General features: G+C 38.3%; 2 protein-coding genes across 9 annotated transcripts; one reads left to right on the forward strand and one right to left on the reverse strand.

Annotated features, from left to right (window-relative positions):
- The first annotated feature begins 16,632 nt into the window (after positions 1-16,632).
- Positions 16,633-120,843, forward strand: LOC127794339 (protein MICRORCHIDIA 6-like). Of its 8 annotated transcripts, XM_052325353.1 has the most exons (22): positions 16,633-16,865; positions 16,996-17,215; positions 37,113-37,419; positions 37,852-37,926; positions 38,050-38,084; positions 44,026-44,104; positions 44,235-44,324; positions 44,404-44,479; positions 46,969-47,047; positions 47,253-47,387; positions 62,439-62,537; positions 62,625-62,726; positions 68,453-68,599; positions 69,276-69,368; positions 79,511-79,562; positions 79,731-79,842; positions 86,309-86,559; positions 86,651-86,751; positions 114,799-114,854; positions 115,179-115,221; positions 120,321-120,422; positions 120,547-120,841. In XM_052325353.1, the coding sequence occupies exons 3-22, from the start codon at positions 37,128-37,130 to the stop codon at positions 120,553-120,555; spliced, it is 2,028 nt and encodes a 675-aa protein (XP_052181313.1). In that variant the 5' UTR covers positions 16,633-16,865; positions 16,996-17,215; positions 37,113-37,127; the 3' UTR covers positions 120,556-120,841. The 8 variants fall into 8 exon arrangements, 7 of the variants coding, with proteins under 7 accessions (XP_052181313.1, XP_052181316.1, XP_052181317.1 ...); XM_052325351.1 differs by lacking the exons at positions 16,633-16,865; positions 16,996-17,215 and adding an exon at positions 17,695-17,856 and having other exon boundaries at positions 120,547-120,842; XM_052325352.1 differs by lacking the exons at positions 16,633-16,865; positions 16,996-17,215 and adding an exon at positions 17,695-17,856 and having other exon boundaries at positions 86,654-86,751; positions 120,547-120,842.
- Positions 95,028-98,024, reverse strand: LOC127794340 (uncharacterized). Its single transcript, XM_052325358.1, has 2 exons — positions 96,596-98,024; positions 95,028-96,512 (listed from the first exon to the last, which is right to left on the reverse strand). Exons 1-2 carry the CDS (start codon positions 97,311-97,313, stop codon positions 95,689-95,691), a joined length of 1,542 nt encoding a protein of 513 aa, XP_052181318.1. The 5' UTR covers positions 97,314-98,024; the 3' UTR covers positions 95,028-95,688.
- Positions 120,844-144,179: the final 23,336 nt, after the last annotated feature.

A 144,179-nucleotide genomic window follows, 5' to 3' on the forward strand; every position in this document is an offset into this window, starting at 1 on the left:
TTCAAGAAAAATATTTAACTAATGGAGAAGTACAGACCTTTAAAGCAAGGCTAGTTGCAAAATGTTATTGTCAAAAGCAATGAGTTAACTATGAGAAAATATTTTCTCTAGTTGTAATGTTGAAGTCCATTAGGATTATGATAGCCACTGCCACACATTATGATTACAAGATCTAGTAAATGAATGTTGAGACTGCATTCCTAAATGGGTATCTTAAAGAAGACATCTATATGGAATAAGTTTAAGTCCATTAGGATTATGATAGCCACTGCCACACATTATGATTATAAGATCTAGCAAATGAATGCTGAGACTGCATTCCTAAATAGGTATCTTAAAGAAGACATCTATATGGCACAACAACAAGGCTTTGAATCCACAAATAGTAATAAAGTATGCAAGTTTAAGAGATCCATCTATGGTTTTAAGAAAACTTCTAAAAGTTGGAACATTCAGCCTGATCATATGAAGGTTTTACACCTCCTATGTTAAACTTAAAGTTAGTTGGTCTGCCAAGCCACTGTATCACATAGTCATCATTAATTTCGGCGTATCATTTTATACCAAACTCGAATGGACATGAAACCAAATTTGCTAAAAAATAGACTTCATTTCACATTATGTGAAATTTTCTCATCACTTTTATTAGTTTTTAATAATTCATAGAAGCATATTGATGTAAAATAAACTTTCATCTTGAACTATATATGTAGAGTTCACATGAACATTCATAAGTAATTTCAGAAAAATCTTTCTTAAAGACTTGTGCCAAAAGTTCCATGAGACATCCTAGTTTTTGAGAAACATATATTTTAAGATGTAATAAATTGATAACTACCTTGGCTAAGCCCAAAATAGAAGCTTCAAAACACAATCATATGCTGAATATGGCAACTAAAATAGCTAAGATGTCTCCAATACATAAACATAAATGGTAGTCTTGTAATTGAAAGGAAATGCTAACACTTGGTGGTTCATACAAGGGTTTTAACTGATTTTCAAAACTTTTTCGAAAACACATGATAAATTCAGTGGAATAAAACAAGATCACCTTGCAAGACTTGGTATATAACAACCATATGCAATCGGAAAAAAAAAAAAAAAAAACATCCATAGGGTATTTAGAAGTATACTTCATATGCAATCAAAAACTTTTTTTGTAGCCGATGAAGATGCTAGAAATCACCCGGGGCAGCTTCGAACAATCTCATTATTCCAACCAGAATTTTGGATGACCAATTCGACCCTTGAAAACATGAAGGCCCTAGTCAGTCCACACTCTGAATAAAGGATGAAACCTGCAAGATAATCTATGTGCTAGCCAAGCCTCTTGCAGGTGATGTAGTTATAATGGGTTTAGAAACAAGTGGATTCCAAATACAAATAGTCTCACTATTGGATTGGATTGCTAAAATAGCAACAAGGAATCAGGGAGCAATGGGAACAAGAAAGAGATGAGGGGTTATTATATAATGATCGAAGGTCCAACACAAAGGCTCTGTCGCCATACTACGAGGGCCCACCTCCGGAAGTCCCACTAGCAAAGGAATTCCAAGGGAAAGTCCACACAAGATGAAAACATAGTGTATCTCAATCAGGATTATTCATTTCAGTAACAACATTGACAATGTTTCCGCCATTTTCTTCTCATACAGAACAAAATAAGCATTATCCTTTACATTCCATGAGACTGTCCCAAAAGGGATATAACAAACCCAAATAATAAAAATACAGCTACCAGCATGGCATAAGTTAACAATACCCCTAAGACCTTTTTTTCGGGTGAGCTCTATACGCAACTAATCCTGCTCAAACTTGCCCCACTAGGACTCCTCTCATCCTTCACTTACCTGTACCTAGAATTATGCAAATAGAAAGGATGAGCCGTGAGGCCTAGCAAGTATAATACAACGAAATTGAGCATGAAATGTATCACAATGGAGGCTTAGTAAGCAGTAACAAGCAACACATGGTAGGACCGTATAATAGAGTAATACCAACAACACAATACATGGAGCACCACAATCAGTGACATAATGGTAATCAATGCAGACTACCCAGTTAACAGGCTCCTATCACAATCTAGGTACAATCTAGTAACCCTGCTACCATAAAGTCTCTCGAACCCATGTAATGCTCTAAGCTCCACACTCACCATCATGCAATAACATAATAATCACGACATAAGGCACCCCATTCTGACCCATCAATCCATTCCATTATGTAGCGGTAATACACATCTATTACCCCAAGTATGCAGTGGCCTCATTGTAATAGTTGATGTTCTACCCTTGTGTTTAGTTTTGATGATGAAAAACAATACCTTGTTTTATACCTAAGTCATGGGTCAAGTCTATGGTTTTCAACAAAAATCAATTTCAAGTGTTTTGTTAAAATGAAAACCAAAAAGATTTATGATTTCCTATATTAGTTGCAGATTTGCAAAGTCAAGTATTTAGTCTTAAAAGAATCTCCTAAAATATTTTTCAAATTAGCTTTGAAGTCGTTGGTCAACATAGAGCTAAAATTGTTCTAAGGCAAAAGACCAACTTGAACATAAATGTGTTTAATGAAAATCCAATCTTAAGTATGAAAAATCATTTATATTAATCTCATACTTCAAAATAAGTTTTCATATTTTGAAACATGCATGAAAGGTTTTGGCTTGAAACTTAATCATATGAAAAATCCTTTAGTTCATGTATCATGTCTTGAAACTCATTTTGATATCGTTTCAATATTTTTCTAAGTCTAGAAAACTAGCACCTTATAAGGAGACATATATGAAAATATTTTCTTTTTAAAAAACTAACTCCCGGTAATTCAATAATTAACATTCATTAGTGATAAAATAATTTTTAACTAATTTTTCAAGAAATAGAAAGTGTATATCTTGGAGGTGGTAAAATCGCAAAATCCTAAGTTCCTACTAAAATCCAAATTCTACTTTTTTATTCTTATGGATTTTGATTTTTTAGATATTTTTATTGAATCCAAATGGGGGATACTTTCTTATTTACATTTATGTATTAAATTAAATGGAAGGTAAAATATAAATTAAACAAAATGAGGACATTTACTTAAACTAAAGAAATGTAAATATGTGGTGATGTTTTGTATTAATCAAGTGTGCCTCTCATGTTATCTGTTAAGTTTCCAGATTTTCCAAGAAGATAGTCGACTATGTTGTTTAGTGCTGTCGACTATGCATAAGGATAGTCGACTATGCTTGTTCAGTCTGTCGACTATATCCTGCATCTGTCGACTATTGTGAAAGGAAAGTCGACTATGCTATTTCATCTGTCGACTATGTTTGTTCATGAATTTCAAAATTCTCTTTGTAATTTTTGATCTGTCGACTATGTTTGTTCATAAATTTCAAAATTCTCTTTGTAATTTTTGATCTATTGACTATGTAAAAGGATCTGTCGACTATAAGATTTTTGTGTTATAAGATAGTCGACTATGCTTTTCTGTCTGTCGACTATGGCTAGTTTTATTTGATAAAATAGTCGACTAACCTATTTGATCTGTCGACTATGTGTTTCACAGAAACTTACGACGGCTAGTTTTTCAATCTCCAACGGCTAGTTTCTCATTCTCCAATGGTCACAAACAGCTTCATTTCTCTTCAATCTTGTGGGAAGCTTATATATACATATCAAGGAGATCAAGAGAAAGTAAATGGATGGGAATGAATTAATTTGAGCTTACTGTTACTCGTTTGTATTTACAGTGATTGTGCTTCAATTTTTTTTTCTCTTCAAGGCTTTGATTTTAACTTGTATTAAGTCATTCAAGCCTTGTTTTTATTGTGAGAGAACTTGTAACTAAGAGTGCCAACTCTTAGCATCTTGTTTACATTTGTATCACTCTTATTTTCCTAGCTTTGTGCTAGAAGACTTGCTCGTTAAAGCAAGTGGCTGTAATTCCTAGCTAGGTGTTAGAGGGCTTGCTTGTATAAGCAAGAGTTTGTAATTCCTAGTTTTGGACTAGAGGACCTACTTGGTTTAAGTAGGGGGTTTTAGTGGATGGTTTGAAAAATCCGTAGTGAGAAGCTAAGGTAGTGGATTAGGCTTGGTTAAGCCGAACCACTATAAATCCTTGTGTTTTCTTATGCTTGTGTTCTTTGATACATTTATCTTTCCAAGCATTTCATTATCCTCACGTGCATTGAATTTTTTATTTTCAATCAAAAGGATTTCAAAGTTCTATCAATTAAGTTTTTTTTTTTAAATAACCAATTCACCCCCCCTCTTGGTGTGTGCCGTAGAACCTACCCGTTCTAACAATAGTGCCCTCAGTCTGCTTTCCACTCTGTGGCACTAGCACACGCCTATGATATCACACGCCAAGTATGTAGCAGCCTCATCATAGCAGTACCCTTAGCCCACTCTACAAACCCCTGCTACCCAACACCCATCTATGATACCACACACCAAGTATGTAGTGGCATCATCATAGTGGGATCATCAACCAACTCATCTCTATAGCACCGACACATATCTATGATACCACACACCAAATATGCAATGGCCTCATCATAGTAACACTCTCGGCCTGCTCTCAACTCATTTCCAACAAGCTGGCACCCGCTAATGACAGATCATTGACCGATCATTAATTCTCTGGTCATTACATATAAGTTCTAGAATGAAGAAGAAAAATACTCAAAGTCGAGAGAGAATTATAGCATCAAAAATGCAGTAAGCCACCTGAGCCATTTCTTCTTTTGCACTTATATACTCAAACCTTAAACCCTCACACACCTTCCAAATTGGACAAACGACTAGGATAAAGAGAAGGAATAAAGGAGGGGGAGGGAGAGGCGTGCAAATCGCATGTCGTTATTCCCTATTATCCTTCCTCTAGCTCATAGCTGAAATCGTTACAGAAAATGATAAGAGAACATTCCTGAATGCCTTTCGTTATAAGAAATGGTCGACCAATTACGAGGAAATGGTCAACCAATTTGCACCAATTAACAAGGATCGATCGATTAGTTTTGAACCTGTTGATTGGTTCGCCCAAGGTCTAGTCGATAGCCTCCAAGGACATTCGACCGACTTTGTCTTCTCATTATAACTTTTTATAAATTGCATCTAGGCCCACCATTAACTTTTAATGGCCCTTTCATTATCTCATAATGAAACTGAGTCCCCTGTTAACTCTTACTGACATGCCTGTTAACTCTTAACAATTACTCGTATTAGTTAAAACCATTCAATTAACTCTCAATGGTATCATCATTAACTCTTTATGATGATCAATAGTTAATTACAACATTACATCACTAATCAACCACTACACTTGGATATATGTGTGACCTTCTAAGTTGACCACTAAGTAGCAATCGAAACACGTCAAACATTTTGACGCCTATTAAGCTCTTTGATCTACAAGAAATGATATCTCCATCTCTTCTCCCTGAGAGGTCCTAAGTGACAACTAGTATTATGTCAAGACGATCCTACCAGTAAAGAAGTCCTACTTTAGGTAATCTTATTAGGGCTTTGGATTCATGTGTACTATAATCCCTCCATTAACTAACATCTCAATCAAGTGAGATCCATGGACTGATCAAACTCATTGACTCGATAGCTATGCCAAGATCTAGCATGGTCTGATTGAGATGACACTTCAAAAATCCTTCCGACATTGGAAACTCATTTCCAATCATGTGCTCCCTGCCCACGGGTTTATAAAATCACAAACCATTACTAATTGCATAGAATGTTCACCTCACGTCAGATGTTAATGGATCCCATTAGTAATCACCTACCTCCATACATTGTTATATATAAACCACATAGTGCATATTCCCACCATGAGAAACGGGTTGTTATTAGCAATGGAAAATCTCTACACTAACATACAAGAAAACTGCATTGCCTTCGGTGTAAGGACCAATAACACAATCGAAGCCACTAACAAATCATTAATTCTCTCAGCTATGTGATCTGCCACTTGTGTCACATTCAACATATGTTCAACCAACATCCACCCACATGTCTACTATATCCATCACATGGATTATGGCATGTGACTCACCATCATTTGTCATTAGTATCTCATATTAATCAAAGGTAGTAGCCTATGTGTCAGTTCGTAATCGATTACTCATATTCCCCTTCTGAGAAATCTAAGGACTATGAATCACTTTTAAAAATCCTAAATACAAGGGTCTTTGTTACAGATTCTTAATACTTAAGAATAATACCCATCATTTCAAGGTGGCGATTAAGATAACCATGTGATAGTGCTCTGGTCAGTGGATACGCTACATTCTCCAACGACACAATTTTTTGCAGCTGTACATCTCCACGTGATCCGAGATAGAATGTTTCATTCTTTAGCAGTTCTATGTCTCCACATGCCATAATATCTCGGATCAAATAGAAGCGTTGTTCTATGTGTTTTGATTTCTGGTAAGACCTAGGTTCCATAGCCTGTTCAGTAACCCCATTGTTATCACAATATAAAGATATCAGCAACTTAATGGACGAAAGCACTTCCAATTCAGTAAGAAACTTCCTCATCCAAATTACCTTGTTTGCAGCATTGCATGCAGTAATATATTTGGCTTTTGTAATGGAGTCTATAGTTATTGTCTTATCTCTATGGACGTGAATTCCGAAGATATATGTCACATTTCTTAGATCTTTCATGGAGAATTTATTGGACAACCATAGCTTTGTTGACATCATCATACCAGCATCGAATTTCTAATAAAATCAAACTCTTTGATTTCATTATCAAAACAGATGTTCTAAGATCTAAAGGCTTACTTAAGACTATAAATGGATCTATTAAGCTTGCACACTTGATTGGCATTGGAAGGCTCAAAACCTTGAGGTTGTTCCATGAATATATCTTCCTTAAGATAACCATTCAGGAATGTCATTTTGACATCCATTTTTCATATCTTATAAGTGTAGTGTGCAACAATGGCCAGCATCATTCTAATGGACTTAAGCATAACAATTAACAAAAATGTATCTTCATAGTCTATACTTGTTTTTTATGATACCCTTTCGGCACTAACCGTGCCTTGAAGGTTTGCACTTTCCCATTAGGACCAATCTTTCTCTTATAGATCCATTTACACCCTATAGGAACAATTCCATTTCTAATTACATAGCCTCTTACCATTTCTTATAATCGATGTCTGTCATCGCTTCTTTGTACTTAATAGGATCAACAGATTAATCACTATCTCCATACAGGAACACTTCTTGTATCCCCTCCAGTACAAAACCATACTGCTTTAAAGGATGAGATACTCTACTAGATCTATGAGCCTCTTGTGGAATGACATTACTGGGACCTACTGGCTCTGGATTGACTTATTCACTAGGCTCGACTTGTGGCTCAGAAGACACCTCTTCTAATTCTACTTTCTTACCGACACTGCCCTCCTGAAGAAACTCTTTCTCCAAGTATATGGCATCCCTGCTAATCAACATTCTTTGATCACTAGAAATAGTACCCTTTCCAATGCTCTAGATACCCCACAAATCTTTCTTTGCTAGAACGAGATTCTAGCTTATCTATCTTGAGTTTCTAAACATAGGTAGGACAACCCCAAATCCTATCATGCTTAAGACTTGGTTGCCTCCTAACCCATATCTCATATGGTGTACTCTTGATAGACTTACTTAGAGCCCTATTATGGAGATATATGGCAGTGGATAAAGCATAGCCCTACAGTGATAATGGTAGATCAACAAAGGCAATCATTGATCATATCATGTCCAACAAGGTACGATTTTTTCTCTCATAAACACCATTCAACTGTAGAGTTGTTAAAGGAGTTAACTGGGATATTATGTCGTTGGCCTTGAGATAGTCATTAAATTCCATACTCAAGTATTCCCCACCTCAATCTAATCAAAGAATTTTCATACTCTTTCTAGTTTGGTTTTCTACTTCAGCCTTAAACTCTTTAAACTTTTTAAAGACTTCAAACTTGTACTTCATCAAGTACACATAACTATGCTGTGACAAATCATCAGTAAAGGTTATAAAATAGTTATAACCACCTCATGCCATGAAAGAGAACAGCTGTAACACCCGGTGTTACCGGTGCTAAGAGAATGAGAAAGAAAGTGAGAAAATTCCAAAAAATACCCTTGAGGAGGTGGTGAATCCTTGAGATGGAGGGTGCCCTATGAGAGGGGTATTTTGGTAATTTGGATAGTAAAGTCCAATAAATGGTATTTTGATAAATTAGAAATAATTCCTATGAGGAGTTAGGGATGTAAGTGAATTAAATCCCAATTTGGTATTTATATGGAGATATATGGGATTAATAAATTCTCAAAGGATATTTTGGGAGTTTTGGAATTTATCTCCATAAAGGAATTTAATTATGAAAAATAGGGAAAATGGATATTGAATTATTTGAGAAAATAATTAATTTTTCGCTAAAATGGTGAATTAATGTGGTAATGCCACATGGAGGACCAAGATAAAGAATTTGAAGCCAAGTTTGTGTCTTAGAGTGACACTTGGCATAATCTTGAAAATTTGAGAGAAATATATATATTAAAAATGTGGGAGCATATATATATGTGGATTTATGAGTTGGAGAAGGATTTAATTAAATGCAAAAAGAAATGATTTTGGTCTTTCAAGCATTTAATGAGAGGCGTGATTACATGGATTAAAGTAAATCCAAAAGAAAATGATAAATGATCACCATTAATGCCTTGGAAAATATGAGATTTAAATAAATGCAAAAAGAAAATGAGAAAATGGTCACCCATTAATGCTTTGAAAAATTGTGGGATTTATTTAAATGAAAAATAATGTAATTATGTCTTTCGAGCCTTGTCTTGAAATTAGTCCAAATTAAATAAATAGAAAAGAAATCTATTTATGGGACTTGATCCAAGGGTAGTGGATGATTCTTGAAAATTCAAAGGATTGGATTTTAAAAGAAGGGAGCACATGGATTGTGCTTCTTGTGTTTTCTCCAAGAGAGAAGTCTTGTTTATTAAAATTGATGCTTAAGATTTAGTTTTCCCTTAAGCACATGGATTGTGCCTTTAGTGAATGGCTAGGATGCATTCTTGAAATATGGAAAACTAGTATAAAATGGCAAGTAAGGAAGTCTTATCTTCATTTGGCCATTTGGAGAAAGAAATGAAGAAGGAAGGAAAGAAAGAGAGAGAAATGAGTCTTCCATGGAGGGAAAAGTGAAGAAGAAGAAGAAGAAATCAAGGCAAGTTATACTTTCTTCTCTTTATTTTTTTCGTATGCTTGTATGCAAAAATTAAGTGGCTTGTTAAAATGCCATTTTAGATGGGAGAAAATGATGTTGGAAGCTCTCTTGAAATGAAGATTAGAAGGTTCAAGAATAAGGTAAGGGATGGCCCCATGTGGTGGAGGCCTTGCATTGCATTGTAAGTAGGTTGCATAAATTTTTATGTATCTCTTTGCATGCTTTAATTGTACATGAGACCTATGGCCATGGGAGTGGGAAAGAAGTGGTAGGTTGATGCCTCAAACCATGTTGGGTTGTGAGGATGGAATAACCTAACCATGCTTGCATGCATTTGCCATTACATAGATTTGTTATGCTTGTATTTACTTTGCATATGCACCCTTACTAAGCTTTTGAGCTCATGAGGTTTTTATGTCAAAGGAGAAAAGGAAGAGTTACAAACTTGTGGTTGAAGCTCATGATGTATTATACTTTTTGTTGTAAATTTATGACTTATGGAAGCCTAGGTTGTGGTGTTGATTTAAGAAATGTAAACTTATTTTATTGATAATGTATTTTTAAAGCCAAAGTTATGAGTGTATATTCTTTTGAAGTGTTGATTTTAAATTGAAATGAGATTGAGATTTATGGTGTAATATCCCGAGAGCCCAGAGAAGTTAGCATATATCGAGAATAGTGTAAGAAATGAAACAATATCAGCTGGATACCTTTTGGGCTGAATGTTGGCAAAGAACTCCCAAGTTAAGCGTGCTTGATCTGGGGTAATCCAGGGATGGGTGACCCCCCTGGGAAGTTCGCGTAGGCCCATCAGGATAAGTTGTTTCGGTCCTTCCTATCGCTCGAGCGGGATGTTACAGGTGGTATCAGAGCCGACCCCCGATCCTCTGAGCGCGGTGTTGGGGCAAACCTCAGCGAGGACGCTGAGTCCCTGAGAGGGGTGCATGTAGGCACCTTAGGCGAATCCCACATCGGCCATGCAAGGGAGGGAGGTCTGGGACCGGTTGTAAGGTCGCATGACGAGGACGTCATGTGCTCAAGGGGGGGAGAATGTAATATCCCGAGAACCCAGAGAAGTTAGCATATATCGAGAATAGTGTAAGAAATGAAACAATACCAGCTTGATACCTTTTGGGCTGAATGTTGCCAAAGAACTCTCAAGTTAAGCGTGCTTGACCTAAGGTAATCCAGGGATGGGTGACCCCCCTGGGAAGTTCACGTAGGCCCATCAGGATAAGTTGTTCCAGTCCTTCCTATCACTCGAGCAGGATGTTACATATGGCATGTTGAAGCCTAGGTTAAATCTCACTTTTGGTATGAGTTGTTCTGGAAGCATCAAGGGTGTTGCTTAAGCCTTAATTAGGAAGAAAAATAGGCTTTGGAATGTGAGAAGTGGATATTTTAAATGCATTTAGAGGTGTGTAATTTTTTGGAAAAATATGGGTTTAAAGGCCCAAGAAAAAAAATAAAAGAAAAATAAAAGAAGTGAAGTGGCAGCAGCAAGCAAGCTGCAGCCCGCGCGCGGGCAGGGCCGTAGGGTTGCGGCGCGCTCGCGGGCGATCGCGGACGTGCGAGTGCGCGGGCGGCCACGTGCATGCACGCGACATGCACGGCCAGCGCACGGCAGGGCCTCGCCAGCCAATTTTTTAAAAAAAATTGGATTTTTTGGGGATTTTGGGCCATTTCTTAATTGATTTTGAGCCCCGGAGGAATTTTCAAAATAAAGAGATTTTTCGAGCATTTTTGGAGAATAATGCCGAAATTTTTAAAAATTGAAAATGATGAGTTTCTCTTCCAAAAATGGTGATCAATCAATGGATTGGTTGAAATGGTGATTTTATGAAGCCGGTAAAATTCTTGGATGGAAAAAAAAGAATTAAGATAAATAAGAAAATGGCAATTGGGCAGCTTAAAGTGGTTTTCATTCAAACCAAATGCGGTGTGGTTGAAGCCCAATTCTGCTAGTAAATTCTGGGGTTGAGGGAAGGGAAGGACGAGCCTAGTTCCCACCTAGGGCGTTTCATCTTGAAACATAATCCACCCTTCACCAAAGGTCGGGTAGGTGGACAATTCGGGTAATTGTTCACGAGTAACACTCTTAAGTGGGAGTGGGGCGTTACAGTTTGGTATCAGAGCGATGGTTGGAGCATCAAGTGGAGGATGCTTAGAAAAAACGTGGTCGAAGGTTGAAGTAAAGTCCTTGGTAGTGGGACCACATATAACCAAGGACCCTAGGAGTTGGGTCGGGGCATTGAGGCTTGTGGCAATGGGGATGGTGTGCTCGGATATCCCTATTATGGGGATAGGAAAATATCATGGGTCGAGAAGATATACTGTAAGAGATATACGGGTAGAGCAAAGAAGAGTCAAAAGCCCAAGTGTGGGTGTTGGTATCAGGAACTTGAATGTGGAAATTTGGAGGTTCATGAGGCATTCTAAGGAAATCTATCTTTCCGGAACACCTTAGAAAGCACCTCGACAAGCGGTCTCGGTCGGAGACCCTGCGGGAGCTCTCAGGAAGAAGCCTTCCCGAGAGACGGCTTACCGAGATGACTCATGCCTTTCTAAGAGAAACCGGGGGAGAGAGATTCACGTTGACGGGAGGCTGGCCGCAAGACTTGCTGCCTAGAGAAAATGGTGCCTCGCCGAGAGACTTCCATCAACCACTGAGAGCCTGGATGCCCTTTTTGAGAGGGCTGCCATGTCTTCCAAATGGTGGATGGATTTTTCGAGAGAAATCGTCGAGAGGATAAATCTTCTCAGCAAGAAGAATCCCACTCTAAGAGGACAAATTCCCCTCGGAGATGAGGCTGTAGAGAGCCTCTAGAAGCTGCCCAGAAATCCCACACACCCTCGCCCCCCTTTTTTGTTCCAGCCTCTCTCCCTTAGGAAGAATAAGAAGACCTCTTTTATAGCCACTTTCCCTTGGGCCAAATTACCCTCAAAGGCATGCCTTTTTACCTCATTGCCATTATCAATGTTCTTTAGCCTCTTCATTTATGGCTCTTTCTTGGGAAACATGTCCTGGCTCATGTAAGATGATTCAGCATCTTATTTGGACTTTATTCTTGGAATATTCGAACGTTCTAAGTGAAAGCAACGGTGCCAAAGGGAAAAGAATTGTCAAGGAGTGACGGCTATTTGTAGGTGGTTCGTAAGATGTCATTTTGGATTATGATGTATTTTATTTTGATGATGTCATGTTAAACGATGGTACGACTTTCATGTTATGAATAAAATAGTTTCGGTTAAGTACCATTTGAGGTTTCGATCTAGATTCCGCATTTATGATGATGTTACATGTCTTAACTTACTAATTTTAAGTTTGATTTGCTGAGAAGGTACAACGAGATTGTCGGGGAATGATTTATGTTATGTGTGTTGGATATATTATGTTGATAAAAAATATATCTCCGAAATTTCCTAAGTTATAACACGCCCTGAAAAAGTGGGGTGTTACAATTCACCTCACGTCGAAGGTTAATAGATTCTATTAGTAATCACTTGCTTCCATACCATACAAAGACCACAGTGCATATTCCCACTGGGATAAATGGGTGGTTATTAGCAATGTCAAATCTCTAACACTAACATACAAAATAACTATATTGCCTCTGGTCTAAGGACTAGTAACACAATCAAAGTCAGTGACAGATCATTAATCCTCTCAATTATGTGATTTATCACTTGCATCACATTTAGCAGATGTTTAACCAACATCCACTTACATGTCTACTATATCCATTTTATGGATTATTGCATGTGACTCACCATCCTTTATTATTAGTAGCTCATACTAATCAAATGTAGTAGCTCATGTGCCAGTCCGTAATCGATTACTCATATTCCCCTTCTGAGAAATCTAAGAACTGTGAATAACTTTAAGAAATCCTGAATACAATGGTCTTTGTCACATATTCTTAGCACTTAAGAATAAGACCTTTAGTAGTAAATATAAAGACTCATTCATTTATATATATTTTAGAGAGGTATGAATGAAGATATGTCTATTAAAATATGAAAATATATTTTATTATACTTGCAAGATATGAATCATTAGTCCCAAATTACATTTTCTAGATGTCATCTAAATCTAGTATTAGGACACTAACTCTAATAACAATGAACTTCTAAACTCACAATTTCTTATCAAACATTTGAAAATAATGAAGACACAACCATGAACTTCACAAGCTTAGTAAGTTTCCAAGCATACAAGCCACTAATGTAAGACCTTAAACCCATATCTTCGTATTCTCAAGTCTTTTAACTTAGGATGTCTTGCCTTTGAATACACGGCCCCCACACTCGAGTATTAATGTCTTGAAGGTCCCTTACATTGATTTATGTTAACAACCATCCCTACCCTTTAGTATTAACATCTCGAGATCCCAAGTGCATAACCCATATGATCCCATGACACTTCTCCTCTCCCAAAATAAGTGCAAACAAAATGTGTAACCAGACATGCCACTAATATGTTATGTGACAAAACTATGCACAAGAAGTGAAAGAAAACTTACAAAAGGTGTTGGTTTTGTCAAGATGATCTTCTCAACCATAGATTCTTCAACCTATATCATGTATTAGAAGCACTAAGAAATTTTTAGAAGATCAAATCCCTTACCCTCAAGAGTATTCATGATAACAAGTATTTTCTATAAGAATAGAGTTAAGCTTATTACCTTATGAGAGAAGGTCCAACTCTAATGCCTAAGCTCCAATATCTCTCAAACTTTCTTTTCTAAGCTCAAACTCCCTCTCCACTTGCACTTGAACTTCAACAAGAATAGATAAAGGAGACAAAACAAGCTCCTACTTTTAAGCACTTCAACCTTGGCCCTCAATTTTTCTATTGGAAGACCCATTTAGTAAATTAATAATGGTTTAAAATCTTGTAAAATGGGTTTATTCCATTTTAATATAGCATATGTTTATTTTATTTTAGCATTTTTAAGGGTAAGGTTACAATGGAAGAAAGATTTAGACTATACCCCCATATATCTCCCAGGTGGAGACCTTGGGAGAAAAGGACCAAATGTCGTTTAATCTCAGCCAACCAGCTATGGTATATACATATGTATTCCGTTCATATGCATGGTCTATATTCCTTTTATATATATATATATAGTTTATATATATCTACACTTTTACACCTTGGTCAAATACACCTACGACTCCATCCTAATTTAATCTAATTATTACCCACTAAACTAATTAAATCTCCAAGACCCATCAAGCCACTACTTATTTTGTAAATCATTTATTGTATCACTTTTGTAATACTCAAGATTTGTAGATTCAAATATTTAAGGAAAAAGAAAATTTTAGGATAGTCTGGGGATCAAGTTGCAAGGGGTCTAAGTGCAATTATTGAAAAGTTCGGGATGAGAGTGCAATATTAGAAAGTAAAAATGGTAAATGTGGGATTTAAAGATTTCGAATGTGAGCCCACATTCCAATATGGTTATGGATTTCAAATTTTTATAAAATATAACTTGGATTCCAAATCCTATTCAAATATGGTTTTGGACATGTGGCAAGATAAGGATTGGGACAAGTGACACCATCTCATTTGATGCACATGAATATAATAATTGTGCACAAAGATCAAGACGACATATGGCGCGATATGATTAACCCAAAGGAAAGGTCATGATGAGGCATAATATTTGGAAGCTTTTAATTGATTACACATGGAAAGTCATGATGAGGCTGCCTTTTGGTGTTATAAAACTATTGGCTGTTAGAAAAGTAATGATGAAATCTTAGTACTAATAACTCCCAAGGTGGAAGAAAACTATTGGCTTATTTGAAAGTCATGATTAAACATCATTAATGACCTTGAGGTGATGAAGCGTGATTGGCCACAACTTGGAAGGTGATTATGAGACACGAAGTTCGAGGCATAGGTGGCAAGAAACTATTGGCCACACACAAATCTCAAGGCACAAGTGGCATGTCATAATGAGATTAGAGTCTCGAGGTGACACATGGTGGAAGATAATTCGCCGGAGATATCTATAAATAAGGCTTTTGGGAATGGTTTTAGGGCATTCATTTGAGAAGGAAATGTGAAGATTTCTAGGAGAGATATTCTAAGAAAAAAGAGGGGGAAATTCTAGAGGAAACGAAAGAAAAAAAGGGTGAAAAACAAAAGAGAACGAGAGGTTTTCTAGAAAATAGACAGCCGTCGAAAAACACCTACAACCGCTAGAAAAATTGAAAGCAAAACCAAGGCCGATATCTTGTGAATAATAACTCTGAAAGGTAAACAGGCAAGATGAGTGATTCTTGCACCCAATAAACTCCATATTGGTCATATGTTTGTTCATTTGTGTGATGCTTGTGGCTTGCACTTCATGTTTCTCTTTGTTGAAGCATATTTCTTCGTTCCTGGATACATCACCGATGTTGTGGATGGTTGATGAAGCGGGGGTGGTGATTTGGGGAAGGAATCCAGTGCCCTCGGTGGGGCTAAGGATGTCTGACCCCAATCATGTGCCTCAGTGGGTTAAGGTGTTTGAGGAGACTTCATTCTAACGTTGCATTTTACATCTGCACGCATAATTACCTTTGAATCATCTCACTTAGATATCAATATCTAACTTGGGTGTTTTATACCCCTAGAAAATTTCACGTTACATGTATGTTAGTTGTGCCAGGTATCGAAGAGACAAGCAAAAGAACTGGGAAAGAGGTGGCCAAGACTTAATTCGAGTCCTTTAATTTCTATTATGTCTATTTTAAGTGTTGTAAACATACGCCTCAAGTGATGTACTATTAAATCCTACATTTTAATGTACTATTGAATACTTCTAAATCACACATTTTAAATCCCTACATAAACAAAGTGATATTCTTTTACAACACCCATCAAAATCTTTTATGTTGTTTAAAAAAAAAAGTACTTTACACTTTCGTTAAATACACTCAATCTTTCCAGAAATCAACATATAAGGTAAGAAAAAACTTAATACTCTTGTAAACGCGTGAGTTGTTTTAGAATATAATATTTTAATAAATAATTTTATTTAAATACTATTATTTTAATTTTTAAAATAATAATATTTATTTTAAAAAAATTAAAAATATTAAATAATTTAATTCTATAAAAATGAGTTATGAATTGTCTTTCTTTTAATTTACATCAAAATTTGTTTGTTAAAAGCAAAGAATTTCAAAAATATCAAATTTAATATTAAAGTTTAAAATTCATATGTTAAATTAAAATGTAATTTAAAAAATTTTAATACTTACAGCTGTGCCACTTTTCAAATTTGAACTTTACAGCTGTCCAATTGATTTGTTTGACAAATAAGTGATTGTAAGTTTCTTGTTTTACCCTTATTAAGTTTGCCTTTTTCTTTATTTTTCACAATTCAATTATTAAAACCTAAGTTGAAGCAAAACAGGAACTATCTTCTTGTTTAAAAGGACTTACTTTTTTGGAATTCCATCTTCTCTTCTAGCAAAAAGATCAACTGATCATCTTTCCTTTATCAATCTTCAAAAATACCAACTGAATCTTTTGGGTTGATAGTTTGTTGATACACAAGATCCTAATATTCAGTATTTGGCAAGCTCACATTGCAACAAAAAGCGTTTTTTGGGCTTGCAGTCTTGAGGTGTTGAAGAGGTAAGAGTTGGTATCTGCAATTTATTTCTTTGTTAAGAGGGGTGTCTGGTACAGTTATGGCGCTGGATAACGGATTTTGCCTCGTCTTTTCTTATACATCCATGTTTATAAACATTGCGCCGCTTCGCAGAGGCTGCGACAAGGGCGATAGGAATCCGAATGCGATTCAGATTCTTTCCTGGGTTTATACGTACGGCAACTGGGGCTTCAAGTTCCAGTTGAGTCGCTGTGGGTCATGCTTAACTTCAGACGAAATCGGGGGAGCAAAGAATGCAATGAAGGCTTACCGGAATTTGGAGTTAGTCGGCGACTGGTTCTTCCTTTTCCTCCTGTAGCAGTCCCACTTTTCTGTAACTTTCCCTCTCTATCTTCATGTGTTCTCCTTAGTTTTTCTGTCTTTATCTTCTTTTCTTCGTGTGAGTATGATTAGGGCTAGGTAGTAGTATATATATATTTATAGGTTGTGAATCCTCTTTCGATTTGGATTGGACGTGCGAGAGGATTTCTCTATTGAGTCATCATCTGGTTTATATATGCTTAGCTTGCAATTGGAATAGCCGAAGAACTCTCCTTTTTCTATCACTATTTATTTTTCACTTTTTTCTTGCTAGTCTACCTTTATATCAGGTTTGTTGTTGTTGTTGTTTTCCATTCTCCTAATTTCTATATATCTATTATATATATTTGTTTTATATTTCCTTTATTATTTTTTCCCCTAAATTTTTGGTATTTACTTTGCATGTATTGTTTATGAGGAATAAGATGAATTGTGCATGTGATGATATATTGTGCATTGGTTTTGAGGCATGCAAATTGACATTTTATGCCATGTGTTACGAGAGAAATGGAAGTTTGTGAGCCTCCTATGGGTGAAATGCTACAACCTCGATCCATGTGAGCTAAGCAACTATAATCTCTTCTAAAATGAAGTGGGAGAACCTCTCCCATGGATGAAGTGGAAGTTCTAGCATTGTACCTACATGTGACTCAGGTGATGTAATGGAAATGGTTTTGTGCATTTTTGAGCACGGTCTTGTGTGTACATGCGTAGCTCTTTGTGATTTAGCACTTTCTACAAAGTATATTATTGTTGGAAACCAAGCCCATGAAGGTGTTTAAAATCTCACTTTTGATGGTGTACAACCATTTTTGGAGCATGTGGCCATTTTGCAATTTGTGCTATCATTTTGGTATACCATCATTGTATTGTTTCATGTCAACTTAATTAACATGTTGATTTTGGAAGAAAGGTCTATGATGAAGAGGCTATGTTTTGTTATGTAATATGACATTGTTCTGTTGAATGTATGTCTTATTCTATGAGAATTATGACATAGGTTGTACATGATTGGGTGAGTTAGCCTGTTATTAATGATTGAGAAACTGTTTAGGATAATGTAGGTAAGCAAAGGTTATGAATGAACAAGAAAAAGCAATAATAGGTAATTGGGGTGGTAAGGAATTGGATATCTCTTGTGTATAAACAATGACTAAGTTAGAAACACAAGGGCAAAGGGAAGAGTTGGTTATAGAGTTGATTGTGCAACTAGAGAGCTTGGGAGCTAAATTATCAATGTGAATGGTTGATTGTTGAAATTGACATTTTTGGACATTTGATTGTGAAGTAAACAACCAATTGTGGAAATTGACAGGGGAATTTTGAGGTCTCTAGATCATGGATCGATGATAAGGACATTTTACATTAGGATCAACTATCCAATACAGAGTGCGAAGGACCTCGATTGTGAAGGGTGACAGTTGGTTGTTTAAGACAGTGTCTCTGTAAGGTTGATTAGTGAGTCATTGCTATAGTGGAATAATAGGTTTCAATCCCACATTGGAAGAAAAACTAACCTCACTCCCTTTGGAGTATTATAAGTACCCTTTTGTGGTTTAGTTTCATAGATATCTTTGAGTGTTTGTTAAATATTATGAATACAAGATTTTCCTTGTAATCTTGTCTCTAGTTGAGGATTCCTGGAGTGTGAGTGTTTTTGTATCCTTGAGATGACCTCTCATGGTGGTAATTTGGCCAAAATTGTCATAGTGGTGTTCTTAACCTAACCAAGATTGACACCTTTTTCATAATGGGGTTATCAACCTCACCAAGATTGATGCCTCTTTAAGACATCTTGTTGATTCTTGAAGGATTATCAAAATAAAGAGTGGCTTATTATCTGTATGCTGGTCAGAACTTTTGTTTTTTAGAAGTTTCTAAATTTAGAATAGGATGCTTTTTTAATTCAAATTTAGGAAACTTTCCTAAGATTGTATATATGTAATCTTTCCTTTTTATGTATTTGTAACATCCCACATCGAGCGATAGGAAGGACCGAAATAACTTACCCTGATGGACCTACGCGAACTTCCCAGGGGGGTCACCCATCCTTGAGCTTCCCCACTTCAAACACGCTTAACTCGGGAGTTCTTTGTCTATATTCAGCCCAAAAGGTATCCAGCTGGTGTTGTTTCATTTCTTACACTATCCTCAATATATACTAACTTCTCTGGGCTCTCGGGGTATTACAATATTGTAGTATTTCCTATGTTGTATTTCTCTCTATAAGAGGAGATGTATGTGTACATATGAATCTATGAAGAGTTTATTTAGTTCTTTACATGGTATCAAAGCCAAACGATATTTTCATGGTGCCTCTAAACCCTAGTGTGCCTTTATTGCACCTTTTTGTTCTTCCTTTTCTCCTATTCGTTTAGCCTTCATTGCTCCCTTCTTGTTCAACCAATTGTTTCGGTGAACGTGTCTGAGATTTCTGAGGTTATTCCATCCATGATAACTGGAGAAACAACTCTAGTTGATCAGCCAACCGAAGCCGGAGAGTTGCCTGGAATGTATCGAATACTATTGTTTAGATGGTAGGAACTACTTACAATGGGCTCAGCTAGTGAGGACTTTTCTCAAAGGTCGGGGGAAGATTGGCCACCTAACTGCACCAGCTCCAAAGGTATCTGATCCCACTTTCATAGCAGGGGATATTGAGGATTCTCTTATCATGTCGTGGTTATGGAGCGTTATGTAGGCTGAGGTAAGCAAAAATTATATGTTCTTGTCTTCAGCAAAAGAGATTTGGGATATAGTTGAATGAACTTATTCTAAGATTCAAGATGCCTCAGTGATCTTTGAAATTAAAATCAAGATTAGTAGCACTAGACAAGGATCTTTAATTGTAACAGAATACTATAACAAGATGAATGGATTGTGGCTTTAACTTGATCATTACCAAGACATCAAAATGGTGTGTACTGAGGATGCTGCCATCCTTAATTTTATTCTTGAGAAAGATAGAATTGTAGAGTTTTTAGTAGGCCTTAATGCAGAATATGATTTGGTTAGTGTCCAAATACTTGGAAGAGAGAAACTGCCTTCTCTTAATGAAGTGTTTGCAATAGTTTGAAGTGAAGAGAACTGGCGGGTAGCTATGCTTAGTGAACCTAGTTCAGATGGTTGGTGTCCAATAAAGGAGAGGGAGCAAGATTTAGAATAGGGAAATCAAAAGTGCAATCAAAAATCAAAATCGTAAAGGGCTATGGTGCACTTATTATAGGAAACCCCGGCACACTTGGGACTCATGCTTTAAACTCTATGGGAAGGAGGCGGGTCTAAGGAAGATCGGAGGTTTCAAGAGTTTAGCCTTAAAGAACCAGGCCTATCTCTCGAACAAGGAGCAGGAAGAATGAGGCTCAACTAATAAGACGTAATCCTTTATTGGATCTAATCTTAATCAGTTGAATGCAGATGAGATCAACAGGCTTAAGAATTTCCCAAGGATAATTCAAGATGGAACCTCCTCCCTTGCTCAACAAGGTACTTGTCTACATTCTGTTTCTTTTTCTATCTCAAAAACTGATAGGAATAACATATGGATCCTAGATTTAAGAGTCACTGATCATATGACCCCTGATCTGCATGTTTCTGAAACCTATAAACCCCTGGAAACTTCTGAACAAATAACTATAGCCAATGGAACTTCGATTCCTGTCCCAAGACAGGGCAGGGTCAATCTTAGCCCCGTTCTTCTTATCAAACAGGTGCTTGATGTACCTAATTTATCTACCAACTTGTTTATGTCCATCAACTCATCAAAGACTTGAACTGTCGTGTTATTTTTTCTCCTCATATGTGTGAATTTTAGGCAATGGACACAAGGAAGATGATTGGTGTTGTCGAGGAACAGAACGGGCTATATTTCTTGAAAAAGGAGAGTGATTGTCCTAAAAGGGGTTAGCTAAGGCTATATTTCTTGAAGGAGGAGAGTGATTGTCCTTTTCAGTGTGATGTGTGTAATTTCCAAGCATCATCGAGTGTCTTATCCAATTAGTAATAAATTATCTTCTAGACCTTTTTCATTAATTCATTTTGATGTTTGGGGGCTATCTAGGATACCTAACTATTCTGGAGCTAGATTGTTTATTTCTTTTATAGATGATTGTACTCGAATGACTTGGATTTTTTTGTTGAAAGACAAAGCTGCTATTAGTACTGTTTTACCCTACTTCTGTAAAATGATTTCCACTTAATTTGGCTCTCCTATCCCGAATTTTTGTACTGATGATCCAAGAGACTATTTCAATCATTATTTGCATTAGTTTTTCCAACAAGACGGAATTGTCTATGAGTATTCTTGCATAGATACTCCACAATAAAATGAAGTAGCTGAACGGAAGGTGAGACATCTCCTTAATGTTGCTCCCCTTCTCTACCATCATCATGTTCCCAAACATTTCTGGGGGGAGGCCTAATAGTAGCTTACTTGATTAACTGAGTACCCTCTAAAATTTTAAATCGTTAAGTCTTTTCCAATGTTTATCCTCTTACTTTCTAGAACTGAGTTTGCATACTCCTTTTTCTCTTAAGGTGTTTGGCTGTGTGTCCTTTGTTCATATTCCTAAACATCATTGAGATAAACTTGACCCTAGAGCTCTTAGGTGTGTCTTCCTTGATTACTTCCCTTCTTAAAAAGGCTACAAATGTTATCATCCTTCCATTGGAAAGTTCTGTGTGTCAAAAAATGTAACATTTGTTGAATCTAAGCCCTTTTTTGGCTCCTCTAGTGTTGGTCGCTAGGGGGAAAATGTGGAGCATGGTGACCAAAGTGTTAGTGTGAGTGATGTTCTTCCTAACCTAGAATCTGTCCCAACAAGCTCTGGTGAGCTATCAGAGATTGATCCGCCTATCCCATCTACTCCCTCACCACACTCACCTGCTCACTCATCAAGTCGCAATGAGACTGCCATCCCCAGTTAGGTTTAAGGGCTCTCCTTATGTATTCAAGAGAAGACCTTAGTCCATTTTGGATTCTCAGCCTGCATCAACATCAGACCTCAGTCTAGGTATCGAATTCACTCAACCCTCAATTCCAGTTCTATCTAACCCTATTCTTAATGATTTGGATATCCCTATTGCTGTCAGAAAAGGGGTTAGAAGCTGTACTCAACATCCTTTGATACATGGTTGCAGGTAACTCTTTAGTTAGAATATTTGCCAGCTGATCATAAGATGATATGTATGGTGTACAAATCAAGCCACTTGTTATGTCCCTAGGAGGATTAGAAGGGTAATATTGTGATAGGAATATAATAAAGGGGTAATATTGTAATAGGCTTATATTAGTTTGATAGGAGATATTTGGTTGTTTGTTAGGAGCACATTGGTGCTGTTAGAAATTAGTTAAGGAGCTACCTATGCCTATAAAAAGGCCCATTGTAATAGGAGATGATTATGTTTGAATGATAAATGAATATTCTGATTTCTCTCTAAATTTCTCTCCATCCTCCCTTTCATTTCTCTTTACTTTCTCCCTAATTCTGTTCAATTTCCCCCTTCATTTCTTCTCTGTTCTTCCCCCAATTCCTTCCAATTCCTTTTAAGACTCTAGCTAAATCCTAGGGTTATGACAAATGGTATCAGAGCAGTCACTCTTTGGCCGTGGTTCATGCAATTTTGATAAATTGATTCTGACGACTCTCATTGAAATTGATTGAGCAGTGATTTGTGGATTCCGGTGAACTTTCTTAACTGCAACAAAATTCGTGGACTTCAGTGGCTGCAGTCGCGGTTCGAGAAGGCGACAGAAGTAAATCCAGCAAATCCAATTCCTGTGGTCCAAGCGAGGATACGTTTGGTGATAGGTGAAGCAGATCTAGTAGCAAAATTCGGAACAGGCGAGCATCTCCTAGATGGTATTTCGAAAGAGAGCCGGAGGTTGACGTTAGCCGCGACTTTCTGTAAGTATTGCTCGAAGTGGAAGGGCAAAGTAGATTCGACGGTTTGGAAGCCAATTTAGAGACTACGACAACCAGCAATTCCCAATTCTGAAGAATTCTGGAGGTTGCATGACAATCGCTCAAGGAAGGCGAGTAGCCCAAGTGATTCCAATGCTAAAATTCTGGCGATTTGGCAGAATTCCGACAAGTTGGTGAAGAGGATCTAGAGCGATCGCTGAACCAGCAAGTGCGATCGTCTGCAATCAGTTCAGCGGATCAGAGGTTTAAGCGATAATCAAAGTGGCGCAGACGAGAAGACGAGGCAGAGGTGACTCTTAGAGCTGAACCTTAGCCTTCGGTTTCTTCTTTGGGTGCAATTCTGACTGTTCCGGTGAATTTGGCGTTCTAGACAGAGAAGCAACTAGAAAATTTCCAGTTGAATCTCGGAATTGATTCCGACCCAAGAGAAGGTGAGTGTCGGCTCGGATCTGAAGGAGAAGTAGGAGTGGATCTCGGCCGGTTCCAACTGATTTACAACGAAATTCCTTAGTCGTGATAGAAATTGGTCCACAGTAGGTGACGACGCTGGTCGGTAATTGGTTCTTGCAGCCGATCGAGTCGCAGAAAGCGATTGGGTAAGCTGAGCTACAGGCTACCCTCGACTTGTGATCTAGAAGTATTATTCAAATTGTGGAGGAAAAGTAAAGATTGATTGCGATTGTGGTAGACGTTTATAGAAGCAATTTTAGTGTCAAAGCTCTAGCGACTTGGAAGCTGTGAGTAAGGCGACCTCAACAATTATCGGAACAGTGTGAGCGATGATTTGGGAGATTCCGCTTAGAAGTCCGGCAACGCATATCAGCAAATTAGTGAAGAAAATCCCATGGGTGGTAATTCCAATCAAATTCTAGGCTGCTAGTAAGGTAAACAAAGGGTAATTTCAATTTTGAAATTTGCTTAACTTTGTTTGAAGAAGGGAGGCGAAGTAGAGCGGGTGTTCTTCGGTTATTGAATTGCATTTGAGGCAAGTAAAGGAGCTGTTACAACGGGCGAAACAAAAAAAATGTACAGAACTCTTGCTCCTTGGTCTTTACAGTGTTTTGTTGGTGAGAAGTCAACCATGGGGAGCAGTTTATGCATGAGACAAATGGAGTCTCAAGGGCAGCAAAAGAAGGCTGCATTTGCATCTGGGAACAATAGGAAACATAAGGAATTCGGCCAAATGTTACATGAGCAACTGCAGGAGTTTGCGATGATACTAACTAAGAAGTATCATTATAGATTTCCCGGGGAATTCTTTGATGATTATTGCGGAAGTTCTAACCAAGAGGAGTCCCTTAAAATGGGGCAGCCTAAGAAGAGGCTTGGAGATCGGGGCTGGTCTAATGTGGTGGAGGAGTTCAATAAAATTAGGCAGGTAGGGTCAATGATGGAGTACCAATTGAGGTTTGAAGAGCTGATGGCCTTGATGCTCAATCATAACCCTTATTTGACAGAGTCCTATTTCGTTTCAAGCTTCTTAATTGGCTTGAATGAAGAGTTGAGGCCAATGGTGACGGTGTTTTAGCCCAAGACTCCGAAGTGTGCTGCTGATAGTGCCAGGCTCCAAGAATTAACATTTAAGGCACTGAAGAAGAAACAAAAAGATAGAGATGCTGATGGAACAACATGGGATCAGGCAAACGGTATCAAAGGACCTGAACAATCTTATATTGACTCTATGAAAATTGACCTCAAGGCTGATGAACTTGGACTGGCAATAAGGAAGAAGCTAGAGGTTGAGAAGAGGCATTCTTTCGATGGGATTTTGGTTCTGAAGCAGGCTGAACTATCCTTAACTTGGGATGAAATAGGCAATGAGAAAGTGAAGATAGCACTAGCTGGAGGAAAGCTAAGGGATATAGCGGAAGAAGCCAAAGGTTTTGCTAAGGGGAACACAGCTTCTGCTGCTGTGCTGATTTTTTCTTTCACTAGCAAATCCAAGTTGTTGTCTACTGCATGGAGGGATGAATCGTTGGTTGAAATTGAAGTTGCAGCAACTCCTAATGCTAATGCTCACAAACAGTCTTGGTATGAGTACCCAAGGCAAATCTGCAATCCTTCATTGCTGCATTTCGAGGATGCTGTTGATATCTTTCAATGTGCAGATGTGGTGCACCATGGAGATGTAGGAACAATTGCTGCTGGTATTGAACTTGAACTCTATCAGATTGCTCCTATTGGAGTTCTGGGCCAAATTATGATGGGGCTTGATCTTGGATACTAGAGAACGAGGAAGAGGAAAAGGCCTAGAAGGACAGGGAAAGAAAGAAAGAAAAATCAGATAGAGATGGCAGGCATTAGATAAAGAAGCAACGACTAGTTGGTAATAAGTTTCTTGGGGACAAGAAACATTTCAAGAGGAGAAAATTGTCATGTCCCTAGGAGGATTAGAAGGGTAATATTGTGATAGGGATATAATAAAGGGGTAATATTGTAAGCTTATATTAGTTTGTTAGGAGATATTTGGTTGTTTGTTAGGAGCACAAGGGTGCTGTTAGAAATTAGTTAAGGAGCTACCTATGCCTATAAAAAGGCCCATTGTAAGAGGAGATGATTATGTTTTGAATGATAAATGAATATTCTGATTTCTCTCTAAATTTCTCTTCATCCTCCCTCTCATTTCTCTTTACTTTCTCCCTAATTCTGTTCAATCTCCCCCTTCATTTCTTCTCTGTTCTTCCCCAAATTCCTTCCAATTCCTTTTAAGACCCTAGCTAAATCCTAGGGTCATGACACCACTATCCAACTTTTCTTTGATAAAATGCCTATCTACTTCAACATGCTTAGTTCTATTATGTTGCACTGGATTGTGAGCAATGCTTATTGCTAACTTATTGTCACAATAGTCTCATAGGTGTTGTCAAAGTGATCTTCAAGTCCTGTAGTAATATTTTCAACCAAAGCAACTCACACAGTCCTAGAGCCATGGATCTGAATTTAGCCTCCGCACTTGATCGAGCCACTGCACCTTATTTCTTGCTCCTCCAAGTCACAAGGTGACCCCTTAGGAAGGTACAATAATCGGATGTAGATCTCCTGTCCACCACTGATCTTGCATAATCTGCATATGTGTAGGTTTCAAAAGTCATGCATTCTCCCCTTTTGAACATAATGCCTTTTCTTGGTGTCCCTTTCAAATAATGCAGTATTCTATAAATTGCCCTTAGGTGAGTTTCTTTAGGATTATGCATGAATTGGCTAACCACCCTTACTGCATATGCAATATTTGACTGAGTATGAGCTAGGTAAATTAGCTTACCCACTAGCCTTTGATATGACCCCTTATCAACTTTATCCTCTGGAACTTCCCCCAATTTGTGATTGGGTTCAATTGGAGTTTTAGCTGCCTTACAACCTAGTAGCCCTGTTTTTGTTAGTAGGTTCACAATGTATTTCTATTGAGAGATAAAGATGCTTTCCTTTGAGTGTGCAACTTCCATGCCCAAGAAGTATTTCAATCTCCTCAATTCTTTAATTTCAAACTCATTAATCAAGCATTTCCTGAGTTTATTCCTGCCTTCCTCATCATTTATGATCACAGCAATATCATCTACATACACAGGTAACATTGTCACTTCCCCTGTGGCCGAGTGGTGGATGAAGAGGGTATGGTCCTCTTGACTTTGTTTATACCCTAGGGTAAGCATCACCTTTGTAAATCGGCCAAACCAAGCTCTTAGAGATTGTTTAAGGCCATATAAAGCCTTCTTTAATTTGCACACTACATTCTCTCGAGTGGTTGGACTATATCCAGGTGGTAAATCCATGTACACCTCTTCTTCTAGATCTCTATGCAAAAATGCATTTTTGACATTATATTGATGCAATTGCCACCTAAGATTAGCAGCTAGAGATAGGAGTACCCCGGCTGTGTTTAGCTTTGCAATAGGAGCACATGTGTTTAGGTAATTTATGCCATATATTTGAGTGTATCCCTTGGCCACTATTCTTGCCTTCTACCTGTTTAATATCTCATTAGACTTATATTTGACTGTGTAAAATCATTTACATCCCACTAGGTGTTTTCCTTTAGGCAATTGGACTAGCTCCCGAGTTTGGTTTTTTTCAAGCGCTACCATCTCGACTTCCTTGGCATTCCTCCAATTCTCATCCCCTATAGCTTCGGTAAAGTGTTTGGGAATAGGAATGGTATGCGGGCTGGTCAAGAAGGTTTTATGTGGGGTAGATAACTTGAAATAGGATAGAAACAGATGCAAAGGATGCTTGGTTCAGGTTTTAGTGCCTTTTCTAAGGGCAATCAAGGTTGCTTTAAGAAATTTCAGTCTCACACAGGTTCAATAAGTTCAGTTATAGGTATAGAAGGATCAATATGAGGATGGCAGTGCTAGTATCAGCAACAGGTTCAGGAGTTGAATTAGATGTTTGGACTTGCATAGGACTCGAAACCAACCTCTTCCTTCTTGAATAGACCTATAGGGGAGGAGTACTTGGCAAGGGCTTCTCCTGAGTCATATTTGATGAATCCTTAGTATCAACTGGGGGAAAATAAGGTGGAGAGAAATCCAGATTAGGTAGATATGGAAATTGATCTCTATATGTGATTATTTGGCTGTTATGAGAATGGTTAAAATAGGGCATGTTTTCATCAAAAGTCACATCAGCTGACACATAGAATTTTTTGGAAGGGTGGTGGTAACACCTATAGCCTTTTTGAGTAGAGGAGTATCCAATGAATATGCATTTTAAAGCTCGAGGGTCTAACTTGCCTCTATTAGGATATGAACATGAACAAACGATACACACCCAAAAACTTTAGATTTCCAGCAACTAGAAACATGAATGCTAGGAAAGTGTTTGGTTAGGAGTTGAATAGGGCTATGAGATTCAAGGGTTTGGGAAGACAATCTATTAATAAGGGACGTGGCTGTTAGAATTGCTTCTCCCCTATAATGTTTAAGAACATTATGGTGGAAAATGAGTGCTCTAGTAACCCCAAGTAGATGCCCATTCTTCCTCTCGTCCAACCCATTTTGTTGAGGAGTATAGGGACAAGAGGACTCATGGATAATCCATTTTTGTTGGAAAAAATTTGATAGGGATTGGTTGAAGAAATCTTTGGCATTATCAGACCTTAGTCTCTAGATTTTCACCCTAAATTGGGTCCTGATCTTGTTATAGAAATTAGTGTCACGTACCTAGGCTATGACCTCTTTTACTTTGTTGCTAATTATTGCTATCCATAGCTATAATTGTAATTTTGGAGGGATTTAGCTTGCTGGTATAAGGTTCCAGCAATGCAAGTTGTATGTAGACTGTTAGGCAACTTATACTGCTTCTAGAAGGGACTTGGCAACCGTTTTAGCGCCAATCCCAAGTTAAGGCTATATAAGAGATGGGCCCAACTCATTGTGAAGGCTGTGATTTGATAAATGGAATCAGAATTTTCCCTCCTAATTCTGTCTCTCTTTCTAATTTCTCTCCCTTAACTCTCTAATTCTACACCTCTCACATTCCCATGAATTTTCTCTCGGATCAAAGAGAGTTCCTTCTGTCAGATCAATGATCTAACATCTTGGTATTAGAGCACTGTCTTAGTTGGTGTTCGCAACAGATAAGATGATGGCTGACGACACGAGAATGAGGCAAATGGAGTTGCAGCTTCAGCAGGTGACCGCTTCAATGGCGGAGGTCCAAGCTTGGGTGGAGACGATTGTCACAACTCAAGGGTAGTTAGAAGGGTATTATTGTAATAAGGTTGTAGTAGTTAGTAGGAGGTATTTTGTAAGTTATTAGGAGCACATGGGTGCTATTTTCCAGATTTTATTTACTATTGAATAATTTATAAATAGGCTCTAGTATGTAGAGAAAGGTATGCTGAAAATAGCATAGTGAATTCATATTTTCCCTGCTTACTTTCTCCCTCTCATTCTTCCTAATTCTTTCTCATTTCTTTTGTTTTGTGGTGTATATCTCCCTCCAATTCTTCTCCGTTTCCCTCTCGAATCCTTCCCAATTCCTTCCTAGACCCTAGCTAAACCCTAGGGTTGTGACATTTGGTATCAGAGCCAATCCTTCCTTGGCTGTGATTTCAATCAAACTTTGGTGAAGACGAGGCTAAGGTGATTTCAGAAATCTGTAATTGATGCACGTTCAAGCAACAATTGAGTCCGGAGAACTTGCATGCGATTGAGTTCAGAATTGAGATTTAGATCTGTCCGATTTGAGAGGTGAAGCAGAATTTAGATTGATCCTAGAAGGCGAATCTTATTGGCTGCGTCAGAATCGTTAAACAGAGGAGGGCGACTCGACTTGGTGTTGAGATCCGGCAGATTCCGAGTGATTTGAGATTAGGCAAGTGACTCGGAATTGAGGTGTATTGAATCACAAAAGAAGTGATGAAGTGTGGCGAAGAAAAATTGTATCCGATCGAGCAGCTTTTAGAATCGGGGATTCGTAGCAAGGTCTGACGGAGGTTGATGCTCGGAATCGAAAGACCATCTTTAGCTGCGGAATCAAAATCAGGAAGGCGTTGTAAGCTGAAAGAGTTCCGATCGGACATTGATTTAAATTTTCAAGTGAATCAGAGGGCGTAACGGAAGTAGCACCGAAAACGAGAAGCTGGTTGGTGATTGGGTGTGGAATCGAACAAGTTACGGAAGGAGATTCAAGAAGCGGCAAACTTTGGGAAATTCTGGAGCCAATTAGATGGTGATTGGGCATGGGTTGGGGCGATTATTGAATCTGATTAACCGAAGGAAGCTAGCAATAGATTCGGAAGCCTCTTATTGATCCAACAAAAACTTTGTGATATAAGTAAAAGCCTCTTTGTCAAGTTCGAATTTTCCGTTCGTTAATTTCATGTGCTTCGAGTAGTTTCCTTCAGATTCTCGGATGGTATGAACTGGAAATTGCGTGGATTTTGATCGTGTTTCTGAAGTCTGGAGTCATCGCTTAGTGAGCTGCTCCAATTTATTGCCTGAGATTGGTCAGATTAACTGAATTGAGAGACAAAGACACCGATTCCAACTGGAGGGGAAGTCACTATTGGCTGTTGCGATCAACTTTTGGCTGCTGCTCACTTGATCGGAAGGTGATTTCGATTCTGTTAGGTTAAGTAATAGACTAGTACGCGTGATGTGCTGTTGTTTGTGATCAGAAGGCAGCAAGGCCAAGCAACGCAGGATCCAGAAAGAGAAACCCAGCTTTAGGTGCATGTTGTGGCTGCCTCATTGATTTTTCCTAACACCAAACAGTTAGGCAAATTCTATTGGGCAACCTAGTAATTGGCCATGGTGGAGGGGATGAGAATGAAACGATTGGAAACCAAGATAGATAATCTGGTCATTGGTGTCAAGCAGCTCCAAGTGGAGGCAAGTTGCTACCAATCGGAGTATGCAGACAATCTGGATTTAGCCTTTAGCGGGCTCCGAGAGGAAATTGCTGGGTTCCGCCAGCAGATCAACCAGCAATTGAACACATTGAGCATGTTAGCTAGGCAATCTAATGTCCTCCTTTTGAGGAAATTCACTCCCAGGGCTTCATTGGCACCCATGCTAACTATGCCAATGAATAGACAGAGGCCACAGAATCCGAGGGAAGCGGAGGACAAAGCTGAGGCAGAGGAGGATAATTGGGACCAAGGGGTTGGCAGTAATCACTCCACCATTCCAGAGTCACAAATGGACATTCTCCCGTTTGAAAGAGAAAGACCTCAGTGGTGGATCCGACGGTGCGAATGGATGTTCTACCAACACCGAGTAGTGGAAGGGGAGAAAGTGAAAACGGCTGCAGCTTATTTGGATGGTGTTGCATACGTTTGGTTCCAGAATTGGAGCTGGGGAATGTTGGAATTGAGCTGGCCGCAGTTTGTAATTGACTTGTGTAACCGGTTTGGAGAAAGGACCAAAACCTATATTATTAAGGGAGCTTCTAAGGCTGTTAATCTGGAGATGCAAGAAGCTGATGAGGAAGTAAAGGAAGTGGAAGAAGGGATTGAAGAATTGGGGGATGGCAGTTCAACAGTTGGCGCCATCTCAAGCACCCCCACTGGTGCTGGGAATCCAGATGCTAAAATCCTTAATATGACACCGTTGGAGGAGGTAACTATGGGGGATGAAGCTGAGATGTTTGCTAGCAATCTGGGAGCCAAAGATTTTGGAATGGAAACGACCACAACAGCCTTAGATTGTGGAGATCTTAAATCTATTTCTCTTGGAAGAATAGGAATGGAAGGAGTTGTTGAATTACTTACTATGGATTAGGTAACTCCAACTGAGAAATCAGTCGATTGGGAGGAAACTTGTGCCTTAATCGAAGTGGATAACCAATGGAGGGCAGTTCAAGATTGGTTAGAGGTTAAGGGAAGATGCTTGCATGATATTGATTACACTAAAACCTTCTAGCAATATGTTTCTGATTTGGAGCTATGGAGGAAGCAAAAGGATAAAGCGAAACAAGATGAAAGGAAGAAAGGGAAGGGATTCCTTGTTGAAGGGTTCAAGACTCTTTTTGTTTTGCTTATTCATGTTTCTATTGGTGTGGCAACAAGACATAATGTTGTTGCTGCTGAGGAGAAAGAAAAGAGAAAGCAAAAGAAAAGGGAAAAACAGATAAGAAGAAGGAAAAGCGAAGAAGAAACCCATGGGTGAAGATGGGCATTGGATAAAGAAACGATAGCTTGGTTGTAATAAGTTTTTTGGGGACAAGAAACCTTTCAAGGGGAGGGGAATGTCACAACTCAAGGGTAGTTAGAAGGGTATTATTGTAATAAGGTTGTAGTATTTAGTAGGAGGTATTTTGTGAGTTGTTAGGAGCACATGGATGCTATTTTCCAGATTTCATTTACTATTGAATAGCCTATAAATAGGCTTAGTATGTAGAGAAAGGTATGCTGAAAATAACATAGTGAATTCATATTTTCTTTCCGTACTTTCTCCCTCTCATTTCTTTTGTTTTGTATTGTATATCTCCCTCCAATTCTTCTCCGTTTCCCTCTCGAATCCTTCCCAATTCCTTCCTAGACCCTAGCTAAACCCTGGGGTCGTGACAACAATGGAGGATAAGATTGGCTCGATGGTGGATCGAAAATTGGAGGGGATTGTAGAGAAGTTCAGGGGAGACACGCGAGATCAAATCTGGGAGGAAATGCGGGGGATGCACAAGCAAGGCAATGTGCTGCGCGATCAACTGCAACAATTCATGATCATGTTCTCTGACCAACATCAAGTAAGGATTTCACTTGACTTTCCTCCTAAGGAATGTACTGAACCAATTCTACCGAGAATTGGCCCTAGTAATCAAAATGTTTGGCCGTCGGAGGTTGAAGTGGATCTATCCACAGAGGAAGAAAATATGTGGAAAAGTAGACATGAAGGCACTACTTAGTCAAACCACATCGAATTTCCGATGCCGAGGTTGGAATTGCCAGTGTTCGAGGGACAAAAATCTCAATGGTGGATCAGGAGATGTGAGAGATGTTTGTGATCCACCAAGTGGTGGAGAACTAGAGGGTGGCCTTGGCCTACCTCAATGACTTTGGGGACATTTGGTTCCAGGGGTGGTCCAAGGTGAGGGAGTCCTATAGTTGGGAAGAATTCTTTAAAGGACTTTGTGAGAGGTTCGGGGAAAGAGGCATGATGGACGTAGTGGAGGAGTTTAATCGCCTAAGGTAGGAAGGAACAGTGATGGAATAATGAAATTCGAAGAGCTGAAGTCCCTAATGTTGAGTAGAAACCCCTACTTGACAAAGGAGTATTTCGTATCTAGTTTTGTGGGAGGATTGAATGATGAATTGAGATCAACTGTGAAGGTACTAAAGCCTAAAACAGTACAAGAGGCAGTAGAGGGAGCCTTCTTACAGGAGTTGACGTTTGAGGTCCCGATGAGGAAACAAAGGGGGCAGAACAGAGGAGGGATGCCAAGTGTAATGCAATACGGGGGTAAGTTAACAGGGTGGGAACCCTTGAAGGGAGGAATAGGGGTCCGGTATCAGGCATTACCACCCCCAGGGCCTAATTTACAATCTAGGGACAAACTTATCGAACACCGGAGGCAGGCTGGGCTATGCTTCAAGTGTGGAGATAAGTACTTCATAGGGCATCAATGTAGGAAGCAACTGCTGTTACTAGAAGAAGAAGAAGAGGAAGAGGAGGAAGGCCTCATGATGATAGAAGAGGCAGGAGAAGAGGATAATGGGGCAATTTCTTTACATGCTATAAAAGGGATTGTTAGTAGCAAAATAATCAAAGTTGAGGGTAGGGTATAAGAAGGCACCCTTATGGTATTGATTGACAGTGGGAGTACCCACAGTTTTATTGATGAGGGTACTGTAAAAAAAATGAAGTGTCCTATGGCTAGTACCCAACCACTCTTTGTGACTGTGGCCAACGACAATAGGGTGTTGAGCACGTTAGCTTGCTTGGGATTTTGCTGGTAGATGCAGGGTGAAGCATTTGAGGCTGATATGAGATTGTTGAAGCTAGGAGGTTGTCATATAGTTTTGGGTGTGGATTGGATGAAAGGGGTGAGTCCAATTAGTTTCGATTTCAATAAGATGGAAGTTTCCCTAGAAAAGGAAGGGAGGAAGAGTGGTCCTCCAAGGCAATGTGGAGATCGGGTCTTGGAGAATGATAAAGGGGAAGAAGCTGCATCAGCTTTTCTGGAAGAAAATGTCCCAAGTGGCACATCTGTTGAACCTTTCAACATAAGATCTTATCGATACCCTCCCAAACTAAAAACAGAAATTGAAAAGCTGGTTAGGGACATGCTTTCCCTATCAATTATTAGACCAAGTCATAGCCCTTTTTCCTCTCCTATCCTCTTGGTCTGGAAGAAAGATGGGACATGGCGTTTTTGTGTCGATTGTAGATAACTAAACGCCATTACCATCAAAGATAAATTCCCAATACCCATCATTGAGGATCTACTTGATGGGCTCAAACACGCCTCAATTTTTTCCAAGCTCAACCCACGCTCAGGTTACCACTAAATAAGCATGAACCCATTTGATATCCCAAAGACTGCTTTCAAAACACATCATGGGCACTATGAATTTACTGTGATACCATTTGGTCTTACTAATGCCCTTGTTACTTTCCAAGCCTTAATGAACCGAATTTTTGAACCCTATCTTAGAAAGTTTATCTTAGTATTCTTTGATGACATCTTGATATGCTGCTCTTCTTTTGACCAACACCTAGAGCACCTTAGGACTACTTTTCAGGTTTTGCGATTCAATCGGTTGTACTTCAAAAGGTCTAAGTGTGCTTTTGCACAAGCACAAATTGAGTATTTAGGGCATGTTATATCTAAAGCAGGTGTTGGGATTAACCATAAAAAGATTGAGGCCATTACTACCTAGCCTAAGCCCACTAATATCCGAGCCTTAAGGGGGTTTTTGGGGCTTACCGGGTACTACTGGAAATTCGTGGAGGACTATGGGTCGATTAGTAAGCCATTTATTGATCAGCTGAGGAAGGATGGCTTTAATTGGGACTGGAGGGTTGAGGAAGCGTTTGAACAACTTAAGAAGGCCATGAGTAAGGTCCCAATACTTAGGCTATCAGATTTTAACAAGCCTTACACCCTAGAGATTGATGCCAATGGGGTTGGCATAGGGGCAGTCCTTTCTCAAGAGGGTAGGCCCTTGGCTTTTCTTAGCTAAGCCTTGAGCCCTAGGCACCAAGGGCTCAGTATATATGACAAGGAGCTCCTAGCGGATTTAATGGCAGTGGAGACATTATTTAGAGGGAGGGAGGTTCATTATTAAAACTAACTAGGAGATCCTCAAGTTTATCTCACAACAGAAACTCCACTCTCATCTCTAAAAGGAAGGGTATGGCAAGATTGATGGGGCTGGATTATGTGATACAATATAGAAGGGGGAGAGAGAATGTGGTTGCAGATGCGTTATCTCGTTGCCATTAAGGGGGAATGTTGGCTGCTACCACATCAGTAGTACCTAATTGGGTCTAGGAGGTCACTGAAAGTTACCGGCAAGGGACATGGGCCAGGGAGTTGTTAGAACAACTGAGTGTGAATGGAGATTGTAGGCCCGGTTATGCTCTATCTAATGGACGAATCAGATATAAGGGAAGATTGGTGGTTGGAGAAAGTATGACGTTAAGGAACCAGATCCTCCAGTCACTTCACAGCTCCCCACTGGGAGGTCATTCTGGGATCCAAAACACTTATAGGAGGGTGAGATAGACCTTCTATTGGCCATAGCTTAAGAAATTTGTAATAGACTTTGTGATGAATTGTGATGTGTGCAAGAGGTGCAAACATGAGACCGTAGCTCAACCAGGCCTACTACATCCATTGTCCATACTAGAAGGCGCTTGGACCAATGTGACTATGGATTTTGTTGAAGGACTACCAAGGTTGGGGGAAGGATTGCATTCTCGTGGTAGTGGACCGGTTTACTAAATTCAGCCATTTCATAGGCCTTTCTCGTCCCTTCACTGCTCAGGAGGTTGCGAGGGTCTTCTTGGATAATGTAGTGAAGATGCATGGAGTGCTCCAATCCATAGTATCAGACAGGGACAAAGTCCTTACCAATTCATTTTGGAGAGAGCTGCTTAAGTCTCTTTGCACTAAACTACATATGTCCACTGCCTATCACCCACAAATTGATGGATAGTCGGAGAGGGTGAATTAGTGCTTGGAATTTTATCTGAGGTGCCTATGTTTTATGGAGCCAAGAGGGTGGCACAAGTGGCTATCAGTAGCTCAATGGTGGTATAACTCATGCCACCATAGCTCCATAAACATGAGTCCCTTTGAGGCTTTATATGGATACAAACCAGCATTGCTACCAGTGGTAAGGGAGCCACCAACAGTGGTAGAAGTGGGAGCATATATGCAGCAAAGGTGAGAGGTCGTGAGATTATGAAGGTTGAGCTAAGAGGTCAATCCCACATCGAAAGAGCAACTGACCAGACTCCTTTTTCGAGTGTTATACCCTTTTGGAGTTTAGTTTTAGAGATATCTTTGAGTGTTAGTTAAATATTACAAATGCAAGATTTTTCTTGTAATCTCTTCTCCAGTTGAGGTTTCCTAGAGGGTGAGTGTTTCTGTATACTTGAGTTGGCCTTTCAAGGTGATAATTAGGTCAAATTTGTTGTAGTGGTTATTAACCTTGCCAAGATTGATGTCCTTGTTGTAGTGTGGTTATCAACCTCACTAAGAGTAACACCTCTTTTAGATGTCACTATGTCAATCATAGTTGATTGTAGAAGATTAGAGAGCTGAGTATGAGAAAAAAATGAAAGGGAAAGAAGGAATAAGGTGTAATAAGGCCTAACTCAACCCAACCAGAACCAACCCAACCTAACCTAATGAGATAAAAGTGATCACCCCAAGCACATTGAGGAAAATCAAGAGTCCATCCTTGCCTTGAGTATGTGCTGATGGTTGGACAATAGGAACCATGGGTTCAACTATGTTTCTCATTGTCTTGTAAGTATGACATCTAGCCTTGAAATAAGAAAGAGGGTGGCGGGGTCATGAAGATTAAATGGTATTAGAGTAATATTAAAAGTGGACTTTTGAACCCTTATAACTAATATATGGAAGATAAACAATAATCTAGGAGTGGTCTTTACATGTGGTACCAGAGCAAGTTCATTCTGCCATATTTATAGGTTTGGTGCTTACAACTCCTGTTATCGTGCTGGTGAACAATGATAGTTCTTGTTTACAGCTTCACAGCCAATCCTGTTATTAGCCATGGTTTGTGAGTCTGTGAGGTCAAGCATGGTTGCCACTTCTTGACTTCTGACTGAAAAGCATTTTGATAGACAATGCTGCACCAGGGGGGGGGGACCAAATTTGCATATGCACTTGTACCATCTTTGTGAGAACTTTTCATTATTTTTATTGTTCATGATTGGGATATTGATATCTGGGTTGTCTTCTGATTCCTTATTTTTTGTATTTTAGTTCTGTTTTAATGCTGAAGATGTCCTCTACAAACATTATGGTTTATGTACTGACAATGAACTAAAATGAGTGGTTGTGAAGGTTGTTATACTGGAGATGGATTTGACTAAGGGTTCAGGGAAGAGTTCAATGCAACAATTCCGGAAAGCTGACCCCTGGCATCAGAAATCGGGTACCCAATCTAGAAGACGAGAACTGGCAGAAAGTCAAAGTCCAAATGTTTTAAGTACTGGACAGAGTGGAAACTGCATCTTAGATCAGCAGCCACCTCCAACTGAAGATAAAAGCACTGCTCCTGTATTGCCTGCTAGTTCAGCACCAATATGTCGGCAATTTTGGAAAGCTGGAAACTATGATGAGGGGCTCACTTCTAAATCTGTAATCCAAAGTATTGTGCTATAAAATATTTTATCTTTATCTTTAATGAGTTACACTATGTTTTAGTAACTTGACATCTGAATTACATGATCATTATAGTCATAGCATAATAGTTAATGTAACCTGAAATGCTTGACCTATTTGTTTAAGATATGTAACCCATAGTCAATTTAGTTCTGTTGATTTCCTGAGTATAAGGTTCTCAAATGTTTACTGTGTTTAACAAAGACAACCATATCAACCTTGTCATTGTTTCTGCACAGACCATTTTTACCCTAATATAAAAAACAACATATCCAACCTTTATCCCACTATGTGGGGTCGGCTACATGAATTCTAGACTTCCATGTATTTCTGTCTTTTGTCATATCTTCATTTAAATCCATACACTTCATTTTTACCCTAATATATATAAATATATTCTTCTTGTTCTTTTCTACAGATGGAAGTAGTTATTTACATATTCACCCCAAGTTCCTACATTCCAATGCCACTTCACATAAATGGGCCTTTGGTGGTAATTTCAAGCTTACATATTTAATTTTAACCATATGTTTTCCCTCTGATTGCTGGAATGCTTTGAATTTATAACCATTAAGACCTCTAATGCTATGTTTAATTTTGTCTCTGATGTATGCAGCCATAGCAGAGTTGCTTGACAATGCTGTTGATGAGGTAGACTTTAGTCCTAAAATTTTAGAAGTATTAGTTCTCTTTGTGTTTTCGTTAAAGCTGTGATGCCCTAGTATGACAATGACCTGCATAAGATTCGTATTTTCAGCAAGTTCCACATGTGAGATATTGATTTTCTTTTGCCTTCTAAATCTACTGGTTTTAGAGGCTTTTCTAGGTAATGTTAAAGCTTCATAGAGAAACAAAATCCATTTATTTCATTTTGAGCATATTCTTTTTCATTTTCATTTCATTGAGAAGCTTACAAATGTTAGGAGCCATCTTTAGAAAATTTTTGTTGAGATAGAAGCCCTGTTGTACTTGATAAAAGAACTCAAGAAAGAAAGGGGGTGAGGGGGTGAGGAAGGGGATCTTCTATTGCCCTCATTATCTCACTTTCTTACTCAAAATTGTTTTTGTTTTATGAGTAAAATCATTTCCTTTACTTTTTCTTTTCAATACCATGAACATTGGCTTGGAAATTTCCTTGCCTTTATTTTTTTTTTTCCCTGTCTTTTTGGTGAACTGTGCATATTGATATGAAAGACCTATTAGTCTCCTTGTGTAGTGCATCATACTAGCCTTCAAATTTATTCTTTGCTTTTTTGGATAATAATTTGAATGGTTCTTAAAGTGGGGAGCCTAGTCCATTGGAGTGCCCTTTAACATGGTCATGCTTTTGCTTTTTCTATAGTTTCTTTTTAGAATGAAGTTTTTTAAGTAAATTAATATTAGAAAAACATTCATCCCGTTGATATTCAAACCGTGCATTGTGTAATGGAGGTGACTAAGCAAACTAGATGAAGAAGTGATCTTCTGGAGTGAGGTAAAGAGCATAGTCATAGTTGTGTTGACACCTCTAGATTTATAATAATATAATATCGAACGAAAAATGTCAACCCATAGTAATCAATTTTCTTGAAAGTTAAATTTTTAATATAAAGATTTTTTTACCTCCCATCTCTAAAAGCTTAAGGCCATGTTCTCTTTGCTGTTTTCAGGCCATTTTAAGTTTTCTAAAATAGTGAAAATATATTTATTTTCATGTTTTCAAAAATGCATTTTCGAAAACAAAGAAAAATTTTATAAAGAAAATTCAAAATAACAAAAAGTCGTTTTGGTTGTTTTCATCACAAACACGCTCAAAATTTTCAAAACACGGGAAGCACTATTGAGAAAAAGAACGCATTTTCAACAATCTCCAAACAGACGTTCAAAACACAAAATTGAAAATGAATTTAAAACTCAAAATGGAAAATTGAAATACGAAGAGAATAGTCCCTAAGCTTGTAAATGAGTTGATCAACAATTTACAATGTTATCAAAATGCAAAGTAGGCAAAAGGTATTGTATTCAAAGCTCAAATTTGACAATATTTAAATAGATGCATATATTTAGCCCAATTATGAAGGAAAACATGGCAACATGTGATAGGACTCATTGAGAGTATAAATATTGATGTAAAAGATATTCTTTTTGTCAAAAGTAACCAAACGTCTGATGTTATTCCTTAGGGTAGAATTACATGATTATATATAGTTGGTTAATGAAGAAAACTAATCTCTAAGTTAGGCAATTGCCTAATTACAACTTATTGAACTTATTGAAATTAGGAAACACAAACAACCTAGAATACATCTAGAAAGATGTGGTCAAGAAAGGATCTCCTAGGAAAAGCAATGGAGATATGAACAAATAGATCTTGGGTATATATGAATATGAGTTTTGGTATCTTCTAAAATCTTCTTACACTCTCCTTAAGATTGTGAGTGAATTTCCTGTGCTCTAATCTTGCTCAATAATCTTTGACACGCTAGGCTAGGAAGTCCTTTTGTAAGAATATCTGCAAGTTGATCACCGGTAGAAACAAATGGGGTGCAAATCAAGCGACTATCTAGCTTCTTCTTTATGAAATGTCTATGCACTTCAATATGCTTCGTCTGGTCATGCTATATCGAATTATGAGCAATATTAATGACTGACTTGTTATCATAGTAGAGTCTCATAGGTGTTTTCCACTTGATTTGTAGGTTTTCCAAGAGTATCTTGAGCCAAAGTAATTCACATATTCCCAGGGCCATTGATCTGAATTTTGCTTCAACACTTAACCTTGCTATAACACTCTGTTTCTTACTTCTTCAAATCACAAAATTACCTCCTAGAAATATGCAATACCTTGATATTGACCTTTTATCAACAACTGACCCTGCATAATTAGTATCAATATAGGTCTCAAGAGATAGCTCTCCCCCCTTTCTAAACAGTATGCCTTTGCCGAGTGTCCCCTTTAAATAATGTAGAATCCTATACCTTACTTTTAGGTGAGTTTTCTTCAGATTATGCATGAATTGGATGGCCACACTCACTGCATAATCAATGTTTGGCCTTGTATGTTGTCACATTCCAAGGGTAGTATATGTAATTTTGGTATTATAGTTTTGGTTTTTTAATTTCTATTAGGGGTATTTTTTTTTGTAGCTAGAGGCAGTTAGAGCTATTTGTCTTGTCGCTAGAGGTAGTTAGGATTTAGGGTACACTGCACATGGGTGCTTAGCGTGGCTAGAGGCTATATATTAAGCTAAGGGATATACACATACATATATTAAGCTATGGGAACAATAAAGGAAACATCAATTTAAGAACTCTAAAAGAAGGATGACCAAGATGAAAGTGATGAAACCACATCTTATCTTTATTTGACTTGGAGGACTCAACTAGGAATGACAAGAGGGAAAACTCTCCCTTTATTAACTTGTCCACTAAGGTCTTCAAGATAGTAAAGTCCATCTCTCTCCCTAGCACGCCCAATCATTCTTATCGTGCCCTATTCCTGAAATTCACAGAAGGATGAATGAAAAATGACATTACAATTAGAATATGTGGTAAGTTTTTGGATGGATACAAGGTTGGTGAAGACCCACAGGAACAGAAGAACTGAATAGACCACCATTGGATAGATAATACAGGCCATTGGTAAATCTTGAAATTGATAGTGGGAAGGAAAAAAAGTTATAGTGCAATGTAAATCCGTTGCCAATTTATGAACAGAGATTAAATTGCAGTGTAATTTGGGCACATAAATAATAGACTTAAGTGGCAACCCAAATACCATGAGATCACCCCAGCCCGTGGCCTTACACAAGGACCCATCTGCCATGGTAATACCATGGTCCCCTATATAAGGGAGAAAATGAAGGAGTCCAGCTGAAGAGCCACACATATGGTCAGTCGCTCCGAAATCCACAATCCAAACGTCTTGGGGACCTTTGTAGGATAAAAGGGAAGCAAAAAAGCTGATTTTACCTTTGTGAGTCATAAGTGTAGTGGAAGTAAAATCAGGTTCCTTAGTAGGATGGAGGAGTTTTTTTAGCACTGCCATTTATTCGGCTGTGAATGGTAAGACACCAGAGGAGGGAGAGGCAGGTGGGGCATTAGCAACATAAGCTGTTTTTGGGCGTCTTTGACTTCTAGGTTTCCAGTCGGCAGTCTTCCCATGAAGGTCCTAGCAAGTCTCCTTGGTGTGATATGGTTTGTTGCAATGCTCACACCATAAACGATCTTTTTGAGGCCCGAGAGACTGCTGCCTAGAAGGTCCTTTGGATTTTTCAGGACGATAAGCTGCTAATGCAGAGCCTTAGGTAGTAGAATCCATGTCAGGATCTTTCAAATGAGGCATCATAACACGTTTGCAACTTTCTTCGCGACAGACAATTGTAAAGACCTCATTGACAGTTGGCTGAGGTTTGGTCCCCAAAATACAACCCCCTCCGTACCTCATCTAAATTAGCATCGAGTCCTTGTAAAAAATCAAAGACACGGTCTTTCTCCTGCATAGCTAGAAACAGTTGATCATCCTTGGTACAATGCCAAGTAATGGTGTGACACAGATCAAGCTCCTGCCACAACTCAGAAATGGTATTAAAATAATCTGTGACCTACATACTTCCCTATTTTGTGGAGTGTAAGGCAGTCCGAACTTCAAACAATTGAGAGACATTCTCCAAGTCGGAGTGCATTTGGTGGACAACAGTCCACACTTCTTAGGCAGTGTTGTCGAATAGATAGCGCCTTCAAATTTTGGGTTCCATGGATTGGATGAGCCAGGCCATCACTAGAGAATTTTCTGCTACCCATGTGCTGTATTTGGGAGATTGAGGGCTTGGGGTTGGCAGGAACACTAGTAAGATAGCCCATTTTCCCTTTACCAGTCATCACGAGCTTCATAGACTGGTACCATTCCTGAAAATTGGTGCCATTGAGACGATGAACAGTCAAGGGGATGGGGTGTTAGTCAAGGTGGGACGTTTGCATAGTGGCAGTGCTGGGATTGAGGGAAGGAGGCTTCGGGATAGTGTTTTGTTTGGTGTGGTAGTCGAGGGTCGAAAACATGGAGGGTTTCGTCGATGGAGTGTAGGTCGGTGAGGCCATGGTGGTCGTTGGATCAGTTGGCAACACCGTCGTTGCTAGGGCAAGGGTTCGGTGTTTGGGTCAGTAGGTACTATAGGCCAAAGGATACTTCACCTCTTTGATAAAACTTAGTATATGTTTCTCTAATCTTCACTAGGAATGGTTACAATATATATAAGAGAAAGAAATCAATCAAATCCTTATAACTAAGGAAAAAAGAAGGAATCCTAATTACATCAATTACTAATTTACATCAATCAATCAATCCCAACAATTAAGGTTGATTATAATCAATCCTATAGATTGTGGGATAAGATTGAATATAATCAATCCCATAGATTGTGAGATAATTGGGATTCATAATCAATCCCATAGATTGTGGGATCTGATTTTCCAACACACTTGAACTCACTTAATGCACTAAAAACTCGAAGTTTAGTTTGAGCCAAACTCACCTAGTTGGGTTGAGTTAAAGCAAAATTGAGATTATCAAATAACTTCTATACTAGGTTTGGTATCGAACTCAACTCATTGTGGCTTGAAAGTCAATGCGAAATGGGGTCCTAGTGGGATTAAGACTTGGGATTGTTGTAGTTGCATAAATTGATTCAAATTATTTGAATTGATCTTTTGTTAGAATAACTTGATGTTCAAATCTCACTACAACATTGTCACTCTTCTATTTTTACTATACTCACATTCCATAAATTTGGTTGTCATCCTAGTCAACTTGAATCTTTTTGACTCTTAGGTGTCCTTTCATAACACAAGCTTAGTATTCTTTATGTTATGTTTTGTCTCATCTAGCACGACCATGATATCTAAGAATAACATATCTCAAAGAACCTCTTCTTGAGTATGCCTAGTGAGTACATCCATAACTAAAGCAAAGATGATATTACACCTCCTCTAGTGGTTATCACTAATAGTGAACTCTAATGTGAAGCTTGAGGCACACAAAGCCTAATATCCATCACTCACCACCATCATTGAAAATACCAAGGTATAATGTTTCATTAGTACTTGTCCAACAAAATAACATGGATGAATATGCCATCAATCATGTCAATCAATTTACACGAGTTGCCTTCATATGTGCCATTTAATATCTACCACATGAATTGCCATTGGTGTCTGTTGTAGGTGTTATTTTGATATTGGCATTTAATGTTTATTAGGAGAAAGGGCACTTTAGCCTCTGAACCTTTTGATTTTGGTCAGTTTAGCCTTTTTTCTTTTTTGGCCTCAAATTCACCCCTAAACATTTCTAATAGTTTAATTCAGGGGTAAATTTGAGCCAAGAAAACTAGTATCTAAGGGGAACAGTGAACCAAAAACTAACATTAACATGAACCATTTCAGAAAGGTCAAGGGTGAATTTAAGCCAAAATAATGTTCAAGGAGTAAACTAACTAAAATTGAAAAGTTGAGGTGCCAATTTACCTTTTTCCCTATTTATTAAGGCAAACTTCCATGAATAATTTCTTTTCTTTTCTTTTTTATTCTTCTATTCTAACCATGGTTGCGTTTCTTATAGGTACAAAATGGGGCCACCTTGGTCATTGTAGACAGGATCTCAAATCCAAAGGACGGAAATCCAGCATTGTTAATTCAAGGTTCCTTGTTTCTGTGTCACTAATTTGTGAAAAATGGTTGTCATGATTTTGGTGTCTTCTAATTGACTATATTTGGCTTAGTAATGTTCTTATCTTAATGTTGGATCTGAAACTTGTTACTCACAATCAGATGATGGTGGTGGAATGGACCCAAAAACAATGCGACATTGTTTGAGTTTTGGATTTTCAGCCAAGAAATCGAAGTCGGCAATTGGACAGTGTATGGACCCTGTGGGATCATTTTACAAGTTCACTTGCTCTCTCGTTTAATATTTATTGGTTGATTTGTTGCCGTTCAGATGGAAATGGCTTCAAGACCAGCTCAATGAGACTTGGGGCGGATGTTATTGTCTTCAGCCGCTGTTTGAAAGAAAGGTTTGAGTTGACGCTCAAAACTATTCATTTTTCTACCTATGTTTGCCTACCTGTTTTCCGGGTGGTTCACTTTTCACTTTGTTTTAATAGTCTTTTGCTTGTCTTTCTGTAGTCCTTGGTAAATCAGTTTAGCATCTCTAAGGCCTGGCGTTTTGTTTAATTCTTTGTTCACTTGTAATGGTTGTAAGGTGTCTACCTGCACATACAGACTGTTTTTTTGATATGAATTGTTACTTAAATGTGCTCAACTATCAGCAAACAATCGCGAAATAGAAATAAAAGTTTTATCTATACCATGAGCTCTCTCTCTCTCTCTCTCTCTCTTCTATGTCGAAGAAATTCTGAATGGAGGAGCTTGACAACCTCGAACTTTAATATCAGTCTGCTAAAATTATTGAAACTAGATTGACAAGGATTTATATTTATTTTGTTTTGAGATTTATCTTGTTCTAACTTATATGATGATTACATGTGATTGGAATTACATTTAGTTAGATAGAGTTTCATTTGATTTAGAATTACATTTGATTAGATAGAGTTTCATTTGATTTAGAAATTGGAATCCTATTTTGATTAGATTATTTTCATTTAGATAAGTCATCTTTTAATTGCCTATAACTAGGCGACATATTGATTCGATTTTACTGATTGAATAATATTGATGTCCTCTCCTTGAGCTTTCTCTCATCTTTCTTGGCTTCTTCTCTTTATTGGCTTCTTTTTTCTCAGGATTCTTCTTCTTCCTCTTCCTAATCTTCTCTTCCCTCGCTTTTCAAAAACTTTTATTTGCTGTACTGCATCACATACTCTAAGAAGTGTTTTTCCATACTGGCTCGCTTTCTTTACACTCTCTCTGGTCATCCTTGAGGAGAATATCTGGGAGGCCTTGTCTACATATTTTACACACAAATTTCCATATATTTGAGGATGTGTTACATGTATTTAGTGGTTGTCAAAAAGGAAAAAATAGGAAAAGGAAAATAAATGAAAAACAGAAGGATAATTTGCTAAACTCTCAAGAGTTACCCTAGATAGATGGTTTTGGTTAAGGACTCTGTTGCTGTCCTAGATTTCTGACTATTTTCATGTAGCTCTTTCCTGGTTGACTCTTCTTCTTCTATGATTACTCATTGTTTCTGTACATAGACCTGCGTGTAATTTTATTTCTTGCTTTTCTCTGCGCTGGGTGATTAATTGGGAAGTTCCTTCATGCTAAAAGTCCATTGTCCTCTTATATTGCACATCTATGGCACTGCAAGGAAATGTGCAGTGAGGAACAAAATTGCCTCTGATTGACATGTTTGAAATGGGGATCCTTACAAAATTCCTCTCAGCTTCTGAAATTTTGGGGGGATGAGAACCATAACAAGCATTAAGGTCAACAGCTAGAGTTATTTACTGCATTGTGTGCTGCTTTGTGCTTGAGCTTGCCGATATTAGAATGTTTGTCTTGTAGTGGAAGAACTAGTGTCAAATTTGTTAAATGGCCCTCTCATGATATGCGGACAGCTGGATAACTGAATTATCACCACGACCATCATTAAATATTCCTTTATCTTTATCAGCTGAGCTACTTTATTATGGATAAAATTCTTATTTAGAAGCTTTCTTTTTTGGGGGCACTTTTTTAAGTTGACTTAAATTGGAGTGTCCAATTCCCATTCTCTAGCCATTTGGTGTGCAGTAGTTGATGTTTTTAACAATATCCATAATCATGTCCATGTTTCATTCCAAATCAAACTGGGTCTTCAATGATTAATCTCTAGGCAAGTCCTGCCATCATTCTACATTTGATGTGTCAACACTCATGATTAAGCCAAGAACTGTATAGACCGGTGATATCAAGTAGTTCATCAAAACCTCCCTAATTAAGGTCCGTTCAATTTGGACTAAGATGTTTAGGGTTGTAGAGAGAAAGAAAGAGGAAGAATAAAGTACTCATGAGCACATGGAAATGGTCGGGAACTACAAAGAGTATAAAAGTTTGAGGTGTTACATGAAGTCTTCCTTTAAGGATATCCTTGTTACTCTCAGCAGAATCCGTATAACTGAAAAGGCAATTCTATTCATGGCATAGTCTTGTCACATATCCAATTGTTTCAGATAGGTAATGAACGGTACACTTGTTGCATGTCTTTTAATTCCTGAAATACCCCATGTTCATATGCAAGATTCTGCCATGACTTGTCTTGTCCAAAAAAAGGAAGAGAAAAAAATTCTTGCGATTATACTCTATTATGTCTCACACTCCTCTTTTCCACCCCCCAATAAAAAAACAAAAAAGAACAAGTTTTGTGAAAATTATTTGCTGTTTTATCTGAATCATAAAGTAGAAAATTTATGTATCAGTTTTTTCTAAAGAAGTATGGCAATTCAAAAATGCTCTTATTTAATTGTTGAAGCATTAATTTATATATTTAATTGCCTAATTTCCATTGCCTTATTGTTGTTATAATATTTCTCTCTCTGCTAACTATTATCATGATCAGGACGTTAATGCAAAGTATTGGTCTTCTCTCATATACATTTTTGACTCAAACCGGCCATGACAGAATAGTAGTTCCCATGGTGAGTTCACCTTGCTGTTTAGTTGGTCCATGGGCATGTGTTGCTCTTTGGGATCTTACTGAGTTAGTTACAAATCTGTTTTCTTTTTCAAATACTTTGATAATTTGTCAGCTACAAATATCATGTTTTTAAGTGGCAGGATATTCTTCCTAAATTGATTATCATACAGTATATTAACTTCTCAAATTTCATTCTGTATGTGTAGCTGGATTATGTGCGTAATGCAACTACTGGCACTTGGGAAACCTTACATCAGTTTGGTGAAGGACATTTCATGTCTAATCTCTCGATGCTGTTGCAGTGGTCTCCATATTCAACAGAAGCAGAGCTTCTGAAACAAGTAAACTTCTTTGTCACACCCTATTTATTCTTTTAGTTTGTGTTACTGTCCTTTCACTTATTACACTGTCAAATTCTTTTCTGCTATTGATAATGTTTTATTTGGCCAAATTTAAATGATATTTTGCCTAGTTAACTATCTAGCTCGTGTTGCTAAGTAATGCTAATCATTCAACAATGGAACTATGTTGACTGCTTGGTCTATAGAGTTGATCAATGTGGAACAATCCATTCCTTTTCTTTTTTCTTGATACTGCTAAGGTGACAACAAAAACTTGCCTTTCATTTTACTAGAGAAGCTACTAGATGCTGCCTTGCTTGGGTGAACTTTAGCTTCTTGAACACCGATCAAGGGAACTTATATATGATAATACTTTTTGTGAGAAAATAATTATAAGAGAAAAAACCTAAAAGACTAGCCTCTCTTACTTTGTTATTTATAATAGGTATAATGGGCCTTAAACACCTTTGGGCTTGACCTATGGGCTTAATCTAATTACAATTAAAACATACACTACAATAATTACAATATATATAATAATACTAATAATTCTAACACTCCCCCTCAAGTTGTAGCATAGATATCATATGCACCAAACTTGTTACAAATATATTTCAGTCAAGGACCCTTTAGAGACTTGATGAAGACATCTACAAGTTGATCATTGGAGTTAACAAACTCTGTAACAATAACACCTTCAATAAGCTTTTCTCTAATAAAGTGACAATCGATTTCAATATGCTTAGTCCGCTCATGGAACACTGGATTGGAAGTAATGTGTAAGGCAACTTGATTATCACAAACAAGCTTCATAGGGGACACTTCACAAAACTTGAGTTCCTACAGGAATTGTTTAAGCCCGATGAGCTCACAAGTTGTATTAGCCATAGCCCGATACTTTGCCTCTACTAGATCTAACTACTACATTCTGTTTCTTATTGTTCCAAGAAACCAGATTTCTTCCCACAAGAACACAATACCCAGAGGTCGACCGACGATTAGAAGGAGATTTTGCCTAATTTGTATTTGCAAAACAACAAATATCTGTGTGTCCCTTATCTTCATAGAGTAGCCCTTTACCTGACGTACTTTTGATATATCTCAGAATCCGGATAACAGCATTCCAGTGAGAATCACATGAAGAACTGAGGAACTGACTAACTACACTTACAGCAAAAACAATGTCGAGACGAGTGACTGTGAGATAGTTTAACTTGCCTACCAGTCTCCTATACCTTCTAGGATCTGAATAAAACTCCCTTTGTCCCGGCAAGAGTCAGACATTCAGATCCATTGGGGTGTCAACTAGTTTATAATTCACCATTCCAATTTCTTCTAAGATGTTAAGTGCATACTTCCTCTGAGAAATTGAGATACCATCTCCTGATTGAGCAACTTCAATACCCAAGAAATGCCGAAGTTGGCCTAGGTCTTTGGTCTGAAAGTGCTGATGTAGATGTGCCTTTAGTTTCTGTATTCCAACATGATCACTCCCTGTGATAACAATGTCATCTACATAAACAACAAGGTAGATACATAAGGAAGAAGAATGGCGATAGAAAACCGAATGATTAGCTTCACTTCGAGTGAGATCAAAGGCTTGAACCATAGTGCTGAACCTACCAAACCATGCCCGTGAAGATTGTTTCAGACCATAGAGAGACTTCTTGAGTTTGTAGACTACATTGGACTCCCCTTGAGTAACAAAATCAGGTGGTTGCTCCATATATATCTCTTCTTGCAAATCACCATGAAAGACATTTTTAATATCAAGTTGATAGAGTAACCAATGACGCGTGGGAGCCAGAGAGAGAAAGAGGCAAACAGAGGCCATTTTCGCAAAAGGAGAGAAAGTATCACTATAATCCAGCCCATACATTTATATAAAGCCTTTGGCACCCAAACAGACCTTAAAACGTTCCACCTTGCCATCAAGACCCACTTTGGGTGTGAATACCCACCGGCAACCAACGAGGGTCTTTCCAGGTGGTAAAGGCACCAAATCCCAAGTACCATTCGAATGTAAGGCGTCAATCTCATCTAACATAGCTTGACGCCAACCAGGATGAGATAGAGCTTCTCTTGTGGTTTTAGGAATAGAAACATAGGAGAGACTCAAAACAAAGACACTATAAGAAGGAGACAAACGATCATAGTATAAAAAGTTATAAATAGGATGAGAATTACGAGTAGATTGTGTACCTTTGCGAAGAGAAATAGGGAGATTGTTGGGCTTAGGATCCGGGGCAGGAGGGACCACAGATGGAGAGAGTGAGTCAAGAGAGTCCTGGGTTGGAGGAATGTTGGTGCCTGTAGTGGGATGAGGACAATGGTGATATGTAAGAAGTGAAGGAGTTGTGGAAGGTGGACCGGAAAATGGTAGGGTAGGCACCACAGAGGAGATAGATGGACCCGATGAGGATAGCAGAAGAAGAGAAAAAGGAACAAGCAAAACCTGGTGAAGACTATGAATCAGGTTGAACAGTCAAAAGACTGCTGTTCAAAGAATGTGACATCAATAGACAAAAGATAGTGGTTCGGCTCAGGAGAGTAACACTTATAGCCTTTCTGCAACCGGGAATAATCGAGGAAGATACAGTTGAGAGATTTTGCAGCAAGGTTATCTTGTTTAGGTGAAAAAGAATGCACAAAGTAGATACATCCAAAAACATGAAAAGGAAAAGAATAAAGCGGCTATGTAGGGAACAAAAGGAAATAAGGAATTTGGTCCTGTAACGCTAAAGATGACATGCTATTGATTAGATAACATGCAGTTAGAACAGTATCGCCCCAAAATTTGGTGGGAAGATTGGCATGTAAAAGGAGCGTCTGTGCAGTCTCAATAAGATGGCGATTCTTACGCTCAATAACACCATTTTGTTGAGGTGTGTAAGGACAAGTGAATTGATGCAAGATGCCATTAGCAGTCATAAAGGAAATAAATTGAGAAGAAAAATACTCAGGGGCATTATCACTATGTAAGGCACGTATAGAAACTTCAAACTATGTTTTTATTTCAGCAGTAAATGTCTGAAAGATAGAAAACAATTCGGACCGACTCTTTATAAGAAACAACCAAGTGCAACGAGAAAAGTCATCAATGAAAGTAACGAAATATAAAAAACCAAGAGTATAATTGACGTCACTGGACCCCCATACATCAGAGTGCACAAGGGAAAAGGAAGCCTCAACCCTATTATTGAACCGACGAGAAAAAGAATTACAAGCGTGTTTATCATGTTGACACGACTCACAATTAAACACGGACAATGACGACAAACTAGGAACTAATTTCTTCAGTTTGGAGAGGTTGGGATGACCGGGACGATAGTGGAGAAGATTTGGGGAAGCAGCACTGGTGCAAGCTACTGACGAACTAGACACAACAAGATGATAGTGACCCTGTGACTCACTCCCGATGCCAATCGTTCGCCCCGTACCTTGGTCCTGAACACAAACAGAGGTAGGAGTAAAGATAACAGAACAGTTAAGGGTTTTGGTGAGGTGGCTAGTTGAAATCAAATTAAAAAGACTATCAGGAACATATAAAATGTAATTTAATGAGAAAGACGAGGTGGGTGTGATTTGCTCGATCCCTTTAACTGCAGTTTTGGTACCATCAGCCAGGGTGACAGTAGGCAAGGTATCAGAATAGGTAAGTGAGGAGAAAAGAAGTTCATTAGCACAGATATGGTCAATGGTGCCAGAATCTATAATCTAAGGATCGACAAATGAGCCTTGAGCAATACAAGCAACGGGATTACCAGCATGAGACTGCTGGGTGGCTTGGAACTTCAGGAAGGAATCATACTTAGCTGCATACATAGGTACCAATTGCGAACCTGGTGGAGATAGAGTAGGACTAGGATCGCTCTAAAATACATGAGTCGCACTAGTAGATGATGCAGATAGAGCAGCTGGTTGGCCATGTTTCTTCCAGCATTTGTCCTGAAGATGACCTAGTTTCTTATAAAAGGTACATTGTGGACATGGGTGACTATTATTGCATCCTTTAGTTCCTCCTACGGTGGAAGCTTGAGACACAATAGCTAAAGATTCGACTGGAGGAACAACATGAGAAGAAGAGGACATACCATGCGCACCTGTCACATTCAACAACTTCTTAAAAGAGTCCTTCATGGTAGGACTAGTGGAGTTGGTCAAGATTTAATGCTTGATGGTGTCAAACTCTGGTTTCAGGCTAAAGAGTGCAATAACCATAAAAAATTTCTCTCGTTGAGCAATCTGTTTGGTGTGGGTCATAGTAAGAGGAAGAAAAGCATCAAATTCTTGCATGAGAGCCCGAACTTGCCCTAGATAAGATTCCATAGATGACTCTTGCTTGAGATTCTTGATATTAGAGACCATAGTGTGCAAACTTTGGATGTCGTTTGTATAGCACTCTTAAGCTTCCTTCCAGACATCAACACAAGTTTCAAATGGTGAAAGAGCTGCATGATGGACATATCAATAGACTACCATAGGAGGCTACATAACTGGGCATCAACTTGTTCCCATCTAGCCCTGATTAGCTTTTGGCACACTTTCAGCCTTTGTGGTAAGATGATCCGCTTGGCCTTGCCCTTTGAACCACATTTTGATAGAGGCTGCCCATGAGAGATAATTGGCAGATCCTATCAATTTGACAGTGATAATAATGGTCGTCTCAAGATTTGAGACAGTAAAGGATTGAGAGGCAATAGGGGCAACAGATGCCAGAGCGAGAGTAGCACCGGCAAAAACCACGCCACTGAGATCAGACATGGCGAGAACTTTGACATCGAAAGTAGCTTTAGGGGTCATCGGAGATCAGATCTGGAGATGCTGGAGAAAAATGACTGGCGAACGCGTTGTCATGCGCTAGCGCATGGTCGTGGCGCGTGGGGGGGGGGGGGGGGGGGGCATGCGGGGCCTAGTGGTAGCGATTCTTCGGCGGTTAGCCGATTTGATGGTGGCGATCCTTAGGGTGGTGGCGGTGTTAGCACGTGGTGGTGGGACAATGGGGTTTTGGTATGGGTAGTGACGGCTAGGGTTTGAAGGTCGCTAGAAAAAGATACACAGCAACGACTAGGGTCTTTTTCTCACTGGTGGCTTTGATACCATGTGAGAAAATAATTATGAGAGAAAAAACCTAAGAGACGAGCCTCTCTTAGCTGCTTGTTTATAATGGACCTTAAACACCTACGGGGTTGACCTATGGGCTTAATCTAATTACAAATAAAACACAAGCATACAATAATTATAATATATATAATAATACTAATAATTCAACACTTTTGTATCATCAATTATGGATTGAATTTAGATGTTTTAAAGTGTCAAGATATTTTTCGTTTGGCTCTTGAAATATGTAGAACTGGTGATTTCCTTGTTGCTATTGCCGCGTCAACGCCTGCTCTGCTATTTCAATAGTCGTACTTTTACTTTTATTTTTTGCAGCATGAGTTTACGTGAGATATATTGACAAGATCTTGATATTATGAGTTCAAAGTGTTTTAGGTGGGTGTCTTATCCTCTTGGGACTGTTAATGTGCCCCTCTTCCCCTAGAAGCCAAAGATCCATGCATTTTTTTTAAACTAAAAAACCTCCAATGTCTATAAAGGAAATAAAACTAGAAATATAACCATTATTATCCTTGATGTTTACATAGCTGAAAAAAACTAAAATTATAATATCCCTAAAGTGAGTCCACTAATGTCCCCAATCTAAGTCCTAGTTAGTTCTGTTGCTGCTGATCACGAAAAGCTATAACATCCCTAATGTGGAGTGTGAGCTTATAGTGCAAGAGGGTTACTCTGCATAAGTAGATCATATCCAAAATAATGCATTTCATATAAATATAACCTTACAGAAAAAACAAAAAAACAAAACTGATTTCATTCACAAATATTCCCAATGTATTGATATGTATCATTAATATAGCTCTTGTCATGTCCCATGGTGTAGCAATAGTGGTATAACATATTTTCACTTCAATGTACATAAAACAAATGATCTAGGTAACCATAAGAATCTATATATCTCAATAGGTATTTCTCTGTAGCTCATGGATCCAAGAATGTACAAGGTGGTACTGTTAGAAATTGCCGACCATGTAGGCTTCGATTTCGTCCGATTCCGATCCGTAGAGACTCAAGCGCGATCTCCTCCAAATAAGTCCACACGATCAATCATTCCACAAACACTTTGGTCGTGCTAGCAACCCTAGACGCCTTTTGAGAGAATCCGAATTTTCTTCCCTTTTTTAGCTTCTTAAGTGGCATATAAATAGAGTTCAAGAACCCTAATCACGCCATGGAAAAACCCTAAACACTTTAGGCCCGACCCTTAATCACATTGGGTTGACTCTCTCTTTTTAATTGTGGAATGGGCTCAATCTAAGTGTGTGACCCCTTAGGTCCACCATTAGACTAGATGTAGGGCCAATTCTATTTGGGCTCCATCAGGGCCCAACTTATTGGTTTAATTAAACTCATCTCATGAGCTTATTAATTAAACTCTTTAATTAATAATTTTAGAGTTAATCACATTGATTCTAATACCCTACATATCATGGTTAACGTCTAGCAACATGCCATGAATACCTGGCCAATGATGAAAAACACGAACCTTTTCAATTGTAATTACTATGCAGTAAAATCCTTTCATCGATCTATGTCTTGATTGAATTTAGGGTATGGTTTTATGACGAAACCCTAATCATTCAATAACTATGTATCCATTCCAGATTTATGACTTTGATGAGTGAAATCAAAACACCTTTTGATTTCCACCTCACCTTGGCCAAGGATTTCCTCAGTCATGAAATCATCAGAATACATAGGACATCTTCTCATCTTGACGATAAGCGATGAATCCTATTTCGACATTCACAAGCCTTCATATGTAACAAGGCCACGCCCAATGACAGTTTGTTAACGACTCCATTAGAATCTAAAAAGCACCAAGGCGTAACCAGTTAAATATAAAACTACCATGATATCTCAAGTCTAAGGATCAATCTGCACAATTGTAACATAGAAATTTCAATTCGACATTAAACAATAACCATTAGGAATTTTGTAGCGGGTCAGTTCAGTGTACTTATTCTTATAATAAGCACCCACATATATACACTGATGTCCTCACACTAATGTCCATGAAACAAGACATTCTCCTGATTGAGCATGCATCATATGTGCTAGTCTATCCGAGTTATTAGTGTCCATTCCTAATAAGTCTATGATTAGGAACATTTAAGATCAAGGCTTATAAGGAATATGTTTCATGATCATCATCTCTATGAACGACCATATTCCATGAGCCTATTTGATCTATAGACTTTGCCAAGTATGGATTGCAATAAAAATGATGACAACCATCAATGACAAATAAAAAATAATGCCTTGCAATAACAATTAATTGAAGATAAAGAATCCCAATGTAAAGTATGATCAATTACATAAAAATATAATTGGCTTGTGGGCATAACTCTTAACAATCTCCCACTTGCCCTAAAGCTAATTTTCCATGTATCTTAAGCCCATCTTCTCAAGATGACGTTCAAACACTTGTTGTGACAATGGCACTTGAGATCTCAAAAATGTTGTGACTATACCTACCATGGAAGAGGTGTTTGCTTGGATTTTTCGTAATACACAAACATTTTCTGAGGCTTCAGTTGGAGATCGATCTATACTTCCCTCTCAGACTCTTGGATCTTCCTCTGAGATTGGACCTGGAGGTGGTTGTGGTAGGGGTGTTGGGGGTGGTCGCAGTGGTAAGTGCCCTTATTGTACTTACTGTCATCAACTTGGTCATTATAAGGATACATGTTATGCACTCCATGGTCGCTCTCCCAAGGTCAATGTTGCAATTCTTGAGCGTGCAGACACAGTCTGTGGTACCTGATACCTCTTATACTGAGCAACTAGCTTCTACATATACGATCTTTGCTGAGGAGTTGGTTGAATATCGTTAGTTTCAGGCAGCTTGGCAAGCCTCATCCCCTATAGCTTCTATTTCCTAGGGATCTCTTTCTTCTGCTCAACCACCCACTAATACTCATATATGTCTTATTCAAGCTCAACTTAGTCTTTGGATCAACCTATTTTGTCCATCTTCTTTCCCTTGGTTATGAAAAAATTGTCTCCTCACTCGATCAAGTGTGTGTTTCTAGGCTACCCTCGTCATCAAAAGGGATACAAGTGCTATTCCTTTCAACTTGGTAGATACTTTCTCTTTTCTGATGTCACATTCTTTGAGTCTACATCTTTTTTCTCTTCTTTGTCTGATGGGTCTTCTTCCTCCCTTCATGAGGTTCTTCTTGTCCCTTTTTTTCCTCCTCTGGTCCTCGTACCTATTCCTATTCCTCTCCAAACTTATCAGCATCTTTCTAAGCCTTTATCAGTGCCTTTAGCTCCTGCTCCTATTATCGATGATGGTATTCCTTCATATTCATGTTTTCCTCCAGTTGGTGCAATTATTCTGTCTCCCTTTGACTCTGCCCAAGCTCCTTTTCGTTGTGGTACACGTTCCACTTGCAACCTCATCCCATTTATACTATTGTGAGATATCACCATTTGTCACCTGTTTATTCTACTTTTGTATATGTTCTATTTTCTGTTTCTATTCCAAGACAGATGCTGAAGCTCTTTCTCACCCTGGCAGAGACATGCAGTGGGTGAGGAGATGTTTGCCTTGTTGGCTAATGAGATGTGGGATCTAGTTTCTCTTCCTCTGTTGAAGTCTATTGTTGGTTGTCGATGGGTGTTTATGGTTAAGGTTGGTCTGGATTGTTTTGTTGATCGTCTGAAGGCTCGGTTGGTTGTTAAGGGTTTTACCCAAATTTTTGGTTTGGATTATGGTGATACATTCTCTCCCGTGGCTAAGATTGCTTTTGTTCGTGTTTTTCTTGCTATAGCCGCTATTCAACAGTGGCCTCTTCATCAGCTAGTTATTAAATATTCTTTTCTTTATGGCGACCTTCCAGAGGAAGTGTATATGGAGCAACCTCTTGGTTTTGTTGTTCAGGAGGAGCCTCGACTGGTATGTTGCTTGAAGAAATCCTTATGTAGCCTGAAGTAATCTCCTCGATGTTGGTTTGGTTGCTTCAATTCTGTCATCCAATCTTTTGGTGTGAGTAGAATTGAAATTGATCATTATGTTTTCTATCGCCATTCTCCTAATGGAGTCATATTATTGGTGGTGTACGTAGATGACATTATTATTATAGGAGATGATGACATTGGTATTGGGCAATTGAAGACTCATTTGCATTCTCATTTTCAGATCAAGGATTTGGGCAAGTTGAAGCATTTTCTTGGCATTGAGGTAGCTCAATCTGCCTATGGTGTGTGCATCTCTCAAAGGAAATATGCCTTAGATATTTTGGAAGAGATTTGTATGCTTGATTCCTGGCCTATAAATACCCCTATGGATCCTAATGTTAAGTTTGTACCTGGACAGGGGGAGCCATTGGAGGATCCTTGGCGATATAGGAGATTGGTTGGGAAGCTTAATTACCTCACCATTGCACAACCAGACATCTCTTTTGCTATTGGTGTGGTAAGTCAATTCTTGGACTCCCCTTCTGATAGTTGTTGGTGGAAGATAAAGCTAGAAGGCTAGCTTGTGCTAAGGAATGAACCGAGAGATACCAGATAATCTCATTCATCTCTTTTTTATCTCTTGTTGATAAGTATCTGTTTCAGTTTATTATCTGTTTAATTTGCTTGTGTTGTAATCTAGAGCTATAAATTAGGAGTCATCTAAGAATTGTAAATTAAGAGATATTTTAGGAGTTAGAGTTGAAGTAGAATTAGTAATAAGCTAGGGAACTAGTGTACTTATATTCAAGGAATAAACTGAGAAGAAGTGAGGTAGAATTCATTCAATCTATCTAATTTCATCAATAGTCATGGGCACGCTTTAGCGTGTATCTTGAGATACATTAAAAGTGTTCCTGGTAAAGGCTCCTTGTGAGTTGGTCTAAACAACTTCTTACGGAGCTGAAATTTGGAGATTCAAGCTCTATGTAACTCATTCGTGATAATTAGGCGACTCTTCATATTACTTCTAATCCAATTTTTTACGAGCGGACCAAACACATAGAGATAGACTATCATTTTGTGAGATAGAAGTTGATTTTTGAAAAGATTAGTACCTCATTTGTTGGCTCTAATGACCAGTTGGCTAATCTCTTTTTTTTTTTTTGTTGATCAAATCGGTAAATATGTATAAATGATCAAATGTACAAGTAATCACTGGGCATACCCAGGAAACATGGCTAACAACCAAAACCTAAAGGCCGACAACAAGGCCTTCAAATTGGTCCAAAACATAAGGATACAGAGTAAACATTACTTTGTATACAAATGTTTTGATCCTATGAATTAGCCCCTCCACAGAAGGCTGAACAAAACAAAATAAAAAATTAAACGATTCATAGCTACCCAAATTTGGTAGACCGAGTAGGCCAAGGCTATTTTCTTAGCCTTGCATATCCAAGAGGATCCTCTAGCTTCTTTGTACAGCCAATTGAGGGCACTGGGGACCGAAGTCATGCCTCTAGAGATGCCTATCCATGTTCTTATATGTTCCCAGATTGCCGAGCTGAATGGGCATCGGAAAAATAGATGGCCAGCAGTCTCCTCTGCCCCATTATGCAAGGGGCAGGCGCGGTCAATATCCAGAAATAAGAGCTTATCACGAGTTCGGATGTTAGATCTAACACATAACCATAATATGAAGGCATGCTTAGGAACAAGGTAGTGATGCCAAACAGTCTCCGCCCACACCTTAACTTGTCCCTTCGGCCGAAAGAACTCATAGGCAGCTTGCACATCAAACCGAGGACCATTGGCCCAGCTCTCAAGCAGGCTCATCGTAGCCTCTGTTGAACCTCGCACCTTACACATAGAATCCCTTATAAGCGTCATCCTCTTCATCAGAGGGGAGTTATCATTCCGGGCCTACCTCTGCCAAATGGAGACCGAGTGCAAGAATTTATGATGGATCCATTGAACCCACGTCGTGTCCTTCTTGTGATGAATGTCCCATAGGATCTTAACAAGCAGACCAGAGTTCCAACTTTTAAGATCCTTAAGGCCCAAGCCGCCTTCACATTTAGGAAAACAAACATCTTTCCAGCCGACAAGGGAGGCCTTGGAGTTCCAGAGGAAGCGCCTGCATAGGCTAAAAATCTAGTCAATGACAGCAGCTGGGACCGGGAGAATGGAGCACCAAAAACAAACCACCCTTGGATCACAACACAGATAAGCTCCAGCCGCCCTGCATATGAAAGGGAAGTTGCCTGCCAAGCTTTAATATTATTCGAGATCTTTGATATAAGCGGCTCATAATGTTTGACCCTAAGCTTAACCGCTGCTAACGGGATACCAAGATAGCGAAAAGGCATAACCCCTTTGGGAAAACTAGCAACGTCCAGAATACATTAGAGATCTTGTCCCTCAATACCAGTTGTGAAGATGCTAGACTTGAGAGCATTAGCCTGTAGCGAAAAGGCATAACCCATTTGGCCTACTCGGCCCCCTTAGGTGCCAGCCCGGCTAATCGGTGCCGAGCGGCGCCTAATCGGCCACGGCGGCCGCTTAGCTCCGTGAACCGCCTCGGTCGCTTGCTTTCTCTATTGCGGCACCTAAGAACATTTAGGGTTTCTTCCCCCTTACCTATTCTTTCTCTCGTCTCGTCGTCGTCGCTTGCTCTCTTTGTTGCTGTCGTCGCCGACCATCTCTCATCACTTTCTCTTTGTGCCTCAGCCTCTCTCGTTGCACGTCGCGACCGTCGCCGCTTGCTCCCTCTAGTTGCAGTTGCAGTCGCCATCGCCGCTTGCAGAAGATTTGTTCTCTCTCTCTTTCTCTTGAGTCTCAACTTTGCTCTCTCTCTGTTGCGACGTTGCCATCGCCTCTTGTGGCCTAATCCCCTATGCACAATATTATATATATATATAATATAATAATTTTATTAATATATAAGTATATCATATATATATATGTGTGTGTTTATAACTTTATACATGTATAAATAGGGATAGATTTATATATATAATCTCTATATATATAATTTATTTATATATATATATATGAATATATATGTATGTATGTGTATTTAGAATAATATAAATTTTATTTAAATAATTTTTTATATATCGCCTAGGCCTCCCCTAGGCGCTAGGCCCCGGTCTGGCGCTCGACTAGCACCTAGCGCCTTTTAGAACACTGTTTATATATACCTCATTGTGAATAAAAAATTAAAAAAACTTTTTCCTCTCAAAATACAACAGAGTATTAGAGTTAAATGAAAATTGAAAACATGTCAACAACCATTAATAATTTATCAAAATGAAAAGACATCATTTCTCAAGTATTTTTCTTCTTGGCGCCAGGGAAAAAAATTGAATCTGAAGGCAAAACAGTGATACTGACTGTTGTATATTTAAGTGAAAGGAATTAATGCCTTAGAAAAACTTCCATGTTGGTCTTCTAAGCCAAATGAGGAAATTTTTGTTTCATTCACAATCCACAGAACTTATCAAGTAAAATTATTTATGTATGTGTGAGAAAGGAGTAGATCAATGTGCTTAAAATATATGGCAAGAATCATAATTTTTGTAAAATGAATTTTTGATTTTGATAGTTTTAATTAGGATAATTGAATTCAATTTTGGAAGACTTTGGCAGACCAAATTAGTTACTAGTTCTGAAAAATTATCTTGAACTACACTGGACGACTTTCGTCAACTAGACCTTATCTTTGGTTGACTAAACTGAATGCCAAATCCTTGAAAACCACATTTCCTATCTTTGTTTTACGTCTCTATATCATTTGGTTGACTAAACATTCAGAAACAAATTAATGCCAGTTATTGGAGGCTTTTAGTCGACCATACATGCAGAATGGGTTGACTAACGAAAAGGGGCAAGGCTTAAAGTTATTGTCTAAATTTGGTCAATTACATAACAAACTTTGATTAACCACACATGGTTTATTTTGCACAGTTACAAAACTTACTGATTGGCTTTGGTCAACCAAACAATATATCTTTTTGATAAATTTTAACACTTTTGAGATAATTTTTTTGAAAGAACGATGATTTATTTCGTCATATTGATTTGTAAAAACAACCACAATCATTTGTTTCCCTTGAAAGATGATTTGATCTTTTAATATATTTTTCAAAAAAGTTTTTGTTATCATCAAAACCATTTGATTGTACCCTCGAGGTTAACAACTCTTTATGCACTTCCAACATACATATAATGCACATGCTATGCATGGAGACAATGTCATTATGCTCAATGTGTTGCCATTACTGTTTTCACGCAAAAAGCTATAATGTGAATACCATAGTAAGACACTTCACTACAATCTAATCTGTTTCTCCTCCATAGCAAAACCTCCCTCTTCCATGGTTTATCTCCCTTCTTTTTCCTTTTTTATATGGAATTTTCTCTCTACCTTGGAGAGCCTCTCTCTTTACTTCAACGTGCCGTGGAACAATTGAGGAGGCTTATTTATGGGCATTGCCAAGTAAGCATGCTTGTAGGTGCCAAATTGTGGAGTGCCAGCTGAAAATTGTGGCCACCTAGTTGTAGCTATGTGTTATTCCCCGTCTTTGAAAACGGTGGAGTTGCTTTAGTACACCTCAACCTTCTTCTAGAAGGTTCTCTTAGCTTCTTCCATTCTCTAGAATGTTAGAGCATTTACTAGTGTCCTTAATCCCATTTAATTATTCTTAATCCTTCTTGGAAACTTCAAACTACAACCTTAGCAAACCTTAACCAAATTTGTAAAGTTTATATTTCTAGAATTCTCTTGTTTTGCCCTTTACATATAAAAAATGCAAGTGTTTAACACTTAACTTAATCCTCCAAAATCAAAATCAAGTTCAAAGTTTCTGCTTATGCTAAACAATTCACCCCTACTTCAACACTTGACTGTTGGTCTTGGTACAACACTTTCATCACATAGTCTATCTTCTTAATTGAGTTATGGTTGGTTGTCAACTAGTCTTTCCCATAAGTTGACTTTGGATGTTAAATGGATTTGCTCACATCCCTAGGACTTTGGGTTGCTTGGTGCCTCACCTTCACCTTCACCTTCACTTCCTTCCTTGAATCCTCAATAAGACACGGGGTGTTAAATGGATTTGCTCACATTTGGATGACTTTGGGTTGCTTGGTGCCTCACCTTCACCTTCATTTCCTTAAATCCTTAATAAGACATTGGATATGAAATGGATTTGCTCACATCCCTAGGACTTTGAATGGGGATGGCAACATCATAGGAAGCCCTTGCTCCATCCTTCAATAAACTTAAAGCTCTCTATCTCTTTGTCATCACTGACACTCTCTCTAATGATTTCCTAGTTCTTTTATTTTATGGCTCTAGCTATACGCGTTATACAACTACTCAACTACTGTAGTTTACCAAAATGCTCTTGTTTAGCCCATCACCAACTTTCCACGTTATCCTCCACTTGGCAAACACCTATGCCAACCTGGATTCGTGGATTTATTTATTAAATCCAAGTGATGAGCCTCATATGTCCATGTAGTTATTAAAGAACACATGAAATTTAACTATATATCACGGATTTATTTCTCAACTCCAAGTGATACTCTACACATGTTATAAAAATCGTTATCCTCTTTGTTCATTTCTTAGTTAATAGTTGTATGTGTGACCTTCACCCTTCTATGCATTCATTTCATCTTGACAATTGAAAAAAGGGGAAAAAATCAATTTCCTTGGTAGTTGAACTAGATTTTCTTATGATGTTCTGGGTCAAATGAAAGGAAAAAGGATGTATATGTTTTAAACCTTTGAAATTCTTTTTTCTTTGGTTGAACAAAATGGATCTCCTTTAAACAAGCTATTGACATGTCTTTAGATTATGATGGCATTAAGATATACTTTTGTGCCCAATTTTGGGTATTAATGTGAATGCATTTAATCCAATGTAGTTATTTAGTTTTCACCTCTTTCCTAGCATAAGTAGCTATCATTAGTTTGAACCTTATTTTTTGGATTTCTAATGTTATGAGCAGCTTGATGCCATTGGTAATCATGGAACAAGAATCATCATCTATAATTTATGGTTAAAGGATGATGGTTCATTGGAGCTAGATTTCAACTCAGATCTTGAGGTGAGAATTATTTCATGGCCTCTTTGTTTCTCTTGAGATATATTTGGAGATCATTTTTATAAATTGGTAATAATGGCTTGATTGTAGGATATTTGTTTAAGTGGGGATGCCAAACTTGAGGACAAAGGTGTAAATCGAATGGCAATAAATGAGAGTCACATGGCAAATCGATACCAGTATTCCCTTCGTGTAAGTATATGTTAGTGTTAAATTACATTGTTTTTTGTTTTTTTGAAATATGTGAGTGCAGATATGATATTAATGAAATCAAAAGAGAAATACAACAATCCTTAGAAAAACACCAGCCCCCCCCACCCTCCCCAACCCAACGACCTAGTAAAACACCAGCCCCCCCACCCTCCCCAACCCAATGACCTAGTAAAAGAGAAATCCATACAAACTAACTACACCCCCCCCCCCCCCCCCCCGGCCTGCCCGCACGCCATTAGGGAGGCCTAGACAACCCAACTTGACTCCATAATCAACTAGCCAAGAAGAGAAAGAAGAACTTATTGGCCAAGAGTTGAAGCAGACATGATGACCTAGTCCATCGAGTAAGGGAAAGATGGCTCCATTGCCCTAACCTGGCTAGCACTAAGTAAAAGATATCAACCGCATCAGCCCTCCGATCCTTGAAGACTAACCTATTTCCCTCTAGCCACACCGTCCATAGCCGCTTATAAAAGAGACTTCCATATCTTCCTTAGCACTTTACCCTAGGCAAAGTAATCCCACTGATCAAATAGACCCCTAACCGAGCTTGGATAGATCCACTCATAACCCCACCACCTAAAAATCTGCCGCCACGAGCACAAGATATTCTCACAGTGAACGAAGAGGTGGTAGCTAAATAGATTGCTAAATTTCTTGTAGGGGTAGCTAAACGGATTGCTAATTTTCTTAGGCAGTTTAACCAATTCCCATCTAGTAAGAGCCATTTTCGCCACCCTCTCATTTTCTATAGGGGTAGCTAAACAGATTGCTAAATTTCAGAGATTGTTTAGCTCTTACTAGCTTTCATTGTTGTGACAGAGAAAATAGGGAGGTAAATGACCTTGATCCCAATTGCAAGGTTGCCCCCACTATTAGAACTAACAAGCTGCCCATGATATATCAATAGACATCGCCTCTAGGTGGAACAAATTATGATACATCACTCCTTAGGGTGGATAGGTATATTGTGGAAATACAGGAAGTGTGGGTGACTTCCTTGCCATTCAAAATACACAAGTGTATTGCCTCTGAGAGACATCAAACTAAAACTTGAATATAATTGGGTATCAATGATACGTGGGCTCTCGATAATTGAATATAACTGGGTATTTGAAATACGTAAATCATAAAAATTGACAGGACAAAATAGATAGTATCTAAATCCATTAGTATGCACATCCTAGGAGTGTGACTAGACCAACAATGCAAAAGGGTAGGAGGAACTTAATGATCCTACATGAATGGCACTATTACTATAGAACTAGTTATGCCAAAAAATGTTAGGGGGAAAGAGTGAGTCAGAATGTCATTTTTAAGAATGTAAACGGGGCCCAATTAACATGCTTGTTTTAATAAATTTTCAAATGAACCTCATGCTTATACCTCACTTTTATGCTTGTTTTAATGTTAAATGGGGTTTATTGGGACCCATTGGGGACTTGTTTAAATGCCTAGCCATGTGTGATCCAACAAGTAAATAAAAACATGCTATGCCCACTAGGAAAGGGATGTAGAAGACGTGTAGTTCGAAATCCTAACCCACCTAAAAACCACCTTTGAAATCCTGAAAACGAACCAATTGTATGTGAAACTTACCTAGTGTTCCTTTGCAAAGAGTGAGTTGGACTATCAAGGGTATATTAGTTTAGGACAAGGAGTCAGAACAAACCCGAAGAAAATTACAGCCATGTTGGAATGGCCCAGGCCTTCATTTGTCAGGCAATTAATGATGTGGTCACTAACTGGTCCTAAAATCGGTTCGAGAGATAAGATGGAAGGTAGTTCAAGAGCCGGTCCAAAAGTGGCTAGCCCGGCCCAACCCAACCAGTCAAGAATTGGCCCAAACAATGGTCGAAACTTTATCACTGGCCAAAACTTCATATCTTTATATTCTTTTAGAACTTTTACTTCTATCTTACTTCTATGTTTTAGGATTTTAATCCTACTTCATATTTGTTAGGGTTTTATTTCTATTAGGATTCTAGTTAGATTTTATTTACAATATTAGATGGAATAGCCAAACACTATATATATGCTTATTAGTTAGGGTTTGTAAACAATTTTTTTTAATTGAACTTTTTGCAAGCCTATTCAGTTTTATCAGCAAGCTAGATTTAGCTTTGCACCTACTTGAGGGTCACGTTTCGGTGTTGAAACTTGCTTGTTTTAAGGTTTCTTTTGTGTGTTTTCTCTACACACGCGCTACACGCTGCGTCAGGTGGTATCAGAGCGGTTACTCACAAATCAAATAGCTAATCTTCAAGGTAATAATAGCAACCAGTCTCGTGGCAGTTATAAGGGGTTGTCGATGGTTTGGAGAGCAATCGAAGAACAGTGGGAAGTAACTTGTACTATGCAGGAGCGATTGAACCAAATTAGCAACCAATTGAGAGCTTCACTACGGGTTGATGATGACCGAAACCAGAATAATGGCGTGAATCAAGCCGACAACTTTAATCTAGGAAGAGCACCCATTAATCCTGTCTCCAATAATCCTAGAAGACCAATGATGGGTGATAGCGATGTTAAAGATGATCTTGGTCATGTAATAGCTAACCCTGGTGTTAGGGGGGTTAGGAGGAATGCGTAGTAACACAACCATTGGAGAAACGATGAGTATAAACTAAAGGTTAATATTCTTACCGTTAGTGGAGATCTTGATATTGAGGGGTTCTTGGATTGGATTACTAAAGTTGATCGATTTTTCGAATATATGGAGATCCTAGAAAAAAGACTAGTCAAGCTAGTGGCCTATCGATTAAAGGGCGGATCTGTTTGGTGGGAGCGATTGAGAGAGATGAGATTGAGGGAAGGCCAACATCTAGTTCAGATGTGGAGAGGAATGAAGCAGCTGTTAAGAGGTAGGTTTTTGGCCCTTGACTATGAATAATACATGTTTGAAACTTATCAAAGATATGCACAGGGAATGAGGAATGTAAATGAGTATACTTCGGAGTTTATGAGATTGGCGGAAAGAAACTAATTGTCAGAAAGTGACAATCAACAAGCAACTCGTTATTTAAATGGGTTGAAGCCTGCTATACGTGACAAAATTGGGGTTCTGATGGTTATGAGTGTGCAAGAAGCAAGGAACTTGGTTTTAAAGGTTGAGTTAATGTTGAGTGAGAAAACCAGCAATGACAACTATCGCTAGTACAGTGGGAATGACAATAAACCAACAACTTTTGATAAAGGTAGGACAGTTCAAGGAGCGCAACCTTTCAAGCCATGTAATGCAGTTAACCATAATAAGGCTACAACAGGAGGAAACACTCAAGGTAATACTTCTAACCTTCCAAAATCCACTAACCCTTATGCAAAGCCTGCTATTTTTAAGTGTTTCAAATGCAATGAGATTGGGTATAGGTCTAGTGATTGTCCAAGGAGAAAGACGATTAATATTGTCAAAAGGGAGGAGGAAGATGTTGTTGAAGATGAAGTATATTGTGGGCCTGATAGGGAGGATGGCGAAGAAGAGTATGACCGTGAAGCGTATACATGTGTAGTAAGGAAGCTAATGCTATCTCAAAAGAATGAAGATACTACTCAGCGACATAAGCTTTTTCACACGAGGTGTATTGTGAAAGGAAAGATCTTTGAGTTGATTATTGATACTGAAAGCCAGGAGAACATTATAGGAAGAGATGTGGTGGAAAAGTTGCAGTTGACCCTTGAAAAGCATCCCAACCCTTGCACAATCGGATGGATCAAAGAAGTTGGTGGCATACGCGTGGATGAACGCTATAGTGTGCCTTTCTCTATTGGTAAGTACTCTGACGAAATTTATTGTGATATTGTTGATATGGATGCTTGGCATATTTTATTCGAGATACCTTGGCAATTTGATGTGGATGCTAAACACTCTGGCAGGAAGATCACATATTAGCTTGAGAAAGAGGGCGTGCGTTATACTTTGTTACCTATAGTAGACAAAAACCAAACCAAAGCTTCTAAAGTGGAAGGGAGGAATTTTCTTACCGTTACACATAAACACTTAGTTTGTGAGGGAGTGTAAGGATACCCGAGAGGTTCACCTATTGGTTTTAAAGGGGAAGAGTGTGAGTGAGCCTCTGAAATTGAATCAAATTCTAGTGGAGGTGCAGGGATTGTTGGAGGAATTTCATGATGTGGTTCCTAAGGAGTTGCCTAATGAGCTACCTCCTATGAGGGATATTCAAATGATTGGATAATTCATCTAGTGGGTTAGGATAATAAAAGGAATTGATCAACTAATTAGGAATTAGATGGAATCCCTTAATTCGAGAATAGAATTAGGGTTCCTTAGAAATTAAGTAGGAGACTTGCGACAACAAGACCCTTCATTGGCATATTGAAGAGGAAGGGGCTAGATGGTGGGGGCTAAAGGAAATAATTACCAATTTAATAACCAAGAATGCCTTTACTAGAGGGAAGTGAAGACCCAATGTAATTGGTATTCATTAGAAAGCCTGTAGTTATTTCCAATGCAACCGAACATAAATGGGGATAAGATTAAATAGAAAATAAGGAGCATAAAATGATTTGGCTCTTACAGAGTCAAAATTCGTGTAGCCAAAAGAGAGAGGTAGTTGATGGAATTAATCTAAATTTGCCCAATCAAAATGACTTAGTAAATGAGTCATTCAACAAAATAGAGAGATGAGCATAAGAATCTCATCAATTTGCTCCAATTGAAATAATGAAAAACACGACAAGAAGAACAAACATTGGTCCAAATTATCAACCTATCAAAAACCCTTAGAAACTTAGAGGTTCTTGGAACCCACAACCCCATACCAAGTTGGAAATTCCCGAAATGAAGTTCGCTAACAATAGATTTGGAAAATTACACCACAACAACACCCCAAAACTAACCAAGCAAATGGAATTGGAAGTGTCCGATAAAGGCAAGAATTCGGGATGGTGTTTTATATTTGGCAAGAGACTGTGAGGGGAGGTCATTAATGGTGGTACAGGATAATGATGCCAGTGACTCGTGGCGGCTTGCGATAGAGAGGGGAGGTCATGGTGACTCAGAGAATAAGCTATCCTAGCCATGGCAGAGTATCATAAACACAAGATGAGGGGTTGAGAGAATGTTGCAAAGGATTGTTGTTGGAGTGGTGACGACAAAATAAAGAGATTGAGATATGGTCAATGTAGGTGATAGAGTGAGTTGGCAGTGCAATGAGGGAAAGAGCACAGGAAAGGGGATGCTAAAGAATGTTATAGAGACAGAGTGTTGGAGGCGTGGCCTTGGCATGGTGCAATGATAGGGTGGTGGCGTTAGTGTCACAGTAGAGAGAGAAATAGAGGGGGGTGGTTGATATGCCCAATGGCGAGATGATGGGTTGTTCAAAATCCTAATAGCCCCTTGTGTTCCTTTCATACCTAGGGTTTTTAACCTTAATGGGCTGGCCAACTTCCCTTTTGTTTGCTAGTGGGACTATTGTGTTGGATGTCCAGCGCTAACCTTCTTTTTTTATTTTTTTAAATGACGTTAATTAACAATAAGAATTGCTAGGAATTAAATAAATAAAATTTTTTATTCATTTAATTTCTCCCTTAATTTTAATCATATTTTGTAGTTAGAATTTACAGAAAATAAATAAATTAAAATTCCTTTTTATTTATTTCAGCCATTTTATTTTTTTATTTAATTTTGGAAAAAATAAATTCCCCCAGATTTTTGGAACTTTATATTCATTCTTTCTCATTCATAGGTATATTTGTCCATCTTGTACTTGCAAAGACCTGAAAGTTTCAGCATAGTTTTGCGCGGGCGAGTTGTTGAGTATCATAATATAGCTGCCGATCTCAAATTTCCAGAGTTCATCTTGTACAAACCTCAAAGTGGTGGATATGTGGAGGTTGTATTCTTGTTATTGTGGACTTCTATTTTGCTGTGTTTTATCTTTATTTTTTCTGAGTCTGATTTCATATCTTGGTCCTAAATGTCAAATCCTTGACCCCTCTAGAGCTTTTTGTACCTTTTCAAAACAATCAGATACTTTTTTTAAAATGTCTCTCATTTTCCATTTCAGTTGCAGTAATCCTTTCAACGTGTCCCAACATATATACTGAAATTTAAAATTTTAGATTTAGTTTTTTTATATTTCCTTTCAAGCACGTGGATGACATGAAATGAGTCATAATTAATGGATTGATAAGCATCTGACAACTATAGAAGAATTTATTTGTTCAGTAAATTTTAATCAATAAGATAACCATGCCCCTGCCCCCACCCTCACCATCTCTGCTAAAAATGTTCATGTCTGAGAAGGTTGATAACTTTAAGGTTTCATCAAGAAGGAAGGAAATGTTTGCTGCCAATTGTCTCTTTCTATTTCTTCCTCTCTATCATTCAGTATTTGGAATTATTATTGCCTTTTCCATGTGAGGAGTGAGGGGACCTATGCATTAGCTCTGCCAATCCAACTTCATTTCATTCTTTCATGTGTTTTTCCTTGCTCTCAAAGAGACATGCATGCATTGCATTTTTGGCAGGTTTCATTGACTTTGCTAAGTATTGGTTTTATTGTGCAGGGCAAAGTTGTCACAGCAATAGGGTTTTTGAAGGAAGCCCCACATGTTAATATCCATGGATTTAATGTCTACCACAAGAATCGTTTAATACTGGTGATTAGTTTCACTTGGACTGTTTTGAGTTAGTTGCATTGCATTATTTGCTTTTATTTGCATCTCTATACGGTTATTTTGTTCTGTTGCTTCCAATGATTAAAGTACAAATGCTCATTGATAACTGTTAACCTACTTCTTCAGGAGTTGGAATCCCCGACTCATGTAAGTTCTTACAATTTTCTTTGGAAGGTGAGATCACAAGTTCTAGACTTTTAAGGGGCTGTCCCAGTTGTGGAAAATAGGTTTTCTGATTTTTTTCCACAGAAAAAGAAAAACTGGAAAAAGTATTGAAATGAAACATAAAATTCTGTTTTTCCAATTTTTAAATTTATACCGACTGTTAGAGAATATCTTTAAGAAGTTTTTGACTTTTTTCTTCACAAAGGGTATTTTTAAGGTTTCCAACCCTACCACAATTAATATTAATTGTACTAGAATTCATGTACCTAACTCAACATAGTGCGATAAAGACTCAATATATTGTTGTTATAACAATATATTACTATAAAATGTAAACTGTGAGAATTGAGAGAGAGAGAGAGATGGTTTGAACAATATCTCTATATCATTTCAAACTAAGAGATGGAATACATATATATACAACTATCATGACATAAGCTATGACATCATGTTAACTATTTCTACATACAACTCAACACTCCCCTTCAAGTTAGAGCATAGATGTCATATGCACCAAGCTTGTTACAAATATATTCTACCCAAGGACCCTTTAGAGAGTTGGTGAAGATATCTATAAGTTGATCATTGGAGTTACCAAACTCTGTAACAATAACACCTTCAATTAACTTTTATCTAATAGAGTGACAGTCGATTTCAATATGCTTGGTCCATTCATGGAACACTGGATTGGAAGTAATGTGCAAGGCAGCCTGATTATCACAAATAAGTTTTATAGGAGACACTTCACAAAATTTATGTTCCTGCAAGAGTTACTTAAACCAGACGAGCTCACAAGTTGCATTAGCCATAGCTCGATATTTTGCTTCTGCACTTGATCTAGTTACTACATTTTGTTTCTTACTTTTCGAATAAATTAGATTTTATCTCATAAGAACACAATACCCAGAGGTTGACCTACAATCAAAAGGAGATCTTACCCAATTTACATTTGCATAACAACAAATATCTGTGTGTCCCTTATCCTCATAGAGTTTCCCTTTACCTTGTTCCCATTTGATGTATCTTAGAATCTGAATAACAGCATCCCAGTGAGAGTTACATGGAGAATTGAGAAATTGACTAATTACACTTACAACAAAAGCACTGTCAGGGCAAGTGATGGTGAGATACTTTAGCTTGCCTACCAATCTTTGATACCTTTCAGGTTCTGAAAAGGGCTCCCCCTGTCCTGACAAGAGTTTGATATTCAGGTCTTCTAAGATGTCAAGGGCATACTTCCTCTAAGAAATTGAGATACCATCTCTTGATTGTGCAACCTCAATACCCAAGAAATACCGAAGTCTGCCTAGGTTTTGGTTTAAAAGTGCTGATGTAGATGTTCCTTCCGCTGTTGTATGCCAACTTGATCACTTCTTGTGATAACAATGTCATCCACATAAACAAGATAGATCCATAAAGAAGAGGAGTGTCGATAGAAAACTGAATGATCAGCTTCACTTCGGGTGAGTCCAAAGGCTTGAACCACGGTGTTCAGCCTTCTGAACCACGCTTGTGGAGATTGTTTTAGACTATAGAGAGGCTTCTTGAGTTTGCAGACTACATTGAAGTCCCCCTGAGCAAGAAAACCAGGAGGTTGCTCAATATAAACCTCCTCCTGTAGATCACCATGGAGGAAGACGTTTTTAATATCCAATTGATAGAGCAACCAATGATGCATAGCGGCCATAGAGAGAAATAGGCGAATAGAGGCCATTTTCGCCACAGGAGAGAAAGTATCACTGTAATCCAGCCTATAGATTTGCTTAAAGCCTTTGGCAACCAAGCAGGCCTTAAGATGTTCCACCTTGCCATCAAAACCCACTTTGGGAGTGAATACCCACCGACAACCAACAAGAGTCTTTCTTGGTGGTAAATGCACGGAATCCCAAGTACCATTTGAGTATAAGGCTTCAATCTCATCGAACATAGCTTGGCGCCAACTTGGATGTGAAAGGGCTTCACTTGTGGTTTTAGGAATAGAAACAGAGGAAATACTCGAAACAAATGCACTAAAAGCAGGTGACAGACGCTCATAGCACAAAAAATTATAAAGTGGGTGTGGATTACAAGTGGACTGTGTACCTTTGCGAGGAGCAATAGGAAGGCTAGCTGGCGCAGGATTCGTGGCAGGAGGAACCACTGATGGAGAGTGTGAGTCAGGAGAGTCTTGTTCTGGAGGAATGATGGCGCAGACTGTAGGTTAAGGACGGCGATGATATGTAAAAAGTGGAGGATCTGTAGAGTGTAGACCTGAAGATAGTAGTGGGGGTCCACAAAGGAGGAGACAAACAGACCCGAAGAGGGCAACAAAAGAGAAGAGAAAGGAATTGACAATACCTGGTCAAGACTCTATGAATTGGGTTGAGCAACCGAGAAGAAAGACTGTTGTTCAAAAAATGTGACATCAGTAGATATAAGATAGCGGTTCAACTTAGGAGAGTAACACTTATAGTCTTTTTGCAACCAAGAGTAGCCTGGAAAGATATACTTGAGAGATTTGACAGCAAGTTTATCCTGTCCAAGTGAAAAAGAATGCACAAAACAGATACATCCAAATACATGAAGGGGAACATAATAAAGTGGTTGTGTAGGGAACAAAAGAAATGAGTATTTGGTCTTATAACACAGAAGATGACATGTGATTGATTAGAAAACAAGTAGTAAGAACTGTATCGCCCCAAAATTTGGTGGGAAGATTGGCATGTAAAAGTAGTATTTGGGCAGTTTTAATGAGATGACGATTTTGGGCAGTTTTAATGAGATGACGATTTTTACGCTCAGCAACACCATTTTGTTGGGGTCTGTAAGGACAAGAAGATTGATGTAAGATTCCATTAGCAGTCGTGAAAGTAGTAAAGTGAGAGGAAAAATACTTAGGGGCATTATCACTACAGAAAGCACATATAGAAACGTCAAACTGTGTTTTTATTTCAACAATAAATGTTTGAAAGACAGAAAACGATTCAGACCGACTTTTCATGAGAAACAACTAAGTGCAATGAGAAAAGTCATCAATAAAAGTAACAAATGTGAAAAATCTAGAGTAGAGTTGACTCGATTGGCCCCCATGCATCAAAGTGCACAAGGGAAAACGGAGCTGTAACCCTATTGTGGACACGACTAGGAAAAGAACTACGAACGTGTTTACCACGTTGACATGACTCACAATTAAAAGTGGATAATGACGACAAATTAGGAACTAACTTCTTTAGTTTGGAGATGTTGGGACGACCGAGATGAGAGTGGAGGAGATCTAGGGAAGTCGCACTAGTGCAGGCTATTGGCGAACTAGGCACAAGAAGTTGATAGTGGCCTCATGACTCACACTCGACGCCAATCGTTCGCCCCGTACCCCTATCCTGCACACAAACAGAAGTAGAGGTAAAGGTCACTGAACAATATAGTTCTCTAGTAAGCTGACTAACATAAAGTAAATTAAAAGGACTACATGGGACATAAAGGACAGAATTTAAAGGGAAAGAGGAGGTAGAAGAGGTTTTCCCTATCCCTTTAACAGGCGTTTTGGTGCCATCTACAAGAGTGATGGTTGGTAAATGTTCAGAAAGTGTAAGGGTAGAGAAAAAGATCCTTATTACCACACATGTGATCAGTGGCGCCAGAGTCCAAAATCCAAGGGCCAATAGAAGGGCTTTGAGTAACACAAGCCATGGGATGACCAGTAGATGGCTGAGATGCTTGGAACTTCAAGAAAGCCTCATAGTTAGTAGCTAGTAGGGTTACCATTGCAGGGCCCAATGCTAGGCTAGGGGTACTTTGGGCAATATGAGTCGCTCGAGATGTCTGAGATGCAGGAGGGGCAGCTGGTCCACCATGCTTCTTTCAACATTTATCTTTCTCATGCCCCTTTTTTTTACAAAAGTTGCAGTGAGGGTGAGAGCGACTACCGGACCGACCTTAATTACTGCCTAAAGTCTGAGACACAAGAGAAAAGACCTCAGGAGGGGTACCTGTAGAAGTACCAATAGAGGAAGAACTACCAGCCATATTAAGTAATCTTTTGTATGCATCTTTCATAGTAGGGTTAGTGGACCCAGTTAAGATCTGATGGTGGATAGGCTCAAACTCAGACTTGAGACCAGATAGCGAAGGACCATGAACAATTTTTCCTATTGAGAATCATAAGTGGCTTTGGAATCAGAGTATGGAAGAAGAACTTCAAACTCCTACATGAGAGAATGCATTTAGCTCAGATAGGATTCCATAGAGTGACCTTGCTGGATGTTCTTGATACTGTGGACAACTGTGTATAGACGCTAAATGTTGTTGGTGTAACATTCAATAGCTTCTGTCCAAACCTCATAACAGGTTTTAAATGGCCGAAAGAGCTGCAAAACAGAGTGATCAATGGAATTCTACAAAATATTACACAACTAATCATCAAGTTGTTCCCATCTAGCTTTGTTAATTGGATCGACATCCTCTGCCTTCATGGTGAGATGATCTGCTTATCCTTGCCCCTTGAACCACAGCTTGATAGAGGTTGCCCATGAGAGATAGTTGGTAGACCCTATCAACTTGTTAGGGGTAATAACAGGGGTCCCTATGTTGGAAAGGGCAAAGGATTGAGATGCAACAGATGTTGAAACGGACTCACCATATGTAGGAGTGATTTGACTGTGGTCAAACATGTCGAGAACTGCAAATTAGATCTGAAACGGGATGGAAGGAGCAGCGACATAGGCATGCGGTGGGTGACGGTCGGCGATGGTTGTTGGTGGCCAACAGTGACAAAACCACCCGGATCTGAATGGACTTAGGGAGACAAGTCTAATGGTGGTAACGAGATCACGATCGGAGCATCAGAGAGAGAGAACGAGGCAAAAATGTCTCAACTAGCATATTTGTCTGGTGGCGCTCGGCGGTGGCGAGGCTCCAGGGCTAGGTCGATCTGGAGGAGGCACAACTAGATCTAAGGTCGTGAAAGACCAACGGTCATGACTTTAGAACCGATCGACGACAGAAGGCGATGGTGAGGCTGATTCTGAATAGAGTAGAGGAGGTTGATGCGGCGGTCGGCGACGTAGGCATGGCGGTCGGCGACGGCAGCGATAGCGATAGCTGGATCTATGCTAGTGTGTGCTAGGTCTGGGTGATGTAGCAACGGTGGCAGGAGCATCAGCAGCGACTAAGGAGGAGACCTAGCAACAGTGATCGCGATTTGTTGGAGGCGGCAATTGATCTGCTGGAAGAGAAGGCCGCGGCTGTTGATGGTGGCGGCGACTTCGATTTCAGATCTGAAGGTCGTAATTGCTGATGGTGAGTAGTGGCAGCGGCTGTGGTTGTAGCTGGGGAGGAAGCAGCTGTTGTCGGAGGTGGAGAAGACAACTAGGGTTTGTATGTTTCTGATACCATGTGTGAATTTAGAGAGAGAGATGGTTTGAAAAATATCTCTATATAATTTCAAACTAAGAGATGAAACACATATATATACGACTATCATGACATAAACCATGACATCATGCTACCTCATGACGTAAGCCATGATATCATGCTAACTATCTCTATATTCAACTCAACATAAACAAATATGAATTTTAAAATTAACTAATTATAAATAATATCATAAAGATATTTCTTGAAGTTATCATAAATAATATCTTAAAAATATGAATTTTAAGATATTTCTTCATCTTTTAAATAATATGAAGGTGGAGAACAAGTGTTTTGATGAGATATCTTAGTAACTTGAGTCTGAAGAAAATAGGAATGTATGTTCTATGGATGCATTTGTCCAACTAGATAAAGAATGTTATCAAACAATTGAAGAATAAGCAATTGCACTAGATAATATTTCTATTGAAGCATGGAGATGCATGGGAGAAGAGAGCATTTTTTATTAACAAGATTATTTAATGTAATCCTTAAATAGCAAAAAGGTGTTGGACAAGTGAAGAAAAGCACTTTAGTGCCTATTTATAATGTTAATTCACAGGATGCATGGCTATGATCTCAAGAGATTCATTAGTCAATTCATCCTTGATTTAGACAGTGATCTAATTTTCAGTTTTTGGAAATTATTGACATTGATTATCTGTCCAGATTTAGATACTTTCCTATCCATGGTATGGGAAATCTTTTCGTGCTTTGTACAGCTTAACTTTCCTTGTTTTTAGCAAGTGTAATCTTTCCTATGTTGTAATCTCTTACCCAATTATTAGGGCTGTATCATTCATACGAAATGCAAGATATATTTCATTCTATTTTTCAACATAGTATCAGAGCCATAACCCGGTCCCTTTTTCTCAATCTGTCTACTATGTGCCTTCATTACCACAGTATTGTCTCTTATGTTGTGTTTCTTTGTTGGCCTTTGTAGCCTTATATCATGTTAGGAATCTCTGAAAGCTCCTATCTCTGTGGGAGATGCTATACCTATCGAACAATCAATTGGTAGTGCTCCTGCCAATGAGCTGTCATGGCCCTGGGTTTCAGTAGAGAATTAGGGCCAATTTTAGGAAGAATTAGGGCAGAATTTGGGAGAGAGATGGAAAAACAGAGGGAGGTGGAAGAAACTGGGTGGAGAGGGTGAATAGGGTGAGAATCAGGGAGAATCAGAAGGGAGAAAGAGAGGAAGAGAAGTTGGGAAAGGAAGAATTAATGCCTATACAACAGCCTTAGTAGCTTTATATAGCTTCCTTAACAGCTTAAAAAAAAAAAATTCAAGAAGCAAAATAACTACCACTAACAATCTTAACAGAATTAACTACTCCTGAGGATAATTTGCTACACTCAACCCTACCGTAAGCTATTATACATCCTAGGGTCCTCACAGTTCCCCCTGCTTTGAAATATTTCTTGTCCTCAAGAATTGCAAGACCTCACAAGACAACTCTCACGAAGGAGTAGTAGTGCTGTAACGGCGTTGGAACACTACAAGTTGCCAATCTTAGCTCTTTTCCTTCTCTTCCACAGTTTGGTTGGAGCAATCTTGAAAAACTTAAGTAAGCCTAACAAATTGTCATAGTTGTAATGTACTCATCAACTAGGACAAAACCAGAAGCAATCACTCTCTGGTTGTCATAGTTTGAAGCTGAAACCTGCCAACCATTGTTCACACAAATTTCCCTTATCACCGCTCCTTCAATCTTGGTTGTTTGGAGTCTAGAGGAGTGACTAACTGAGACTGCAAGTTCCTTTGATATTTCATCATTATCTAGTACAAGTAAGGATGGCAGACACTCTTCCATAGCTACAGTTAATGTATTCCCAACAGACCAACTGCCATTCTCTACTGTAAAAATATCTACAATAACTTTTAGATGCAGCATTTGAGTAATGTAGACTTGTTTCGGATACCCAAACAAAAACTGTCTGAGAGCAACAGGACTTGGGGTTGTTGCACCACCAATTCCAGTCATCACTCCATCCTTCATTACAGTAGATAGAAATCCTAATTGGCCAGCTAGAGTAAAAACAAACAAAGCAGTAGGAGCTTTGTTTTCCGCAACAGAACTTTTGGCTTCTTTAACTATTTCCCTTAGCTGAAATCTAGTTAGGTATTTATTTGTTGAAGCCATGTTCTATGGCATCTCTAGAAGAGTATTTTGCTTTATTGGCACAAAATACCATAACCCTCCTTGAGAAATTGAATTGTCTAACTTATGCAAAACCTTGTTCCCTACCATAAAGCTTGCTTTAAACCTTTTCCATAGTTGTCCTCTAATTACCTGTTGTCTCTATACTTCCTTGTCAAATCCACACACCTTCACAACATTAGAAGATATCTTAGCTGAGGATGAACACCTGCAGCTTTTTTATTTTAGTGATCACACCAAGGATGCCCCTTTTTTTGTTTGGTTGGTTGTTGAGTGCCCTAGGTGGTTCGGGCTGAATTTTCCAGACTTGGAGTGGCCTTTTTCAGCATTATCTTCATTTTTCTTTCCTCTCAACGTACTTCAGAAAAGGCCTCCCGAATGCTTGGTAGGGGTTTTGTACCTAGAATTCTTCCTCTCACTCCATCTAGGTTTTTGTTCAAACCTATCAGGAACTTGAATAATCTCTTTTTTTCAATAATCTTTTTGCATTTGGCTGAATCTTCTGGACACTTCCACTGGGTTATATCAAACTTATCCAGTTGAAGCCAGTACTTGTTGAGTGAATTAAAGTACTAGGTAACATGGGATTCTTCCTGCCACAGATCATCTAGCATGCTTTCAATCTCAAATAGCTCCAAATTATTTTCAACATGCGAGTAAGCCTCTGATAGGAACCACCTATCAACCTCCTTAGCAACTGCCCAGATATCTTGAGTAGTGTCGTATAGTAAAAAATTCTCACCAATTTCATTAATCATGTAGTTAACAAGCCAGGACATTACTATGTTATTTTTAGATTTCCATATCCAGAACTTTGGGTCTTCCTCCCTTGGTTTGCTTGTGGCTCCAGGTAGGTAGTCATCATTCCCCTTTTCGCAAATGAACATCATCACGGATTGGGACCATTGGAGGTAGTTTTGCCCGTTCAACTTGTGATCAGTGTTAGTAAACATATTTTTGTTTATGGCTCCCTTGCTGTTGGCTGGACAAGGGATGATCTCCAAAGACTAATTGCTTTTCCCGGCCATGTTGTGATTCCCAGATCTGAAGGTTGTAGGAGTGAAGGATTGAAAGGCAGATAGCGTGGCAGTCACCGCCTAGGTGTGGCAATTGTTGCCTAGGGTTTAACAAAAGAGAAGTTTTTTTTTTTTGCTCTGATGCTATACAGAAAATATTAGGGAGAAGAACTAATTAAACTATATTGAATCCAAGTAGAGGTATTTATACAAGTACAAAATATCTATGCTTCTCCTAGAAATTAGTAATAAATTCAAATTTAGATAACCATAACTGATATTTGAACTGTTGTAACTAATATTTGAAATGCTGAATTATTTTCCTTTTTCAAGCTTTATCATTTCCTTTAATTTTGGAGTTTATCTTATCTTCTAGGTTGCCTCATTTAAATCTTGAATTCTTTCAACCACCATATCTTTTCTTTTTCAAACTTAAACATCCAATCTTCCATCTTTATGATTTCCGATAATCTTCTTAAAATCTCGACACTCCCCAACACAACGAGGCTACAAGTGTTATTGTCCTAACACTAGGAAATTTGTTGTATCTTGTGATGTCTCTTTTCTCGAGGATCACTACTTTTATTCCCCCATATCTCTGTAGGCGGGGACTTCTAGTGCAGAGCAAGGTTGGGATTCTTTGTTTTGTCTTGAGGTAGTTACTAAGATTAATCCCACTTCTAGTTATGTAATAGATCAAGGGGGAGAACAACCGGTCCAAGCTCCTCAAAAACCACCTCTGGTTTATTCTCAAAGATCTTATGACCCAAAGCAAGGCCAGTCATCACCTTAGTAGGAAGGCCCAATACCCAAAGAGGATGGAAGACTTGAACCTGCAGTAGCTGAGATGATGACAGTACCTGATGAGGAAGAACAAAGGACAGAAATTTAAATATAGTACAACAATAGATATAATAAGATTCAAACTTGAATGATAGTTCTCTCCGATCTTTATGGAACTACTTTATCTCTAACTTCTTATCCTTTCTTTATCTCCTCAGCTGTATTTAATTTAAAATTATTCTCCTTTTCATCTTATCTCCTTTATCACATTCCAATCTTTTCTTATCACTACATGGCCGAAATTATTCCATATATTGTCCAACAAAAATTATTGAAGTTGACTTGTCCCAGACATAATTTTAGATGTCTTATGAAAATTGAAGGAGTTAATTGAATGCGTAGCAATCTGGTCTAATCCTATCAAATAATTTAGGTTCTAAAACTCTTACTACCCTTGTGTGGATGTTAGAAGCTCAAACCTGTGTAGTTCATTTCCAATTTTCTATTTGTTTATTTTAAATCTAAAAAGTAGGTTAGCATGGTACATTGTTGACTTTTAAGCTGATAGTTTGTTGCATCTTTGAACTCATTTCTTCCTTTTCAGCCATTTTGGAAGGTTGTGAGCTACAGTGACAGCAGAGGCAGAGGCGTTGTTGGTGAGAAGCCTGCAAGTCATTTACCAATAATTGGTTTTGTTTTGAAGTAGTTGTTTCTTATTTTTGTTTCGTTTCTTTATCTTTACTTATAGGGTATACGTATTATATATATATACATACCCAGAATTCTATTAGGTAGGTAATTGTTGACTCTTGTTTTATTGTTAGGTGTTCTGGAAGCAAACTTTATTGAGCCTACCCACAATAAGCAAGATTTTGAGAAAACTTCTGTTTTTCAAAAGCTTGAGAACCGCTTGAAAGAAATGACATGGGACTACTGGTAAGTTTGTCATTTGTGGGCTTACCACCGAGAGGATCTTTATGTTCATCTAACTGTTAGGGGATAAATTGATTTGGAGCTGTTGTACTTCTATTTTCCCTTGTTTATCCACATTACATATTAGCTTGTCAATTGTTTTACGTAATTCAATTGGAGTTTTATTGCCTTTTACTATAAACTTTTTGGAGCTTTCTTCTTTCTTCCTTTTCCTTTGCTAAAAAATTTTTGCATCTAAGATGTGTCAGGTTTTGCAAAGTGAACCTAAGGACCAGAGTCAAGTAAGCCTCTATAAGTATCATATTATGACATAACAAATATCTATTCCATGATAATAAACTGAATCAATATCTATACAATGTTGCCTGAAATAACCAGAACAAACTACTAAAAATGTCACAAGAAGAAAATATTTGATGCCCACAAGAACAGATGTGGGGCCTACCAAAGACAAAATGACTAAACTTAACTAAACCTTTTAAACTATCTGATGTGTAGGTTCTGTGGCCAAACCATGATCTTATATATATGTGTGTGTGTGTGTGTAAATCATGAATGAGCCGAGCCCAGTGAATAGACAACACATACTACTACAGAATTGGGACAGACAATATGAATGAGTTTTTTTTTATACAAGAAACCTTATTTTCCATTTTATAGCAATAAAGTTATATTTCAAGAATTTTTTTTTTGTTTTTCAATAAATCTCTTTTCTTTTCTGTATCTGATTGGAAAACCCATACTTTCAATTTTTTGGAGTACACTAAGTAGAATGAATTCATATAATAGTTCTTTCATTGGCCACACTTTTTTCCAAAGTAAATATTGATATAGGTGTGTTAGCCTGCACACAAGTTTAGTAATGTTTTTGCTAATTGACATCAAATCAAGGTGCACCAGGGCTAATATCTACTACTTCCGTTAGTTACAATATTCTATCAAAGGTCCTCCCAAAACCCAAAACCCTAATACACATTATCAATGAACATGACAGAAGGAATAAGAAAAGACTTGTCCCAACATTCTAAGCTTTACAATTTGTAGAACTGAAAGTATTTTCATATCATTCACTATACAAAGGGGTATATATATACAAGGAGAACCTAATCAAATCTTATTGGATTGGACTCCTAAGAATCATCGATCAATCTCCTAAGATTGATCAATCAACTAACACAGAAAGTAATAAAATTAAATAATTGAAAACAAATCAAATCTTCCAAGCTGTACATATTTTAAACAAGTTGTACATATTTTAAATTATAAGGGATTAAATGCTGAGAAATAAGATATATCCCCACTCCCCTTCAAGCTGGGGTGAATATATTATTCATCCCAAGCTTGGAACTTAGATCTTCGAAGCATTTTCTTGGCAGGGCTTTTGTTAGAATATCTGCAACTTGAGAACTCGTCGGTGTGTAGATTAGCTTGATAACATTTCTTTTGATTTTCTTCTTAATGAATTGACGACGATCGATCTCCACATGCTTAGTCCTGTCATGATGTATTGGGTTCTTGGCAATACTAATGATAGATCGTTTGTCACATAAGATTTTTATAGGTCCTTAGGTTCTCACTCCAAGTTCTTAAGTTCTTTAAGTAACCTTCTTATCCACAAACCTTCACAAATCTCATGAGCCATGGCACGAATTCTGCTTGCTACTTCTAGAGACTACTGATTGTTTCTTGCCGCTCCAAGTGACTAGGTTTCCCCACACATAAGTACAATATCCAAATGTAGACCTTCGATTTATGATTGAACTGGCTGAGTCTATGTCACTATAGATTTCCACTTTTCACAATTGGAACCTTTTCTAAAGAAGTGACATTTCCCAAGTGTTAGCTTTAAGTATCTTAAGATTCTAAGAACTACCTCCATGTGAGTTTCTCTTGGATCACTCATGAATTGACTAACAATACTGACTGAAAACCCGATATTAGGTCTAGTTTGAGACAGATGTATGAGTTTACCTACTAGCCTTTGGTATTAACCCTTGTCGACTGGAGCACTTTTCTCTTCCCTCTCGAGTTTGGTGGTGGCTTCAATTGGGGTGTCAGCCGGTTTACAACCTAGCATCCTGCATTCCTTTAATAGATCCAAAACATACTTTCTTTGAGAGACAGTGATTCCATAGCTAGATCTAGCCACCTCTATCCCTAGAAAATATCAAAGATTCCCCAAGTCTTTCATCTCAAACTCTTTGGGAAGGATTTTCTTTAGACCACTCATCTCTTCTGTGAAGTCTCTTGTAACAATAATATCATCAACATATACAATTAGGATTGACATTTTACCTTCGGACCTTTTCACAAATAGAGTATGATCGGCTTGACATTGGGAGTATCCATGAAGCTTTACAACTCTTGTGAATCTTTCAAACCATGCTCTTGATGACTACTTAAGACCATATAGTGACCTTTTTAGCTTACACATTTGGTTCTTCTTAGCCTGTGTTTCTAACCCCGAGGGAATCTTCATATATACTTTTTCTTCTAAATCTCCGTTCAAAAAGGCATTCTACACATCAAGTTGAAATAGCAGCCGGTCTAAGTTTGCTGCTAGGGATAGAAGAACTTGTATGGTATTGAGTTTGGCTACTGGTGCAAGTGTCTCTTGGTAATCAACCCCAAAAGACTGAGTAAATCCCTTTGCAACAAGATTAGCTTTATACCTATCAATACTTACATCTTCCTTGTACTTCACTATAAATTTCCATTTGCATCCAATTGGATTTTTACTTGTAGGTAGGGTGGTAATTTCCAAAGTTTGATTCTTTTCTAATGTCTGTATTTCATCCATCATAGCAACTTTCCATAAGGGATCAATGAAAGCCTCTTGAATATGAGCCAAAATCCAAACTATATCCAAACTAGTAACAAATGCTTGAAACTTTGGTGAGAGACTTTTGTAAGACATGTAATTGTAAAGAGGATGTTTTGTACATGATTTGACCTCCTCCCTTAGAGCAATTGGCCAATCTGGATCATTCTTAGGTGTCTCACTAGCAATATTTTCAGAATTAGTGTTACCTTCATTCATTGAATCTAGATTGGATTGGTGGTTAGATTCAATTTGTGCTCGGTGGTCTCCCTGATCTTTTTGAGCAGTTCCTCTCCTAGAGTAGACACAAAACTCTGTAGCTAGTAAGCCTCCATCGGTTGGATTAGGTGAGTCAATGGGATTAGGAGAAACATGAGACTCCAAGTTAGTGTCAATTGGTTGGATTGGAGATGGGATACAGTCATAGTGGGATTAGGAGACAATAATGATGATGGACAATCCTCGACATCCCAAGACTGGCATTCCCTCATGGTGAATTCACTCTCCCCCTGAATGGTAGGATTGGGATAAAAGGGCTAAGATTCAAAGAACGTAACATCCAGAGAATGATAGTATTTCCTGGTGGAAGGAGAAAAACACTTATACCCTTTTTGATGAGGAGAATATCCTAAACCTTCACATTGCAACAAATTAATGCACTTCACATTGCAACAAATTGGAACTTTTATTCTTGAATAGTGAAAGGACCAATTTTTCAAGATAAGCAAAATTCGGATGCCCTAAACTAAAATGCCAAAACATGTCCAGATTATTGAAATTGGGAATAGAAATAGTGAAAGAAGAACTCCAAGAAGCTAGATTACCAACTTGCAGATCCGGTTTACTTGGTGGAGTGCTTGTGAATAGGTATAACCCTGAACACATGCTCCAATCATCATCCCCAAATTCAACTCCTGAAATTCACACAATTTTTTGTAAAATTTAGAGACACAGTTATACTCCTAAGTATTTTCAGGAAGGGCTAGAACAAGGGCATGTGTCATGCAAGTCTTCAGGTCCTGAAAGGCCTTTTCTGATTCTATACCCCACTTCCAAGCCCCATCTTCAATAAACTCGTAAGAGGTGCCTGTGTAAGAGCATAGCCCTTGATGAATTTTCTATAAGACTGTAAGGCCCAAAAACCCTCTCACCAGCTTAGCCAATGCTCCCCATTGATCTTCATACTCGTTAGGGCCAAATTGCACTAACACTGATTACTCATTCTTCCTAAGTGCTCAATTGGCTGGCTCAACTGCATCCACTGCTACCAACTTGCGACGACCATCGATGTGAAAAGAGATAAAATCAAGCTTCTAGTCCTCTGGAAAATCATAAAACTCAAAAGAATTTTTTTTTTTTTTTTTTCTTCTAAAGATCCAACCTGAGGGCTCTTGCCCATCAAACTGGGGTACGTCCACCCTGATCAATCATGGAATGCCCGGTCGAGAAGTTATGTTATGATCAATGTTTTGTAGCCACCTGAATTGCTGTCACTGTATTTGATTTAGGGGAGATACATGAATTGGGTTGACATTCACCCCTTCTGAGGATGCGTTTCCAGCCTCTACTGTTGCCCGATCCTGGTTCAATAAATTTGGGTGCGTTGTAGATGGATTAATTGGTGGCTCGGTGAATTGCAAAAACAGGGGAGCAAAGCTCCCTTGCACCTGCATCAAACGGTTATTGGTCTGCTCCTCTCAAGCTTGAACCTCAGCTAGGATCCCATCCCTTATTTCTGCACAGTGAACCCTCGCCTTCTCCAAGATTGACTCCATCTGTTTGTTCGACTCAGCACCAAATGATAGAATCACTAAAGGGAAGTGATCACCCCTTGAATTTTAGCAAGAACTTGGAAGAACATAGTTGCATAGAATTTAGAGAGAATATATAGAGGAAGAGGAAGTTGAATATTGATATTCCATGCTCTGTTTACAATTTGCTCGGACATTTATTTACAACTTTTAACAGAATTTGGTTATTTTGGAGAATTCCCCAACTAACTGTGCATGCTTTAACAAACTCAAGCAATTACAAAAATGACATTCCTCTCCTCTACTAATTTCATCAGTGTGATTCTGCTTGCTTAATGCATCAGCCTTGCTGGAACCTTCCCCATCCTCTTTCTCCTTCAATTCTCAACTGGTTCCACTGACTTAACTGAGGTACTATCATCCTAGACTGGCTTTTGTACTTGCATTTATCATGAAAATGTTTGAATCCTTGCATATTTGACACTACATCCAAGCCCCTTCTAGTGGTCTGGCTCATTTTTCACTACATTCAAGCAGTGTCCCTAAGAGGGTCACTCCCTAACAATTTTCTTATTTTTCTGGAATTCACGATGTTTGATCTGACAAGTTTTCAATTTTTTGTCAGCTACCTAACACAAACCCTCGTCCATTTCTAAGCTTAGGGCCTCCTGTAAATAGGTGGAACACCTTCGCTTGCTTCCTCAAACAACAGCCAGAGTTCCATATAGAAATAATGTAGTCTAGTATATTGTTTCTTAAAAAATTAAATTAAACACATTTATAAAAAATGATGAAAGACTTTTTCCTACCTAACTCAATTATTTTTAGGTAAACTAATTGTGTGTGATGTCTTTTTTCCCATGAAAAAATAACTCTTAGGACCCTAAATACTGAAAATATTTGGACTCCCAGTACTGTTGAAGGGGGCGGAGCCTTGTAGCAATGGTAAGGTTGCTTCTTTGTGACTAGGCCATAATTTTGAGTTATGGAAACAACCTATTTGCAAAGTATGGGTAAGACTCTGTATCTTTATCTTATCATGTATTAGAATGTGTTTACAATTAATAATTTGTTGGCCGTAGTGCTTTCTGCTAACATAGATTATTTCTTCTTTATTATTCCTTTTATTGGTAAATTACAACAATTGTTGGTAGCTTTATTTTAGTACAGGCAATATTGCTCACGTATTAGAAATATTATTCTACATGCCCTTGCTTTATTAGAGTAGCCACAAAGCTAAATTTTTCCCTTACTATTTTACCATATATTTTCCTGTCTATGCCACTAATATAAAATATATATTTAGTAGTGGGAAAAAAATATTTATAGAACCCTGAGCCTGTAACCACCCATGGTTTTAGACAATTCCTGTCATTAGACAGCTTTTGGTATGAAACCACTAGGTCATGTTTTCATGAAATTAAAAATTGGAATAGATTTCAATCGCTTTGGTGAGAACTGGTTGGAAGCTGTTGTCTGATGCAATTACTTTCAAGCATGCTCACTTCAACCAATTGACTTGATGAGCAACAAAGTGAACTAATCAAATCATGAGTTCCAAATCATACTTTCAAACCCTACTCAAGAGATTTGATTAACTGATTGATGGACTTGGACAGAATTTCTTTACTTGGGTTCAATTTAACTAGCAGGGGTGGCCTGAATTTTTCACATCCGTAGTATTTAAACCCTAGTGGTGGTCAATATAATTTCTCTTCTATTTATGGAGGCAAGGAAACTCGTCTATAACTACTATGTTTTTACTTTTGGATGCTGCAGAGGAAAAGAAGAACCACTTTATTTTTAGGGGATGTAATAACACATGCAAACAATTTAATAGTTTGTGGGATATGAGGAGTTCTTATAAATAGTTTATGCTTATTGGTGGACTTGGCAGGGACACACATTGTAGACTCCTAGGGTACCGGGTTACGAAAAAGTCTCGAGCAACAACCACCTCAGTGGAGTCAGCCAGTGGTCAACCATCCAATATTAAACAGCAGCCTGTGATGAATAATAAAGTTATTCTTACTACGTTAAGGGAAGCAGAAGGTGTAGCTCTTCGGTACCCATTGCCGGCTTCCTCCAATTGCATAGAAGGAAGCCCTAGAGAATCATTATCCAACTCTCAAGGGAATCATGGACAAGGTGAAATGTTGAACTGAAAAATGATCATTAATCTGTTATTCAAGGACCTTCCTAACATGTTTAGTGTACTAAGTTCTTTCTACCTGCACAGTAGAGCAATTAAAAAGGAAAGTTGCCCATCATATAACAGAGCCTGAAAATATGAAAAGGAGGGCAGGTGGTGTTGATGTACCTACCAATCAGGAAATACAGGTTTGAATTAGGAATCCATATGTTCAATTTTCTTCTTGTTCATAATTTGTTTGCTATTTGAACTATAGTTCGTGACAACTGACACTATATCATTTCTGTTATGGCGACCAGTCGCATTTTCCATGAAACATTTCTGCGATTGCTTGTTTCAGACCTATTGCCATAAATATGCACATCTACCCCCTCCCTACCCAAAATAAAAATAAATACATATTATGATCTTCTCATGTTTCTAATGGGTGACCATTTATTTTCCTGTAATTTTCATTTTATTTGATTAAAAATGACATAGGGCAGTACTGGTGGATTATTGTGTTCGTACAGTTACACACATGAACTGAAGATGCTAAGCTTTCATGTAATACAGCTTAATGGGATATGAAGGGAATTATGGCTTTTTATTAGATTTAATTTAGAAGGTTTGCTATATCAAGATCATTATGGCTTTTCAATGCCCTTGATTGAGCATTGTTACACTTTTAGAAGAAATACCACTCTTTCAAGCAGACAACTATCGAGAATTGTAGTTAAATTCACTGTAAAATGTTTCTGGCCTCTCTTGTTGTACAGATTTTGATTTATTGAAATTATTGCTTAGTTGCTAAGGGCCCATTTGTTTGCCCTTCTAGAGAAAGGAATGATTCTTCTGTACAATGAACTGAGTATATGCTTTACAATATATACTAACAAGATATACAAAAAAAGGAAAGAAAGACAATATCCTAAAGGGAAAGAAAGACAAAAAACAAAAAAAGAAAAAACATGAAATCTCCTATTTCCTAAGACAGGAAAGGAAATCTCCAACACATTTGGAAAGGAGATATTTAGGAATAAATTCTAAGAAATCTCTAGCAATCTTCAACACTCCCCCACAACCTGGTGAGTGGATATGTTCCACTCCTAGCTTGCTTGTTATTTCCTAAAATTGTGCATAGGAGGTCCCTTAGTGTGAACATCTGCTAATTGTTCACACGATGGCATGTATCGAGTGCTAATTAGTCCACTATCAAGCTTGTCGATCTCTAAGTGCTTAGTTCAATCATGTTAGATTAGATTGTGTGCAATGTTGATAACTGACTTATTATCACAATACAACTTCATAGGCTCGATTCTTTTATTCCTCAAGTCACCTAGTATTATTTTTAGCCACAACAACTCACAAATCTCATGAGCCATAGCCCTGAATTTGGCTTCAGCACTCGACCTAAAACCACAAACTGCTACTTGATCCTCCATGTCACTAGATTCCTAAGAACATGCAATAATCTGTAGTAGACCTTCTATCAACATGTGATCTTGCATAGTCTACATCTGTATAAATTTTTGGAGTTAGCCCACCCTCTTTTTTGAATAACAATCCTCTTCTATTGTAGATTTGAGACACTAAAGTACTTTCTGAACCACTTGCAGATTCTCTTCTCTAGGATCATGCATGAACTGACACTACACTGACAGCATAGACTATATCCAGCCTTGTGTGTGATAGATAAATTAGTTTCCTAACAAGTCTTTAGTAGCTCCCTTTATCCACGACATTGCCGGTTTGTTCTTTGCCTATTCTGTGGGTTTATATGATGTTGTTAAACTTAAAAGGTGAGATACACTATGATGTTTTGCAAGCTCACATACATCACAATGTAAACTATCAATCAAAATGTTTTGAAAAAGTAAAGGAAAACATAGTTCTAAGAAGCTGAAATGAAGGATGACCAAGTGTCAAATGATGAAGCCAAATTTTGGACCTTTATGGAGAGCTAGAGGTACTATCAATTTGGGTGGGAAAGGGATTCTACAAGGGAATGACCTGCTTTGTGTCTTTTGTGGCCCTATCCTCGAATCTGTGGACCACCTCTTTGTCCACTATGAGATTGTCTTGTGCTTGTGGCAACAGATTTTTAGATGGTGGGGCTATGAGTGTGTCACGACCCTAAAGGGAGGGCAAGGGCATGAATGCAATTAGTAGTTAGAGGGGCAAGGTTGTAATTAGCCTAGTATTGTAATAAACCATAGTTGTACTAATCAGTTACAGCTATACCCACTTGTACATGGCGGTTACAACCATGAGGCTGCCTATAAAAGGAAAAGAAGCACCAAGGATGGGATTTATGCAATTGAATAGAATATAAATCTTTCCCTCCAAAATTCTTTCTCTTTTCTTCTCAATTCTCCCTCTTTTTCAATTCTCTCTCTCTCCCTCCAATTTGAATTCTACACCTACTCAATTCCAAATTTACATAAGTCTCAGATTCAAGACTTATCATTTGGTATCATCTACTCAATGATTGAAGGAGATAGTACTCGAGCAGAATTAATGACAGAAGGCACACGTATGAAGCAACTCGAGATGCGCATGGAAGCGCTGGAGTTTGGAATGAACCAAACTCACGAGGTGATCACTCAAGGTTGGGAAGATCAAGCTGCTGCTAGAGAAGCAATGCAGAGGGAATTGGAGAAGCATTAGGAAACCATCAATCAGTATGGGTAGAGGATTCATAGCATATTCAATATACTTTCTAGCCTTCCACAATTCAAGTTGCTGCCTGAATTTCCACTGTGATCGACAATTGATCCCAGCTAGTTCGACCACGGAATACTCGCACGACCTGACAGATTGATTGAGCCAAGTGAGCTGTCAGTCGAAGCCGAACATCGGGGCACCGATAAGAGGTCTGAATTCTCACACTAGTATTCCCACTCCTATGCCTCATTTGGAGATTCTCTTGTTTGACGGATCTAAGCCGAGGTGGTGGATCCATCTATGTGAGAGATTCTTTCAGTTGTATAATGTGCCCGAGATACAGAGGATCACCATGGCAGCGACATATCTCAATGATATTGCCAACTCATGGTATCAAGGGTGGATCAAGGCAAGGGAGGTGGAGGCTAGATGGAATGAGTTCGCAGAAGAACTATATGTAAGGTTCGGGGAGAAGAACATGTCAGATGTGATTGAGGAGTTCAAGATGTTGAAACAAACGGACACAGTGACTGACTACCTAGATAAGTTCAAGGAATTGAGAACTCTTATGTGGAATGCATAGCCGTGCTTAATGGAGTAGTATTTTGTATCCAATTTTGTTAGTGGCCTCAGAGGAGAATTGCGATCTAAGGTTAAGATGATGTTGCCTACCATTGTGAGGCAGGTCATGAAGAAGGTCAGACTCCAAGAATTGACGTTAGAGGCCATTTTTGGGAGGGGTAAACTGTGGCTTAGAAGCAATGTGAACCCTCCTCCACCGATGGGGGTGAATACGAAGGGGATGAGTGCATGAGTAGCATTAAGACCCCCTAAGACAAATTACAATGGCGCGAAGGGGACTACAATCGAATAGAGAAGGCAACTCGGACTCTGTTACAAATGTGGTGATAAGTATGGGCTACGCCATCAGTGCAAACTACAACTATTGAAAATGGAAGGCAAGAAAAGAAGGATGATGAGGAAGAAGGGGAGATCAGGGAGGAAGACCTGGAGTTGGTAAAAGAGACAAAGGTAGAAGATGAAGGATGGGAGATATCCTTCCATGCATTAAAAGGAGAACCAATAGGAAAGATAATAAAATTCAAGGGAGAAGCCAGAAGGAGGAAATTGATGGTCCTCATAGATAGTGGCAGCACACATAGCTCCCTTATTGAAGCCACTGCCACTGATCTACACTGTGAGTTGATGGCCACCACACCATTGTTTGTCACGGTGGCTAATGGTAACCGGATGTTTAACCACTACAAATGCGCGGGGTTCCAGTGGTTCATGCAAGGGCAGGAGTTCTCGATGGACCTAAGGGTGCTGGAACTAGGGGGTTGTGATATAGTTTTGGGGGTGGATTGGATGAGGACCGTCAGTCCCCTTACATTTGATTTCAATAAGTTGGAAGTGACAATGGAGGTGGATGGCAAGAAGCTAACATTGGTGGGAAGCCTAGAGTCAAGGGAATGCAGAATAATCACGGGGAAGAAATTACAGAAATTGCTCACAAAAGGAAAGTTCCACACTTCACAGCTATTCTCCACTCACGCTGTGGAAATGGAGGAAACAGGCTGCAGGGGAGTAAGGGGCAATGAGAAGCAGAAAGTGGAATCAAAGTCATCTCAAGATGAGGTAACCTCCTTGGGCATATTCAATGAACTTTTGATTGAGTTTAAGGATTTGCTTGCTAAACCTACTTCTCTTCCCCTTACCCGAGCCTTGGACCATGCCATTCCCTTGACGCCTAATTCAAAACCTATTATCATCAAGCCCTATCATTACCCATCCATACAGAAATTTGAAATAGAAAGACAAGTTAAATAAATGCTTTCCTCCTTAACTATACAATCCTGCCATAGCCCCTTTGCATCACCTGTTCTACTAGTCAAAAAGAAAGATGGTACTTGGCGGTTCTCTGTAAATTATCGCCAACTCAATTCCCTAACCATTAAGAACAAATTTCCTATTCCTATTGTAGAAGATTTGATGGATGAATTACATGGGGCAACCATTTTTGCTAAGCTAGATTTGCAATATGGGTACCATCAAATCAGAATGCACCCTTCAAACATCCCAAAAATCGCCTTTCAAACTAAGGCCTTTATGAATTCCTTATCATGTCATTTGGGCTCACTAATGCCCCAGCTACTTTTAAAGCCTTGATAAACCAACTATTTCCCCTTATCTAAGAAAAATCATATTAGTATTATTTGATGACATACTAATATATAACCCTAATTTGGAACTTCATCTTTCCCACCTAAAGACAACATTCCAAATCCTTAAACACAATCAATTGTATGTCAAGAAATCAAAATGCTTGTTTGCATAGGAGGTTGAATATTTGGGGCATGTAATATTGGGAAAAGGAGTTAGTACTGATCCAAAGTGTGAGAAAACAATTATGAGAGAAAAACTTAAGAGATTAGTCTCTTAATGTGTTATTTATAATAGGCACAATGGGTCTAATAACATACGGGCTTAGTCTATGGGCTTAGCCTAATTACACATAGTTATAATAAATAAATAAATAAATAAAACTCATACAACAATATGCAATATATCTAATTATACTAATAATTCTAGTACTCCCCCGCAAGCTGGAGCATAGATATCATATGTACCAAGCTTGTTACAGATATATTCTATCTGGTGACCATTTAGAGACTTGGTGAAGACATCGGCAAGTTGATCACTGGAGTTAACAAATCCTATAACAATAACACCTTCAACCTACTTTTCTCTAATAAAGTGACAGTCAATTTCAATATGCTTAGTCCGCTCATGGAACACTAGATTGGAAGCAATGTGCAAGGCAACCTGATTATCACAAACAAGCTTAATAAGGGACACTTCACAAAACTTGAGTTTCTCCAAGAGTTGCTTAAGTCAGATGAGCTCACAAGTTGCATTAGCCATAGCCCAATACTTTGCCTCTGCATTGGATCTAGCTACTACATTTTGTTTCTTACTTTTCCAAGAAATCATATTTCCTCCCACAAGAACACAATATCCAAAGGTCGACCAACGATCAGAAGGAGAGTCGGCCCAATCTACATCTGCATAACAACAAATATCTGTGTGCCCCTTATCCTCATAGAGTAGCCCTTTACCCGGTGCTCGTTTGATATATCTCAGAATCCGGATAACATCCCAGTGAGAATCACATGGAGAATTGAGAAATTGACTCACCACACTCACAACAAAAGCAATGTCGGGACGAGTGACTGTGAAATAGTTCAGTTTGCCTATCAATCCTCTATACCTTCTAGGATTTGAGTAAGACTCCTCATGTCCCAGCAAGAGTTTGACATTTGGGTCTATTGGGGTGTCAATCGGTTTGCAGTTCACCAGACCAGTTTCTTCTAAGATGTCAAGTTCATACTTCCTCTGAGAGATTAAGATCCCATCTTTTGATTGAGCAACTTCAATACCCAAGAAATATCGGAGTTTGCCTAGGTCTTTTGTTTGAAAGTGCTGATGGAGATGTTCCTTCAGATTTTGTATACTAACTTGATCGTTCCCTGTTATAACAATGTCATCTACATAAACAACGAGGTAAATACATAAAGAAGAAGAATATCGATAGAAAACTGAATGATCAGCTTCACTTCGAGTGAGATCAAAGGCTTGAACCACAGTGCTGAAACTGCCGAACCACGCTCGTGAAGATTGTTTCAGGCCATAGAGAGATTTCTTGAGTTTGCAGACTACATTGGACTCCCCCTGAGCAACAAAACCAGGTGGTTGCTCCATATAAACCTCCTCTTGCAAATCACCGTGAAGAAAGGCATTCTTAATGTCTAATTGATAGAGCGGCCAATGACGCGTGGCAGCCATAGAGAGAAATAGGCGAACATAGGCCATTTTAGCAACTGGAGAGAAGGTATCACTATAATCCAGCCCATAGATCTGTGTAAAGCCTTTGGCAACCAAGCGGGCTTTAAGACGTTCCACCTGTCCGTCAGAGCCCACTTTAGGGGTGAAGGCCCACCGACAACTAACGGAAGTCTTTCCTGGTGGCAAAGGCACCAAATCCCAAGTGCCAGTAGAATGCAAATCACCCATCTCATCTAACATAGCTTGGCGCCAACCAGGATGAGACATGGCTTCACTTATGGTTTTAGGAATAGAAATAGAAGAAAGGCTCAAAACAAAAGCACTATAAGCAGGTGACAAACGGTTATAACACAAAAAATTATAAAGATGGTGTGGATTACGAGTAGACCGTGTACCTTTGCGGAGAGCAATAGGAAGGATGTCGAGCTGAGGATCCATGGCAGGAGTGACCACTGACGGAGAGAGTGAGTCAGGAGAGTCATAGTCAAGAGGAATGCCGGTGCTAGGAGCCGGATGAGGACGACGGTGATAAGTAAGTAGTGGAGGAGTCGGGGAGTGTGGACTGGAAGATGGAAGTGAAGGGTCCACCGAGGAGGAGATAGACGAATCTGATAAGGCAACGGGAGAGAATGAATAGGCAATTCCTGGTCAAGACACTGTGAATCAGGCTGAACAACCGAAAAGAAAGATTGCTGTTCAAAGAATGTGACATCAGCAGACATAAGATAGCGGTTCAACTCAGGAGAGTAACACTTATAGCCTTTTTGCAACCGGTAGTAATCGAGGAAAATACACTTGAGAGATTTGACAGCAAGTTTATCCCGTCCTGATGAAAAGGAATGTACAAAGCAGATACATCCAAATACACGAAGGGGAACAGAATAAAGGGGCTGGGAGGGGAACAAAAGAGCATGAGGAATGTTGTCCTTTAACACTGAAGATGGCATGCGATTAATCAGATAACACGTAGTAAGAACAACATCTCCCCAGAATTTGGCGGGAAGATTTGCATGTAAAAGCAGTGTTCGTGCAGTTTCAATGAGATGACGATTTTTACGCTCGGCAACACCATTTTGTTGAGGTGTATAAGGACAAGAAGATTGATGCAAAATGCCACAAGTAATAAAAGTAGTAAATTGAGAATAAAAGTACTCAGGGGCATTATCACTACGTAAAGCACGTATAGAAACTCCAAACTGTGTTTTTATTTCAGCAGTGAATGTCTGAAAGACAGAAAACAACTCAGATCGACTCTTCATGAAAAACAACCAAGTGTAGCGAGAAAAGTTATCAATGAAAGTAACTAAATATGAGAAACTAAGAGTAGAATTGACCAGTGTTATTAAAGGCCCAAGGCGCACTAAGGCGCAAAGGGTCTTGGAGCCTGAGGCGCAAGGCGAGGCGCGCGCCTGGCAGGTGCAAGGCGCATGCTAACTAAGAAGAAAGAAAAATATACTTCTTAATTGAATAATAAGTCATAAAATAGATCCTAATCACATATCAACATTTATGTTATCAAAAAATTCAAGAATTCAACATATATTAAATAAATCACAACATAAACATAATTCATGACATACCTGTAAATTTCAGCAAATTAAATCTCACCATATTTCAACAAATCAGAAAAAGGAATCAACATTTAAACACCACAAATAAAAAACAAAATTAGTATTTGACATATATAATTAAAAGCCAACAAAATAGTATTAAAAATGTCATTAAACTTAAGCAAAACCCACCAAAAAATGTTAGTTTTAAGACTTTAAGTCAACAATCAACTTAAAAGGAAAAGTTAAATAATCAACCTTAAACCATTAATAGGTCCTAAATGGCTAAATTTTAATTAGGATTAACTAGATATACATAATAACTAGAAATCATCCTCATCATCAAGATCAAATGTATCCATATTTTCATCATCAGAACTATCATCTCCAATATCTTCTTCTACATCATCTCCCTCTCCATCTTCTTCTTCCTCGTCAAGATCCATTGGAGCATTTGAAGTTGATGCCCTTGTCCCCCTCCCCCTTGTCAAATTTGAAGTTGAAGTCGCTTTTGATCTAGTTGAGTGATTAGCTTCTTCAACACCAGATGCCATAGCAACATCAGCCCATGTCAAATCATGATCTTCATGTACCAGCTCATCATCTGACTCTCCAAATTTATCAATTGCCCCAAGCAACCACTCATTACTTTCATCAACTTCATCTAAAGAAATTGGATCAATTGATTTACGCAAACTAAAACGACGTCTCAAAGCTCTATTATACTTGACAAATACCAAATCATTGAGACGTTGCTCCAATCGATTTCTCTTTTTGTTATGAAGCTGTCACAATTAAATTAGAATCAGTAAGTTAAAGAAAGAAGAAATTATACACCTTTAGTGGTGAATATTAAGAATAAGAAAAAACACCCTTACATGCTCAAAGACACTCCAATTCCTTTCACAACCTGAAGAGCTACAAGTGAGGCTACATATCTTGATGGCAAACTTTTGCAAATTAGGGGTTGCAATACCAAATTGAGACCACCATTCAACTAGGAAAAAATATACCATAATGACATAATCAGTAATTGAAAATTGCTAGTTGTAGACTAATGATTAAACTTACTTAGATTATTAATTAAAAAACCATATTACCTGATGCCAATTGATTCCTTCCTCTTATGCATATTTGTTTTCCAAATATCCCTTCAGCATTTTTATACAAGCTTAGCTCTTTAGAAATTTTGTCTTGCACCTCTGCAGTGGGAACCAACCTCTCTATGGTTTGATACAACCCATCAATAATCTCTTGATCTTCTCCAATGCTTGCATTTGAATAAAAAAATTCTGGATTCAAGTAATATCCAGTTGCATGTTGAGGACGATGCAATTGAATATTCCACCTCCCATCAATGATTTCAAATATTTGCTTGTATTTCCTTTCATCATCAAAAGATTTGGCAATGGCTTCTTTTGCCCTATCCATAGCCTCATAAATATAAGGCATAGCAGGCTTATCCTCACTGTCTACCACTCTAAGCACCTTGACAAGTGGCCCTGACACCTTGAGAGCATAAAGAACATTTTTCCAAAATGAATCTTGTAACACTGTTTGAGATGCAAGCTTACCCCGTGCTTCTCTTGCAAATTTAGAGTTAGTCCACTCTTCTAAAGTGAACATCTTCCTCAAGTTGGCTTTTTGTTTATAAAGTCTTGAAAGGGTGAGGAAAGCCGTGGCAAATCTTGTTTTCCCAGGTCTTAACATCTCTCTCTTTTTTGTGAATATTCTCATCATATTCAACACTTGTGTAGAGCTATACAAAAATCCATTTACTGCACATGCTTTTTGAAAAGTCTTCTTCAATATAGGAAGTTTAAAAATATCTTCTAACATTAGGTCTAAGCAATGGGCAGCACATGGTGTCCAATATAAGTGCTTTCGCTTAGCCATTAAGAACTCTCCTATAAGACAAGTTAAAAATCTGTCATTAAACTAACAACATCAACATCATTCAAAGGCAAAAGTTAAAAAATAGCAAACTTACCAGCTAAAACATTAGCCGAGGCATTATCAGTCACAACTTGAACCACATTTGTTTCACCTACTTCCTCTACAAACTGGTCAAGTAATTTAAATATTTTAATAGCATCCTTGGCATATGAGGAAGTATCAATGGATCTAATGAACATACTTCCCTTTGGACAATTTACCAAAAAGTTAAGCAAAGATCTCTCTCTCTTATCCTTCCAACCATCACACATAAGGGAACATCCATATTTAGGCCAATCCTCCTTATGACTCTTCATAATTTCATTTGTGCATACCAACTCCTTCTTAAGATAAGGAACTCTCACCTCATGATAACTAGGAGGTTTCATGCTTGGACCAGCTCGACCAATAGCCTCAATCATTGGCTTAAAACTTGGATACTTGACTGCATTGAAAGACAAGCCAGCTTCATACATCCATCTAGAAAACCAAACGCAAGCATTCTCCCTCAGTTCTTTATTGACATGGGTCTCCATTGTTGTTTGCTTCCCAGTGCTCACTTTAAGTTTAGGAGGCAAAAGCAAATCCAAAGGCCCTTTCATCCTTTGCTTTTTTTGTTGCATTGTTAAACCTTGACTTGAACTTGAAGACATAGGCCTTTTAACACCTCTTTCAAAAACCACTTCATCATCATCATCATCTCCAAGGGTATCAATGTCGTCAAAATCTAGTATAACATCACTATTGTTCTTCTTTTCTAGCTTTTTTGACATATACTCTCTAATTTCTTCTTTAACATGTGAAGGACATTTTGGACAAACTTTGGCATTCCTATACCCTCCAACAAGGTGTTGTTTAGCTCGGTAAACCCCTCATTTCGTTATTTTTCCACAAAAATTACATTTTAAACAGTTTATGTCCTTTGGATCTGGCAGTGTGTTATATTTCCATGCTGGATCTTTTCTACCACTGCTAGAGGAGTCACTAGGAGCATTTGAATCAGATGCCATCAGGATTAGGATATCTGCCATAATCATCATAAGCAAGGAGTCATAAATTTGAAAAAACATTGTAAAAAAATTCTGAAAAGAAGCATGGATCAATAAGTGGCTGAATTTCAACCAAGGAAGGGAGGAATTGAAAAAGAATTTTAATTAGCGGTGGGATTTTCTGGAATGGAGAACTGATGTTGTAACGACCCGTTAGAGGGCCCAATATTTTTTCAGGAGTTATTTAATTAATTATTGAAGTATTGATTAAGATATTTTGTCAATTAATTATTTAATGTGGCAATTTAGAGATTTTGAAGGAAAAGAATAACATTTATTTCTTTTTAATGTTGGAGTTAAAGGAATTTGCCAAGGTGGCAATTTAGATTCTTAATTGAGAGAATAGTATTTAAATAGCATTTAAATGACATTTATTTTGTAGAAATTAAATGCAAGGGCATGAAGGTAATTTTGGAGTTTGAGAGTTTTAATAATAATTTTTGTATTATTATTAATTAAGTGGGACTATGTATTTAAAGAAGAATGAGAATCCATGTATGAGATGGAATTGGATTAAGAGTCTCCTAGTCCCAATAGGAGAAGGTTTTGAGAGTCTCAAAGTTCAATTGGGAGAGGGATTCCAAGTTATAAAAGGAAAGGGATCTAGGACTTTATGTCTATATATAGAGCCCATAGCTTAGCTTTTCTTCACATTATGTGAAGAACAGAAAGGCTAAGAGATAGCAGAGGCTTGCTAGAGTCTTCAGGATCGCTCTAGGGTTTGATCAGAGAGTTCTATCAGGCAAGTATTCTTCCTGTAATCCCTTCCATTACAGGTTTATATCAGTTTTTCAAATTATTCCAGTTCTTCATTGAGTTCTTAGATTTTATATCAGTAAGCAGAGACGTATATATATATATATATGCGTATAACAGTGAAGTTATGAGCAAGTTTCATTAATCCTCATCCATTTTGGATTGCAAGTTCCAGTAATCCTTATCCATTTTGGATTGCAAGTTCTATAAATCCTTATCCTTTTTGGATTGCAAGTTCTATAAATCCTCATCCTTTTTGGATTGCAAGTTCTATAAATCCTCATCCATTTTGGATTGCAAGTTCTATTAATCCTCATCCATTTTGGATTGCAAGTTCTATTAATCCTCATCCATTTTGGATTGCAAGTTCCAGTAATCCTTATCCATTTTGGATTGCAAGTTCTATTAATCCTTATCCATTTTCGATTGCAAGTTCTATTACTCTAAGTTCTAATATCCGGATACCTTGTATCGTATCCAGATGTATCTAAAGTTCTTCGAGCATGATATCCGGATGGTTTGTTTATACATCCGAAAAGGTCAAGATAATATCCAGATGTCTCGCCTGATATCCGGATGCCTCCCTCAAAAGTTAAATTTTTCATTCGAATAGTCCCCAGTTATATCTGAATGCATCAGTGAGATATTCGGATGACCAAAATCATATCCGGATGTCCTAGTTCATGTTCGAATACATCCCAGCATATCCGAATAAGCTTCTTCTTTGAATGCCAGCGTATCCGGATGAGCCTTCTTCATATCCGGATGTCTTTCATCATATCCGAATATCCTTCCTGATATCTAGATGACTTTTCCAGAAATCCAATTTAGCTTCCAGTGAGTCCTAATTCAAGTTTAATTCAATCAATGTATTCAATACCTTCCAACATTGAATTCATAAGCCAGAACGTGACAAGTTAATCATACCCATACCATAAATCATAATTAATCTTTGTATTCCAATATATAGATGAAGATCATATCATGTTCAATATTATTTTATTTTGACATGATCAGCATTATTTTGTGAGATTATGTGCATACATTTTGGTATGAGCATTGAGCATGACTTTATATGGAGCACTACATATCGTGTGCCAGCATTTATGTGAGCATTGCATTGCATTATGCGCGCTAGGCGGCTTGTCCGCGGGGATCCCATCAGTTTCAGTTTCAGCTCAGTTTATGAGTTGCTCGCCTGGTGGCAACCAGGGGGCTAGGGGCTTTGCCCACAGTATGTTCTTACAGTTTCTATGTATGCAGGTTTCAGATCAGACAGGTATGTATTATCAGATTATGTGGGCCTATGAGCCAAAGTTGCATACCTGCATTTAGTTTACAGTTTATGTGCATTACATTTTTATGAATGCAATCAGACAGTGATTATTAAGTACAAGATTAGTGAGTTATTTACCAGTATCGATATTCTTCGATTCAGCTTCAGTATTCCTTCCAGCTTATTACTTGCTGAGCTTTTGTAGCTCACCTTGTACTCTTCACCCCTCCAGGTTCTAGCAGGGGAGTATCAGATGTGGGGCTTAGCAGCAGTGTTCAGTAGTGTGTGTACGTGGAGCCGCTCAAGATAAAAGATGTCTGGGAGTTTGTTGAGTTTTATAGTGTTTTCTCAGTTTAGATCTATTTTATATTTTAGTTGAGGGATTGTCCCTTAGTCAGAGTTTATGCTTTTCAGTTTGTAATGACTCAGAGTTTTTATTCCAGTTGATTGAGATGTTCAGTCATGGTATCAGATTTCAGTTTATCAGCTAGTTTTATTTTTATTTTCCTGAGTAGCACCTCTTCTCGGGCAGTTCTAGGAGATGAGGTGTTATAGATGTAGCCATGCAAGACAACAAGAAGTATTGCAAAAGATTGGAGGAGAAGAGAAAAATTTTCAGGGAGGGGAAAGAAGAAATCCAGGGAAGTAGTAGAGATCAAACTTCTATTCTATTTCTAATCAAGCATAGGATCCGATTAAGGATTAAAACTTCTATTCTATTTCTAAATGCTGCAGTTGCGGCAGTTTTATAAGAGTATACCTGAAAATTTGTAAAGACTAAGGCTAAATTATGCCAAAAAATGTTAAAAGAAAAACGAATTAAGAAACAGCAGTAGGCATCAACAAATAAAAATTAAACAAAAAAATAACTGAAGAAGAAGAAGAAGAAGAAGTAGCAGCAGCAGCGTAAAAAAGAAGAAGAAGAAGCAGAAGAAGAAGAAGAAGAAGTAGCAGCAGCAGCGTAAAAAAGAAGAAGAAGAAGCAGAAGAAGAAGAAGCAGGCTAGCAATAGCAGCAGCGTAAGAAGAAGAAGAAGCAGGCTAGCAATAGCAGCAACGTAAGAAGAAGAAGAAGAAGAAGGATAGCAGGAGAAGAAGGAGCAGGAGGAATGATAGCAGCAACGTAAGAAGCAGCCGTGTAAGAAGAAGAAGAAGAAGAAGAAGAAGAAGAAGGATAGCAGCAAAGCAACGTAAGATTAAGAAGCAGCCGCGTAATAAGAAGAAGAAGCAACAAGGATTGCCGAAGAAGAAGCAGGCTAGCAACTACCAGCAGCGAAGAAGAAGAAGAAGAAGAAGAAGGAGAAGGGATTGTCAATATGTTACCTTGGCCTGGAGAAGCAGAAGCAGCTCAATCGGAAATGGAGAAGAACTTGAGGAGTTGCAGTTGCTGTGTTGCGGAGAGAGAATAATGCTGCGTAAGAGAGTGTTTGGAGCCTTGGAGGTGTAGTCTCTTGGCCTTCTAGAAATCAGATGAGCTGGAACATTATATTTTTGAGTTTTGTTGACTTTTTAATATTATATTTTATTATTTTCTCTCTTTAAGTTTTAACAGAAATGTTTAGAAAATAAAACAAGATTTTTCAGCTAGGCATGTGCGCCTGAGGGAGGCACGCCTGAAGGGCCTAGGCGCGCCTGGCTGGATCTCGCCTCGCCTGGACATGGCAAGGCGAGATGGCTGTGCCTTGAGGGGCCTTGCGCCTAGGCGCGCCTGTAACAACACTGGAATTGACACAACTGGGCCCCCATACATCAAAGTGCACAAGAGAAAACGGAGCCTCAGCCCTATTATTGACATGACTGGAAAAAGAACTACGTGCGTGTTTACCACGCTGACATGAGTCACAATCAAAAATAAACAACAATGACAAACTAGAAACTAATTTCTTCAATTTGGAGAGGCTGGGATGACCAAGACGAGAGTGGAGAAGATCTGGGAAAGTAGCACTCGTCTAAGCCATCGGCACAGCAAGATGATAGTGACCCTGTGACTAACGCCCGACGCCAATCGTCCGCCCCATACCCTAATCCTGTACACAAACAAAGATAGGAGTGAAAGTGATTAAGCAGTTGAGGGTTTTAGTAAGCTGGCTAACTGAAATCAAATTGAAAGGACTGCCAGAGACATATAAAATCAAATTTAAAGATAAAGATGAAGTGGGTGTGGTTTGGCCTATCCTTTTAACTACAGTTTTGGTGCCATCGGCCAGGGTAACTATAGGTAAGGTATTGAAAGTAAAGCAAGGTCGTTACGGGGCAAGCAGCGTAGTTCAAAAATTTTAAACCTTACCTCGATCCCGGCGATTGGATCAACGTCAAAATCAAATCATTCACATACAAATAAATAAATCTAACATTTAGATTATCAAGTCGTTCGCGGATTCAAGCCGTCCAAGCGTCCAACCTCTAGCTCGTGATACGCGACACGCGTCCGTTGGCAAGGAGAGCGGAATAGGAGTGCTAGCTCCTTCTCCTTTTCGCGGCTTGTGTATAAATGGAAAAAGAACGCCCTCGTTTCGTATTGATGCCAAAAGAAACGGGGAAAAGTGAACGGCAATACATTTTTCAACTCTTGAAAAACGACACCAAAAACTCTCTCAATTTTGGACAACCCATAAAGAGATATTTATATAAAAATATCCTAGGGTTTCTTAAACCCTAATGAATTGGATTAGTCCATTAATTCTAATTCAATTAGAAACTTAAATGGGCTTATTCTAGTCTAACTAGAAATATAATTAAATGGCCCAAATCCTTTTATAGGTTTAAATAAAATATTTTTGCCCAAATCTAATTCAAGCCCAAATATAATATTTAATATGTAGCCCAAATTAATTTGGTCTAAATATAATATTTAATATTTAATATTTAATATTTGGCCCAAATTCAATTTAGTCCAAATATAATATTTAATTTAATATTTAGCCCAAATCCAATTTAGTCAAAATATTAACTTAAGCCCAAATATATCTTATTTCCTATTTTCCACTCCAACAAATAGAAAATTATTAAATTAGAAATTTCTTCCTAATTTAATCAATTGTCATTTTAGGAAACTCTTTCCATTATGACGACTCCTCGTCATATCGACGTCATTACGTCTATTTGTTCTTTTTCCGTGAGAACCTACAACGACACAACTTCTTGCCGAAGTGTCCCACTTAACCATACGTCCATTCTCCTGGTTTAAGCCAGGGACCGTGCCTATTGCGTATGACTCATTAGGCTTCCGAATATGTTGGCAATGTGTCGATACGAACACATAAGACAAGATTGGCCTCTAGCAACGCATCATGCCTACCCAATTATTCAGAAGGATTCATAATCCGCAAATAACCTTTCACGAGCATGGTTACCGTGTAATTCAATCCTCTCGTCAATGTATCTTATGTGATCTCAAGTATGACGATATGTTGCTTGATAACGATCACATGAGTTTTCTTCGGTCTTCCGGATATCTTCACTTAATTAGAAAGTAAATCAACAACTCCTTATTGATCTCTTTCACCATGGCTATGGATTTAAAGTGAATATCCACCGAAGGCACCTTAGATACATCATCATCTATCAAGGGATAGACGAGTCCCATCTTGGCTATGCACCCATCTCCAAAAGCCTCACGATATACCCAACGATCGTCCACGTGCAGCCTTTGTTTAGGCCCATCGAAACGATGTCAAAGCATACCGGTCTTCTTATGAGATGACCGTGACAACCTCAGGTCCAAGGATTAGTTACACTCATTTCGTATGAGAATACCATCAACATATGACCAAAATGGATTCTCATGGCGAGTCATGTCCAGTGACATGTTCTCCAACATTGGTCACATATGTACTTGTCTAGGCATCCCCATGCCTATGGGTGTGAGACCCCCATTGCTATCACATAGCATATACAAGTTTTACCGCAATTGTCAATGTATATTCTTGACATTGCTACGACTTGGGACGTTTAATGATGTCTAGAAACTGTGATGCATCATCTCACATCTTTATAGATTAATCACGGTACATATCATATGGACTTCTATCTAGTTTCATTCAGTTATTAAAATAATAATAAGAAACTAATAGAATAACTTCTTGTGAATTTGAACAACTCCTTATTCAAATAATAATATGATTACAATTGTCAGTGTACAACATGCCCAATCTGATTGGATCTAGAGCACCTACACTAACAGAACAATCATTCTCCCCATCCAAGATATAGAGCCCATTTCGAACTTTAGCTGCACCAATCATCTGCCCCGTTTTCTTGTCTTGAAACTTACACATTGAAGGAGAGAAAGCAGCCAAACAGTCAAAATTTTGGGTTAGTTTCTATATAGAGATCAAGCTGGTAGTTAAGGCTGGAACATAAAGAACTTGTTCCAGGGAAAGCTAAGAGTTTAATGATACTTTGCCTTTACCTAGGATAGGAATAGTGGTTCCATTGGCAATTAGGATATGTTTGGTAGGCTTAAGGGTGTCATAAGTCACAGAACAATGAATATTAGGGGTTATGTGATTGGTAACCCCTGAATCAAGGACCCAACTACAATTCTTATCAATTTTAGAAGCTGAAAAAGCTGTATAGGAAGGGAAGTTACCTTGAGAATTACCTTGATGGGCTAAGGAAGGTTCCTCCATCTTGAAACGTTCGGAGAAAGGCTTTTAACTTACCTAGCTCCTCGGCATTCAGTTGAACAAAATCAGCTTCTGCTTCCCCTTTATCAGCTTCCTCTTCTTGTTCCTTATTTACATGAAAACTTTGGGATTTCATGTTCTTGAAGCCTCCAATTCTGCTCAAGACTGCCTCCTTCCAATGCAGTTTAAAGCATGTTTCCCTAGTGTGGCGAGGCTTTTTGCAAAAGCTACACCATTGTGAGTCTCGATTATTACTAGGGCTATTGTTCTGGAAACTTGATCCTAGTTTGTCGGGGTTCTGGAACCCTAATTTTTCAGCTTTATTTCCTCTACCTTCTTGCTTGCTGATCACAAGGGCAGATCCCTCGGTGGTATGTTCAGTTAGCATAGCATATCTTCGATTTTCCTCACTCCTTACAATTGCAAAAACCTCGTTAAGATTTGGGAGTTTCTCCTTACTGAGAATTTTCACCCTTACTTGGTTGAAGTCAGGATTGAGTCCAACTAGGAACTCAACAATTCGGTCTCGTTCAATTATCCGATTGAGTGTTGTAGCATCCTCTCGGCATACCATTTTGATGGGCTAATATTGGTCAAGTTCCAGCCACAATCCTCTCATCAAGTTGTAGTAATCCGTGACTGTGAGTTGGCTTTGTTTGGTAGCCATGATCTTTGTCTTGACTTCAAAAATCACGGAAGCATCCTGGAATTTGGAGTAGGTTTGTTGCGTTGTCTCCCATACGGCTTTGGCTGTACTTAGGAACATAAAGTTCCTACTAATCTCTGGTTGCATAGTGTCATGACCCTAAGAATTACCCAAGGATATATTAGTAAATATAATAGTAGGAGTTGGCATACAATATACAATAATTGTAATTTCTTTTCTTTCTTTCTGTTATAGTGTTTTGTCCTATTCTATAGGCAGTTAGACTAGTTGTTATATTACACATGGGAGTATATGGGAGGATGTTAGGCTATATATAAGCCTCAGCTGTGGTTAGATGGATATGCAAAATTTGAATGAATTCTTAATTCTCATTTCTCTCTAAGACTCTCTCCAATCTCCCTCAAGTTCTTCCCCTTTCTCTCAATATATCTCCCTCTTCCTACTGATTTTCCCCCTCCTACAATTCTGATTTCTTCTCCCAATTCCTATCACAACCTTAACTAACCCTAGGGTTGTGACAAATTGGTATCAGAGCAGTCGTCCTCGGCTGTGAGTTCGGAAATGCAATAGTGTCCGATCTAATTTGGAGGTAATCCAGCTAGAGTCGAAGCAGAGCAACGGTTCTTGGCTGTGGTTCCGATTCCTCTCGAAGACTGTTGAAATCAATTTCAGTGATTAAACAGAATAGGCAGAAGTTTCGAGGTGATAGCAAGTCCGCTGGTGTTGATGCGAACAGCCAGGAGGTCGTGATTTGGACTTGGGAGTGTGGTGACTATCCAAGGCGAGCGTGAGTCCGTTGAAGGTGAAGCAGACGGCCTAGGCGTGTGCGACTGAAGCGAAATCGAGAGGTTGCAAGCGGATCTTGTCTCGAACTTGTAGGTGGAGTCCATTGTGAGAAGCAGGAGGTGATTCCAGAAATAACAAAGAGTTGACGGAGCGAGGATCCTACTTGGCTATCGATCTTCAACGGTGATTGACGTTGGTGATTAGGTGAAGCAATTTCGGTAAATTACGAAACCAAGCCAGTGGTTGCAGACCGTGGTCGGTGATTGGGCGAGAAGAAAGAGTCGGGGGAAGCGATTGTTGAATCTACAGCAATTGCGAGCAAAGCCGATTTCGGAGCAGCAGGTTGATTCGTTGCTATTTGTCCGAGTCATTGTAGTTGTGATTCCAAAATTGAAGGTAGATCAGAGTAAGTTGGTTGAAGTGGATGGGCGAAGCAACTTTAGCGGAATTGGAAGCCAAGTCGTAAGCTACTGCAACTACCGAATTCTTAATTCCTCATAATTTCGTTGGTTGCATCACAATCGCTCAAGGTAGGCGAGCAGCCCAGACGATTCCAGTGGGGAAACTTCGGCGATCTGGCAAAATTGATTCCGACGAATAAGGGGAAATGAATCCGGCGCACAGGGAGGTGAGGTCGGCTGATGTTTGAGGCTTGGAATTGGAAGACGGCTTGGCTAGTTGATTCCGACACAAGGAGCTTAACTCTCGGAATTTGAAGGCGATTACAGAAACCAGGATCAGCAGGCGATCTAGATCAGTTCCGTGACTTCGGCAATCTCGGTTGTGAAGGTGACCACTGTAGCGATTGATTCACACTTCGGATGGAGATCTAGGGAACTCTAGAAGGCCGATCAAATCGCTGTAAGTGTGTGATTTCTTCCGCTGCTACAATAGACTTACTTTAAAGAATAACAGTGGCTGCAATTTGCCACTTATTGGACCACTTTTAGAGGTGATTGGGTGAGGCAGTTACAAAAGGGAAGTGTGGGGATTTAGGATGGACAGCACTTCGAGTTCTTAGCCTGTGGCTTGTCCAACTCGTAAGATTTCTGCCATCGAGCAAAGCATGCACAAGACCATGGGAGCCTAACTTGCAGCAGAAGGATGCTGCAATTCCAGTTGGAGGTAGACATCAAGGGGAGTTTGGCCAAAAGCTTTATGCATGGGAAAAGAAGTTGGAGAAGGAGTCCAGCCAAGTTGACAAGGGAACAAGAAGTGTGGTACATGAATCAAGCAAGGAATTCGGCCAGGTGCGACACGAACAATTGCAAGAGTTTGCAATGATACTAATTAAGAAGTATCATTACAACTTTCCAGTGGAATATTTTGATGATTATCATGGAAGCTTTAACAAGGAGAAATTACTTAGAGCGGAGCAGCTGAAGGAGGAGACAAGATTACGAACATCCGATACACTGCCTACTCTAGACTTTGGGCAGAAAAAGAAGCATTTTGATAGGGCAGCAGATCAAAAGGAGCCTTTAGATCTTTTTGAAGAAGAAATAATACCCCAAGATGCATCTACTAAAAGGCTGCAAGGAAAAATTAGGGAATCAATTGATGAAGTGATAGAGGAGGCCAAAGCCAACTCGTTACCCCCAGTAGCTAGTGCAGGGGCAGAAGGGTTTGGGACTGCTCCAGATCAGAAGTTTGTGGAAAATGAGACGGCATTGGATCAGACAAATCAGACTAAAGGACCAGCCATCGGTGTGGATGATGGTGCTGAAGCCTTTCCTCAGATTTTAGACTTATCGAAATCTGAGGAACAATCACATTCGGAACAAAATATGGATTTGACTTGGGGTAAAATAGGTAACGAGAAGGTGAAGACAGCACTAGCTAGAGGAAAACTAAGGGATATAGCAGAAGGAATCGAAGGGTTTGCTGAAGAAAACAAAACTATCGCTGCTGTGTTGGTTTTTGCTCCTACTAGAAAATCCAAGTTGTTGTTTACCGTATGGAAGGATGAATCATTGGCTGAAATAGAAGTTGCAGCAGCTCCTAATGCTAATACTCACAAACAGCTTTGGTATGAGTATCCAAGGCAAATCTGCAATCCTCCATTGCTGCAATTTCAGGATGTTGATGGAAGTTTTGCAGTAGAATATGGCAGTGGGATGGATGGAAATGAAATTACAGCAGCAAAGAATACATGCTTACCTTACTTATTCGAATGGGATGGGGATGAATTATCAAAGTCAAGGACACAGTTAATTCTTCCTTTAGACTCCAAGTTTCAACTGTTAACCATATCAGGTTGGGTGTGGCTGATCATGTTCTTCAATGAAAGGCCGAAATTGATTGGACAGCTATAGGGAGAGGCGGTTGTATGGGGCTTGCATCTGATAAAGTTTCTCCTATGGAAGTGGGGCAACTTAGGCTTGGAGTTGATCTTGGACACTTCAGAATGAGGAAGAAGAAGAGGCCTAAAAGGAGAAAGAAAGAAATAAAGATAGATCAAATAGCAAAGGCGGGAATTGGATGAAGCAATGGCTACTTGCTACAAGTTCTTGAGGACAAGAACTCTCTCAAGGAGGGGGAAATTGTCATGACCCAAAGAATTACCCAAGGATATATTAGTAAATATAATAGTAGGAGTTGGCATACAATATACAAAATTGTAATTTCTTTTCTTTCTTTCTGTTATAGTGTTTTGTCCTATTCTATAGGTAGTTAGACTAGTTGTTATATTGCACATGGGAGTATATGGGAGGATGTTAGGCTATATATAAGCCTCAGCTGTGGTTAGATGGATATGCAAAATTTGAATGAATTCTTAATTCTCATTTCTCTCTAAGACTCTCTCCAATCTCCCTCAAGTTCTTCCCCTTTCTCTCAATATATCTCCCTCTTCCTACTGATTTTCCCCCTCCTACAATTCTGATTTCTTCTCCCAATTCCTATCACAACCTTAACTAACCCTAAGGTTGTGACACATAGTTCCCCATAGCCAAGACATGATGCGAGAATCATCTATGTCCCAAGCTATGTACGTTGAATCTGTTTCCATGGGAGGGTTTCCAATCAGATGGTTACCTTTCCCACGGCCTTTCAGAAGAGTCTTCACTAATTGGGCCCATTGGAGATAATTCTTCCCGTCCAACCTATAAGATGGATGGACTATAGGTAGTTCTGAGGCCAGAGGGACTTCACCAGCCACTAGAGAGTGATCTAGCTGGTATCCTTCTATTGGATTTGTATCACCGGTTGCATGGTTTGGACTTGTGACATCTGATAGTTCCACCATTGCAATCTTAGAGTGACTAGAATCTGGAACTGCTTTCGGCTACTAGAAATTCTTGAAACAGCAGGCTTGTGGGTGCAATAAAGGCACGTCAGGTGTAAATAAAGGTGGCCCAAAATAGTGTAATGAAGGCAGGACCAATGGAGGGATCAAATCAGAGGTTGTGCAATGAAGGCACTAGGGTTACGATGTATCATACTCTGCCTATAGCTCTAATACCATGTGGAAAAAGGAAGCGGTATTCCTTTATGATTTTATTGATGTCAATAATAGAATTTATACACGAGATTCCTAAGAATTCGCCTATATTTTAGGACTAGATTACATTCCTATATTTTAGGACTAGATTACTTACCTTATATCTAGGACTAGATTACATTAATTTAAATATACAATAAGAAGATAAAACACAAAATAGATACAAAAGATAAAAGAATAGAAACAACCTATCTCTATCTTGATCTTGGCCATAGCTTCTTATCCTCGTTCCAACAATATTTTATTAAAGAAAAATTGGACAATGGTCTTATCTACATGCCTTATATACCAAGCAAATCACAACTAGCTAATGTTTTAACTAAGGGACTCAATAGTCAAGTCTTTCACAAGCTTACAATCAAGCTGGGAATAAACAATGTCTATTCACCAGCTTGAGAGGGAGTATCGTGAATCAACATTGTGATTATGTGTCTGATTAGTTAAATATTTTATAGATTTAAAGGCCGTAACAATCCCATAATCTACGGGTTTGATTACCAATCCCAATTAATCCCTTAATCGATGGAATTAATTATAATCAATCTTGTCTCACAATCCATGAGATTGATTATAATCAATCTTAATTATTGGGATTGATTGATTGATGTAAATTCGTAATTGATGTAATTATGATCCCTTCTTTTTTCCTTGGTTATAGGAATTTGATTGATTTCTTTCTCCTATATATATCGTAATCAAACAGAAGTGGAAAATATATCAAGTTTTCAATTTTCTTCTACAGTAACTGTTTTCACTCTTAATTCTCTTAAAAATCAATAGGGATGACTTGTGGATTCTAGACTCAGGAGTTACAAACCACGTGTCTCATAACCTCACTGTTTTTTACACTTATAAGCCATTTGAAACTCCTAAACATATTACCATTGCCAATGGGACGTCCATTCCTATAAAGGGTCAAGGCAAGGTCACTCTTAGTCCTATTCTTCCTATCAAACAGGTTTTTCATGTTTCTAACCTATCTACCAAATTGATTTCTGTCCATCAACTTACTAAGGATCTCAATTGCCGTATTGTTTTCTCTCCTCATGCTTGTGAATTTCAAGAAGTGGACACAGGGAGGATGATTGGTGTTTCTAAGGAGTGGAATGGGTTGTATGTCTTAAAAAGGGAGAATTTGAAGCCTAAAGGTACTCAACCTAAGCTAGCTTGCTCATCTCAGTCTTCTACAGCTCTTACTCACATCTGGCTTCACCATTATCAGATGGGACACCCTCCTTTTCCATTACTAGAAAACATGTTTCCTAATTTATTCAAGCATTTAGATCCTAATACTTTACATTGTGATGTATGTGAGATATCAAAGCATCATTGAGTATCCTATCCTATTAGTAATAAATTGTCTTCCCATCCTTTTTCATTAATTCATTCTAATGTTTGGGGACCATCTAGGATTCCTAATTGTTTTGGGGCTAGATAGTTCATCTCTTTTATAGATGATTGCACTAGAATGACTTGGATGTATCTTCTAAAGGACAAGGCTGGTATTAGTACTGTTTTGCCTCACTTTTATAAAATGATATTGTCTCAATTTGGCTCTTCTATTCAGAAATTTAGGACTGACAATATAAGGGATTACTTTAACCCACACTTGCATCAATTTTTCCAACAGGTAGGGTTGTCCATCAATCTTCCTGCATCAACACTCCACAACAAAATAGTGATTGAGAGTAAGATGAGACACCTCCTAAATGTCACTAAAACTCTCCCTCACCATCATGTCGCTAAGCATTTTTGGGAAGAGGCAATCCTCACAGCAGCCTACCTAATTAGCAGAGTTCATTTGAAACTCCTCGGCCATCAAGTCCTTTTCAGTGCCTTTCCCATTTTCTTGACATCAGCCTACATACCTCCGTTCCCCTTAAAGTCTTTAGCTGTGTAGCCTTTGTTCACATTCCTAAGAAAAACGGAGACAAACTTAATCCCAGGGCTCTTAGATGTCTCTTTCTTGGCTATTCACTTACCTAAAAAGGTTACAAATGCTACCATCCTTCCACTAGAAAATTCTTAAGGATGTGACATTTGTTGAATCTCAACCATTTTTTGGCTCTTCTCACCTTGGTCCCTAGGAGGAGAATCAACAGATGGGTGACCAAGGGAGTTTCCTTCTTAGTTTGGACTTAGTTCCTATCGAGACAGAAGAAACCACTGGATTAGCATCTAAACCAATCCCTGATCATCACTCACCTATTTCCAGTGAGCAGAACATCCCTGACCGAGTAGGTAAACCTGAGTAGTGTTCTACAATGCGCTAGGCGCTAGTCGGGCGCCAGGCTAGGGACTAGCGCCTAGAAAAAATGATTTTTTTAAAAAAGAAAAAAAACTTTTTTATGTAATTTGATATTATTTTTAGGTAAATCAAAGTTGAAAACACAAGTGAAATAATGAAATTGGGGTTGAGAAAACAAACTATTATATTAGTTCTAGGTTCAAGAAGATAGAAGTAGCAATAATACAACATAAACCATATCCGAAGAATCTAACTATCTAATTGGACTTCTTCCTCTCCATATTCTTCCAACACATGATCTTCATCGGATTCAAAATCAAATTCATTGATTTTTTGCTCATCTTCATGAAGCTCTCTCATCCTAGAATTTCTTCGAGGTTGAAGCATCTTATCTGCTCCCGATGCTTCACCAACCACTTCCCAACATTGCTAAGACGCCTGGAATTTCAAGAAAGCCTCATAATCATTAGCAGGCAGGGTTATTGTTGGAGGGCCTGATGCTAGACTAGGGTCAATCTGTGGAACATGAGCTGCCCTGGATGTTTGAGATGCAGGAAGGGAAGCTAGTCTACCATGCTTCTTCCAACACTTGCCTTTCTCATGCCCTTCTTTTTGCAAAAGTTGCACTAAGGGCGAGAGCGACTATCGGATCAGCCTTGATTACCGTTTGAAGTCTAAGACACGAGCAAAGGCCTCAGGAGGGGCACCTATAAAAGCACCAGTGGAGGAAGAACTGCCAGCCATATTAAGCAATCTTTTGTATGTATCTTTCATAATCGGGTTAGTGGACCCAGTCAAGATCTGATGGCGAATAGCCTCAAACTCAGGTTTGAGACCGGATAAAGTAAGGACCATAAACAGTTTTTCCCGTTCAGAATCATGAGCGGCTTTGGAAGCAGAGTATGGAAGAAGAGCTTCAAACTCCTGCATAAGAGAACGCATCTAGCCTAGATAGGATTCCATAAATTGGCCCTGTTGGATGTTCTTGATAGAGTGGACAACAGTATAGAAATGCTGAATGTCGTTGGTATAACACTCATCGGCTTCCTTTCTCTAAGAACACATTAGTCCACCAACAAAATAAATTCCCATCTCCTGCTAGACTGAGTGGCTGAAGGAACTCAAAGCAAGATGGCAGAAAATAGAATGGAAACCCTGCTAGAGAAGGTGATACTGATGAATGATACAGGGGCTAAATTGAAGGCTGAGTTGAAAGTTGAGTTGCAGAACCAGCAACCGAAGCAAGAGCAACAACTTCAGTAGATTCTAGAAGGAACTGCGGCTCTTACAGTTTATTTTTCACAGAATCAGATGAGTGCTGCTATAGCTCTTGAACTCAATGGAGAAACTTCTCTTTCTTCTCACCCTATTACTTTTCTAAACTCTTCTTTTCACCCTGCTCATTGTCAAATTCTACCAGCCAATTTTCTTCTATTCCAAGCCAAAGAACCCCTGTAACATCCTCCTGAATACCAAAATACCAAGCTTCATCCTACCCAACCAGTTGTCTCAAAATACCAAGCTTGATTTTCTCAATTTGTAGTAGAGTATCCTACTGAATCACCATTCAAAGTGCAACAATACTTTGAATATCATCAAATTCCTGAACCCTTAAAATTACCATAGTTTCTTTTCGTCTTGAAAGCCCTGCTACCAGTTAGTTTTAATGGATTAAAACCAGCCACAAAATAAAAATCTGGAAGGAATTTGAACAGACTGTAAGGTTGGGATTTGCTCCATCTCACTTTGAAGACCCACAAGGTGCCTTGACCTAACTCACTCATTCTAGATCTGCAATGGGATAGCAGACTCGATTGAATTGCTTTCTTACAAGGTGGTTGGCCCCACAAAATTTTTTCTTAAAAGATGTTTCATTTCTGGTCTTGAACCTGATATCAGAAGAGAAGTAATTGCTCACCTACCTTACACTTTACACCAAGCATTTCAGTTGGGCAGTTTCCAGGAGGATAAACTTCAAGCCTTCACAGGTTGGACTCAGAAACTTGCACCAAAGCCTTCATCTTGGGGGCTAAACCAATAACCAAACTAGTAGCTTTCATTTCCAAAACTCCTAATCCTATACCCATGAAACTATTGCCTCAAGAACTAAAACAGAGGGGAGAAAAGGGTGGTAATTGTGCAAGAGTCAAGTTCTTGCTTGTAATGGTAAAGGAAGAGCATTTAGAAGAGCTAGAATAACAGCCACATGAAGATATTTACTGATCTGAATATTGGAGAAGAGACCCCTTAGATTAGTTATCATGCATTGGAAGGGTCAGATCAGTCCCAAAACTTTAAAGTTGGCTATGTTTGTTTCTAATCATGAGGTACAAGTGCTGGTGGATAGTGGAAGTACCCACAATTTTTGTGCAAGATAGGATTGCATAAATAGGGCTGAATGTGGAGCACTACAAGCCATGAAAGGACAAATTTGATTTGGTAGTATGTTCTTAAAATTCGAGGACAAATATGGTATGATTTTCATTCAATAAGTCCTGGCCATAAATTTTGGTAGAATCTTAGGAGATGAATCTATTTGTGGATCCAGACTGGGATTATCCTTATTTGGTAGTACATTAGCCGACTTGGTTTCTTATTTAACTAATGGACTTGATTTATTTTCAGTGAATAAAAGGTAGAGGAATTGAATCACAATACATGGTCACAGATGACCATTCTGTTGTTTCTCTCCTTTCTTGTAGATGGCGTTGCATAATGGGATTTATGTGCTTGGAAAGGTGGCAGGTTGCAAAAGTTCATTCAGGCTATAGAATTCTATTGAAATTTAGGGCCAAGCACCCATCCCAGACATAAAAACAAACAGTTGTCATATCATTATTAGATCAGAGGGCAAAAAGTTATGTTTCCTGTTTAATATTCATTGTGCTCAATCGGTTTGTACTGCAGTGTCAGTAAATCTCTCATATGATCCATTTATTGCAAGAGAAGAGGGCCAAAACAACATAAGACTGTTTTATTTTTTGTCTCTGAAGATCAAGCCTGAAGTATAAGTTTACTATCCAGGAGTGTTTGTCTCTTTCCTTCTCTATTCCTTCTCAATTTAATGTGACAATTTCTTTTTATATTCCTTTCTAGATGGGGATACTGCTTTCTGGTGATTCTATTTAAATATTTGTTCCTTTCCTTATTTTCTGAATGATATTTGATGGAGCATTACACCATGCCTCTATTGCTGTTTTGCATCAAGTTCCTTTCATGCTTAAAAATCTGATGCTCCACATCTGAAGTTGTGTCCCATGCACCCATTTATGATGAAATGATCTTCGAAAATTAAATGTAACATTCTTCACACCTCTTTTTTATTCTGCCCTTGCTACTGCTTATCAGGTGGAAGATCAGGAAGTCAAAAACCTTTTGCAAGAAAACAAGAGGCTCCGAGAACAGTTGAGTATAAAAATGTCAGCCAGGTTTTGTTTTTTATTTTATTTTATTGATTACAAGTGGAATCTGCGGGTAGCTTGTTGATGTTTTAACCATATTTTTGAAAACTAGAGATATATTCCTTAATGAACTCTGTCTCTAAGCAATTTCTGGAAAAGAAAAGTTTCTGTAATTGAAGGCAGCATTTGCTTTCCCTTCCAGAGAAAATTAAGATAACTGTTTTCTGATTAATTACCACATTTTGGTGTTTCTCCTCAGGAAACTTGGATAATTTCTGGCAATATATTACTCGTGAATGTCTTATATGTTTTTGTTTTGTTTACTAGATGCTTGGAAAATGAGAAGAGGGTGGAAAAACTTAATCTCAAGGTACTTCAAACTATCATACATAGTAGATAAATATTTATGTTGCTATTTTTTCAATTTGAATATCTAGCATTGGATCTTTTATATGTCAAGTCAACCATGAAATGGAGGCAATTGAAGTTGCTTTACCCATATTCCAATTTGTTGGAGGTGCCAAAGCAACTGTTAGGTTTTTAACACGACTTATTCTTGTTGTTTTGTGAAGTTTTGAGAGAAAAATGTTGTTTTCACTTATTCACAATTGGTATATCTATACATACCAATAAGGTACAACTAGGTAAAGCACTAGGTACAACCCTATCTCTATTATATATATATATATATATTACACATATATATATGTACAACATTGTATAGAATATATTAATTCTAACACTCCCCCCTCAAGCAAGCGCATATATCATATGTGCCTAGCTTGGTACAAATATAGACAAGTCGTGGACCCTGTAATGGCTTGGTAAGAAGATCGATCAGCTGGTCATTAGAGCCAACAAATGATGTACTAATCTCTCCAGAAATCAATTTTTGTCTCATAAAGTGACAATCTATCTCTATGTGTTTGGTCCGCCTATGAAAAATTAGATTAGAGGCAATATGAAAAGCCACCTGATTATCACAAATAAGTTGCACAAGTCCTAAATCTCTAAACTTATACTCCGTAAGAAGTTACTTGAGCCAAATCAACTCACATGTGGCTAAAGCCATTGCCCGATATTCCGCTTCTACACTAGATCTAGCCACCACATTCTACTTCTTACTCTTCCAAGACACCAAATTTCCTCCAATCAGAATACAATAACCCGAGGTAGAGCACCTATCTGTGGGACAACCAGCCCAATCTGCATCAGTATGTCCAATAACCTGTTTGTGTCCTTTGTTCTCAAACAACAAGTCTTTGCCAAGAGCACTTTTAATATATCTCAAGATACGCACTAAAGCATGCCAGTGATTATCACATGGAGAGTCCAAGAATTGACTTACCACACTAACAACAAAAGAGATGTATGGCCGTGTGTTGGTGAGACAATTAAGCTCCCCAACCGGTCTCCTATATCGCCAAGGATCCTCCAATAGCTCTCCCTATCTTGGTATAAGCTTAACATTTGGATCCATAGGAGTATTTATAGACCGGGAATCAAGCATACCAGTCTCTTCCAAAATATCTAAGGCATACTTCCTTTGAGAGATGCACACATGGGCAGATTGAGCTACCTCAATGCCAAGAAAATACTTCAACCTGCTCAAATCTTTGGTCTGAAAATAAGAATGCAAGTAAGTCTTCAATTGCCCAATACGAACGTCATCATCTCCTCTGATAATAATGTCATCTACATACACCACCAATAATATGACTCCACCAAGAGAATGCCGATAGAAAATAGAATGATCAGCTTCACTTCTACTTATACTAAAAGACTAGATGACCGAACTGAAGCGACCAAACCAACATCGAGGAGATTGCTTCAGACCATATAAGGACTTCTTCAGGCGACATGCCTGTCAGGACTCCCCTGAGCAACAAAGCCAAGAGGTTGCTCCATATACACTTCCTCTTAAAGGTCGCTATGAAGAAAAGCATTTTTAACATCCAGCTAATAAAGAGGCCATTGTTGAATAGCAGCTATAACAAGAAAAATACGAACAAAAGCAATCTTAGCCACAAGAGAGAATGTATCACCATAATCCAGGACAAAAATTTGAGTATAGCCCTTAGCAACCAACCAAGCCTTTAGATGATCAATAGAACCATCTAGTCCAACCTTAACTATAAACACCCATTGAAAACTACCAGTAGACTTCTCCGGAGGGAGAGGAACTAGATCACATGTCTCATTAGCCAACAAGGCAAACATCTCCTCATCCATGGCATGTCTCCACCCAAGGTGAGAAAGAGCTTCAGGATCAATCAGTCCTCTCCATCGCGGTCGTCGTTGGGCTCTCCATCGTCATGTTAAAATATTGATTAGTGTTTAGATTAATGTTGAGACAGAAAATATGTACAGTTTACAATTTTATCCTCAATGCATAAATAATCTATTTACTATCCCCTTGAGTCGGAGCATTATCATATGTCCCAAGCTTGTTAGTTGTTACATATAATCACACCTTCAGCTCCAACCAAAGCTTTAGCAAACAAGTTTTTGCAAGCTCACCTTGACATGAGTTATCTTGATTACATGCATATATTGATAGAAACAAAACAAATTTTATTAAGGAAAGGAGAACAAGAATAAGACGTACTAAAGTGCTTGTATTAAAAGAGGGGAGAAAACACTTTCTCTGTGGCCATCACACAGCCAAACAGAGGCTAAGTGATCTCCAAATGGAAAGAAAAAAATAAAGGGAAGGGGGAATACAATAGGTGAGAAACACAATCCTGTTGAGCTTCTGAAAGGAATGCCCTTTAAAGCTACCATATTCCACAAAGAAGAACAAGAGTCTTATGCTAGAACAAACCCAATGACATCTGCCTATTCCTGTATTTTCTACTTTTTCACTCATTCCAAATGGACCATATCACACTAAAAATAAAGCCTTTTGCAAAATCATGCGTTCCTTTTTAATGATGAAACCCCAGTATTTTTGTAAACTTCTCCAAAGATAAAAGGGCAAACCTCATCTCCCCAACATTAGTGAGTAATTCATCCAAAGTATTCCAAGAGGAGCAATGATGAGAGAGCTAATCGAGTTTGCTCTACAAAAATCGTGTGTGTCAATCTTACAAGTATTTTGATTATATTTTAGGACTTCTATTTTCTCAAATAAAATGACGATTGACCTCAATATGTTAAGTTCCTTCATGGAATATAAGATTGGAACTTATGTGGATCGTTGCTTGATCATCATCAAAGAAACTCTTCTTAATCTACATGAGACATATTATTAGGAGACGCATGGATCAATTTGATGTCAATGGGATCGATCCATAGGATCAATCCGTGTGTCTCCTGATAAGGCCGATGGTTGAAGTCTCCAAAACTGCTCTAACCAGGCATTTTGTTCTACCTAACTCTCAGAATCCTCTAGTTTAGGGGCCTCTAGCTAAGTGGTTGGTCTACAATATAGATGGTACCTTTGAGGAAGGTGTACCAAGAGCCCACTCCTTTCATGGCACACTACTCATCCTTCCATATTGTACCTACAACCACAAGGATACTCATTACTAGCCACTAATAAAGCATGGGAAGAACAGTTATATCAACTAGGGTATCTAAATCACCAATGTGTTTTCGCATATCATCAATAATAGTTACCAGGTTCACTCCTCCCCTTTGGAACCACAATCTAGATCTCGCATTCCAGAGTGTGGTTCTTTTGCATCCCTTAGATCCAAGAATAAGGATCCCCAACTAGTGCATGATTTCAATGTGTTGTCGAAATACAACAATAAATTTATTTGACTAGAAACATCGTCGTCAAGCCACCTAAGTCTGTAATAAAGAAAATAGTTAGAGGGCGCGAGGAGGTCTTTGCATAAATACTCTAATGCTTAAATTAAACACTAAAGATGACGAAGACTATATTGAAACCAATATTAGAGACGTATTTTTTTTAGAATGAGTACCTGCTTATTTATAAAGTATGAAGTAATCTTAAGTAATTCGGGATTAGAATTCTTACAAATAATGTCTATCTTGACTTTTTCTAACTTTGCTAGAATTATGATTCTTACATTTTGGAACCCATTAGGATTAAGATTCTTATGGATGATGTTTATCCCAATATTCTGAAATCCTTTTAGAATTAGAATTCTTTATTGATAATTGTTTATTCTTTTTTTGAAATATTCAGAAGATTTTTAAATGTCGGAGGGTTATGGGGAAATTTACATTTTTCAGTCCAAAGAGTTATTTTGGACTTTTGGGCTTTTTTAGTCTTTTAATGGACTTTTGCCTATGACCCAACACAATGTAGACAATTTAAAACTAGAGAAGGAAATTAAAGCTAGAATAATTTCAAAGAAAATTAGAGAAAAGAAAGCTTGTCTACCACTCATTTTCTTGTATATTCTATTCTATTTTTAATTATATTCTAACCTTACCTCGTTTGTGTAAGATTCTTAATTGCACAAGTTGTACAAGGACATAGAAAATGATTCAAAATAAAACAAAACAAATCAACTACTATAATAGAAAATTATCAATCCAGCTAATTTTGACTGGGGTATGACATATCACAACCTAAACTAATGAATTAATTAAGCCTACTCTCCGTATCACAAAGTTAGCATAATAAAGTACAATGTACGTGTTCCCATACCACAACCTAGAATGTACCACATTCCTAGTAACTATGAATCAATATCAGTCATCAAGGAATATATCATTTCACCAAGTAATCATCCCATCAAATCTAATCATTATATTTTATACGGTGCTAAGTCATTTAGTACCTTATCTTGTCACTCCAGCTCTCAGAACCTATCAATATATGTAGTTGGAATGCTGGCATATATGTTGCTAAAGCTTCAAAAGGGGAAAAAAAAAGTTTATCATTTTGGATGCATGTTTGAGAAGAAAAGGAACAGAAAGATATTGCATAAATTCTTAACTCGCAAAAAAGAAAAGAAAAGAAAAAAATCATGGAATCCTGGCTATTTTTGAGTTTCTTGGTATTTTCTTGTAGTAGTTCTCATTTGAAATGCTATGATATATGTACGTAATGAAATGCTGATGTCTCCCATTGGTGGTGAAATAATCCCCACAACATACCAAGTCTTTACCTTATTATGTGAGGTTGGCTATATGAATTCTAACTCTCCATTCATTTCTAGTTATGGGCTTTTCTTTCGTACAGTGGCCTAGTTATAACTAATATCTTACCTAAGTATCTGCTCCCACTAAGTTTAATTGTTGAATCTTCCTTGACCTCCTCTTCTGCCACATACTTTTTTCATTGCATTGAAATGATAAAAGCTTGCTCCAACAGGAACTGTGGGTTGCAGTTTGAACCACAGAAACGAGTGTTTTTGCAGCCTCGTTTTTTTTTAAAAACAAAAAATGACAAAGTGAGAAATGTCCATGTATTATAATTATAAATGCTCGATTACGAAGTTGAGGTTTAAAAATTGTTGTTATTTATTTACTTATGTTTTTGTGCAGGTCAAACTGCTTCGAACTGAAATAGAAGATGCAGATCAGGAGTATGCACGTCTGTTGGCTGAACTACAATTGTTGGACAAATCCAAGGATGAACCCAATGATGTACGTTCTATCTCTCATTCTGTCAACTCAACTCAACTCAGTTAAAGTTTATTTGGGTAGGTTGCAACAACAAATGACAAGGACCAAAACAAATTCATATTTTTCTCTGCCTTGTTTTCTGTAGGCTCCGTAGGCCTCCTAAACAGTAGACATCAATGCTCTCGCGCTGGCTCGTGTTTGTATCATATCATGGTGGTGGTAGTAGTAGTGGTGGCGGCGGCTCCCTCATTCTGCCATGGCATGATGAGGTGTGTGTAGAAGCGGTTGTAATTTAAAGTAACAACTTAATTGATACTAAATTTTGGAATGAATTTATTGTTGTTCGTTTACATATAACTAAAAAATAGATTAGATAACACTAAAACTGCCATCCATTTCTATTGCCTTTTAATGTGCCTTTTTTCTTATTTCTCGTTTAAATTTAAAAATATATATATATATATATATATACTATTTGTACTCATTGTACTGTATCTTAGATTACACAATATAGTTAAAATAATAAAAATATTTCTCATTTAAGATAGTAAAACAGTATAAGGTAGAGTGAGGCACGTGATTAAAATATCCCTCAGTTAAGGCAGTGAAGCGACGCAAAGGGTATTTTAATTATTGTACGCGTGTATATAATTTAAGGTATAATTCTTAATGTACAAGTAACATCACGTTTTAAAAAATATAAGTTACAATATAACATATTCACCACTCCTAGTCTGCAACTAATATATATGTATATATCTTAAATCATTTTATATATATTACCATCCTGATTGTTTAATTCATGCCTTTTCGTGGAATCAACCATATGCCTCCACATTGGTGCTCCTTGCTTGTGTAAATTGTTTTTATGCATAAATTTCAAATGGCCGACACGGCATTCCCGTGGTCCTTAATGGCCCTGCCCACGTAAACCTATAATTCCATAATAGTTTGTTATATATTTACAAATATGAATGTGATATACAGTAATTTTTGATAAATTTAAAATGCTTTTCCTTTTATTAATTGTTTTTGATATGTAATGGACTAAGTGATGGATGCCTTAGTTCCTAGAAGAGAGTGATTAACGCTTAACTATCTCATTATAGTAGGGGAGAATCAATAAGTGTGAAGCACTTGGGCAAATTCTGAAGTTAATTCATTATGTTCCAAAAGAAAGCCAGGTCAAGTCTTAGTACATGAATGCATAATGTATGAATGCTATAATAAAGAGAAATACATAATTGATGAATTAAAGGAAGAATTAAAGGAAAGCCATATTAAGGGAATGTTGACTTGTGTTGCTGGTCTTCTGGATGATGGTATTCACGACTTGGGTTGTCGGGCTTGCGAGTGTTGGGCCTGTAACGGGCTTGACTCAATGGGTTCATTCTGTGGGCTGGCAAGTGTCTGACATGTGAATTGGGGCCTTAGATGGCCTAGTTGGCTGGTTAGTGCTGTTGGCATGTAGCAAACTGTTGCTCACTACTCCAAGACTCAGGTTGTTTTCTGAGCCCATCGCATCCTAAATCTCAAGGGCAGAGACTCGTAATCCTAACACTTCCCACCGCTTCGAAAGCATCTTATCCTCAAGGTGCAAGTGAGGAAATTGGTAGGCCAAGTACTCGGTTGATTCCCAGGTAGCTTCCTCATGTGCCATGTTCTCCCATTGCACCAAGGCCTCGGGTGTCTTCTTCCTATTGTTCTTAACCACACGGTAGTCTAGGACCTTTAAAGGCTAGACTAGTAGAGTGGTATCCTCATTGAGCTCAAGCAAATCATGCACCACGTCAGTCAGATGGCCTACTTTGGGCTTAAGCTACAACAAATGAAACATTGGGTGGACACGAGTGTTTGCAGGCAAGTCCAATTTATAGGCAATTGGCCCTATCTTCTACACAATCCTATAAGGCCCGTAATACCGATAGCCAACCTTCTAACATAGACCGAGTCTCATTCCTAGAACTTTCGGTCTTGTCGTCCCTGGTCATAGTAGTTCCTCATACGTGACTGCGCCCTAGACAAGTGGCCCTTCCACTTCTCCAGCAACTCATCTCGGTCCAATAGCTCCTGATCAACATTATCCATCTTGGTTGTATACGACGTGTAGGATACCAGTATGGGAAGTGTCCGCCCATGCACTACTTCAAACAAGTTGCGTCCTAAGGACTAATGGTAGGACGTGTTGTACCAGTACTCTACTCATGCAATCCAATCAGTCCATATGTGTGGATTGCTCTGTGAAAAACACCGTAGGTACTACTCCAATGTCCGATTGGTGACCTCAGTCTGCTCGTCCGTTTGCGAGTGATAAAAGGAGCTGGCTAATAACTCTGTCCCTATTGTCTTAAATAACTCTTTCCAAAAATTGCTGGTGAAAATTCTGTCCCGATCTGTCACAATGGTCCCGAGTAAGCCATGCAATGAGACCACTATCTGCATGAACACTCGCGTAACAGACTGAGCTGTGAAGGGGTGCACCAGCGATATGAAATGGGTATACTTGCTGAGTCAATCCACCACAACAAGGATCGATGAGTATCCATGTGACTTTGGTAGGCCCTCGACAAAATCCATGCTCAGATCCTCCCATATCTACTCCGGCACTAGTAGTGGCTACAACAAGCCACTAGGCTGAGTAGAGTCACTCTTGGCACGCTTGCAGACATCACACTCTGCCACATGCCTGGCTACTTGCTGCTTCATGCCTTCCTAGTGAAAAATGGGACTAAGGCACTACCAAGTGTGATAAACGCATGAGTGTCCTCCCTCTCTTGAGTTATGAAAATGCTGCATAGGGGTAGTACGCAGATCATCAGCATCTGGCACATACGCCTTTCCTCAGTACAACAGTAGTTCATTGTGAAACTCATAATCACTGATTGCATCACTATCTGTGATGGCCTGTATCAACTCCTGTAACACCCCAATTCCCGGGAGCGTTAACGTAACATAAGATTCCGGGGATAAATTTTTTTTTCAAACAAAAACCCAACACAAAAACTATTCCCCGAAGATCCCGTTACACCTTCTCAGTATATCAACTATGAACCATTAATAAACCAAGACAGGTTCACCAACACAAATGTGGAAGCTAGATCGAAACCTCAACAGGTCATAACCGAAACCACTTTATTTATATATAAAGTTGCACCAACGTTTATATGACGTTTTCAAAAGTAAATAACATAACTGAAAAGATATAATGTAAACTATCCGCTAATTGTCGTCACTCCTCGACGATTCCTTTCCCTTTTGCACCGCTGCCTTCATTTGGAACGTTTGAATATTCCAGGGACAAAGTCCAAATTAGATGATGAATCATCTAAGTGAGAGTTCAAAACACATTTTTCATGAATAATGCAAGACATGAAATAAACCAATACATCCGGTAAGCCCTAACTTAAGAGAATTCCCACGCGCTTAACCCTACCATGGGGAAAGAGCAATCTCTCTAAAAGCTATGCCACCACACCGACTCGACGACACAACGCGATTCTAGCTTAAATGGGGCTGCCAACGCATCTCACCAGAATACGTTCCCACCTTAAGCATCCAGGAACCACCATACAATCCCAACTCCAAAATTTCACATAGACCACCTAGTCGTCCTAGTGCAACTTCCCTAGCCAAACGGCCTGGCACGGAAATCAAGACGGCTATCCTAACATGCACACCTAGCATCAGATGCCCTATTATTCTGTCACGCCCTTGGAGAATTACGACTACACTATCCAAACAACATCCTAGGCTGACATCCCACATGAACAACACAGTATGGACCACCTAGTCGTCCTAGTGCAACTTCCTTGACCAAACGGTCTGGCACGGAAACCAAGGCAGCTATCCTGACATGCACACCAGCGTCAGATACCCCTATTATTCCGTCACGCCCTTGGAGAATTATGGCTACACTATCCAGACAACATTCGAGGCTGACATTCCATACGTACACATAAAACTCAAGACAATGCCACAATTCACAATTCAATGCATCGTATAAACAACATTTATAAAATGCAATGCACAGTTCAAAACGTTTAGGGACAAACCTCCCTCATAAATCCAACCGTCACCGGTTACCATTTTAAAGCACAAAACCATTTTGCATGAAATCACCATATGTTCAGATAGAACAAGCACAATAAATCAAGTTTTGGGGGCAAACACTCACAACTTAAAACCAAGTTTTTCGGTAGAACACTCACCTTGAACGAAACTCAGAACACCTCGAATCTTGTGCCCAACTTCAATTTTCGTGCAACTCCTCAAGTCTTTTAACCAAACCACCTCCTTACAGGTCCTCACGCGCTGCCTAAGTGCTCTACGCGTGTGATGCCTCGCGTATGCTTTAAAAACCCTTTATCCACTAAACCCGAAGCACTCTCGTCTAACACAAATGTATCACAACTTCAAATGAGAGAATCCTTAGCCTTGAGCCCCTATTTATATGTTTAGGAAACTTAGCCACCAAAAAATATATATTCTGCAATCATTTCAAATCTTTCAAAATCTTTTCCAATCATTCCAAATCTTCTAATATTTTCTATAATCATTTCAAATCTTTTGATATCTTTTGCAATCATTCCAAAATCTTCTAAGATTCTCTGCAATCATTGTAAATCTTCTATAATCATTCCAAATCTTCTAATATCTTTTGTAATCAATCCAAAATCTTCTAATATCTTTTGCAATCATTCCAAAATCTTTTAATATATTATATAATCATTACCAAATCTTCTAAGATATTCTGCAATCATTATCAAATCTTTTAAGATATTATATAATTATTACCAAATCTTCTAAGATATTCTGCAATCATTACTAAATCTTCTAAGATATTCTGCAATCATTGTTATCCGAATCAAATCTTATCCAAATCAATTCATATCCAATCAAATCTTGTCTAAATCTTATCCTTAAAGTCATCATAAGCATTCATCTTATCTTTAATGTCATCACGAGGTTTCATCTTTATCTCTAAAGTCATTTATGAGGATTTTCCTAAATCTCTCAAATGCCCCTAATAAAAAGGTTTCAATAATTACACTTTGGCTCGAACTTTTGGATAATTGCACTTAGACCCTTTTCAACATGGTCCCCGAACTAATTTTTAATTGCATTTTAGTCCCTAAAAAATAGACTAATTACGCTAATGCCCCTAATTTTTAGGTAAATTACACTTTTACCCGAACCTCAAAAATTACGATTTTGCCCCTGGCTCAAAAACTGAACTTCTCTTTAAAGACCTTTATAACCCTTTGAAATATCCTAAAACATTCTCTTAAAAATTCTGAAAAAATATCGTTTCGATCTCCCTCTATCAATTTCGAAAAAACTGCACTTAGGCCCGAATCTTCGTTTTAGCTACAAACCCTTTTTTTCTTCCAAAAACTACTGAAGGGTTACTCTATATGCCAAATATGAACTTCCTCGGGGTTCCATTGACTTCTCGGATGCCCCGTACGATAATTTGATATTTCAGCCTAAATCACAATTACCTTTTTTTAGCTGTACCGGGAACCATTCCCGATCCAACTTCTTTTGATGCCTAAAATCATAACTCGTATTACTTGTCGATACTATACCATTTTCCTTGGCATCTAGAGTCCAGGGTACTCCTTCTGACTAATTCGATCGTCCAAAGTTGCGTTAGTGTACCCTATAGTCTTATTTTCTACAAAGTCCATTTATACCCTTCATCAAATATTATTTATGACCTCAAATCATTCTTGGGTATTACAACTCCTGACTATGTTGGTTTGTCTCAGTGCATCTCGAATTTACTGTCAAATAGCCCACATTGGCTTAATGACCAGCAACAACTAGGCATTGTTGTCCCGTTAAGACAAGGCATTAGCAACCTTCTTCTGTGTCCCAAGTCGGTACACAATCTCATAATCATACACCATTAATTTGGCTACCCACTTCTGTTGATCTGGGGTCACAATCTGTTGCTCCAAGAGGTGCCTTAAAGGCTGCTGGTCAGTTACAATCTTGAATTGCTATCCCAACAGATAAGGCCTCCACACCCTGATTGCTTCAATAACTGTTAGCATCTCCTTAGCATAGGCAAACCATGTGGCCTTAGCTGGACTAAGCGCCTTGCTAAGCTAGGCCACTGGTCGGCCTTGCTGAACAAGCACAACACCAATGCCTGTGTTGTTAGCATCAATGTGAACTTTGAATGGCTGTGTAAAGTCAGACATAACCAAGACGAGGGTGCACGTCATGGCTGCTTTCGAAGCTACAAAGGATTGGTCAGCCTTGTTTGTCCACTAAAATTTGTCCCTCTTAAGTAACTGCGTTAGTGGCTTAGCAATAGCCCCATAATGCTGCACAAACTTGCAGTAGTACCCTGTCAATCCCAAGAACCCGCGCAACTGAGTGATGTTGGTGGGCTTTGGCCATGATTGTATGGAAGCTATCTTTTGTGGCTCTACTTTAATGCCTTCAGGGCAGATTCGATGTCCCAAGTACTCTAGCTTCATTTGCCAAAAAGCACATTTGGACGGTTTGATGCAAAAGTTTTCCCTAGCTAAAATGCTCCATACTTGCTCCAAATGCTAGTCCCTGCTCTTGAAATAAATCAATATATCATCAAAGAAAACCAAAACAAACTTACATAGCACAGGTTGGAAAACGTGATTCATAGTTTCCTAAAACGTTGATGGCGCATTGCAAAGGCCAAATGGCATGACCAAATACTTGTATCTAACTCATCGAACATGTCACCAATTGTTGGAACGGGAAATTTATCCTTCACTATGGCTTTATTGAGCGCTCAATAGTCTGTGCAGCTATGTCCCGTCCTTCTTCTTGACTAGCAAGACTGGTGATGAAACGGGCTTGTACTGGGCTACACCAAATTCTTTTGAAGCATCTTGTTCACATGCTTTTCAATCTTTTCTTTCTGGTGATGAGAATATCGATAAGGGGGCAACGTTTATAGGCTATTCATCCAGCAGGGGAATGCGATGGTCAAACGGTCGACTTGGTGGCAACGTAGTGGGCTCCTAGACCACTGTGGGAAACTTTACGAGCACTACATGTATATTTGCGAGTAGCTGCATCTCATCTTTGGCTTGAGAATTGTTGGGTCCCTGTGGCTATGATGCTATCTACATAGTATAACACTCACTGCCAGCTTGGATCAATTTTTGTATCACATTCATCTCTATTGCCCGACTAGTACTCGGCTGCATATTCAGGTGAACTTGTTAGCCCGCTAGTGTGAACTCCATGGTCAGCCACTTCAAATAAAAAATCACCTTGCCAGTTGGGCTAGCCACTGTATACCCAATACTATATCTATCCCAGCTAACGGTATTACATACAAATCAACAATAACCGAAATATGCTGGATTTTTAAATTTACAGCCTTACACAGTTGTGTGCATGTGATGCGCTCCCCTCTGGCAACTCGCACCTCAAATGGTTCGATGTTGGTAGTTAAAATCTGGACCCTTTGAGCAACCTTGGCGCTAATAAAATTGTGGGTTGACCTGTTATCAATCAGTAGGCTGGCAACTTTTCCCTTGAGCATTGTTGTCACGGGCATCGTCTATGGCCCATCGAATCCTACCAGCGCATGCAGGGACACCTCTGGCAGATTCTCTGTCTCTACCCGTTTCCTGTTGTGGTCAAGTCGAAGGGCATATCAGGCTCTGCCTCTTCATTATCCTCCTTGGGTGGGTCTTCTACTTCAATCAGAAATGATTGGGTCACCTTGCACTTATGCCCCGGTGTAAATTTCTTGTTACAATTAAAATAAAGGCTTTGCTCCCACCTCTTCTGCTTCTTGGCCCAAGATAGCTTTTGGACTTCTAATGGTATGCGCTTGTTACCTGCGGCTTGTAGCTTACCTTTTGTGCCCCCGAACTAGATCCAGCTAAGGTAAGCCCTTTGTACGTTGTTGCCTTACGCATGGCGCACAACTGGTCATCCTTCAACCGGGCAATATCGATTGCCTAGCACATGCTGGTGGGTCTGTGCAACTTTACCTCTGCAGCGATGTCCGAATTCAAGCCCCCTAATAAACGCCCCGATTAGTGCCTTCTCTGGCTAGTTGCTGACTTGCGTGGCCACCCGTTCAAATTCTCCCTGATAGTCCCTCAAGGATCCAATTTGTCGCATCTTGGATAAGACTTCATCACAGTCCATGTAACCTGTGGGCCCAAAACATGTTCGTACCCCTTACTCGAAATCTCTCCAACGGATGCTCTGACATTGATTCTCGTATATGCGCACAAGCCACTGCCACCAATGATTAGCCTCACCTTCGAGGAAATAGGTAGCATACTCCACCTTTTCCTTACTGCTCATGTCTTGTGTCTTGAAAAATTGATTGGCCTGGTTGAGCTAAGAGATGGGATCCTCACCGGTAAATGTTGGAAATTGTAAGCATGACTTAAATACTGTGCGGGTGGTGCGTGTCGGATTCATTGTCAGAGCCAGAATTGGACCTTTGGCTAGCTGAGGCAGCAGATCGTCGCCTGTGGGATGACGAACAGTTGCTTCCACACCTTGGTGACTCATGTTGCTGCTGCATCAAGATGGTCAGATTCTAGAGAGTATGTTCCGCCCATTAGAACCTTTCTTCCATGGTGTTGGCCATGTTTTGTAGGTTCTCAATGCGGTCCCTGTGCATCTATCCTCCTGCCATTGTTGGATAAGAATCGGATAGACAACTTTTGAGAAAGTCTTCCAAGCAATAGAGCTTCGAAAGATAGGATATGCAACCTCTCAACGAGAGCACCAATGATGGATGCCCTAGTTCCCAGAAGGGTGATTAACGCCTAACTATCTCAGGATAGAAGGGGAGAATCAATAAGTGTGAAGACACTTAGGCAAATTCTGAAGTTAATTAATTATGTTCCAAAAGAAAGCCAAGTCAAGCCTTATGCAGTGGTTGGCCCTGACCCTCTGGTTTCTTAGTACATGAATGCAGAATGCATGAATGCTATAATAAAGAGAAATACATAATTATTGAATTAAATGAACAATTAAAGGAAAGCCAGATTAAGGGAATGCTGACTTGTGTTATTGGTCTTATAGTTGCTGGTATTCACGAGTTTGGCTGGTGGGCCTGCTGGTGTTGGGCCTGTAATGGGCTTAACTCAGTGGGTTCACTTTGTGGGCTGGCATGTGAACTGGGGCCTCAGATGGCCTAGTTGGCTGGCTGGTGCTGTTGGCATTCAGCAAACTGTTGCTCACTGCGCCAAGACTCAGGTTATTGTCTAAGCCCGTCGCGTCCCAAACCTCAAGGGCTGAGACTCGCGATCCTAACTCTAAGGCCCGCACCCAAACCCAAACCCAATGGGAGACCTTTATAAAAATGCAAAGGGTTTCACAAAAGTTAAGTCCAAAAGTTAAAGATAAAACACAAAGATTAATTAAAACATATAATAAGGCCACAAAGGGCTTGGAGGACTCTCTTAATTGAAGGGTTTTGGGGGGATCTTCTGATGAATTTTGATGAAACAAGGTTTCGAAGGCTTTTTTTTTTTTTTGCACAAGGGTTAAGGTTTAAATATTAAATGTCTTAATCTTAATCAATCTCAAAATTTGAAAAAAAAAATGTTTATCTTGAATCTGTATGCCTCTCTATAAATAAAACAGTAATAATTTCTCAAAGTTAACTCACTCTTACCCAATAAAAACGCTTTGTTATCTCTTTGTAATGCACGAATCAAACTTTAGCGTAGGAGTGTTTGCGCAAAGAATGTCTGACACCCTTTAACCATGTTCTTTCTTATAAAGTCCTAATGTCTTAAAGATGATTCCCCAATGTATAAAAATTATTGTTGTATCTAGACAACAACAATCATATATTTAAATTATAAAAATATGGCATGATATTATTTAACCATGATATCATTTTAGTACAATGATATAATATTATTATTATGTTAAATATTTTCTCTCAAACTCACGGTAGACTAGTGGTAGAAATTAATATTGTGTTTAGACATGCATTAAATGTTTAAAAGAGATCAAAAAAGATAAAAAAAAAAAATTATTATTCTTTGGAGTGTTAAATTGGTTATTAAAATTTGATTTGGATTAAATTGATCATTATTGTTGTTGTTGTTGTCTAATTACCACAATTGAATTTCTTTGTCTTAGGGAATAGCCAATGCAGAGTCCTGGGGAGAATAATAAAGTCTAGGATGCCACTAAACGATCAACACAGTCTGGGCTCGATCCGTTGTTTGGGAGAGCTGAGGCTTTGGGGGTCCCAGGATAAGTCTTTAGGGATGCTACCCTAGGAAAGTCTTCGGGGGAGTCCTGTGGTCTTCGAGGCAGTGGCACTGATAGTCTACAACATAAAGACAATTAGAAGGCACGCGGGGATTTTCCCCATTTGGGCTCTTTAATGCCTAAATCAAACACAGATGTCTGTAAGTGGAATGTAAATGCAGATGTATGTATGCTGGGTGTCTTTTAGGAGTCTTCGAGGGAGTAGTCTTCTAATGAGTTATTTAGGTTTCAAAGTCTTAATCTTTGGGACTGAGGTCTCTGAGAGAGAGAGCTGAGAAAGGTCCCGAAAGGGTTTCAGCCAAAAAGGTTTGTTTGCCTTAGAATAGGCGGGTATTTATAAACACTTGATGGTGGGGTCCACAGAGCATGTGGCATGCAAGTGATAGTCTCCCAACTCTCCAGAGAAGATGCATCAAGCAATGCTAGAAGGCCTGGAGGTATCTTCGGGGTGAAAATGCCCCAATGAATATTCTCCGAGTGCATTTGAAGACTCTTTAGAGCCACCGAGTGACTTGGGCCCTGAAGACTCTGAGTGAGTCTCCGGGCTATGCGATGCTGAGCCTTGACTGTCCAAGAGACTTTTTGAAGGCACTAGGGACTTTTGCCCCAGGACACTTTTTGGGGTCGTCCGATCATTTCAGGATACTTCTCTGATTTTGAGGTTTTTTGGGCTTTGATTTTCGTAGGGCACCCCATAATAATGGCTCCCCACTCTTGTCTTTGATTGCAAGGCAAAGGGAAGAGTAAAAAGTGGGTGCCTGATACCCGAGAATTAGGACATAGGCTAGCCTGAATTGACTGTTGGACATGAGTCATCAAGGGAGAGTCTTTGGGGGATTTTGGTAACTCTTAGGCTTTTGAGGACTCGGACTATAAATTGGCGGTGGTCCCCTACGGGCCACATTTTTGCCTTTCCTCCCGAAGAGTCAATCATTCGGAGCACCCAAAAAGTCTTTCGATCCTCCTGGAGACTTCGCACTCCTTCTAGTTCTCTATAGACTCTTAGTCTCTGAAAGACTCGTTGCTCCCAAAGACTTTTTCCCTTTTGAAATACTTCGAGCTAAAAACCCCGATGGCTTCTTCTAACACCCCACTTTTCCAAATACGCAATAACTTGAAATATAATTAAGACATCACCTACGGACATTATGGAAACCCTTACCAATGGAAGCATTGGATCGAACCTGCAAGCTTAACCAAAGCTAAATAAAGGGATTCCCACTAGATTTCCTTCACAAGCACAAGAAATGCATACGACCTTCAATACTTCATAAAACACAACACATCACAGCAGGTACAATTGTGGGACACCTACACACACCCTTTACAACCTTGAGTATCTTAGCTACTATTTACAATTTATCACTTAGGTTACAAGGGTACATAATGAAACCAAAAGTCTTAAGCTAGCTGAGCATCACTTCCTCGCCCACGCTTGGAATGGAACCTGAAACACCTGGCACTTCCAATATACCTAGAACGTAGAACGTTTCAGGGGCATCAACCCAAGTTAGATATTACATCTAGGTGAGTGACTCAGAAAAGGTAAGTACATGTGTGCAAATGCAATAATGTCATTATGAAATCCACCACTGTGATAGCAGTGCTAGGGTGTTACAATCACCCCTGCGGTCATCATAGTCACCCCTAGCTCACTGTAAGAGCACGAGATCTTCCATGATGTCCCAACAACTATCCACAATCACTAACACGACCATGATATATGACAAAGCAGAAGGAATATGCATAAACAAGGGAAAATATGACATGTAAGCCATAAAGGCATGATATGCAAGCCAACATCCACACACAAGTGAAACAATAAATGCTCAAAGTGTCACAAAACATGCAGGAATCACTCACCTTGATCGATTACCTTAGGAAGCACGATTTACAACAAGCGAGATGGGTTTTCTCGCCTTTTTCTCGCAGTTTTCTTACTGCTTGGCACGAACTTCGAGAAAGACCCAAAAACTATGTCAAGGCTCGTTCTCCCTTTTTTCTCCCTCGATTTTCTCCCTTCTTTTTGGCAGTGTTTCCTCTCTCGAGCTCCTTTCCTTTTCCTCCTTGCTTGGTGCCCAAAATGAATAACCCCAAAGCCCTTATTTATAGGAAACTCTGGCGAACCAAATCGCGCCACGTGTCGTGTCATCATGAGACTTCAAATCCTATCTCCTAAGTGGCCAATGAATGCCTTTAGGGATAAGGTTTGGAGACTTTTGCAAACTTGGAGGCTAAGTAAGTTTTTCTTGGCCAATCACGCGATGCCACCTTAGGGGGTCATTATGAGCCATCATGTGACCTTATCTTATCTTCTAAGTGGCCAATGGTTGATTGTATTGTGTCCTTGAGGATAATGTTTGGAGACATTTGGAGGCTAACCAAAAGACTTGGAAAAGACTTGGACTTTAAGCAAAGACTTAGGGAAAACTTGGAGAAGACTTGGAGTTGGACTTCAAAATGATCCAAAGCTCCATTTGATTTGAGTTTTAAATCCAAGATATTTTGAAGAGATATTTTAAGGTTTCAACAAATGACGCTTTGGCCCGAACTTTTCACATAACTACACTTAGACTCTTGCAATTTGGTCTCCAGACTATTTTTTAATTGCACTTTTTGGTTCCAAAAAATGGACAAATTACGCTAATACCCCAAGATTTTAGGTAAATTACATTTTTACCCAAACTTCAATATTTACGATTTTACCACTAGCTCAAAAACTGAACCTTTGTCTCAAGGCCTCCACAATCCCTTAAAATGACCTAATGATCTCAGGTATTACATCATATTTGAGTTTAAAAATCTGGGGTATTATACTTCTTCCCAACCTCCTATCGAAATTACGATTTCCCTTAGGCTACAAGCGTTGATACTAAAAGGCAAGATTGTTGATGGCATTGCATGGTCTTATTGTATTAATCTGAAATCATGGAAACCATTGTATTAATTTGAAATCATGGAAACCAATGGGTCTTAAGGCTATAGAACTTATGGTCACTATTAAATGAGGAAGGATAGCGATTAATTTGGACAGCTTAATAACGGGGCTGAAGCTTCCACTAGACTTTTTTGGAATGCAATTTTTGGAGGAAGAGATGTTGGTGCCTAGAGGTGTTAAAAAAAACTGGCTTACCATGAAAATTTACCGAATCGCATTGCACCGCGCAATTTTTTTGGGTGAGCAGTTCAACACAATTTGAGAAATCCTCAAGCCGTGCGGTTTGTGGTTTGAAGATTTCGCAGTTTGGTTTTGAACTGAACCGCCCGAATGATATTTTAATAATAAAAAATAATTTATAAAATATAAAATGGGTGTGCATTGTCTTTGTTACCCTAATCAGCTTGGCTTCCATTTCTTCCTCTATAGTCTGAGTAGTCTCTTCCCAACGCCGCATACTTCCAAGGAGATCTAGTTTTGCCAAGCCGTAAGGAGAAGCATCCAAGGAGATCTGGTCAGAGAAATGCCTAAGGAGATCTCTACCGGTGACGCCTCTTATCTTTTTTGTTTTGTTTGATTTAAGTTTTTGATTTTTATTGATTTGATTTTCACTGTAATTTAGGGCTTTCATTTTCCCCTAAATCTTAGTTGAAAAATCACTCTCTTATGTGATGCACAGTCTCAAGTTCTCACAGTGCGATCCCTACTTTTAGGGCTCACTATCCTGCATTTTTTCACTTCTCACTGCAAGTTACATTCTGAGGTGGTTCATGATGATATGTTTTTGGATAATAGATGTGTAACGACCTAAAGTTTTTAAACAAAGAGCAAGGCAGTTTCAATGGTTGTTCTTAGGGGAAATAGGAGAGTAATGTGTGTTTTGAAGGAACTTTAAGCGAAGAAGTTAATTCAATGGGGCTTGGGGACTAAAAGAGATTCGAGATAGGGGATTATGAGCTTGGTGTGGGATGTATTGGTTGTGTTAGGGTGTATTTGGATATAACAAGTTATATATTTGGATGTGAGGGAAGAAATGGGAATGATATTCAAATACCTTAAGGCATACATTTGAATAGCATGAGATGTGTGAAGCTGGGCATTCGGATATATGGAAACTATATCCATTTATGTCAAGAACTTAGGAAATATTTATTTATACGTATGTTTTAAGGATTTATATATCTTAAGGGGGTGTTTGTTAATCAAGATAAGAGGGAGAAAATGTCAGAGATGAGAAGCATTCCGGATATTTGGTCTTTCCAACGTGTTTGTTAAGATTATCTGACCACTTCTGAAAGAGCCCTCACGTGACCTCTTATCTCCCCATTTCAAAATAAATTTATCCGACCTCCCCATCGGATAAATTTATCTGGTTCTTTCAAGATAAGGCTCAATTACTTATATGCCCCTTATAGGATAGTTAATGCCATTTAATGCATTTTAAAGATTTAAATTTATTAAAAAAAACTTATTTATTTAACTATTATAATTAATATTATTTAATACATTTTTAAATTGTTATATATTTTGACAATTTTTAAATTTTAAATGACATTATTCATTTAATTGATTTTTAAAATTTAAATTTCTCTCTCTCTCTATATATATTTTATTAACTAATATAATTCCTTTCACCAATTTTTAAATTATTTTATTTAATTTTATATTTTATTACCTATTATGAAAATATGTTTTGACCATTTTTAATTATCTAGGTGGAATTATTGTAATTCTAACAATAATTATTTCTACTTTTTTCCTCTTTTTAAATTTATTTTTGAACATGAATTTAGAAAATAAAATATTAATTTTAATTTTAATTTTAATTTTTTTGACAATTCATATTAATAATAAAATACTATTTTAATTATAAATTTGGTAATAGGGATATTTTGGTAAAAAAAACTCTTATCTTGGAGCTTATCATATGCATTAACAAACACATAAAAAGAAAAAAATACAATTCTCAGTGAATTCCAAAAAATTTAACAAACATTTTGATAAAAATCTTAGAATTCTTTTCAGTCTTATCTTGATCATTCCATATCTTGATCCGGAATACATTCCAAACTTATCTTGATACGTCTTATCTTGCTCATTTTAAAAAACGCTCCCTAAGGTAATTATGTATATATACACGTTACTTAATAACAAATAAAATTATGCATATGTATATGTACATATATGATATATTTAACTGTATATAATTTATATTTAATAAATAGAAAAAATAAAAAATATATATGGTTAAGATTTAAACAAATAAATTAAATGAAAATTTGAGGATAATGATTAGGATGATAATGATTATGTGAGAAATGATTAAGAGGGTGAAATTGAAAATATTTCTAAAATATCTTAGGGACTTGTGCAAGTAAATAAATTTGAGGACTTATTGCTGGCTTATTGCTTGTGCCTCTAATACCAATTTGTTAAAACCACAACTACATCAAGCAATAATATATATTGTTATTACCAAAATACAACAAAGAATTTATAGTGCGGGAAAGATGATCTTGACAATTCTGAGCAATAACGATCAGGTGACTTGACAGCAATGATCAGGAAACTTGGTAATAATGATCAAGAAACTTGTTGATGAACGGATAGCTTGTTGATGACCAAGTGCCCTCTCATGACCGGGTGCCCTTTGATGGCCGAGAGGTCCTAAAATGATTGAGAGGACGAGCATTGGTGCTTTCTTGCTTTCCTTGGCTCTTTGTTCTTCTCTTTGTTTGATTCGCTTCATTTTTGCTTGTTATTCATCACTTAATGAGCCCTCCCCTGTTGTGTTGATATTCTTGACTGAGTGGTGGCCACTCTGTCATTACCTTGTCTTCTGCTTGGTTTCTTCTTTGTTGCCTTTACTTTTGTGCTATGCTTTGTTTTAAAGGTTGTTTTTCTTTAACAAATCAATGGGCGCCTTCATTGTCATGAGCCTTCCATGATCGAGTAGGGGGTACCCCACTTGGTTATGTCTTGATTTCTTTTCACCTTGTTCTTCCTTTGTTGCTTTTTTCGCTTGGTTTGTAGATTTTGGTCCATTTAGATATGCACTTGACCCAGATGTCCACTCGTAGATTTTACCCTAGATCTACCACTTGGGTCTACTATTTGCAGGGCATATCAATTGCTCCATACTCTTTTAACTGAGAGTCTTAGGCGGAAGAGAATCTCGCCTTGCAAATCTTGCATGTGTCTTCCTTTCACTTCTTTCTCTTGAAGCTCTTTTCTAGGTGACTTTCAAGTCTTAGGGTATTTTAGCTCTTCGTATCATTTCAAGTCTCTGGATCATTTGTAGCTTTGGCATTTGCATATTTTGACTTCCCATATGCGCCAATGGCTCAGAGATGATGAGGCAGATGCTTTGGAGGATACACATCGTGATGAAGCTACTACTCTCGCGACAAGGATCCCCGTGTTCAATTCTCCACCCTTTGGGAGTGTAGACACGACTCTTAAATGCGATCCTAATTCATGAGGGGGCGGGGGCTCTTTTTCTCCTTGACTCCGGTGTTTTTTGCCAATGACTCAGTGCTTTACAAGAAAGATTTTCAAATTCGCTCAAGAGTGTTAGACAGTAACTCAATGATTGAGCCTAATGTTGGCTCATGTACACATTTATATTTCGCTAGGATGAGCATTGGCATATTGGGAACTTTCTTCGAACCATGGATGTTCGTGACGATTATGTTGTGTCATATTTTTTGGTATATGAGAAATGTGTTTGATAAAAAACCAATCTTAGAATGAAAAAAAATCTTTATGAGAATCTCATTTTTTGAAATAAGTTTTTCATATTTCGAAACAAGCATGATTAGTGTTTTGGGGTGAATGTTCAAATGTTTGAAAAATCCAAAATTCATGCATCATGTTTCGAAACATCATTCTGCCATGTTTCTATACATGTTTCGAAATGTATTTTTTTAAGGTTTCATTGTTTGCTAAGTTTATATACTATATTTCAAAACCTATTTGAAATCTAAGCTTATGTTTCGAAACCTATATAGTATATTTCGAAACCTCTGTAAATTCTGTCAGCAGAGCATTTAAAAAATGTGTGGCATATGTTTTGATATATGTTTTTGAAGTATGTTTCGAAACCTTCATAGCATGTTTTGAAACATCTGACTCTGTCAGCAGTATATTTGAAAAAATTGGCATGCTTTTGCACTTTAATTCAAAATCTATTTAAAAAGCTTACTTTTGAAATAATATCCATACCCTGATGTTTAAATTTCAAATATTCTGAAAGTGGAGAATAAAACAAAATCATTTTGTTTTTAAAAGCATTGTCTGTCACTCATTCTATCTCTTAGTGCATAACCAGCTATAAAGGCTGGATGTTTTGAAACATGAGATGTATGTTTCGAAATCTCAGTGTAATAGAATGTTGTTTCGAAACCTATATTATGTGTTTTGAAACCTACTTTATCATCTTGTCTCTAACGGTTATAATTAGCTAAAATTCTATTTATTGATATATATATATATCAGTTATTTGAAGACAAGAAGTACCTCTCACAAGCACATATATTAGTATACAACAACAAGAGACATTGCCACATTCTCAAGCACAAGTGAACAAAATCCTTTCGATAAGCTCTCAAAGAAGAATCATTCATTGGTGTGCATTGTGGTGTGAAAAGGATAAGCAAACTGAAACCGACATCTTATCCTTCTAAGCTCTCCTCACCTCATACCAATAGGTTTGTATAACCATTTGGTAAAGTTTTCATTACATTAAAGCTGTTGGGTTGCAAAATATAAGTTTTATTTATCTTGTTGTAAGGTTTGAGTTGAGTCTAAAACTCATTGTGTCAAGGTTTGAGTTAAGCCCATAAAAACTTATTGTATAAGGTTTTAGGGTGAACCGTGGTAAAACTCTTAGTGTGGTTGATCACTAGTAAAAGTGATTGCGTTTGAAAATCCTTCAAGTGGGTAAGCTTGAAGGTAGTGGAGTAGGCGGGTTCCGAACCGCTATAAATTTTGTGTGCAATTGCTTTACTATTTCACTTACCTGTTATCATTGTTCATGCTTTCAAAAGAATCGTTTTCAAAAGCTAAGACTGCGTTCTCTTTACTTTTTAATTTTCAGTTTTGAGTTTTGAATTTATTTTTAGTTTTCTATTTTGATAGTCTGTTTTTAGAAAATTAAAAATGCGTTCTCTTTGTCATTTTAAAAAATTATTTCTCAAAATAGAAAATTAGAAAACACGTTCTCTTTGAAATTTTGAAAATTGGTTTTGTTTTTTAATGATATTTTATTCAATAAATTTGATTATTAAGTAAATTAGAAATATTTAATATTAATATATTATTATATATATATATATATATACATTTTAAAGTTAATGAATTTTGTAATATTTTTCCCATTACAATAATAAAATATGAATAAATAAATAATTGTGTTTTAAGTTTGGAGTTTGTTTTGGATGAAAACACTCAAAATAATTTTTTGTTGTTTTGAGTTTTCTTTATAATTTTTTTTTTGTTTTCAAAAATATATTTTTATAAACAGTAAAGAGAACGCGTTTTTATTATTTTAGAAAATCAAAAACTAAAAATGACTTGAAAACAACAAAGAGAATGCAGCCTAAAAGTTTCAAAATAACCAAAATAGAGAGAAAAGTTTTGAAACATACTCTCTTAGGTTTTGAAACATACTTAACAAAAAGGTTGATTTTGAAACATACTGTAACGACCCGTTAGAGGGTCTAGGCGTTTTCGGGTATTTTATTTTGGGCTCGAAATTTTTTTTTCTTTTATTTATTAAGGGTTGAAAATATCTTTTTTTGCTTATGGAATGTAGAGTAAGTGAAAATGAGAATTTGTGGAGAAAGTCCAAGTGAATTGAGGCATTGGGATGTTTTTAGAATTTTAATTATATTAAGAATGGGCTTAGATGTGGAGAATTATTTGGATGAGTGACTTGGGCCATGGAATGGCCCACGGCATGGGTTGAGCTCAATTGAGAAATGAGATTTGAAATTTTTAAAAGAAAATCATAATAAAAATTAAATTAGCCAGCAAATGTCGATTTTACCCTTGGTCTTTCGTTGTCCGTTGTTGGAAGAGAATGGCAGTCAGGTCTTTCTACCAATTCATAGTTGCAGACTGTGCATCTTTCCTTCTTCATGCTCCATCTGCAACTGCTCCCTCCTGTACTCTTGCTACGTTTGATCCTTTCCTTCTTCAACTTTCTTTCATATATTTTTCCTTCCCTCAGACTTCGTGTCCTAGTGTCTTCGTCTTAGCTTATAGGACTTCAAGAGGAGAGGGGATACTTCTACATCGATAAGTCATCAGGCAAGTTCTTCTTGCACTCCCACTTTATTTTTAGTGCGAGCTCTCTTATACATACTGTATTCCAATGCAAGTTCCCTTGCACCATCTTTTATTTTTGTGCAAGCTATTTTATATTTTTCTGTCTACTGATGCGAGTCCGTTGTCATTCTTATCTTGATGGCTTGTTGTGTTTAACTTTGATAGCGTTGTCTATGACTTTCTTTAGTTGAGTCTTTCTGCGAAGTGTTTAACATCTCTTTGGGGTCTTGTTGTGGTCTCAAATGGGGTTTGTTTCCACCCCAAGTTCCATTTAGTGAATGGCAATTTATTTTTCTAAATGTAGATACGAGGCCGTGTTTGCTCCCGTATCTTCTTGAGCTTAATAATGTAAATATGGCTAAATACAACTCGCAGAAGCATAAGTGACTCATCCGAATAATAGTCGCAAATATATATAATTCCCATTTGAATGCCCCTTGAATCATCCAAATGATACTCACATAATATTATAGCCATTTGAATGCCTCTTGCCTCATCTGAATATTACTTTGAATATTTGATTAGCACCATATCTGTATATATATATTGTAATAGCAGAAACCTTGAACCCTTTGCCGCGAGCTCCTTCCTCAAGCTCTTCTACAAACCCTTGTCTCAAGCTTTTCCAGAGCTCTTGCCACTAGCCCTTAGCCGCGAACTCTTCCCGCGAGCTCTTGTCGCGAACTCTCTCTGCGAGCTCTTGCGTGAGCTCTTACCTCAAGCCTTCTGCTAGCTTTACTACGAGCTCTTTCCTGCAAGCTCTTACCCATGATCATTTACTGTGAGCTCTCTTACGAGCTCTAGCTTCAGCCCTTTCCGCAAGTTCTTTCTGCGAACTCTTACCCCAAGCCCTTTACCACGATCCTTGTCGTGAGCTCATGCTTATATGCCTCATTGTAATGAGCCCTTTGCCGCTAGATCTTGCCTCGAACTCTTTCCACGAGCTTTTGCCACGACCCCTTTTTTGCGAGCTCTTCCATATATGCCCTCTTGTTGTATGACTCATGACCGCAAGCTCCTTCCACAAGCCCTTGTCGTGAACTCATGCCCTTGGCTGCAAGCTCCAACCTTGTCGCAGGCCTCCACCTTGGCCATCTTTTGGAAATCAAATTGCCTTGAACAATACTCTCCTTTAGCAAGTCAAAGTCGATTCTGATCTTAAATAAGAATACACAAGCGTGACCATTGTAAGTGTATGGAATGCATGGTTTATCTATTTTAAATGATCTCAAATATGTCGAAATTATGAGATGCATCAGTGAAATTCCTTCTAAATATTCCTTAGAATGTGGTCATTAAATTTAACACCCACTATTTATGTAAAAGATCAATACTAGCTTGTCAATAAACAAACCCGCGTGGTGTGGTTATTCTGATTGCATGGGGACAAATCATGAATTTGAGCTATGAGCACGAATGCAAGTCAATGCATACTGACACTGGTTAATGAATTCACAAAGATCATATGATGGGAAAAATAGTTATTAAATCTATAATATTCCTCAATTGGTGAATCGAGATTTAATCTTAAATAACATCTCTCAAAATTATTCCTGTGTTGAAATTTACATCAAGCATTTCTATGTCATAAATTACATATTGAATGTGGTAAACATTATGAAGTAAGATATGTTGAATTTATCTGATGATGGAAAAATACCTGGTATGGGTAAGTGATGTTGAAAGTATGAATATTGCGAAAACAAGAATTTAAACGCATGTGGTTAGAAAATGCATACATGTACATGTTATATATATATATTGTGCACCTATTATTTTGCACTGAGGAAGAAACGGTACCCTAGAGCACCTGGCGCGGGACATGGTGGCCATAACCAGACAGGTTGGCTTCATATTTATTTGTGAGGTTTTATTGAAATTATGCATTTTTTCATGCATTGATTGATGGCTTGAGAGCCGGGGAGATTGATATTGATAATGAAATGATGTACTCTTGCATATGTTGAATAATGGCTTGCGAGCCTGTGGGAATTGATAATGACATTGAAAGTTTATGCACATTTGTATAGTGATATATGGTGACATGATATATTAAGTTGAATTGATAAATTCATGAATTATGAATCTTGTATATAATTGCGGAGTCCTTGATTACTCTTCTTGGTGTCATCGTGTTCTTAGATCCTATATAGTGTTCATTGTTTCTAGAACTTGTTGAGCCTTGTGGCTCACTTGATCTTCTTTGCCATTCTAGGTAAAGGAAAGAATGTTATGGGGGGCAAGTTCAGTAGGACTATAACACCCAAGATTTTGACTAAAATATGATGTAATATTCAAGATTTTTAGATTTAAATATTTGAGGAAATAACACATTTCAAGGGATTGTGAAAGTCATGGTTGTGGATTTCAAATAAAACTCCAATATAGCTTTGGATCATCTTGGAGTACAAACCTTATTTAAATCAAAGTCTTTGCTTAGTCTTCTCTAATTCTTTGTTAAGTCTTCCCCAAGTCTTTGATAAGTCTTTTCCAAGTCTTTGTTAAGTCTTCCCCAAGTCTTTGATAAGTCTTCTCCAAGTCTTTGTTAAAGTAAGTCTTCTTCAAGTCTTTGTTAAATAAGTCTTCTCCAAGATTACTTACCCTCCAAGTTTGGGTTATGTGGCAAGCATTTATTAGCCACACATGGAAGATAATAATGATGCCTCATGATGATGGGATATGTGGCGAAACACGATTGGCCGAAAACGTTTATAAATAGGAACTTTGGGTTGAGTTTTGGGCATTCCAAATCATTCAAAGTCAAGTTTATACCATAGTTAGAAGTGTGAAGGTGAAGAGTGTGTTCTTGAGAGAGAGAGAGAGAGATAGAGAGAGAGAAAGAGAGATATTTTGCAAGAAAAATGAGGAAAATCGGTGAAGGAACAAAGGAGATACGAGTCTCGCCGGAGAAACTGTGCGTTGCAAGAATCTAGGCCTGAATCACTGGAAAATAGTGAGGTAAGTCCAGTTCTTTTTGATATTCTTGTAGAGGGACGAAAAAGGAGTATGTAGGAAAAAATGGAGGTCAAATCGGAGTTAAAACGAGGGAGATATGGCCGAAAACCAAAAGGGTGCAAAGCTGTCTCGAAAATTAAAGGCGATGCATGCAGTTCACGCGTCGGGAGGGGGCTGTGCATGAAGGCGCATGAGCCACCTTCCGTTAGCGCGTGAGGGCCGTGATAACTCATTTTCCCATGTAATTTCACATATCAACCCCTTATTTGGTTCCCCACAATCCTATGTAAAATTATGTTAGGTTTAGTTCACGAAAATATGTATTTTCTGCAGAAAAGCAAACACGGTAAGGTGTGAAGCCTTAAACATTCAGATCTCATCCAACCATGTTGAAGTAAGTACACTATGAACTATCTACGATGTTTAAGCATGCTCATTAATCATGTTTATGTGGACTCTCATCTTATGTTTGAAGCAAGTTTCTTGTTCCCAAGCAAGTTACGGGATCGGGGTTTAGTAGTGCTACGCACGGAGGTTCTTACCCCTGCAAGTTGGTAGAATCTATCGTGTCCCCCTATGTTATATGTTTATGTTACAAGTTCATGTCATATCATGTTTAAATACGTTTGATAGTTCTCTTGTACTTACTGAGATTTGCGTAATCTCACCCTTTATGTTTTTCCCCCCCAGGTGATCATGAATGAGGAGATCGGGACGTGGACGTGGAGCGTGGTGGCTCTTTAAAAGAGAATTTTCAATAATTGAAATCTTGTTTCTCTCTTTTTGTTTTAGAAAGATTTTCAATATTAAACTCTTATGATACATGTACACTATTACTACATCGTATGTCCTTAAAGCTTATATAAGTTTATGAAAATGCCAAGTCTCGTTTTAAGTTCCAGATTTCTCTATATGGATGCTATTGCTACAAAGCATATTCGCAAAGTCTTTCTTTCTTCGATTGAAGCCATGTTTTTAGTATCAAACTTTATACTTATGCAAAACATGCTTTGAATTTTATTATGTTTGAAACTTTACTTAAATTTACAGAAGTTTTGTTTCTCAAGTTTTTTGTTTGCACTAAATCTTGAAGTTCATATGAATATTATTATTATTAAGCATGTTTTTAAGTTACGGGTGTCACAAGGACTATAGCCCAAGGATAGTGGTTTATGAAGACGCATCCTAACTTCAAAGATCATAGTCAGTGATTTGGTAAGATTTATAGTGATGAGGATTTGTTATGTTTATTGGCATTTGAACCTCTTATTATTTTGTATGGCCATCGAGCC

Source organism: Diospyros lotus, chromosome 2 (genome assembly GCF_014633365.1).
Source record: "Diospyros lotus cultivar Yz01 chromosome 2, ASM1463336v1, whole genome shotgun sequence".
Taxonomy (NCBI): domain Eukaryota; kingdom Viridiplantae; phylum Streptophyta; class Magnoliopsida; order Ericales; family Ebenaceae; genus Diospyros; species Diospyros lotus.

Coding starts and splice junctions, on each gene's coding strand:
- LOC127794339 (XM_052325351.1), top strand. CDS start 17,812: ATGGATGAAGTGGAAGTTCTAGCATTGTACCTACATGTGACTCAG. Junction 62,727..68,452: donor GATACCAGTATTCCCTTCGT/GTAAGTATATGT, acceptor TCTCATTCATAG/GTATATTTGTCCATCTTGTA. Junction 86,752..114,798: donor CTACCAATCAGGAAATACAG/GTTTGAATTAGG, acceptor ACTGCTTATCAG/GTGGAAGATCAGGAAGTCAA.
- LOC127794340 (XM_052325358.1), bottom strand. CDS start 97,313: ATGTCAAAAAAGCTAGAAAAGAAGAACAATAGTGATGTTATACTAGAT. Junction 96,513..96,595: donor CTCGGCTAATGTTTTAGCTG/GTAAGTTTGCTA, acceptor CTTGTCTTATAG/GAGAGTTCTTAATGGCTAAG.